The sequence below is a fragment of the Odontesthes bonariensis genome, chromosome 13 (genome assembly GCF_027942865.1).
Source record: "Odontesthes bonariensis isolate fOdoBon6 chromosome 13, fOdoBon6.hap1, whole genome shotgun sequence".
NCBI classification, from domain to species: domain Eukaryota; kingdom Metazoa; phylum Chordata; class Actinopteri; order Atheriniformes; family Atherinopsidae; genus Odontesthes; species Odontesthes bonariensis.
Window position 1 is genome coordinate 20,489,902 of NC_134518.1, and position 111,822 is coordinate 20,601,723.

General features: G+C 40.8%; 8 protein-coding genes and 1 pseudogene across 11 annotated transcripts in view; 7 read left to right on the forward strand and 2 right to left on the reverse strand.

Moving 5' to 3' along the window:
* The window catches only part of rtn4rl2b (reticulon 4 receptor-like 2b), a 6,012-nt gene extending 3,035 nt beyond the window's left edge, over positions 1-2,977 (forward strand). Inside the window, exon 4 of the mRNA XM_075480660.1 lies at positions 648-2,977. Within this exon, the coding sequence (XP_075336775.1) occupies positions 648-1,520 (873 nt within the window). The 3' untranslated portion in view covers positions 1,521-2,977. The remainder of the gene's footprint in view (positions 1-647) is intronic.
* A 9,851-nt stretch (positions 2,978-12,828) lies between these two features.
* Positions 12,829-15,180, forward strand: LOC142397316 (selenoprotein H-like; annotated as a pseudogene).
* Positions 15,181-17,149: 1,969 nt separating this feature from the next.
* Positions 17,150-19,299, forward strand: LOC142397317 (selenoprotein H-like). Its single transcript, XM_075480661.1, has 5 exons — positions 17,150-17,219; positions 17,532-17,655; positions 18,075-18,217; positions 18,566-18,685; positions 18,771-19,299. The coding sequence occupies exons 1-4, from the start codon at positions 17,204-17,206 to the stop codon at positions 18,670-18,672; spliced, it is 390 nt and encodes a 129-aa protein (XP_075336776.1). The 5' UTR covers positions 17,150-17,203; the 3' UTR covers positions 18,673-18,685; positions 18,771-19,299.
* Positions 19,300-20,741: 1,442 nt separating this feature from the next.
* On the forward strand, positions 20,742-25,148 carry clp1 (cleavage factor polyribonucleotide kinase subunit 1). Its single transcript, XM_075481483.1, has 6 exons — positions 20,742-21,046; positions 22,093-22,367; positions 22,524-22,631; positions 22,722-22,841; positions 23,976-24,113; positions 24,200-25,148. Exons 2-6 carry the CDS (start codon positions 22,095-22,097, stop codon positions 24,884-24,886), a joined length of 1,326 nt encoding a protein of 441 aa, XP_075337598.1. The 5' UTR covers positions 20,742-21,046; positions 22,093-22,094; the 3' UTR covers positions 24,887-25,148.
* A 1,736-nt stretch (positions 25,149-26,884) lies between these two features.
* zdhhc5b (zDHHC palmitoyltransferase 5b) lies at positions 26,885-40,253 on the forward strand. 4 transcript variants are annotated; one of them, XM_075481484.1, is made up of 12 exons: positions 26,885-27,020; positions 29,138-30,527; positions 30,946-31,067; positions 31,218-31,375; positions 31,799-31,971; positions 32,072-32,174; positions 32,293-32,384; positions 32,607-32,739; positions 33,606-33,714; positions 33,900-34,006; positions 34,857-35,782; positions 36,313-40,253. In XM_075481484.1, exons 2-12 carry the CDS (start codon positions 30,379-30,381, stop codon positions 36,416-36,418), a joined length of 2,178 nt encoding a protein of 725 aa, XP_075337599.1. In that variant the 5' UTR covers positions 26,885-27,020; positions 29,138-30,378; the 3' UTR covers positions 36,419-40,253. The 4 variants fall into 4 exon arrangements, with proteins under 4 accessions (XP_075337599.1, XP_075337600.1, XP_075337601.1 ...); XM_075481485.1 differs by lacking the exon at positions 26,885-27,020 and adding an exon at positions 27,079-27,233; XM_075481486.1 differs by lacking the exon at positions 26,885-27,020 and adding an exon at positions 27,372-28,005.
* On the reverse strand, positions 38,537-43,153 carry tmx2a (thioredoxin-related transmembrane protein 2a). The gene is made up of 8 exons (XM_075481489.1): positions 42,901-43,153; positions 42,708-42,768; positions 42,279-42,392; positions 41,407-41,483; positions 41,047-41,153; positions 39,302-39,367; positions 39,073-39,202; positions 38,537-38,987 (listed from the first exon to the last, which is right to left on the reverse strand). The coding sequence occupies exons 1-8, from the start codon at positions 43,087-43,089 to the stop codon at positions 38,811-38,813; spliced, it is 921 nt and encodes a 306-aa protein (XP_075337604.1). The 5' UTR covers positions 43,090-43,153; the 3' UTR covers positions 38,537-38,810.
* On the forward strand, positions 42,908-48,208 carry pmf1 (polyamine modulated factor 1). The gene is made up of 5 exons (XM_075481490.1): positions 42,908-43,482; positions 44,417-44,522; positions 47,240-47,340; positions 47,583-47,778; positions 48,077-48,208. The coding sequence occupies exons 1-5, from the start codon at positions 43,259-43,261 to the stop codon at positions 48,140-48,142; spliced, it is 693 nt and encodes a 230-aa protein (XP_075337605.1). The 5' UTR covers positions 42,908-43,258; the 3' UTR covers positions 48,143-48,208.
* Positions 48,209-49,009: 801 nt separating this feature from the next.
* med19a (mediator complex subunit 19a) lies at positions 49,010-54,146 on the forward strand. Its single transcript, XM_075481493.1, has 6 exons — positions 49,010-49,370; positions 49,846-49,968; positions 52,034-52,167; positions 52,324-52,420; positions 52,512-52,606; positions 53,768-54,146. Exons 1-6 carry the CDS (start codon positions 49,151-49,153, stop codon positions 53,831-53,833), a joined length of 735 nt encoding a protein of 244 aa, XP_075337608.1. The 5' UTR covers positions 49,010-49,150; the 3' UTR covers positions 53,834-54,146.
* A 723-nt stretch (positions 54,147-54,869) lies between these two features.
* Positions 54,870-79,481, reverse strand: slc43a1a (solute carrier family 43 member 1a). The gene is made up of 15 exons (XM_075481491.1): positions 79,222-79,481; positions 73,678-73,833; positions 73,086-73,278; positions 72,466-72,521; positions 71,935-72,011; positions 61,138-61,230; positions 60,674-60,807; positions 60,458-60,585; positions 59,727-59,873; positions 59,605-59,640; positions 59,357-59,492; positions 59,057-59,186; positions 58,868-58,941; positions 58,372-58,495; positions 54,870-57,404 (listed from the first exon to the last, which is right to left on the reverse strand). Exons 2-15 carry the CDS (start codon positions 73,829-73,831, stop codon positions 57,207-57,209), a joined length of 1,680 nt encoding a protein of 559 aa, XP_075337606.1. The 5' UTR covers positions 73,832-73,833; positions 79,222-79,481; the 3' UTR covers positions 54,870-57,206.
* Between the last annotated feature and the right edge of the window lie 32,341 nt (positions 79,482-111,822).

Below are 111,822 nucleotides of genomic sequence, written 5' to 3' on the forward strand. Positions count from 1 at the left end.
AAAAAAAAAAGATGTATTGCACTCACACATGTACAGATCTGTAAAGCTTTGTAATTCACTGCTTGACACAGTATTGATTTGCTGTCAGTTGAATTATTTGTCAGTTCTCTTGGTCCTTGATAATATACGTCAATTGGGAAAATACATGATACTAACAAGCAGGAAGGGGGCATTTTGACACCTAATGTAGCAAAATCCACATACTTGTGTCGATAAATCAGTTCCCCGTCTTGTGTTTTTTACTAAAACAGGGAGAGTGGGTGACTTGAATGGCCTATTTGAGCCATAATCGTAGCTTGACTTAAATGTGCATCTATTTAAAACAAAGCTTTTCACATAGAAAGTGACAAGAGGTGCTGCAGTAATGCACAATATGAGGAAAAACAATGTGTTTGAACATTAAAGCATATGAACAGATTCTAGTAGACCCCCAAAATAAATGTACAACATTGTAAAATACTCTAAGAGGGAGCTTTTAAAATCAACCAGACCATCTAGCATCTGAAACCAAAATAATGAGCTTTCATAGTCTGTGTAAATGCAATTGCTTTTTTTTTTTTTTTAGCAACTAGAGCTATTCCCAACAGTCTCAACTTTCCCAGATTATTTTTCACAGCACTAAATCATCTTGTATTTTGACTCTGCAGGAAAACCAACTCCACTTTCTTCATGATGACCTGTTCTCAGATCTGGTCAACCTAACCCATCTGTTCCTGCATGGAAATCGTATCCGCGCCCTCTCTGAAAATGTGTTCAGAGGTCTCGTCAATCTGGACCGCCTCCTTATCCATGACAACCGCATCAGACAGGTCAATCGTCGGGCTTTCCGTGACCTGGGCCGCCTGACCATCCTTTATCTTTTCAACAATTCCCTGGCTGAGCTGCCCGGTCAGGCCATGAAAGATACTCAAGGCATTCAGTTTCTCCGCCTCAATGGGAATCCCTGGTCCTGTGGCTGTGAGGCTCTTCCCCTCTGGGAGTGGTTCCGCAAAGTCCGCATCTCCTCTTCCGAGCTCATGTGCTCATCCCCATCCCAGCGTCGTGGCCAGGACCTCAGATTCCTGCGGGAAATGGACTTTGCTCTCTGTCCTGTGCCTGACCCAGGCTCACTGGCTGGAAGCACAACAACCACCTTCAGCACCAAGACCCGCTGGTGGTTCTCCAAGCACAAGCCTGCATCTTCATCCAAGACCTCGTACCAGAAGAACTCAGAAACAGTGAAAGCTTTCCCATTCTCCCCTGTCAAGGCCCAGTACGTCCCAAAAATCCCTTCCGAAACAATCCCCTCCAAATATGAACTGTCAGCAGATGAGGCAGCACTCCCTAAGCTGGATCCAGAAGAATACTGGGCTAATTACGGCAATGAAGACTCATCCATCCGCTGCTTTGAGCTGGAGTGCCCTCCAAACTACGACAGTGCAGCTTTCCCCTCATCCTCCTCCCAAACCATCACTCTAACCCCACTCCGCCTGCTCTCCATCTGCATTGTCACTTTCTCCCTCCATTTCCTTTTTAGCTGAACTCATTTCTTCTTCCACCCCTGTTCTATCTTCTGATTTCTCCTCCTGCTCTTTTCTAACTAAAACCTGCATCTTGATTCTTTTCAATTCCCTCCTGGTTATCCAGGGGATGCTACACTGATGCAAGAGACAGGTGAGGCAGCAGGGAGCTGTTCCAAATAGTAGAGGTCAGATGAGTTGACATAAAGCCAGAAACGATAGTAATGATGAGATAGATGCTGCTTAGTACATGCATTTTATAAAGTGGTGATCACATTGCGAAAAGGTGACTCTGATAGTGACAGTACAAATGTAGGCAAATCTGGCAAGTAAAATGGTGGGGTCTCCAGCTGTTACGTAAACAACGCAGGCGTTGTGACTCATCGACAGCTTTTTTCCTATATGAACTAGTGCTCACCGTCCGGTCAACACTTACATTAACTTACAAAAAATAAAAGTGGTGAGTCAGGGTGGGTTTGGGATCACCAGATTCAAGAGAAAGATGTGGATTAACACAGATGATGACATTCAAAATCTTGTGGGATCCCTGAGATACCAGCAAACTACCACCACTGCCACTACTTGTAAATACCACACAACATCACTGTACATACACCCATTGCACTCTGTAAGTTAGACTTGCTGGATTTATACTTTACTTTTAGTAAATGACCACCTCTGGTGATAGAAGAGATGTGTAGATTGTGATAGGAAGGCGAACTATTTGAATGTAGAAACCCTTTTATGCCCCATATATTTTCCACCCTTGTCTCTTCCCCTCTCAGGCAATATGAAAAACATGCTTCAGACTGAAACAAGGACTAAAAGGACACATTTTACACATGAGAACAGGGACATAATGCTCAAAACTAAACAACAGAAGGCTTGTGCTCCAGATTCATAGAAGTGTATTTTTCAGTTTTTAAGTGTGAGGAGACCAGTTTGATCATCTCTGCAAAACCAGTATGAAATTTAAATAACTCTGTGTGTTAAACAGGCTGTTAATCTGAAAGCCCAAACTAACACTTGGGAGTTGGTAAAATAACACCAGGGTATGGTCCAACACAGCTTTGTGTTGCTCAAAGCTTCAAGATCCTTCCTGCGGCTTCCTGTTGCTCACTAGGCCTTAGTGTGTAAATGTGTGTGTACAACAATGTGTTCATTTATTTCAAACGAGACCTAAAAGTCAAACAAGTCCTTCTACGCAAATAAGAATACAGGTTTTGAAGAGTTTAATAAATGCATAGCAATCTGTATCAGTTATAATTAACAGATTTGAATCCAATAGATCCCTTAATTTATCTGATTTCATTATGATCATACAGATCCCAACAATCAAGCCAGAGGTTGCATATTCCTCGTCAGTCCCATATGTTAAATCTCAGCCCAAGCTGAATCAAGACTGTGAATTTCTGAACAGAAATGAAAGATACTGTGATGTTGTCTTTATTTTTAAATGGGAAAAAAAGTGTTTTGCTTTGTTAGAAAATAAAGAAAATAATCAAACAAAGTGAGCATAAGTTTCTTTGTTTCTCCATTATTGTCTTAAACTGTCTTTCTGACGATGGAATGATAAGAACTGAAATTATAGGAATGAAAGAAGGATGCAAAACATGGGCAAAGGTTCAGGAGATGGCACATGAGCACAAGCACAAGAAACACACAAAAAAGAAAACCATCTTCAATCAATTATTTCAAAGGCTAACAAGCAAATTAATGAGGCTTGTTCAAAAGACAAAGTGGAGTTGGAGTTGATTGTATTCACAAAAGTACATTGCCAAAATCCATCCATTTTCTATACCCGCTGAATCTGTCGGTCGGGCTGGAGCCTATCCCAGCGAGAGGCGGGGGACAGCCTGGACAGGTTGCCAGTCCATCACAGGGCCACACGAGACAAACAACCACACATGCTCACACTCACTTCTAAGGACAATTTCAGAGACACCAATTACCCTAACATGCATGTTTTTTGACAGTGGGAGGAAGCTGGAGTACCTGGAGAGAACCCACACATACACAGGGAGAACATGCAAACTCCACACAGAAAGGACCCAGCCAAGAGTTGAACCTGCAACCCTCTTGCTGTGAGGTGATGGTGCTAACCACCACACCACCGTGCAGCCCCACTGCCAAAATCATATCAGAAAATTAAACGAGCTAGATGTCAAAACATATTTTATGTCAATCATGGCTACAAATTCTTTTACAGTGTATGCTAATGACTGGAAGGGTACTATCAGAGCACATCTGGCACCAAGGCCAGTGCCCCATGTCACAATTTTAGAGAGAGTTCTCAGGCATTGCTACAAATACAAATGGGTTCTTCCCTTGGTTATACTCTCACTGAATTTCACAAAATGCGGCTTGGTATTTCATGTGAAATGTTGCTGACAGACAAACAAATGCCAACAATCACATGCCTTTGCCTAGGCATCTATATCGGAAATATAGCGAGAAGAAGAAACCTGACTTTACAGATTGCCTTTGTAACAAGAAAAAAAAATCTCCAGTTGTTGAATCTGCAGAATACCGGATACATCCTTATCCACTTTTATACTAAAATTCTTGAACATTTTTGGATTGCACTGCCAAGGAAGAACATAAAAGGACAGGAGGTTGGTGGTATTTGTTATGCGTGTGCGTGCAAGAGCCAGGAGTGTAAAGCAATTCATGTGAGACTTGGGGAGTGTGTGAAAAAGGTCAGCAATTTCAGCAAAGGTCACTCGTCACCACAGCCGCTTTTCTCGCCATGTGCAGAAGGCAGCTATTGTGGGCCGTATTACACCGTCACAGATGAATAAGTGTTTTGTGTGTGTCTGTGTGTGTGTAACTGTGTGTGTGTGTGCGCATGTATAAGTAATCAGGGGGGTTGGTGGGTGGGCTGAGATGTGAATCAGGAAAGAGGCAGAATAGGAAACACACCAGGACGAAAATGTTACGAAAATGTGTCCCGGAATTAGCACACCCCCTCAACAGATTAACTCTCACTATGGTAATTATTATGATCCTGATGATGCACATAGTCATGTATGTGCAAGGATACATGAGCAAATATACACACTAACACACACAGACAAATTATAAAGTTTGTGGAAGTCTGGTTGAGAGGTCTGCACTCCTTCACATCTAATCTACGCTTAGCTTTTGTATTAAGATATATTCACCTTTGCTCTCAACTGTTGCTCTTCTGGCATAGTGATAATTCCCTGCGTGGAGAAGGACTCAATCACAAGAATGACAACTCCTGCGGGTAGCCAAATCTGTCCCTCTGAAGCTCACTAGTTTTGACACTTTATCTGATTGGTTGTTGATGTCTACAGGATAGATTAGCAGAACATAAATATGCAATTCGTACAGGTAATGTTAACTATTCTATGGACATAAATTTCTTGGAGCACCACAAGAGTAATCCATTGACATTGTAAGCATTTGGAATTGTACATATCTCCCTTTCCACAGGAATAGGTGATAGGCAAAGCAAACTCAACCAGAGGGAGGCTTTTTAGATTTTTAGATTACAGGCCACTAGATATCCAGACCTGAATGAGGAGTTGGATTTGACTGTTTTTTTTTGTGGAACGGTAATGATTTTTGTGTCAACGTTGTTTTTCTGAATTCTTTTTTTTGTAATGTGACTGTTTATGATGTGGTGTTGTTGACTATTAGTACAGGGATCTTGTGGGTCAAACAATGCCATTTCCTTTTACATTTATGTGTTCATTTATTGTAGTTCTCTGTAGTCTATTTTCTGTGTTTCCTGTGTGAATAGTACTGCTGGTGGAAAGCTCCATTTCAGGTGGAGAATTCATATTGGTTGAATTCCTCTTTAAAGACTCTGGGACTCAAAGGAACACTGGAGATTTGAATTCCTCTTTAAATACCCCCAGTTTGACTCCCTGGGGGAAATGTGTTTGTGTTTTATGTCACTATGACTATCCCATAAGAATAAAGGAATTTTAAGTTATTTTTAATTGGGAGTGCCATGGAGTTTTTTGTTATTCTAGTTTTCTCAACCCTATCCAAAGAGCACCTCAGATGCATATTGTTGAATCCAGGAAGTGCTCCCATACAAACATCTTTTGAGTCAGACTTCATCTGGTTTGTTTAAGCCCTTATGCCCAAACTGCAAGTTGAGAATGCTTTGGCCAAACAGAGACATGAGATCATTTTACCCCAACCCAACCCCAATTCCAGAATTCCAGAACCATGTTTACCACTGTGTAACATCCTCTCTCCTCCTTTCGAATACAGAGTGTAAACAGCTGGGAACTGAAGAAACCAGTTGTTGGACCTTTGGGAGAGGGATGGATGGAAGCATAATGTTGCTCTAAAACCTGCATGTAACTTCCGGTACAGATGGAGCATTCCATATGTACAAGCTCTCAGTTACATAGACACTAACACCCTCATACCATCAGAGATGCAGGCCTTTGAACTGAGTGCTGATAACAAGCCAGATGGTCCCTCTTCTCACTAGTCCAAAGGTTGTGGGGTCTATGATTTATAAAAAGAAATTCAATGTTTGATTCGTCTGACCACAGAACAGTGCGCCACTTTTCCTCAGTCCATTTTGAATGATCTTTAACCCAGAGAAGATGGCAGCATTTCCGGGTCATGTTTACGTACAGCTTCTTCTTTGCATGATAGAGCTTTAACCTGCGTTCGTGGATCTCTGTGTTCACAGACAATGATTTCTGAAAGTGTTTCTGATCCCATGCAGTGATTTCCATGTCAGAATCTTCCCTGTTTTTGATGCAGTGCTGCCTGAGGGCCCAAAGATCATGGACATTCGATACTGATTTTTAACTGTGTCTCTTTGTACACAGAGATGTCTCCAGATTCTCTGAATCTTTTGATAATATTATGTGCTCTAGATGATGGAATATTCCAAATGGTCATTACATTTAGAAACATTATTCTGAGACTTTTTATTTACATTTTACAGAGTGTTCTAACTCTTTTGGATTTGGATACAACAACCTGAACCTGAATCTGACTTCCTTCTATAGTCCAAGTCATGCACGGTTAATTGATTATTCTAAACTGACTGCAACACTGAAATCTGAGCATGTGTGGTTGTTTGTGTCTGTGATGGACTGGCAACCTGTCCGGGGTGTGCCCTGCCTCTTGCTTGAAAGGATCTGGGATAGGCGCCAGCCCTCCCACCCGCCCTGCAAGCCAGAATAAGAAGCAATGGGTATGGACAATGAATGAGTAATGCACAGTAAGAAGTCTTTAATCATTTAGACACTGGTAATGCTCTAAAAACTTTCTGATGCAGGTCTAAAGGTAATAGGAGTTCTAAGTAGGACTTTTAAAATGATACGGCCACTTGACCGTTTTTTGCAAGCTCAGACCCCTTGTGTCATCTCAGCTGGTTGCCTGGCAACAGCTCAGAGACAGGAAACAGTCTGAAACTCAGTGAACTCAGTAAAACAGCAACATGTATTATCTTTGTCGTGCTTTTTAATGCTGATTTAAAATCTGATCAGATGTCAACCAGTGAGCTTTAGAGATGTCCGTCAGAGCAATTTGCAATTATTTGACAGCATAAAGTTGGCTGTTTTCAGCCATTGTGCTTTTGCTTCATGTTTATTGTGCTGGCAAATGTCTTTTTTCTTTTGCAAGCATACTTTCCTCAATGTCAGACTTTTACTTTGAATTCTTTTTCAAAGAATCTCCTGATTTTGTGTCGTCAAGTCGAAACACATCTTTTCATGGGTTTGTTCTCTATCTCGAGTACATTGATTGTAGCTGCTTTTGTCCTGGAAGTTCAACAGTTCTTTAAAGCAGAGGTCTTCAACAGGGGGTCTGCGGAGGTACTGCAGGGGGGTCGTGAAATCTTTGGTTGATTAGACGATTTTTAACATTTTTTTTTTTTTTTTAAACTGTTTTTTCTCACAAATTGTGTGCAAACCTGTGCCATCCACAGATGGTTTGAGGGTTCATTGTCCCATCTACATGCATGTTTAAAGTTAAAATCTGTGGATTATTTGAATAGCTCAGTGTTGTATGCAAGATGTTTGTTTATAAATGGCAGTGGCACGGCCACCCTGTACCTTGCACATGTTTAAAATAAAAACATGAATATATTAACCTGTGTATTATTTGAATAGCTTAGTACAATAACAGAGTAGCTATGTTTATACACGGCACTAGGCCCCGTTAAATATAAAACACAACTGTATGCCATATAAATAGTAGGGGGGTCCCTGCTCCAACTCTCCATCAGTTTGGGGGTCCCTGGCCTGAAAAACGTTGAAGACCCCTGCTTTAAAGGCATTTATCAATCAAAGCGTGACAAATATTTCAGATTCAAAACAACTTTGAATGTAGTTTTAAGGTTCTTATGTAAACTCACTGCCATTGTGAGTTATGATTTGTCATTAAGAGATTACCCTCTGCAGAAATTAACTTCCAAAACTTTTAAAATGACTGTCGTAATTAGCCTTCCTTTAATTTCTTGTCCCCTTTTTTTTTTCTTTTTTTTTTTTAATCAAAGCTGTAGGCGTTTGCTATCTTTCCCTGAAAACAGCTTTCTAGGTGGTTATGGGACATATTTAGTATTTTTCCGGTGTAGAGAATTGCTCCAATGATGCGTGCCCACTCATTCTCTTCTAACTCTCAGTCACATGTTTCAAGCCTCTGCTTCTCTTCCTCCCTTTTTTTGGGTGCCTTTGATAAGCTGTCACTCATTGTCTTTGTCTAAAGCTCTGTCACTCGTGCATTTTCCTCCCTGACGCAGTCTCTCTCATATGGTTGTGCCTGTCATGCTGGCATGTGAATTTCCGTATAGCTGGCGTCTTTGCTGACGTTAACCCTAACATGTGGTAATTGTAAAAGGTGAAACAAGACTCACACACAGTCGTCAGAAGGCATAGAATAGAATAGAATAGAATAGAATAGAATAGAATAGAATAGAATAGAATAGAATAGAATGGAATACTTGACTGCTCAATCCTGAAGTCAGATCTGCTTCAGCTCCTTAAACTCAGTGGGCTCCACTGTACATTGATCTTTAAGTCATTCTCAGTTGCATTGAGGTATGCACTTTGATGAGGCCATTCTAAGACTTTTAAATACTTCCCCCTAAAACCACTCAAGTGTTGTTCAATTCACAAAGTAATGGTCATCGTCATTATAAAAAGGTGAGCCTTCATCTCCATTTCTGTTCCCCAGATATTTTCCTCAAGAATCTTCTTCTTAAGTTTTTCCCTATTTTTAAAATCTTGAAACATTCCGTGAATTCCGACAGGTTTGCCAGCTCTCGCTAATGACAAACATGACCACAGTATGATGATTGCACCACCGTGCTTTATTGTGGGGATGAAGTTCACTGGATGATGAGCCTTGTTGTGATGCACAGTTTTCTTGATGACCAGAAAGTTAAATTTTCTTCTCACCTTCTTTAACATGCTAAGGGAGTTGCTGAGATGCTTTTTTGTATTTTGGTTTTTAACCCTTTGTTTATTCTGGCCACATTTCCATAAAGTCCAGCTTTTTGGGGTTGAAAGTGGTCTCACGGACAGACAGCCTGTTGTTCAAGCTCAGTAGCCTCTTCAGGATTACCCTTGGCCTCGTTGTCACCTCACTGATTAATACCTTCCTTGACAGGTCTGTGGGTTTTGGTAGGCTGCCCTTTATAGGCAGGTTTGTTGTGGTGCCGTATTCTTTCATTTTTAAAACAAAATCTTTTAAAAGTTTTTCTCTTTTTGGCACTAGGGGCCTTTATTAAGCAGTGGGGGAGAGACATCAAAAGGGGGGATAACAAGCAGCAAAGTGCCACACAGGCTCGGGCTCAAACTTGGGCTGACTGCGACAAGGGCTTTGGCCTCTGCGCATGGGGTGCTCGCTCAGAGAAGATACACAGCATCGTAATTTGTTTAAACCTTGATAATTTTTTATAACTCAACCTTCATCTGTTCTTCTTTGTCTCTAATCTGTTTGGAGAGCTCTGTGGCGTCACTTTGCTGTTTGCATCCCTTGCTTGTGGTGCTGCAGAGTCTTCACAACAGTTTTAAAAATATACTGAGATTATTTCACACATATGTTGCACACACGTGCACTTAACTGAAGTAAGTACTATGTGCCAGTACTATGTTTTCTGATGGTAACTGGTAGCACCAGGTCATAATTTAAGACTTCATAGCAATCAGGATGAATACAGACTGTAATGCAACATAATTGGAAAATTGCCAAGGGCAGTGAACACTGTTGCAGGGCACTGTAAAATAGAATAGAAGAGAAAAGAATAGTGCTGCCATCAATGTGACGAGTGACCCACTACATCCATAATTGATAGACATCATTTGCTGCACTGTTGCACTGGCAGCTTCCATTGTCCAGCATTTGAAAACCTGAGCTGCAGATCCTGAGCAGACAGCCTCTGCTGACGGTATCTCACTGAACGGAAGAACATAGAGAGATAAAGGGATCCAGACACTTTGTGTGGAAACACTGACTTTCCAAGGACTGACTTCTTGGAGGAAAATACAAAGATGGAATCAGTGGGTGAAAAAAATTAACAAATAATCACCAAATATAGAAAGGGAGGGCTTTAGGAGAGGAAAATGAGCTCCAAAACTTTCTACCAGCAAGACAGACCCACACATTTGATTGTGAGCTCATTTCAGAACCACAATTATTTGTATACAAACACAACACTGCACCAGAAACAAACATACTATTAAATCAAAGGCAACCGCGTCAGTACCATATTGAGCTCGACTAACATTAAAAGCATAGATCATCCAATAATACATTAGTTGGGCGCTGTCATGATTTTCATTGCTAGATCCAATTCCTAAATAAATGGGCAAGATAGAGTGTGATGGACTTCTATGTTTTCCTATAATTCAACTTTTATATTAGACAGTTTTCAAGAAAAAAAAAAAGCTGGCAAAGTTTTATTATGTGGTGGTATGTGCTTTTAGGTAAAAAGCCAGTCTAATGTTTTAGTCTTAAAAGCTTAATGCAAAAGATTTCTTCAAATCAATCAGTCAAATGAACCTTGAAGAGAACACAAGCCACTGCAGTGTTGGAAGTTAGGCAGGCAGGCCTCAAATCATGATAGTTATTAAGTTTGACTAACTCACATTTTCCAGACAGCTGAAGAACTTTGACTGAGGCAACAGGCAGTGTAAGTGTTTTTTTTTTGTAGGGGCCAAGTCCTTAAATCCTTAAAACAGGATTGTCAAACAACTGAACTTCATCCTACGTTTATCCATATCAGCTGAGCAGCCCTGTATCATCTTTCTTGCTAAGCTCCTCTGCACATGTTTGCACAGACATATCAATAAGCAGTGAGCATTTGCATTGGTATCTTCCATATGTGGAAGCAGCCAAACCGTGCATCCCCTCTTGAGTCACATAGATTTCAAAATGGAGAGCAGGGTGAGGAGAGGGCACATCTGTCCGGCGGTCTGTCTGCTCCCCTGAAGGTTTATGCACACAGCTAAAAATACGCTGCAACAGACCGCAAAGACAGACTGGGAGTCAAAGAAACACTGGAGATTTGTTGTATTTATTTGCTTGTTGTGATTCAGAAAGGATCTAAGATTTAGCTAATCATATGACAAATAGAGCAAGAGTGGAAGTGACGATGCCCCACGGAAGTGTGAGTATTGAGTTTTTTCTTAACAAAAGAACAAAGATTAGATGAGCAGTTGTGACTCAGCCATTCATTCTGCCTCGCTCTGGGTGGTTACATTTTTCTGGCACAGACGCAACTTGTGACGTCTTCTGGTGAAAATAACAAAGTTTTATGCCCAAATAACAGGCCGCCATATCCACTGTGATAGGCATATGGATTGCTATTTTAGTAACACCATCTTTGCTCTTGACGTTGGAGTACTCAAACACATCCGTCTGTCCCTCTTTGGGGCTTTCTCCCACTTTCCTGTTGCTTTTTTTGGAATCCGTCTTTCAAACACAAAGCCCAGATTTGGGGATTAGGAAAATGATTAAAGAGTATGAGAGTGCATCTCTTTGGATCCGCAATCATCTGTCCAACTGTATTTAGAGGACAATACACAGCTAAGAGGATTCGTCTGTTAGTCTATCTAGGATGGGATGACGCACATGAAAGACAAACACCAAAGGTCCCAACACATCCTCTGTGTCAAATGTGTTTGTGACAGCCTTGTTTAAATATATTCATTGCAGGCAGCATTTTGATCAAATATGATACAATTGTAACGGTTGCTTATAAATCTGTCCTTGTTGTTGGAGAACAAGCAGATTTAACACAATTTTTACAAAAACAAAAATTGTTACTAATGGTCTTTTAGCCTGTGGAGTTTTGTCTGAATTAGATGAATTAGCAGACTCGCTCCCCAAAGATTTTGTCTTTGTAAGAAATGTGTAAATCAGTGCCTTTAACCATTCAGCACAAACAAGAGAAAGCCTTCCCTGTTGTTTTTTTTGTTTTTTAAAAATTGTATTTTTTAACAGTATTGTTAAAAATGTATATTCATAGATATCATTCGATGACAGTCCCAATTCATACTACAGTGTTTTAAAGACATTTATTTGGTGCAGCATCCAAGTTCCAAACTTTAGCGCTGCGATTCTGAAAACAAAAATATAAACAATCTCTTAAAATGAACAAATAAACTAAATCATCATGCAGTCATGGACAGAGATGGGTAATTACACGTGACATGTAACCAAAATGATGTAATCATTTTACAAAAAGTAACTAGTTTAAGCAGCCGAGATTACATTTCGCCAAATGAGTAATTCGATTTGAAAGTGTAACTAATAAAAACTTATTCCATTCTGTTCAACTTTGATAGATAGATAGATAGATAGATAGATAGATAGATAGATAGATAGATAGATAGATAGATAGATAGATAGATAGATAGATAGATAGATAGATAGATAGATAGATAGATAGATACAAAGATATAACCGGTAAAAGATAGAAAGGCATGTGACAAAATATATAAAAATACATTTGAAAAAACGCACTTTTTTTCCTTTTTTTTAATTTTTTGATTATATAGTGCCTTGAACTGGGGTGAGTAAGAGCACAGCCATTATAACGAATGTTGAATGATGTATGATGAATGAACTATTATAGAATCTGTGTTAAGAGTCGGAGCACAGCGGTGGTTTACATATCCTTTTTAAATGTCTCTACTTTCTTCTTGGTACAACACTTTGTGCTTCATTCGGCTTGTAGGACAAGTGTTGTACCGATATAAAACTTAACTGAAGTTTAATTTGTGTTGTTCACAAGAAACCAAACTTCTCTCTTTCTAATAATGGTTTCGCCCGTGAAACTGAAATACCCCCTCCCCATCTCATCAAGAGTGTTGGTACGGTCGGCATAATCGCGAATGTTTTGTAACAACAATGGCGCCCAAAGCAGGTGGGTGTGTGTGATGCTTGCAAAGTTTTGAAAAACTGCATTATTATAAGAAGCTATGACGTGTGTTGGTTCAATAAACTGCACATATAAAGTGTTTTATAGCTGTTCTTATATTGTTCGTTTTACTTTCACGTTAGCTAGCGTTAAAGCAAATAGTTGAGGGGTGTATTGACTGGAAAATGTTTCTGATATGATTCCATGCAGCTGACACCATGCCTTACCTAACCATACCATGAACACTGCAGTAACACCGATGGTGAACATACATTTCACTCCTGTCTGGCCATGTAACAAACACTTGTGTGCTCAGGCCGTCGAGGGACGAAGCGCAAAGCGGAGGCCGAGGAGAAGAAAACATCCGCGGAGGGGAAGAAGGAGAAGGTGGAGGAGGAGGAGAGCGGCCAGGACGGCCTAAAGGTGGCCATTGAACACTGGTTAGTAGTTCATCCTAATCAGTACTCAAGTGTTTTACTTATTGCTTCATTTGAGTCAATAAGTGTTAAAAGAAAATGACGTGAAATGGCACACATACTTTATTATAATGCATCAATTTATGTGCAGATTTATGTTGCTGCAACTCTGTTATAAGAAGACTTTATTGTCCTTTCATTTGAATAATGTAAAACTGTTTGATAACTCTCAGAGAAAGCAACGGCAGTTGTAATAACAAAACGTGTAAATACGTGTAAAATACATAAAGAAAAAGTGTGTTGTGTGATTATAAGTTTTTTTCCTTATGAGAAACAGTCACGCTTCCTGATGACTGGATAGCCAATTTAGCTGATGGTTGATCTCTTACTTCTGGCAGTAAAAGCTGATTCGTGTACCGGCGTCATGCCGAGGAGGTGAAAGCTGCCCTCCTGGCTGCGCGCCCTGGACTGACTGTGGTCCTTAACCCCGAGAAACCCCGGAAGTACAGCTTTGAGGTCAATCTGCTGGATGGAGGCAAAGGTAAGGAGGACAAGTTGGCAAATCAGAGGATAATTTGGCCATTTGGTGTCCCCAAGGAAAGATGGTCATTTCCTACTCCTTTCAGTTTTTGGAATGTTACACTTTTGTTTTGGCTGCTAAAATTCAAAAGAGCAAAAGCTGTACTTTCTTCGAGCCTCTTCTTGCCCCAAACCCAATAGAGTTTAATTTTCACTGCCTGCTATTTATCTCTGATGGTAGTATGTTGAGTAGAAACATTGCTCCCATTACTTAAGATGACCACAGAACTTTCTTTGGACAATCTCCTTTATAACCTTTACTTAAAAAATAGCCACCTTTTTAAAAACTGTCCGTAATGTTGCTGCTTAAACAGCCAAAATGGGTGTCAAGATCAGCCGAATCGCAGGACAATCCCCAGAACCTTTTACGTATCTTGTTGTATGATTATTTTGTTCGAATGTTTTAGTTTTTCAGTATTTTTTAGTATCTCCCTGTGAATTGAAAGTCTTCAATGTTGTTGCACAAAAAAGAAAAAAATATCACTTATTAATTTCATTATTGATCCGATACATAAGGCAGTTTTCTTTCGTCTCATCTTTAAAGGAACATCTCTGTGGACGGGAATAAAAAAGGGTCCGCCTGCTAGGCTGAGGTTTCCTCAGCCTGATGTCGTAGTTGCTGCTCTGCAGGAAGCTCTGAAGGCCGAATAGACGCTCAGTGAAGGTTAGTCAAAGTTGTGCTTGTTTTAGGTGCTTTAGCACCCTGGAACTTGTGCCATTGAGCAGAATCTCTCGTGTCCTTTGTGCAGCCGAGCATCCAGGAGATGTGACTGGTGGAAGCAACATGATGAAGAGTGACCAAGGAGATGTTCTCAGTCACTCCTCTGATGAGTCGGGCTCCAGCTGATGACATCTTCTGGATACATGGTGACACCTACTGGAGCGTCTCTGAACTAAAACGTCTCTCATATCCAGATTCCTGTTGTTGTTTTTAAAAGTGTCTCCTGAATTATTTCTCAAATGTTTGGTGGGTTTTTATATCTGTCTCACAGCTGTGGATTTCTTTTCTCCTCTTTTCCTCTTTTCTTTTTTATAATGTATCTTCAGCCAAGCTGTGCCTCGTGTCATGAGTATTACAGGAATTGTGCCTTTTCACACATCTTTTTTTTTTTTTTCTCATTTTGAGGGGTAAAATGTCTAAATGTAAATTTCAAAGTGTTCTAATTGTCTAGTTCAATGTGTACGAATCCTTTTTTTTTTTTTTTTTCTTTCCTTGTGACGTGCTCAAAACCTTTGTGGTGCGTTTCACAAGTCTGAGATAATACGGTGTTTGAGATGAGTCATTAAAGAGTTGACTTTACAACCTCCAGTTAAACCTTTTTCAGAGCTGATGGCTCAGGCTTTAATGAGCACAAATTCCTTTAAATAAGCAAAACAAACACAATGTTGGGGGGGAGGAGACGAGAACCAGTTCTGGTTGGATGATGATGACGACGACGATGATGGAAGTGTCAGAACAAATTAATGTTCATGGGATTTAATCTTTTTTTCAAGTGCGTTGTTACCTGTGAGACCAGCACAGATACTGAGAGGTGTGCCGTGAACAAGTTACTCTTGAGCATTGAAAGAGGGGAAAATGGAAGTTCAGCAATGTTACAACCACAGGGATTGCATGCAGTTTTTTGTATGTCCAAGAATTCACTAACAAAAGGGAGCAGTCACTAGACTAGTTTCAGAGAATACAGTCGGCGTAAAGAAAAAAGCAGGATGTATAAAGGAGAAGAAAGGGCTGTGGTCACTGGTGTGGAGAGTGGAGGCTATGGAGGAACATTTGCATACTATAAATCTGTCGTTGTAGGAGAACTAGCTAATTTAACACAATTTTTACAAAAACAAAAATTGTTACTAATGGTCTTTTAGCCTGTGGAGTTTTGTGTGAATTAGATGAATAAGCAGTCTTGCTCCCCAAAGATTTTGTCTTTGTGAGAAATGTGTAAATCAGTGCCTGTAACCATTCAGCAAAAACAAGAGAAAGCCTTCCCTGTTTTTGTTTTTTTACGTAGATCATTAACACAGTATTGCTAAAAAATCATAGATATCATTTAATGACAGTCCCAATTCATATTACAGTGTTTTAAAGAGATTTATTTGGTGCAGCATCCAAATTCCAAACTTTAGCGCTGCGATTCTGAAAACAAAAATATAAACAATCTCTTAAAACGAACAAATAAACTACATTGTCATGCAGTCATGGACCGAGATGGGTAATTACACAAGACATGTAACCAAAAGTAACTAGTTTAAGCAGCCGAGATTACATTTCGCCAAATGAGTAATTCGATTTGAAAGTGTAACTCATAAAAACTTATTCCATTCCATTCCCTCCTTTCTAATAATGGTTTCGCCCCTGAAACTGCTACCCTTACTGGGGAAATGCCTCTTGGGCTGAGGAGAAGACAGCTACAGGCCAACTATTGGGTGAATCTGATGGGTCAACGACCCGATCATCCTGTGAGACGTGTTATTGAGCCAAGCTGGGAGACTGGTGGCAGATTTGTCGAGTTTTGGGTGGACTGGAGAATCTGTGGCGTAAGAAATGAATGTTTTACATCGTTCCTTTTGCTCAACAGTAATATGGCCTGTGATTCCTGTGTGGCAGCTAGGTGTTCCAGAATTTGACCTGCCCATGTGGGAATCAGATGGAATGAGAAGGCAGATGCGTTGGCTAAGGAGGCGACTCGAAGGGAAGCCATAGATGTTCCTCTGACTCTGTCAAAATCAGAAGGAAAGAGTATAGTATGGCAGAACTGTCTTATTAAATGGCAGCAGCTTTGGGAACAAGACACAAAGGGCAGGCATCTCTATTCCATAGTTAGTAGTGTTTCTGACTCAGTTACGGCCTGCACTAGTGGTAAGCGTAAGGAGGATGTTATCATTGCGAGACTAAGGATAGGCCATACATGTCTAAATAGCACTCTGTGTGTTTTAGGGAAGCAGGACGGACTGTGTTCTTGCAGAGGGAGACTGTTGAACATGTATTGCTATTTTGTGGGAAGTATGAATCCCATAGGCAAGAATTGATCAGGCGCCTAAAGTGATGTGGGCTGAAGGACGTCTTCTTGAAAAATGTGCTTGAAGTGGGAACAAGTGTGAAGGGAAAGCGCCACTTCTTTAAGTTTTTACATGATACTGGACTGTATAGTAGAATTTAATTTTGTAGTGCATTAGTCCAGTAGGAGGCGGCAATGCAACTTTCTGGATGCCAGCTGCCGTAAAACCCAATAGAAGAAGAAGAAGAAGAAGAAGAACTGCTACCCCCCCCCCCCCCCCCCCCCCCCCCCCCATCTCATCAAGAGTGTTGGTACGGTCGGCATGAGCGCGAATATTTTCTAGCAACAATGGCGCCCAAAGCAGGTGGGTGGGTGTGTGTGATGCTTGCAAAGTTTTTAAAAACTGCATTATTTATATGAAGCTATGACGTGTGTTGGTTCCAGAAACTGCACATATAAAGTGTTTTATACCTGTTATATTAACCGTTTTACTTTCACGTTCGCTAGCCTAAAAGCAAATAGTTGAGGGGTGTATTGACTGGAAAATGTTTCTGATATGATTCCATGCAGCTGACACCATGCCTTACCTAACCATACCATGAACACTGCAGTAACACCGATGGTGAACATACATTTCACTCCTGTCTGGCCATGTAACAAACACTTGTGTGCTCAGGCCGTCGAGGGACGAAGCGCAAAGCGGAGGCCGAGGAGAAGAAAACATCCGCGGAGGGAAAGAAGGAGAAGGTGGAGGAGGAGGAGAGCGGCCAGGACGGCCTAAAGGTGGCCATTGAACACTGGTTAGTGGTTCATCTTAATCACAGTTAAAGCGAGTACTCAATTAAAAAAAAAAAAAAAAAGAGTTATTGCATTATTTGAGTCAATGCAGTTGTATTACTGCAGCTTGTATTAATCATTTAAGTGTTAAAAGACAGTGACGTGAAATGGCACACATACTTTATTATTATGCATTAAATTGTGCAGATTTATGTTGCTGCAAGTCTGTTATAAGAAGACTTTATTGTACTTTCATTTGAATAATAACAAAACGTCTTAAATGACCATGGTTGGTTCGTTGGTTGTCTGGCTGCAGTAATGTAAAATACATAAAGAAAAAGTGTGTTGTGTGATTATAAGTTTTTTCCTTATGAGAAACAGTCACGCTTCCTGGTGACTGGATAGCCAATTTAGCTGATGGTTGATCTCTTACTTTTGGCAGTAAAAGCTGACAGGTGTACCGGCGTAATGCCGAGGAGGTGAAAGCTGCCCTCCTGGCTGCGCGCCCTGAGCTGACTGTGGTCCTTAACCCCGAGAAACCCCGGAGGCAAAGCTTCGAGATCACTCTGCTGGATGGAGGCAAAGGTGAGGAGGACAAGTTGGCAAATCAGAGGATAATTTGGCCATTTGGTGTCCCCAAGGAAAGATGGTCATTTCCTACTCCTTTCAGTTTTTGGAATGTTACACTTTTGTTTTGGCTGCTAAAATTCAAAAGAGCAAAAGCTGTACTTTCTTCGAGCCTCTTCTTGCCCCAAACCCAATAGAGTTTAATTTTCACTGCCTGCTATTTATCTCTGATGGTAGTATGTTGAGTAGAAACATTGCTCCCATTACTCAAGATGATCACGGGACTTGAATATCACTTCTTACTTTCATTATTGTTCCTATACAAAAAAAAAAATAAGGCAGTTTTCTTTTGTCTCATCTTTAAAGAAACATCTCTGTGGACGGGAATAAAAAAGGGTCCGCCAAGAAAGCTGAAGTTTCCTCAGCCTGATGTCGTAGTTGCTGCTCTGCAGGAAGCTCTGAAGGCCGAATAGACGCTCAGTGAAGGTTAGTCAAAGTTGTGCTTGTTTTAGGTGCTTTAGCACCCTGGAACTTGTGCCATTGAGCAGAATCTCTCGTGTCCTTTGTGCAGCCGAGCATCCAGGAGATGTGACTGGTGGAAGCAACATGATGAAGAGTGACCAAGGAGATGTTCTCAGTCACTCCTCTGATGAGTCGGGCTCCAGCTGATGACATCTTCTGGATACATGGTGACACCTACTGGAGCGTCTCTGAACTAAAACGTCTCTCATATCCAGATTCCTGTTGTTGTTTTTAAAAGTGTCTCCTGAATTATTTCTCAAATGTTTATTGGATTTTCTGTTTCACAGCTGTGGATTTCTTTTCTTTTCGCCTCTTTTTTTTCTTTTTTTTTTTTTTAATTTACCTTCAGCTAAGCTGTGCCGCGTGTCATGAGTATTACTGGAATTGTTCCTTTTCATACATACGCACACATCTTTCTTTTTTTTTTTCTCATTTGAGGGGTAAAGTGTTCTAATTGTCTAGTTCAATGTGTACGAATCCTTTTTTTTTCTTGTGACGTGCTCAAAACCTTTGTGGTGCGTTTCACAAGTCTGAGATAATACGGTGTTTGAGATGTCATTAAAGAGTTGACTTTACAACCTCCAGTTAAACCTTTTTGAGAGCTGATGGCTCAGGCTTTAATGAGCACAAATTCCTTTAAATAAGCAAGACAAACATAGTTGGGAAATTGAATTGAGGGTTTTAAATTTACTAAGAAAAGAACAGAAGAGACGGGTGTTGTACAGAAGGAATCCACAAGTAGGAAGTTGTTGTTTTTTGCTGATTACATTCATGTTTTAGACTAACTGAGAGAAAAGCACCAAAGCTTCAGTATTTATGTCGGGATAAACGTGTCCGTCTGCGGTGAATGGCTCAGCAGCCATGGACCGGGATTTGGAGGTTTTTTTTACACCGAGTGAAAACGGCGCAGATACTTACTCTAGAAACTGAGCCACAACAAATACTGTGTGTGTTTTAATAGGAAACAGCTGATGGTCAAGTTCTGGATTAATTAATGGGTAAACACACAAAGCCATTCGACAAAGTGACACTCGGGAGGCTCGCATGGCAATAGAAGAGGGAAAAAAAGGACAAGAACCAGTTCTGGTTGGATGATGATGGAAGTATCAGAACAAATTAATGTTCATGGGATTTAATCTTGTTTTCAAGTGCGTTGTTACATGTGAGACCAGCACAGATACTGAGAGGTGTGCCGTAAACAAGTTACTCTTGAGCACTGAAAGAGGGGGAAAATGTGGAACTTCAGCAATGTTACAACCACAGGGAGAGGTTTGTACAGCGATTACATGCCGTTTTTTGTATGTCCAAGAATTCACTAACAAAAGGGAGCAGTCACCAGACGAGTTTCAAATAATACAGTAGGCGTAAAGAAAAAGCAGGATGTATAAAGGAGAAGAAAGGGCTGTGGTCACTGGTGTGGAGAGTGGAGGCTATGGATGGACATGTGGCAGATTGGTTGACTATTGACTGGAATATTTACACAAGTTGAGACCTAGTGGAACAAGAACAAAGTGGGCGGTTAGAGCCAGAGGAGGGCAGCAATTGAATTTAAAAGGCGACGCTTTAAGACTCTTAAGCTTGACCACATTATCCAAACCGCATGTTGGGGAAAGGAGATTAAGTGGATCGACACATGGGCGTGTACGGCTTTACAGTGTTTACAGCTTGCTGTTCCAGTATGGATGCCTGAGACCTACGTGATTGATTTACATTTACTTGAAACGAGGACGAGAAATAAGGGGATCGATTCATTGAGTTTTATCAGCATGTAAAGGACTGATGACTGAAAAGAGCCTGCAACAAGGGCTCATAAATGCTGACTCAGTATCTGCCTTTCATAGCATTAAACAAGGTCGTTTTATTAGTCGCCAGCATGTGGTGTATGGAATCATTTGTATCCCATACAAAACAAAGTATGTAGAGAACGAATCCGGTTACGAAATTTGGTGATTTTTTTTTTAAAAAAAAAAAAAAAAAAAGATAAGACCATAGCAATTTAAATAGCAATCTTCATATTTTAAAAGGGAAACGTCATTCTGTGAAATGCACTATCTTAAAAGTATTCCAAACTCGTGCTAAAGAGGACAACAACGACATAATTCATTAGACTTTCTTACAATGACTGGACCGATAAGAAGGCTTTTAAATATGTCTGTGGCTATGAGGACATATTTAAATCCAGCAGGTGGCAGTGTTGCAACTCACGGATACGAAGTGTCGTTGAAAAACATCGAAGAAGAAAACCTCATCATCCCGCGACAAGACAGAGCGACGTTTCCTCATGAGAAGTGATCTTTTTCTCCATTAGGACTTGAAAATTAGTGGGTACGTGTTATACATCTGAACACAGCCAACTTCTAAGTATTCTTCTGACAGAGTGGGAGATTTATGTTGAATGTGTGGGCAGAGCAGTCATGTGTGGGCTGTTATTCTGGATTTGATCAATGCGGTTATGCTATATTAGCCACTACCTGCTAGCTGCTTGCTTGGCAAAAAAGTGCGTTTTTCTTGAAAAACGTTTTCTTCAAAAGCACCATGAATCATCAGTCTTAATGATTTCGTTCTACTAAGAATCCCTGAGCCTTTCTTTTAATTATATTATCTGAACTCAAAGTTGCTAACGTTTACAATACTACTGTATTAACTGCTTATATGCATCTCTCCTCTCATGCAAAGATGGGAAAACTGTTTTTAGATTTGTTTATAGAAACTAAATAATCATTTGATTAGTTAGTTTATAATTTTGATATTTGAGTGTTTGGTTACTCCAAAGGCATAATCTCGGGCTGTAAGGTATCCAGACCTGTAATGTTTCACCATTTATGTGCACTTTATAAAACAAGCTTTTAACAGATTCATTCAGAGACATTAATGAGGTACCACACTAGTTTATGTAAGTGTAAGTTTTTCACTAAAATCTATTACAGATGTTTTGAGAGTCGGACCACTGCCTAGTCCATTCCAGTACATTACAAAGACTCTTCAGGGGTTATGGTCTTGACTATATATTGTCTATCTATATGGTGCCCGATCCCTGTGTGTAGATGATGTTGTATGCCCCCTGAACTACTCTTCCACAATTTGAGTGAGATGAATCAGGAGAAATTACCCTTGGAATTACCCGTGCCACCAGGGAAGAAAAAAATAATCTCGTAATTGAAAAACCTGGTCACTCAGTGTATGGAGATGATAGTGTACAGCTATTTTTCATGTTTTGTCATTCGCAGTAATGTTTTATTATGTTGTTGATTTTTGTGCTTCTTCAGGTGTCTTTCACGTTGTGACAATGTTTAATGTACTGTTGTAACACTGTAAAGGCATCTAACATTTTCTACTCACTATAATGGCGTTGCCACGGTTTGTCTTGTCAGTCATGGCGACGGAGGGTGTGGAAAAGGCGAGTGAAGATGCCCCAGCATCCGGGAAGGTGTGCACCAGGTTTGACCTGGAGAAAGAGACTGAGCTTCGGTTTGAGGTGGAAGCTGGAGACACGGCAGAGCAAGTAGAGCTTGAACTCCTCACGGGAATGGCCGAAGTGTTTGGCTGCGAGCTGAACCGCAACAAGAAGTACACATTTGGACCTGGGTCAAAGATAGCTGTTTTCACCTGGCAAGGTTGCTGTGTGAATCTTTTTGGGAAGCCAGAGGTGAGAACTATGGACAAGAGAGTCTACAAATTTGTGAAAGTTTAGATGTGTGTGCTGAAAACCTTTTAAACCAGGAATAGAATACACGTTGTCTGTATGTTTCTCTTCATGAATATAACGCTCAAATAACCAATGTGTCTTCTGTCATCACCACAGGTGGCCTATGTGTCCAAGGATACTCCAATGCTGCTCTACCTGAACACACACGCTGCCCTGGAACAGATGAGGAAACAAGCAGAGCGTGACAATGAGAGAGGGCCACGGGTTAGTTTTAATAAGCAGCTACTGCCTCTATCGGTAATATTTTTATTAAAAACGCTTTGTATTCATACAGAATAACCAATTGTCCTTTAGGTGATGGTGGTGGGACCTACAGATGTGGGGAAGTCGACGGTGTGTCGGATGCTTCTTAACTATGCAGTGAGGGTCGGAAGGAGACCAACACTAGTGGAACTGGATGTTGGACAGAGTGGGGTAAATTATTATAATAATATACTATAATTTCCCACAGAATGAGATTATTTGTGTGGTGGTTTGGAACTTTTCCATTTACCTTTTGAAATTATTGTTATTTTCATTGCAATGGAAGGTACAGACTTAATTTAATTTTAAAAGATTTTTTTCTCTCACTCACTTCCATTCACCGGAAGTCATCGGTCCGTTTCGCCTCGTTTATTCTGACACTCGCTGCATTCGAGGTGTCAGCCGTATGTCCTTAGCCGCTGTTGAATCTGGAGCGTGACCGTTTTACGGTTCTAAAAATAACACAGCGATACAGTCGGCATCCACAATTCCAAAATGGTTTAGATTTTTGGAGTTAATTAAGTAAGTATTGTTCGATTCAGTTTGATTTGAGGTCTTCCCTCTGTATTGAAGAGCAGTGTGAGGGGCAGAAAAGTCCCTCACATGAAGAGTCATTAAGGTTTGTTCAAAGGTTACTTTTTGCGAGGTGCTGTTTTAAAGTAATATGCTAATGGTCTGAGAAAAGTTGCTAAATCTTTCCTGTGACAGTGTTATCCAACAAACTTTCCTGTTGTGCAACATAGTGTCTTTATTTGGTGTCCATGTATTTAGAGGGGAGGGGACGTTTGTGTGTCAGTGGTGAGGGGCCGAGTCAGAGAAAAACCATGAATAGATATTGAACCAGACTACAGACTTTGTTTTACATCATGCCGACTGACTCCTCTTGCATTTATGGAAAGTGAAGGTACACAGCATCTGTTTATAGAAGACAGATGCTTAAGATTTAAGAGCAAAGCCTCTTCAGATGGCTTTATCTGCAAATCGGTTCTGGAAAAGAGATCCTCCTGGCTTTGTTTTAACAACATTACTAATAACGAGAAGTGCCGAGTCATATGTTTACCATTTTCCAAGTCATTGCACTTTATGTAAAAAGACTTTGACATGGTCTGTGTTTTAAATGTAACACGGGCATGGTTAATGTTTTTGCTTCTCTCATCACTGATTGTGACATAAAATGTGATACAATTGCGCTTCACAGCTGTGCTGGTTGGTTTTCTCTTTGTTCTTAGGCTTCCATTAAACATGAATTGACGGTTAATCTTCCCAATGTGCAGGAAAGTGTAAAGCATTTTTGTGCTCCTTCAGGTTTCTGTACCAGGGACAGTGTCAGCACTGTGTATTGAGCGCCCGGCAGACGTGGAGGAGGGTTTCTCGGTCCAGGCACCTTTGGTCTACCACTTTGGGTCGACTACCCCAGGGACAAACATCAAACTGTACAACAAGGTGAGAACAAGATAAAACAATCATTACAAATAACAATTGTAGCCCTTGTTTCCATGAGTTTTATTGTTGTTTTCTGCCACTTATAGCTGACATCGTGCCTGGCCGAGGTGTTTTCCCAGCGCTGTGAGGTGAACAGGAAAGCCAGCGTGGGAGGCTGTATCATCAACACCTGTGGCTGGGTGAAGGGTTCTGGATACCAGGCCCTGGTCCACTGTGCCTCTACCTTCCAGGTCGATGTGGTGCTGGTGCTGGACCATGAGAGGCTCTACAACGAGCTGAAGCGAGACCTTCCTCACTTTGTGCGGGTTGTTCTCCTACCAAAGTCTGGGGGAGTAGTCGAGCGCTCCAAGGAGTGCCGGAGGGATTCCCGGGATGAGAAGATCCGCGAGTATTTCTATGGCTTCCGTGGAGTGTCTTACTACCCGTTCTCTTTTGAAGTGCGCTTCTCAGACGTCCGCATCTACAAAATCGGGGCACCATCTATCCCGGACTCGTGCTTGCCTCTGGGAATGTCTCAGGATGATACGCAGCTAAAATTAGTGCCTGTGACACCAGGGAGAGATCTGACGTATCACGTGCTGAGCGTGAGCAGCGTCGACGACGGAGATGACGGTGCGAGAAAGAGTATCGTGGAGAGCCCTGTGTGTGGCTTTATTGTGGTAACTTTTGTAGATACTCAGACACAGGTGCTGAAAGTGCTGTCCCCAGCACCCAGACCACTGCCCAGACACACTCTGCTTATCATGGACATCCGCTTTATGGACATGAAGTGAGCCAGCATCCGGGGAAAGAGAACCTGGGGAGAAGTGGGAATCTTGTTCGGGAGCAGTCCCACTCGATTTTGTTCCCAGTTTGCCTTGTTGTTTTGCTTTGTGAGGACTACAAAGCTGTAAACTATACCCCATTTTATAAAACTCATTGTAAATACGTTTCTCGCTGTCACTCGAGTCCGGGAGGGTTTTTCTTGATAATCTGTTTTATCAACGTTGACTTATGTCTCCTGTGTAATAAATTTTTTTTATTCTAAAAAGTCAAGCGTGGTAATCTTACTGACTTCCTCTCCAAAAGCAGCTTAGTTTACTTGTATCCAACTCTTACATTTGTATGACGGTCTTCATTTTAATTCAAATATAACCCCCCCCCCCAAAAAAAATTTTTTTACCTTAACATAACTTAACTTCCAGGCTAAACCAAAACCTTTAGGTAGGTTTTCCTAAAAGCCTCACCTTACAGTGTTTTGAGCATGTGAAGTGTCATATCCTCCCTCTGCTTTACACATCCTGCGGTGTCTCCGTGTCTGTTTTGACCAAAGTAAGTCAAAGGACACTAACCCGTGGGTGACAGCCTGGCTGTAACTGTTTGTGGGCACTACAGTAGAACTGTGTGACGCACCGTGTGTGTTGATATCTCAAAAACTCAACAACACACGAGAATTGAATTTCATAAACTTTTCCGTACAGCTTGCTGAATACCATTTGGAGCAGGTGTTTCAAAGTCTGCGACAGTGAGCCTGACCTCTGATTAAAGTTTAGAAGAAGAAAAAAAAAAGACACCATTCTCACTCAATCTTTTCTTTTTTTGTTGTATTCCCGTACGCCTAAATGGTTTTGATTCTGTTGTTCAGTTCCATACCTCAATCATGCGAAATCTCCTTCAGTGGTGGCTGTGTGCCATCATTGTCACCTTTGCCATGACTCTGTTAATTTGTGCCTTTTTTTTCTCCCCACAAAGTGTGTCATGTGTCCCTCTTGAGTATTCAAAACAAAATCTTTGACTGTCCAATGCTCCACATCTCTATAGTTCAACAATTTTAGCAGAATCATTCCTCCCCAAAGGGCCTTTAATTGTTTTGTTTTTTTTCCCCAGATCCCAGATAAATACATGTCACCTCAGATATAGCCGATAAGCTTTCAGGTTTGTACAGTTAATATAGCTTGAGTTGGAGAATGTGCATGGAAATGTGTGGATCACACACAGTGCTTCTAAACAATATGGTGGTCGTAACAGGTTACATGTTATCAGGATTTATCACATTTGACGTGTAGATGTATCACAGGCACATTTTTAAGTATTAGTTTATAACATTTTGATTAGATATCGAAATTATTGTCACAAAAATGTAAAGAGGAGACACAAAGCAGTACGTGTGCAGATGTTTCTGTCACCATGTTTGGGAGGATTTGATTTGACCAAAAATTTTAATACCGAATGTTTCTTTTGTTTATGCAGTTAAACTCCTGTCACATTGTCAGTTAAGCAGTCCACCTGCAGGTTTTGTCGGTACTAACTTTGCGAGAGCTGGTTAAGTGAATAACAAAATACTGAATATGCAACAGACAATTTTAATGTATAGAAAATGTTTTGCAATGTTTCAAGAGTAGACAACCATATTTATTGAGAAATTTTGTTTTAACATAAAGTGCAATATTTCCAATATTTTCTTTTACAGTAATCCAAATGGATTCAGATTGGACTACATTGTTTTTGTAGCCCACAGGATTAGGATGTCAATTGGAAAATGTTATATTTAAATTGAAAAAATGTGCAATTCCTCCTTCTTAAACCCTGCCCTGCACAGTAAAACCTTGTTGACATTTCCTGTAAACCTGAAATATGTTCACAGAACAATACTGTTATTGCTCTACGTGGTGTTCTTTAACTAAATTTGGTTAAAAAAAAAAAAGAGTATTTGGTGCTACAATATTCTGTGCATTGTAGCGTTACCCAAGAGACAACGCTCTGACTGTCTCTGATTGGCTGCCCATCCCACCTGCGGAACAACGGTCTAGTTCCGGGATTCCGACGTCGGCCTAGCAAGGGAGCTAGGTAGTTTGCTAGCGGCTAATTCAAGGAGGACTGAAGCGACCCACGCCCCACGGGCAAGACATCCCGCACGTTGGAATTTGGGTTCGTGTTTCACATTTTCTCTTGTTTGACAGTTTAACTGAAAGTCGCCCCTGCTGTCTCGTGAATCGTCAGTGAAAGTGTATCCGCTAGTGTAACACTCCCATGCTAGGCTGGTAACTAACGCTAGCGCACTCTTGTAGATGTGGTAAAGGACTGAGCAGTGTCGCAAAAAAACTTTCGAGGCTCGGCAAAAGCCCTCTGAGTGATTACCAAGTATGTATCGCCTTCATATCTTTTATTATTCCTCATTTTAACTAAAGCGTCACAACGTCTGTTAGTTTAAAACGGTGGTGTATGTTTTCACGAGGAGCACGGTGGTGTGGGCATGTTATTGCAGCGTTAGTTGTCTTGATTGAATCCTTACGCTGCATTGGCCTGCTGTTTAACGGTTGGTCTGTCTGAAGATATCATCCAAAGATCAAATCATAGTCAGTTGAGTGCTTTATATTGAAAAAGACACCTGAGAAAAGCTTAAAATTTTTAAATATGGATGAAATTTTCTCGACCGGCCACTTAATGGTGTATCTTGTGAGGTGCAGATCGTTGTGGTGACATGACATGCAGAGCTCGACACAGAGATTTTAGGATTAACTTCCATTATAGTCTGGGGAGGGGGATTTGTTGTGGGGCAGATGGGGTGATTAACAACAGACATATTGACACTGCCTCGGCTTCAAATCTTTATTTCTTAGCACGGGTGGTTGTTGAACAGAGGGGTGTGTCCAAACTATCAGATTACACTGTTACTCCAGATCTGTTTCAGTTTGTCCCCACTGTACCGACTAGTTTTTCATCTGGAGATGAAGTAAATTAGCGAGAAGTGTGAGTGTCACAAGCCGTAGTCTCCATGGTGGCTTGAATTTCCAGTAGTAGGAGGTGTTTTTGTCGCTCACCTGGAGGCATTGACGTTGCAGCTGTCTGTTTGGCAACAGCAGGAGGTTGAAGAGCCCTGTGCGTGACTAATAATGAAAAGTATGAGATCGAAGTAGGTTTTTTGTTGTTGTTTTTTTTTGCTCTTCCTACTGGCTTCCTAATAGCTCTGTTGTGAAATCGGAACGAAACCATTGCTTCTCTCGCATAACTTTGTGATCTAGCTTGACAAATATTGTATATTCAATAGTATCTACTAATGAGACTGTTGCACATTGATAGAATATTATTTTAGATTCTTGTGTTCTTTGTTCGGTTTTTATACTGTTTTGGATCAATTTGTATACTTTCTCTTTATAATAAGTAGCTGATCAATACATATCTCTCGTTAGATATTCCCTGATGCCAGAATTGTGTTTCCATGCCTTTTTTTTAATCCAACCAAGAAACCACGAGGATTTTTTTAATACTATTGTTGAGGCCAAAGAAACAATCTGAACAATAGAGACCATGAAGTTGACGTCACACGTTAGTTCAGATTCATTATTATATTCAAGGGTGTTTTTTGTCAGTATAGTGTTTTGATGCTTCAAAATTATAGGATCGAGAATGCATTACATATGAAAAAGTCTTAAATGCATATTTATTATGAATAAAATGACTTTTATTGTGTATCAACCAAAAAAACAAGGAGAGTGGTTTTGCGTGAGATCATATTTTGGCAGCTTATTAAATGGCATATCTTGGATTCAGTGGTGTGATCCAATTACTCCCATTATGGTCCCTCTTCTTCATTCTTTTCCCTTTTCCATCTATTCTCTTCTCCCCTAGATTTTGCTTCTCAGCCAAACAAAACGAAAACTAACCAGTCAACATTGACAGAAGGCGGAGATATTGGGGGGAGCAATTCTCACAAGATTGTGCTCCTGTCCCAGCATGCAGGGCGGCATGACTTACCTTCACATTCTCCATTTAAAAAGTGCGATTGAGAAGAATGTGGCATGTGCGTTTTTAAACGTATTGATGAGCAAAACAAATGGCAGCTACAGTGCCACTCGGAGAGCACACTCCTCGGTTTAAAGGGGAAAACTCATTCTGGTAGTTTTCATGTAATCCTGTTGACTAACAAACAGCACTGACAAAATTAACTAGTTTCAGTTGTGATTATTTGCACAAGAGATTGTTTACTTAGATTTTCCTCATTGACAGTTGTGCGGATGTTATTACTCTTTTTTTTTTTTAAACAGGAGTTTCCAGCTGTTTACCCACAGAACCAGGTGATGAAGGAAAACTGGGAGCCAAAGATAAAAAAAGGACCAAAATGTATCTGACCACGTAACGCCCATTCTGCACACGGCTTTCTGTAAGAGACGCGAGATGGGGAAAGATGTCTGTCTGCAGAGAAGTTGGAGGTGGGAAAGGTCATCACACCCAGCCCGAGCCAAGTGCGCAGGCACCTTTGTGAACTCCACGGGGCTTCTTTATGGAATGAGTTGATTGTGTCATCATATAGACACAGAGACTGAAGACGGGGGTCCCATAAAAGCTGAGGAGACTCATGTTGGATATTTGAGCTTATTCACTTGTGAAGACGAGGCCAGACATTTAAAAATAAAATAAAATTAAAAAAATCTTATTTTAGCAGCTTCTTGGAAATAAACTGGACCTTTGTTTGATGTTAAGCTGCTTCCTGTCACTGGCTCAAAAACAAATTGGTTTTTGGTGCTTTCCCCTGCTGACTTGGATTGAAATGCTGGAACTGTCCCTCCTGCCGCCATCCTCAGTTTCTTCCACCCACCCTGTGCCTAGATAAGCCCTCTTGGGACTATCGCAGAAGTCATCAGCGGCTGCTGCTCTCAGTCTTCTGCTTGTTCTCCTCCATGAACTTCTTCTCTCTGCCTGCTGGAACTACCTCTTTATTTTTCTTATTATAGCCATTTTCCCTAGAGGGGACAATCAGAACTCAAGCACATCAATGAGCATTAATGCAAACACTGAGTTTCAGTAGTGGAGAGAAACCTAAATTGCTGTCCTCTTACTGCATCGATTTAATTTAGTTGCGCCAAGATTTTCTCACATTGTTGCACCAAATACAGATAAATTTAAGCCATACAAATGAATTAATGTACTCTCTACATATATTTTTGTATCACATTGCTCTTCTATGCATACAATCTAGATACATCGAACTGTGCACATGTTAGTAGAGCTGTCTTGTAAGTTGCTTCATAAAAAAACATCTTGTTTTAAGTCAGTATCACGAACCATTTTGAGACTGCACACAGAGAATTCCTCATGTTTCCATTCAGTTCCTGCTTTCCATAGTTGGTTACTTTGTAGGGCTTTCTTTTTCAGTCTGTAGTCATGGCCCCTCCCCCCAAACAAACATCAAATTCCCCATTTTGACCAGCAAAACACCCCTTTACATTAGCTAGACAGTCGATATCTACCTCCCCGTCTTTCTTCCTCCCCTCTCCCCCTGTATCTGATGCCAGGTTTCAGTGGTGGGGGGGTTGGGGGAGGAGTAGGGGCCCACGCTTCTGCTCCTCCCCGTCCATTTCGACCCAGCCGATACGTCCCTGTGTCCGCTGCCACCACTTTCCTTGTCGGGTCCACAACACTCTTCTTCTGCTTCACGTGAGTGTGTCTTTGGTTATCTTTGAAACAAATGTGGTGCCACGCACCTGTGTTTTTGCTTGCATTTGTATCCAGATGCCTTATTTTAGTTGAAGTTATTTCATGTTGTTTTCATAGCCTTTACTTAGTCAGAGAACATTCCCTCAACACAACTGCCATCTTCTCAGCAACACTTCCCACTGTTTCACAGTCACACCTACAGCCCAGCATTTGCAATCACAGTTGTGTATATTTAGCCACTGAGCAGACTCAGAGGAGCTCTTGGGAGTTAATTTGTCTTGCACAAAGGCTCACCAAGTAGACGTCGGTGGAGTGTTGAGAAAATCCTTTCCGCGTCAATGTCATCGTCGAGAGTGTTGGTATTTGGCTATGTTTGTGTGACTGCATGGTCTCCATAGCCTTTCTTTATGCTGTCCAGTTGTCCGTGGTTGTCGGAGTATTTCTCTTCTGTCATTCCCATCTACATTGCTGTGATCTTCCTCTTCACCCTCGCCAACTTCTGCATGGCCACTTTCATGGACCCTGGAATCTTCCCCAGAGGTAAGGAGATGTCAACAGTGCTCATGTGCAACCGTTTGTTCCCGGGAAGTCATCACCTACCAACGATGAATCTGTGATGCTTTCAGTGCCTGATAGGCAAAACAAAACTGATCGCCACGAGCTTCTGTTTTGTGTGCGTTTTGTTTGTAGCGGAGGAGGATGAAGATAAAGAGGATGATTTCCGTGCGCCCCTCTATAAGACTGTGGAGATCAAAGGCATCCAGGTGCGCATGAAGTGGTGCTCCACCTGCCGCTTCTACCGTCCGCCACGCTGCTCGCACTGCTCGGTTTGCGACAACTGTGTGGAGGTACATACTCTCATAGATGCTGTATACAAACATAATTTATGGGCTCACCATATTATAACTCCATTAGCAGTTGGTTTATTTCTCCGTGTTATTGAACAGAATGTGGTGATACTGTGCGATTATCCTGGCCTATTTTTTTTCAGTCCTAATTAACTGATTGTCAATGGAGCACATCCTTGACTTTTAGATTAAGTATGTAGGTTTCTAGGCAAGCTCTAAGTCTGAAAACACTACCCAAAAGGGACATATTACAGGAAAAGTGTTTGAGAGCATATATATATATATATGCTCTCAAACGCAGTCTGAAGCCACTGTCACAAAACTCAGAAAAAACACAGTCCAGGTCTGGTTTTTATGTATTTTTGTTTGTTTTCATCTCATTCATGGTGATCGCATCTTTTTGTCCTCTGATCCTGTGTCCAGGATTTTGACCATCACTGTCCGTGGGTGAACAACTGTATTGGCCGGAGAAATTATCGCTATTTCTTCCTCTTTTTACTTTCTCTAACCACCCACATTGTGGATGTATTTGGCTTTGGCTTGGTTTATGTCCTGCACCACCGCCAGCAGCTGGACACGCCGCATGCTGCTGTTACGTATCCTTTACTTGGTGCTCTGCAGTCAGAAAAGTGCAGATTATGGGGCTTTCTTTTCCCATTTTTACCTTTTGGTTTTCTCCTTGACCCTGTCTCCCAGTATGGCTGTGATGTGTGTGGCAGGTCTGTTTTTTGTCCCAGTGGCTGGCCTGACTGGGTTCCACATAGTGCTTGTGGCCCGCGGTAGGACCACTAATGAACAGGTACATACCAGCGCTAGTTGTGTGCATCTTTGAATAAGCTCAGACACTTTTTTTCTTGTGAGTTGGAAAGGATTTAATAGTAAGCATGGTTGTTCCCCCCCCCCCTTTCTCACTCTAGGTGACAGGCAAGTTCCGGGGAGGCGTTAACCCTTTCACCAACGGCTGCTTGAGGAATATTTCACATGTTCTCTGCAGCTCCCTTGCCCCCAGGTCTGTGCGACCCTCTCTTCTACATTTATCTGTTCACTCTCCTTCTTAACTCTCTTTTACAATTATGTTTCTTGTTCTCATCTGTCCGCTCAGTTAATATATATGTACAGGCATTCCCTCAGAATGGATTATGTTGCCAGATTAGGATTGTCAGTTTAATAACACACTGTTTAGCCTGTTGTTTATCGCTCATAACATTTTAAATGCATTCAACTGTTGTAGATACATGGGTCGGTTGCGAGGCCGTCAGGCATTAGATGTACAGCCACCATTTCTTAGACCATCTCTCACAGAGGCCCAACTAGAAGCCAAGATCCTCGACAACGGGATTCAGAATGACCGACACAGCACAAGGGTGAGTCAACCTACTGTTAAGTCTATTTTCAGGTTTAAATATTGAAAAGTGAGGAGCAAGACGTTTTTTTAAAAATTTTCTACAAACAGGCAGCTTGTTTCCGACATGCTTTGCTTTCCATTTCCCTGTTGGCAACTGAACACGTCTGATTTGTAAATTACCCCACTGGTGCTTTTCTGTAACATGTTGCAACAGCAGTTTGGCTAGGTCTAGTAACATATACCCATCTCTTTCAACACAAGTGTGAACAGCTGCAGGGACAGTAAGGGCTGAACATCCAGCTCTCTACGCTCTGCTTTGTTCCCCTAAAACGCAGGTCTGAAAGAATGGATCAGTCTGAGCCGTGGGCTGCTCTTAGTTATGTTGGTGCAGTTGTCGTTCTCCGCGGATTTTACCTACGATTATTGGCTGCAGCACATGGTTGTTGTTTTTTTCCACATTGTCTGAGCCAAAAGAACGAGAGAAAAAACTGAAATTGTGCTGAAGCCTCTGTTCTCCTTTCTTCTCTTTAAACCGCCTCCATCCGCCACTGTTTTGTTTAGCACAGAGCTGTTTGTTAGCTCGATAGGAATACATGTTGCAAAACATGTTGTTTTTGAATGCTGATTCTGTAAGGGAAAAACATCATGAATGCAATGCGATTTTGAGAATGAAGGGTTAGGGATGTAAAACAGGACAGATCTACATCTACACCCTCTCATGCAGGATGGCACAGGATTCCAATTTTGTTTGGGGACATCAGTAATTTCTTTTTTTCCTTCTAAGTTTATTTTAGTTTATTATTATTATTTTTTTAAAGTCTGCTTCATTTTTTCAAATCTCTACTGTTCGTCTAAACACTCTCTAATACTGCGTTTCTCCTCCAGTCCAAGAGCAGTCTAGATCAGATGGAAAGCCAGTCGGCTGATGCGGAGCCTCCACCTCCTCCAAAGCCGGATCTTCGTTACCCCGGCCTGCCTCGAGCAGACACAGAGGGTGAGACACACATAAACACACATAAGAGAACACGGGTAGTTGCAGATAAATCACCAGACATGTGAGTGTCCACCATAAAGGGCATTACTTCAAGTGTTTTACCTCATATGCAAACGGCTAAATGTTTGTGTTCTAATCATAAGCACACCTCATTCAAATGTCCCTTTTGGTTTCTTGTCGTTCAGAGAGCAGCTTGTTGACTGAGGCTCCACCTACGCCATCTATGTACAAGTACCGACCGGCCTACAACAGCCCAGGAAGGAACCACACTGCCCTCACACATTCAAATAAGGTAGATTTTGATTTACATATACACATCTCAAAATGCTGGGTATAGGCTATTGGGTGTATACATATCTCAGAGTACAGGGTCTATTCATGCTACATTATGCTAGGAGAGAAGCTATTCGTATGTTTTTGCCTGATTTAAAAAAATAATAATAAAATCTCAAAACATTCTTTGAGAGACGCAATACCTCGGTTAATATTATGTGGCAAGCTAATTTTCAGAAAACACGTGTCTGTTTATCGCTTAAAAAGAGGCAAGAAAAGCAGTAAAAGCACCATCCTATAGCTGACTGTAGCAGGTGGGTTGGAGGCTGTTATGTCTGCCTTCTAATCTTCTTTGTGGTAAATAAATGCCCCTCTTTTTGCTTTTTTACTTGAAATTGATCATTCAGTGGGCATCGGTTGAGCAGTAAGTCTCACTGTGTTTGTGTGTATATTCCTTTGGATGTCTCTGTGTTTGAGTGAGTCTATCCTTTCCCCTGAGACTACATTGACTGGAATGTGCAGCTCATTTATTACTATTTGTATTTCCATTTATCTGTGAACACACGCTTGTCTTTGACTTGCAGTGTCGGTGCTTGTTCCAACCAGTCAATGTTTACAGTCCAGTAGTGTCATGATGGAGTAGAGTATCCAATACTTCCCACCACTCTTTCTCTCTCGTTCTTTTTGTTTTCGTCCTGTTAGCATCTGTACAAAAACTGTTTTCTGTGCTCTATTTTCCTGAGGTAAGATGGTAGTTTTCATCATTCTGACCCTCACTCATGACATCATCATCATCATCATCATCACCATCATTTCCTTACCCTCTCTCCCTCTGCCTTTGGTCTGTTTCTCCTCTCTCCTCTCCTCAGATGATTCGCGGGGAGAGTCTTGACTCTCCGTCTTCCTCCATCCTCCAGTCCAGCCGCCAGCCTAGCTACCGTTCGGAGCCAAGCAGCCTGGACGGGGCCACAGTGGTGGGAGGAGGTGTAGGGGTGCGCAGAGGGGGAGGGGAGAGGTGTGAGGGCTCCGGAGGCCCTGCTGGGACTGCTGGGGGGGTGTCAGGGGGCATGTCAGGTTACTCCCTGACTGGGCGCTCCTACACCTCCTACCCATCCTCGCTGGTTCTGTCCACTGGCGGCTCACGATCATCCAGCCTGCGCTCAGCACAGACTGTACATAACCCGCTGGCCACACTCCAATCCGAGGGCACAACAGACACCAGCTACAAAAGCCTGGCCAATCAGACGCCTCGAAATGGTAGCCTGTCCTATGACAGCCTGCTGACGCCATCTGAGAGCCCAGAGTTCGAGTCAGCCGCCCATGAGCTGTCGCCACAGAAACCTTATGTTCAGTTTCCCTCGTCAACTATAACAGGCCAGTCTGAGGTGGTGTCACCCAGTAGCCCGCTGCAGGGCTACACGTCGCCCTTCCTCTCAGCTCAGATCGCCCAGCAGAGGGAGGGGCAGCTGCTCCAGGGCTCCGCCACTTTCTCCTCCCCCCATCGGGCTTACCTGCGTGCTGTCAGCCCGCCTCCTCTCTCCGGGATTCCTGAGGCTCAGCAACTTCTCCAGCATAACCTGGATCCCTCTTCCCGAGCCCCTCGTAACCTTTCCTCCTCATCTTCATCCCCTGGGGCTCGCTCATTTGAGCCCCCAGTTTCCCCACCACCTCGCGGCCTCTCCCTCAGCAAGTCCCCGACTTACATTGGGGAGGCAGGGTCACAGCACAAGCCTCGCCCAGCGGGAGGGAGTAATGTGCTGGGAGGAGGAGTCGGAGGAGGGCAACAGGCGCCACAGTGAGTAGTGATCCGTCGCCAGATTCGTCAACCTGCCACACTTCCTCCTCCTCCTATTCCTCCTCTTCTTCTTCTTCTTCCCTCCCGGTTTGTGTCAGCCCTTCTCTTCTTACCTGATCTGTGTGAGTCTTCCTTTTCCTCCTACATGGTTTAAAGTCAATCTGTCCTTGTTTGCTCTTGATCTGTTGTTGTGTGTGTGTGTGAATGGAAGTTTTATTGGTTCAACTGTTGGAATGTGTAGATAAGTATTTGAAGCATGCCAGTATGTGTTTAGCTTGGTTACAGCATGCCTAACATTGCTCCTGTTTACTTCTGTCCTGTTGTCTGTTTTTGTCCTCGTCCTTCTCTTACTCATCAAATATGGTTACCACATGCCTTACAAGACCATAGGTAGAAAAACATTTACTGTTTATTGTCTGCTTGTTATTTTTGAAGTAGAACTTCTCACCGCCATTTCTTGTCTCTTTAATTCTTAAAATGCTCCCCTCCTCTTCTCTTGCTCCTCCCCTTCTGAATGGCTGTCCAATCAGATCCACCTCTCGCCCAGTCTTGGCCAATCACACCACAACCAAACCAGGGGGCGGGGTGAAGAAGGTAACCGGCGTCGGAGGGACCACATACGAGATATCGGTTTGAGAGACAAACATCCCACAGGATCTATTACGAGGATGGGGAAAAAGTCACCAGACAGCTTCCACTTGCCTCTTACCTGAGCTGGATATTATTCATGACCGCGGGCTCCTGAGAAGTGACTGTTTTCTGCTGCTTTGGATTCAAGAAGCGGGTGTGTCTGGTACTCGCTTTGTTTTCTGGCGATTCTTCTCTGCTTGCCTTTCAGATTTGAACAAAGAGGAACCGGGGACGCTGATTGATGTTTTTTCACAGGATCAGCCATCACCATTTAACCACTTTGTGAGCCATAGACTGATGTGATCACGGCCGGGTACTGACATGTTTATAAAACACGCTTACCTACTCCATGATTTGCTATTTTACTTTGGTACATCAGCACACAGAGTATTGACAAGGGTGTCTGGCACTTGACGAAAGGATGAGCTTTATCCAGCAGATGTTAAATTGTAGGATCTAGGATTTAAGACTGTCGACCAATAGAAACATCTGTTATGACCACAAAGAGGGAAGAGTTTGACCTATAAACACAGTTATCATTTTAGTTTTATAAATCTCTCTCCTTTTTTTCCCCTTTAAATATTGTTTTATATAAATGTATGAAATCGTACAAATTCTTATTATTATTGGGTCAATTGTCAGAAATTGAAAATGACTATTCTTGATGATGGTGGCAGATGTACTGTATGTATTGATTCATGAAAGCGATTTCAGATCAGTTGCCTGTTTATAATTGATGGCTGCATCAGCCTCTCGCAAGCTCTTGCTGGAATTTTTATTGTCCAAAGAGAATGACGATCCTTTACCAGATGTGGCAGATAATCAAGATTATTTTTTAAAGCTGCAAAGAAATCTAGATTATCGCGACTGCGGCACAAGCATCTTTGTGGAATGTATGCTTGTAATGTTAATGCTAGAGACATTATGCAAAATCTGTTTGTAGCTTTAAGATCAATGTATGTGTTTTAGCCCCCCCACCCCCCACTTTTATGTAATTTGTCAATCGGCGAAGATGCTAGTAACCATATACCTTTAACGGGTGACCAGCCAAATAGGAGCAGCGAGGGAAGGGCTTATTTATTTCACCAGACAAAACAAGCTTGTAGTTCTGGACACAAATTCATATCTTATTTTATTTGACTTTTTTTTTTTGAGAGATGACGGAGGAAATCGGAACATTTTTTCCTGAAAACGTGTAAAATATAACAGTAAGTGCGAGATGCCGCCGAATAGATTAAGGAGGGACTTTTTCTTTTCTTTTTATGTGTTGATTGGATTTGGCCTCGAGATCATTCATAGCGAAGCAGGGGCGTTTTTATTGAACTTTTTTTTTTTTTTTCTATTGATGCTTATTTTTAACATTTTTTGAAGGAAAAAAAAAAAAGTCCAGATTAGATTTCTGCTTTCAACGCACGTTTAAATTTCTGTAAAGTACAGTTAATCTTTTTTTTTTTTTTTTATATCAACCCGCTGCCATGTGGAGAAAGGATTCATCACAGAAAGGGAGACGTGTTTGTCTGGATCGGGGCATCGCAGAGCGTTTATTTATTTTTATTCTTTCTGTTAAGACCCACAGCAGTGTTTGCAGTAGAATGTCAAATCTGTGTGAATGTGGCACAACTGACCCAAACCACTGTGTTGCGAGTTGTCAACCTTACCCAGGCTACGTCTTTGTTGTGCATGTTTTTTTTTTTTTTTTTTTTTTCGTTTTCTGTTGTTTGTTTTGTGCTGACTGCTTCTCTGGCGCACATTTTTGTGAGATTGTTGTCGAGTCCCACCTGATTCATGTGTGCGGTGGCAAAGAGAAACGTCACTATTGGCACAAGCAGCTGTTGCACAGAGACAAAGAGAACCTGTGTTACTTCTTCCTGCTCCGGCCAAAGATTGTGGCCACTGATGTGCGCATAGCAAGTATATTTCTATGTGAGATTAAATATTGCTATCTGTGGGCTGTGATGAATGGAACGAGTTTCACAAATATCTGTAACGAGTACATTAAAAAAACATTTCCAAAATGGCCTTATAAAGCATTTTTAAGAAGATGTCTTCTCAGAATAAAAGGTCAAACTGTTAAAAAAGAAAAAAAAAAGCTTGTGTCGTGATTCTTAGCTGTCTCACACAATCTTTTCAGTTTCAGCTCACTTTTCACTTTATTTCCAAAAATTTCACATGAAAGTAAATACTAGATGCAAAAAAAACAGGCAGCAAAGGGTTTACATGCAGGGATTAGATGATGTTAAAAGTGTCAAAATAAATACAAAAGGGTATTTGTTCTCGAATAACTTCTCATAAAATGTACCTAAATAGACGGCTTGATTTGAAGAAATTACTGTATTTTTACAGTAATGTAAAGTCAGGAAATGATGGGACAAAGGAAAGCCATTCTGAGCTCTTTGCTTCACTGGTCTTTCTTGCTTTCCGTCTGCTGCTCCGAGTTGTCGGTCTCTGGCACCTCGTCGCTGCCCTCCTCTGGCTGAGAACCGTTTTGATTCTCCTCCTTCAAACCGAAACTTTTGTTCAGCTTCTTGGATTTTTGGAAAAGCTCATTGAGATTAAACTCTCGGATGATGTTCTCCTAGCAATGACAACAAAGGGTTAGTTGGCGAGTGTAAGCACATCATAATCACTACATGCGTTTGTTAAGAGCAGAGAGGACACACCTCATTAAAGGTCCAAGATACAGCCCGCCCTTTAGTGTCCACCATTGGACGTCTCATGACTTCTCGCCCTCCTTGAAAAAGCAGCAGTGAAGGCAGCTGCTTAGACAAAGGAGATGTACTAACCCTGTACCTGTTGAGAGAATTCATGGGACAATCGGTGTTCAGAGGATATATAAAAACAAGCAATTTCTGAGAGACATGAACAAAGCAGAGTCAATGAAAAACTGACTTCTCTGACACCTCTCCATAGCGTCCAATGTCCACCTTCCCAAACCGGAGTCCAGGACAGTTGTACCTGTAGTACGTACGTAAAGATGCACAAGAGCATTAAGCCTAAAAGTCCAACTGCCTCACGTTGGATGACACTTTCTTACACGTCAGCTGAACGACATAAAAGACCACGATTTTACAGTGATTCAAATCTTTAGAAGCGTTATAACTGCATTAATATGATGCGAAACATAATCAGATTGGCACAAAAGTCTGAAAAGTACATGTAGAGAACCGAAAAGAGAAGGGTCCAATATTACATATCTGCGAGTGGCAAAGGTATGCGTGACCTCTAAGATCTGGAATCAGTTTGAAGGTAAAATAAGAGTCCGCTGTCTTCGCTCAATCAGATGTGATTGTATTTTCTGTTAAAAGTAGAAGGATCTTATCAGAGCAGATCTATCAAACGTCAGAGAAAGACATGTTGATGTTCATCAGAGTAGAAAAATTCTAAAGAACATGGACTCCAGGTATCCACAGTTTGAGAGATTGGGTACAAATGGAGGAAACGTAACATCACTGCTTCACTCCTCAGGAGTGATCTACCAACATAGATTAACCCTCTGCCAGGTCACAGTGGTGCTCAGAGTCAATTCTGCACAATTAAAAGATTTTTGTAAGCTTTTAGTCAATGTCGATCAGTCCACCATAAGGAGAACTCTACTTGGCCTCTGGGCTGCAAGAAAAATGTTCTGATGGATGAGACCAAAATACAGCTTTTTGGATTAAACATTATGGTATTTCTTCTTATGTTTAAGACGAGGAAAATAATCCCCCCCCCCCATCCATCTTGGAAACGTGGTGGTAGTGCAGCATCTTAGTTGGGAGGCTTTGCCATCATTGCTGGATCAATTAATTCAGCAATGATGGCATACAGGCAAATTCTACAAGAACAAGGAGAACTGCAGCAAAATGATCTAAAAAATGCAGGTCTGTATATATCTAAGAATGCAAAAAGACAAATCGAGTTAAATCACTTGGAACGACTGAGGTCAAAGTCTTGATATTTATTTATTATCATATATATATATTTATTGGTTGATTTAATTTAGTGTTTTGTATTGGGGGGGGGGTTATATAAGCCCTTGGGCTTCCTTTCCTCTCCTGCACATTCCTTTGTATTAATAAATGTATTTTATTGTTTTATCATTGTGCATATTTAAATAAAAAATAAATAAAAAAAGATATTGAGAAATGTTAAAGAACTATGTGTGAGGAAACCTTCCAAGTTGAGCCTGTTCTGCACAGATAAATGGGCTGAAATGCCCAAGAGCGGATGTGCGGGGCTCATAATCATTTGTTTATCTGTGCACAACTTGTGTCAGAATGTGTTGATATCATGTTCAATTTATCCAGAAATGGAGAAAATTCTAAAGGGGCTACAAACGCTTAAATCACTGTAGTACAGGTGTACTCGGGATTTAAATGAAACTTTTTGTTTCAATCTCAGTATTTTTCACAAACGGATCCCGTGCATCTCCAGAAGCGTGAGACTTTATGGTTGTTTTAGCAGAAACTGGTGATTTGTGGGTTCATGTTGAAAAAAATGTGTGTCTGTTTCACAACTGTTTTACGTAGCTCAGCCAAATGTACGCAAGTACACGCCTAATAGACTACACAAACGTGAGACGTTGTCTCAAACGTAATCAATGATCCCTCATTAATGAGAGAAGGGGAGTCAGTAAGAGCGGGGCGATTCCTTACTTGAGAGAAAGGTTAGCAAAGACGGGAGCAAAGGACTGGCAGTCAGAGGACCAGTTGGCGTAGAACTCGACAATCCACGTGACACGACTGTCCTTCTGCAGCTCCTCCTGATGGCTCAATAACACAAAGGCTGATCAGAGCAGAATAGGCAAGTACGCACCTCTGTCACCACTTTGGGAGGTCCAAGACTTTGCTGTCACAATTTTGCACTCAGTTAATATATTTGACACACTGCTTAAAATTGCAATCGAAGGAAATGCAAAACTGTGCTCGGTGCAACCGATGGGTCACATCTTTACTTACCCACCACGCTGCATATGAACATTTGAAAATTGCCAAACGTTAAAACAAAGGACTCACATCTATGGTCTTGTCACTGAAGTACTTGATGTACTCTGGGCCCATGTAGAGAGGAGGCTTACAGGTCATTACAAACGCTGGAGACAAAGCACAGATAAACAGGGTGGGAAGGTCAATTGAATTGAGAGGATAATCAAAGGATTTTCTCATCTCAGGAATATTTAAGAATGATCTTATAGGAATAAAAAGGTCAAATATAAAGACCGAAGGCAATATTTTTCGCTTAAATCGGTTAATGTGTGGCATCTCTGGGGTTTCTTGCAGCGTTTTACAGTGGGCTGCCTTGCCTGAAACAATGATTACCTCTGTTTAACATCAGGTAAGTCATTACTGATGTATGAACACTGACACTCTGGGAAACAATGAGCGTAGGTTTGCTCAATTTTGAGTTATCTCACTGTTTAGTCCAGTGCTTCTAAACTCAAAGCTAAAATGAGTTATTAAAATTAGACTTTGTGTGTTTTAAGTTTTGCTATGAGCATTTGCACCACCTACAGGCCACTTCAACAAACACGCTGACTCCTGAACTGCTGAGGGTGGATAGTGAAGTTTGACCTAAACGACTTGGAGCCATTTTGTAATCAGTAAGAGTGCGAAACATGTGAAGGCCCTCTGCACCGTCTCGAAATTTTGAGCCAATTTAATGAGGTGGATGCAGGACTTTCCTTCCCAACCCCTCTGACAAAAGCGAATTGTTGACAAAGATGTGTGAGTTCACTCATCCTAATAGCACATTGCCACATTCTGAGCTGGGATGGGCTGGGAACCTACTACCGCTATACGAGAGTGATATGTTCTTAAATCTCCACAGTAACTCGGATTCATCAGCGAGAGGGGGCAGTATTTCTAGCAAAGCTTATAAGACCACTGACCGACACACAGTGCCAGGTAGAGGATCCCAAGACGAATGTCCAGCCTGAAGAAGAGGATGACGTTGGCCACTTTACTGAACATGAACAAGTTGCCAATGTGCTGGTCCAGCGTGACTGAGACAGAAAAGAGAAGAGGTGGATCAGTGAATGGAGAAGAGAAGAAACCTTCACATTGCTCAGCAAGGTCAAAGGAGGGTGGGACCACACAGCACCTGTAATGTTTACACTACAAAGGCACGTTTATCTGTGAGTCACTTCCTGGATGAGGCTTGGTGGGGGGCCTCTCTGCTGGTCTCAGGTCATGTATTTCAAACACATTACACATTAGACCTGAATACATATAATAAATACACACGCCTTTGTTGTTTTATAACTTGATCATAAAAGCCTAGTATAAATACAGGGGTGTGGCGGTTAAGTGGGACTTACTGGCTCTTCTGTTCTTCATCATCACTATTGCACTGAGAAACATAAGAATCTCCACTTCTCTCTGTAAAACAAAAGCACAAATTCATTCAACTGCTTTGTGATAAGTGAGCTCCCCTTAGAGCGGCTGAGTTAGCTCCACTATATTTAACAGCAGGCAGCACGGCAGCGCAACATTATCCCCCCACATGCTCACCCAGTCAAAGTCGCAGGAGTTGCCGTCCTCCCGGTCGGTCGCCAGGTGCTCGCACAGACCGGGAGCCTTTCGGACCACCAGGAAAGCAAGGGTCATGAAGACTGAGGTGACGTAGTAAGGTTTCAGCAGCCATTTGTAAATCTGAGGTAGGTGATACAAGAACGCGAACAATCCTGTGATTAAAGCCATGTTGGCGGAGAGGACAGCCCACCGCGGCAGGTTTTAGAGGAGAAATGACAGCTGAACGTCTTGGCTGTGATACGCATGCGCGGAATTGATAGCATTCGTCACTTTTGTGCGCAGCGCCTCGCCGTAGATTTGGCGGGTACTGCAAAAACGTAAACAGAGCGAGTTGGACATGGAGGAAAACAGCGTGTCAACACAAAAAGAGGCTGGAGAAAAAAACGACAAAGACGACGCCGAAAAGCAGACCGAAGCAGCTACTGGAGAAGCTTCCTCGCAGATGTCCAACCCAGGAGATGTCGGTAAGCCGACGGAGGAGACGACTGTTCGCTTCAACCGACTGAAGCTGTTCGACAAAGTGATGCAGAAGAGCCTGAACAAGTTCATGGAGCATGCCAGGTACCGTGCCGTTTGTGCTTGTGCTGTGAATATACCGTGGAAAGTGACTGCGGGACGTCTTAATTACTTTATTATCTCTGTGTTGCATATAAGTGACATATTAAAGTTACAAACAGGTTAACACACCGACCTGTCCAAAACAACTATTTACGTGGCAAAGCTTACCCAACAAAAGCTCCCGGCATTACTTTTGTGTTCATCACCCAAATATATTTCATTAAAATAATATCAGACACAAAGGCAACGAATCCTCACATCTGACAAGAAGTAACTCTAGCATTTTCGTCAGATTTCAAATAAAGTACAAGTAGCATATTACTTTGTTAATCCGCTATGGGAAATTTTATTATCGCAGTATAATAATTAATATCTGATCATTTAAATAGAATAAAATTAGATAAGTGAAAAAAATAAATGACAAGAACAAGAAAAGGCAGTCATAATAAATTAAATAGACATTGTGATAGGCTGTTGCTGCTGCCAAGAATGGCCTCCTCGACCTGACTTTATTGCAGTGGAGCTGAAGAAGCCTCTGACTGAAGACACTGTTGTTTGATCAGAGTTATGTAAATAGCGTGCAGCATTGTTCATTATGTTAACCTCTGGAAAAAGGAGGGAAGATCAGGGTGTAGTGGTTATCCAGACATCCTAATGGCCCCCTACATCTAAATTGAAGGGCGAGACCACCACTTGTTTAATTCCTAAAAAAAAAAACTCACCTAATCACTACTAAATGGAGGGATGGGGGCCTTTGGAGGAACTGAGATTGGACCTTGCTGCAAACTTTGAAAGACCTAAGCTTCCTCAAGAAGTGGAGTATGCTCTGTCCCTTCTTGTGAACAGTTGTTATGGTCAATTTTTTTATTATATTGTCAAAAGAAAACAGCCTTCCGTCAAAGCAACGCAATGCGGTTGACACGGCTTTCACTCTCAGTTTTAAAGGATTCGCCAGCATGTTTCGTCCACTGTACAAGAAAAACCCTCAGAGGATGGAGAGCATTCACAAGCAGTTCACAGAGGAGCTGCAGAGAACGATACAGGTGAGCAACGCAAAATGAACAAGTGGGTGGTCTCTTCAGAGACCTTAAGTGTGAGACTTAATTTGGACCCGACAACCATAAATTCCTTAGGCATTTACAATCAATTATCATAACAAGGACATTAAGGAAATTCCCCTCTCTGGAATAAAACACATTGATTGAACGCGACTCATGCCAATGTTTTAAAGCAAACTGTTGGGCAATGACAAATACTCAGTTGGACACTGAATGGGGGGAAAAGAACTTAAAATTGAAATATCAAATAAGGATTGGCAAATATGTGGAAAAATCTTAGCTCACGTCTAGAGAGAATTTCCAGCGGCTCTTTGGGGAATTAAAATAATATTAGGATATCATCTACCACTGAATACTATAATACTGCATCTTGGCAACTTTTCAGATGGCAATATGCAGGGGAAAGCGGCTGGTAAAATATCTATAACAAGCAGATGGCACCAAGCTACGATGGAGTATTGCATTCACTTAATAATAAAAAATTCACCACGCTATCTCATAATTACGAGATAAGATCTCAAAATTACGAGATATTATCTCATAATTATGAGATAATTATCTCATAATTACGAGATAAGATCTCAAAATTACGAGATAGTATTTCATAATTATGAGATAATTAACTCAAAATTACGAGATAAGATCTCATGAGATGATATGTCCGCTAATAGACTCAGCAGCTTTAGTTCGACTAGTGTCTGACTGATTTGCAAGACAATAATGGACGTCTCTCGTGGAATTTGTTTTTATTTCCTTCTTGGCATGAGGCATTGGGAAATATTAGCGTTTCTCAGGATGGATGGGATTAAAATAAGCATGTCAACGCTACGAAGGCGACTGAAATCGTTGGGGTTGTACAGGAGGAAAGCCCAATCTGACCTGCTGGAAGTTGCGCTCTTCGTGCAAGAGCAACTAAACCAATATGGTGTGTTGCATGGCTACAGATTCATGCATTTGAAATGCATCCAGGCTGGCTTAGTAGTTAGTCAGTACACTGTTCTTGTTCTACTGAAGATTAGTTCGGTAAAGTTGGAAAGATATTGGCAGATTCGGACTTCCGGGATCAATAACTCAGAAGTGAGACGTTGTTAAAACACAAAACAAGAATATTTTCAACCGTAGTAAGACAGACAAGGAGCTACAACTAAACCTAACTTTCATCAAAACGAGCCATCCTCGGAGCCACACCAAGAACATTAGTGTTTATGTGCAGCCGGCTGTGAGAGCAGCGAGCAGGGACCGTCTACAAAGTGCAACCGATGAGAGACATTACAAAAAAGAATCAATAAATATTCAATAACTTCATGATGATACAGTGTAGTGTCACCAAACTCACTACACACTTCACTGGTCTCCTACAGATTACACTACAACACCTGGTTTGCAAGAAATTCATTTTCCATAGTTTGGGGGAATATAAGGATTTATATTCAATAACTATTACAGTGTAGTATCATAAACCTCAGGTCAACCACTCCCATTACCTCCTTGGTACTACAACAATTAATTTCTTTCAAAGCAGTTGTAGTGTAATCTGTAGGAGACCAGTGAAGTGTGTAGTGAGTTTGGTGACACTACACTGTATCCTAGTGAAGTTATTGAATATTTATTGATTCTTTTTTGTAATGTCTCTCATCGGTTGCACTTTGTAGACGGTCCCTGCTCGCTGCTCTCACAGCCGGCTGCACATAAACACTAATGTTATTGGTGTGGCTCCGACGAAGGCTCGTTTTGATGAAAGTTAGGTTGTAGCTCCTTGTCTGTCTTACTACGGTTGAAAATATTCTTGTTTTGTGTTTTAACAACGTCTCACTTCTGAGTTATTGATCCCGGAAGTCCGAATCTGCCAATATCTTTCTAACTTTACCGAACTCATCCATCCTGAGAAATGCTAATATTTCCCAATGCCTCATGCCAAGAAGGAAATAAAAACAAATTCCACGAGAGACGTCCATTATTGTCTTGCAAATCAGTCAGACACTAGTCGAACTAAAGCTGCTGAGTCTATTAGCGGACATATCATCTCATGCAGACAGTTATCTCATAATTATGAGATACTATCTCGTAATTTTAAGATCTTATCTCGTAATTATAAGATAAATATTTCGTAATTATGAGATACTATCTCGTAATTTCGAGATAACGTGGTGAATTTTTTTATTATTATTAAGTGAATGCAATACTCCATCATACCAAGCAGATCCCCCAACAGTCGACAAATGGAAACGGATTGTTGAAGGAATTTATCTGATGAAAAAGCTGCCACGTAATGACACTGTAGAAAACCCAGAGGAAGGGCAAATGGGAGAATATTCAAAAAGAGAGACAGATACGCTGAAGACTGCGGAAAAAGAGTAATTAATTAAGCTTTTTTTAAAAAAAAAAGCACTCACCAATGGCTCAGAGTTGATTAAGAATAGAAAGTATGTTGAGGTGGAGCTAGTCTGTGGAAATCAGAAGTGAAGAAGAGACCGTGTGAGAGACTAAGATAATGAAGCTTTGGAGAAAAGAAAAAAAAACATGCTGTCATCACATGTGATTGGTGATTGGTAGGATCACTGTCCAGCAGGGTCCCAAAGGTACCGTCAAAGCCTCCAAGCGACAATCTGAACAATCCAAATACTTATAGCTTGTATATGCATTAGGTGCCTGTCTTTAATTGCACTTGTTTACATGAACACATGGTGTCTCTGCTCATAAAGGAAGACATCAGCAGACTTATCGAAGAAGGCATGTTAGAGTTCAAACTGAATGAGCTGGACAAGCTGGAGATTGCTGCCAAGAACAATCCAAACCCTGCATGGTGAGTGGACGGCATTCAAAACTTCACCCTCTGAAACCTTCAGCTTTCTTTTACATGGCCACACACCAAGCTTTTGATTGAATGTGCTCAGTTTCCCTTTATACATCTTTCTAACTTTTTCCAACCTATCATTTCCAAATGATAGCTTTAGAACCATCACATCTGCAATGTTTCTGGGTTTTTCGCAGCAGTATCAAAATTCAAAGCAATAATTTCTTCTCGTCTAATTTTCTTCCCTATAGGCGACCGAGTGGGGTTCCCGAGGAGGACTTTTGCAGCTTTTTGAAGAAATATTACCTCAAGCAGGAGGGCTACATGCGACGGGAGCTGGTAAAGATTCAGGCGGAGAATGCGGCCCTGGCTCAGAAGGTTCAGGCTGGCAGAGAGAGTATTGCTCAGGCCGAACAACGCATTTCCACAGCCGTGGATGAGTGGAAGGTGGGAGAGGAATAATGGCTGCTCATGAGAAATCAGTCCTTGTTCAAATAAGTGTTGTTGGTAGGCAGATACCAAAGCTATTTACGTCACAGATTTTCCCTTCTTTGACTTTTTACGTTAATTTTTAGCTTTTCCTTATTTCTGCTCTTTTTATTTGAGAGGTTTGTTTGATGGACTTGCGAAAGAAGTGTTATTGGCTAAAATTTGTGTGGACTCGTGTGAAGTGAAATTGGTTTCCTCAGTGGGACATAAACAGTCTTGACTGTTGGCTTATTTATGTTTCTTCTCTCATTTTCAGGTGTCAGTGACAGAGTTTGAACGGCTGGCTTCTTCTTTCTGCCCTGCTGATGTCTTTGACGTGTGAACATAACTCAACTGTACATATTCTGTTTTCTGTGCTAGTTTGTGTGAAATAAACTTGAAATGTTGGAAACTCTGTTGGAGTGATTACAGTATTTTTAAGCCACCTCCCTTTTCTTTATGTTTTTCTTTCAAGTAGCCAGACTTTCTTATAATCTTTTAAAGTGCTCAGGAGCAATAGTTCTCCAGAATTTCTGAAGTTTTTTTTTTTTACTATTGTCTTTTTTTCCTTGTATGTGACAATTTTCATAAGAATGTGCTTGTTTTTTTTTGTTTGTTAACCCACTTAACACTGACTTATTAATCATTCAAGCATTAAAAAGGCTTCTAATTCTAGGAATAAACCAGTGTTCTGTCTACAAATAACAGGCAACTTGGTAAAGACACGATTTTGAATTGTATTTTTAGGCACTTATTAGCAGACTGGCCCAAGTACACATCACTTGATCCCATTTCTTTTGTAGCAGCTATGAAAAATGTCAAAGATATAACAGTTTGACAGGAGTCAATTGTATTTTTGCACCAACAAAGTGGTTCCTAAAGTACTATTACATGAAATTTTGACATATTTCAGCATTATGTGCAGCAGATTAATGGTATCTGAAAGTGATGTCCATAAAAAAAAAAATGATACAAGAACTGGACTGAAATCAGTGGCAGCAGGCTTTATGGAGGGGAAGAATAAATATATCAAATAATGACTTTTATAGAATTGTACTGTAATGCAATTCATGTTTACACATGTAATACATTCCTGCGCTTATTCCATGTGGGAGTAATGAGGGGTGAGTCAAGACTTTTGCGCAATACTGCATATTCTTGTTATTACGGTAAAGTGGGTGTTTCTAGTCGGTATTACGGTATGTGGGCCGTGAAAATAGAGCCACAAAGAAGTGAGTAGAGTAGTTGACGCTCGGATGGATTCATGTTGACCCACCTTTTCTATAGACAGGCTATAAGCTAAACGAAACCGGCGTGTTCTTCCAATTTAAATGTATTACCGGTGATAAGAATGACGGAAATGTTTTCAACCCTGTACGGGCAAAATGAAGCTCAGGGACCGCCCGGGTCTTCGTCGTTAGGTTTCGGACCGGGGAAACCTCCACCGCCTATGCCGCAAAATCAAGTCTCTATGACGGGACAGATGCCACCCCAGCTCGGGGATGAAGGGCCTGCTTTGCGGAAGCCCGGAGCCATGAATGAACCCTTCTACTTACTGCGAGAGCTTCCTGGTACTGTTGGATTATTCTAACTTCTGAATACTATGTGTGTAATTCGTCTCTTAAAGTAGTCCAGCTGTCACGAAAGGTTGCTAAGCAGTTTGTAAACAATGTTGGCTAACGTTTGCTAACTAGTAAGGTGCAAGCTACATTATATAGTTAGCTAATTATCGTCATTAGCCCTCCCCCCTTTTTTTTTTCTTGAGAAGAGTTATTTCATACGTTAAGAGACACAAGTTAGTAAACACCCAAGCTTTCGGAAGTATTATTGTGCTCGTCGGCATATACATATGTTCTTGTGTTTTTAAGATTAAAGGTTATGCAACTGCTGTAATCACAAGAATGAGCATCATTGGAGTAGCGTCAGCCCTGTTTGGAAATGGTCACTCATTTTATCGAGTGGTCTTCTTTTGCTGATGTGTATAACTAATTAACAGTTTACTAGTTCCTTTGCTTATATTACTCTAATATGAACTTGTGTTTGTAGTTGGAAACGAGTTAACGGGCAACACCAACCTCATCACGCACTACAACCTGGAACACGCCTACAACAAATTCTGCGGGAAGAAGGTGAAGGAAAAGCTCAGCAACTTTCTGCCAGAGTTACCAGGTGAGGTGTTTGTTAACCCAAACGTGGAATAGCACACCAAATAAGACGAGTACATTAGTTGTTTCTGACGGCTGTTAAATGTCTTGTTTTCTTTTATGTTGTTGAGCTACTTTTAAAATAATGTGCAGGATCACTTGCAGTATTAGGAGTAATCTCACCCCATTTCCTACAGATGTTGAGGTTTACACAGAGGAAGCCTGTTAACCTAGTCTTAATTGTGGTTCAGGTATGATACCTCCCTTTAAAAACTATTTCCTTAGTTGACTTAAATTGGTTTTGGGGTCATTCCCAACAGTGTGTTTGCATCCAGTTTAGTTCATAAAATATACCACCTCTAATTTAAGTACTTGTAATCTATGGATTTCAAATCATTTTATGTTGACAGTACATCCCTTTTGACTTTCCAATGTATGATGTCAGCAGAAATGAAGGTTTAGTCATTTGATGACATGAAAATAATTAGCTGTGAAATCATGAACACCTGCTTAATAATGTTGAGTAGGTTCTCTTCGTGCTGACATAGCACTTTTCTGGAGTGTCTGGTACTGGGATGTTTTTAAGCCTTTGGACCCCTTCGGTTTGTGGGGTGAGGTCCTTTAGCAGTTTTTTTGCAGGATCCAGTTCTATTCTGCAGGGGGAGGATGCTGCTGTCATATGAGAGGGAATGTGACTGCCCTACAAAATGTTTAGGTGGTGTCAAAAGCCTCTATCACACATAGCTTCTGCCTTATCGGCACAAAAGATATGTCTTATTGCTGCGTCCTTACACACATCAAGCTGGCGTCGAGCAATCAGCCGAGTGACGACAGCACTGTTAGTTTGAGTGGAGAGTTACGCGACGCCAGCTCAATATGTGTAAGCACACGCAAGGCGGTAACGTTTGGCCTCCGTTACTACCTCCCTTGCCGGCTCAACGATGAATCAACTTTGACCAGCCGTTCCGCCTCTGTGCTTTCACACAGAACACGATGTGCAATGAAGGCGCATCAGTCTTAGCTTGACAAGGCACATGTGAAAGAGGCTAAAGTTACGTCCACGTGACTGTCAGCATGCAGGTTTTCCCTGCAGAGCATTGTGTTGCAAAAGAATGGGCAGTGTTACACACATTACCTGTCAGTGGTATCAGTGGTTTCCTCTTCGAAATGAGTTTCTGGTTAGGATAACTACTATTTCCACTGAATTACAACCACTAGCAAAAGGGCCGATAGCTCCAACCTTTGGCGGCACTATGTAGACCTCTTTATTTGCTTCAAACCAGTCAGTAGAAATGTGTCTGATTCACACATCTTTCACGCGGCTTTTCAAAAGATCATTTTGGATTTCCTTCGCTAGTGAGCGGAAACCTGCTTAGAGTGAGTCTATATTCTGTAGGCAGAAGTGTAAAATTATTTTCTTGATTATCTTGTTTTTTGTTAAGTGGGAGGCGAAAATAAGAATGTTGGAAGTGCCAGTGTGTTTCCTCCTCCTCGGAATCCACCATATTTCACTGCCCCGTCTCTGTGGAAACTAAGATTGGGCAAAAAAGAAAAAAGCAGCCTGGCTTGGTGTTCAGTTCACATATTGCTGCAGTGTTTGTATGTACAAAATGTGGTGTAATGTGTTCTTATTGGCTTGCTTTGCTCATAATAGCTGATTTGGGTAAGTTGGCACAATAATGAGCAAATCCTGCTGGTTTTCCAACTTGCAACTGGAATACTGTCAGTTCGGGTGTGATTTCATTCCCATCTCCAGCTTTCGAGTTCTGAAGTAAATGGAGGGCACCATAATAGAGGCCTTTTAGGTTTACAGAAGCCACTAAAGTTTTCCCCAAATGCTTAGATGGGGTGTATTCAGCTCATTCAGTCTGGATAATGAATCCTGCACATAGCTTCTTTAAATATATCACAAGTCTGTTTTACAGATGAGACCCCAGATTTAGTAAATCTCCACTATTGAAAAAACAGCAATCAAAGTGATACCAGCCATTTAAGTGTTTCCTGATGGAATGTTGAGGACAACTGGTCACCTTTGTTTTGATTGCTGTCTCCCTCTTTAATTCCCATTGTTCTCTCTCTTGTGTGTGCAGGTATGATCGACTGCCCAGGCACTCAGGACGGCAGTTCATTGCGCTCCCTGATCGACAAACCTCCAGTTTGTGGGAACTCCTTTAGCCCACTGACCGGCGCTCTACTCACAGGCTTCAGACTACACACAGGACCGGTACTTTTGATACGATACTGTGCACAAATTCTAAAAGCACACGTTTTCAGCATTCTCACACCCGATTACTAAGCCTATTAACAGGGTATTGGTAAATTATCTTAACTTGGCAACATTTTTCATGCTCGTGTTTGTTTTGTTTGTTTTTCCATCCAGCTCCCAGAACAGTACAGACTGATGCACATACAGCCTCCAAAGAAGAAGAGTAAACACAAACACAAGCACCATCGACCACAGGACCCGTTACCACAAGGTATGAAGCAAACTACTCATAGGCACAAATGCAAAGAGCACGACATGTTTTTCAGTTCAGTGACATGCTTTCTATTGCTGTGATCTAACAGAAACTCCATCAGACTCTGATCCCAAGAAGAAGAAGAAAAAGCGTGACGATGATCCAGATCGCAAGAAAAAGAAGAAAGACAAGAAAAAGAAGAAGGTAAGAAGATCTTTCAAAACCGCAAGAAATTCATTGAGTTTGCGGTTTGACGTGATAACGAATCCCAAAATCTGTCCTAAACGCTTCTCCTGACATTTACCGAATCAAAGTCATTTCTATTTATGATATTAAAACTTGTACATGATACAAAACATAACCACATATAAAAAAGTTCACCTCTAGAAAGTGAAATAGTTTCATATGTATAGTCTGTATGCAACAGCTGTGACTTTATTACTGCTGATGAAGTTCTGTGTCTCGTTGTTGTTGTTTTTCCAAACATTTGACAACTGCACCGTCACTCCCAAATTCTCCTGAACCCTTTAGGTTTGTCACAAACTTTGTGACTTTTGAACAAATGCAACTGGCATTTTTCCACATCTCGCTACACTCAGCAGCCCACAATGACAACATGAAACAATGTTTTTCCTCTCTTGAAGAAAGAGAGGTGCGTTCTTCTTGGTTTACTTTGAGTCTGTTTATGGGAAAGGGAAGTTATGTGACCTGGTTTTGAGCAGGTGTCAGAATAAGTTAAGGCAGGATTGATCTGCTTTAGCGATGCCGCATACAAAGCTTCTAGTGTTTATATAATGAGTGTCACAATAGTGTTCATTGCTCAGTTGAATTCAGCAGTTTGAGTCTTATTTTATTAAATAGCGCATTTTATTAGATGCTGAATGATATGACATGATATTGACATCATATCACACCCTGTTTTCTCAGTAATTGGCAGTGACTCACACCTAATACGCACACCTTTGTGTGTAAACTGACGGAGGTCCCACAATTGTTTTCCCTGCAGCTCAGTACAATAACCAATCCAGTGACCTATACGATGAGATCAAAATTTTGTCATTTGCACCAGTCTGTGTCCCCCTGCGGCTGATCACATGCGGTCCAAAAACGGATCTCACTCAACGCTCATTCACCTGGATCAATCCTCATTCTGAAAAACTTCATTACCAGTTAAAAGAAGAACCTGGTCGCTCGTTTTCAGGAGAGGCTTCGTGGAGAATCGTCCACGCCTCTATAGTCTGTCGGCCAATTACATGTCTATGCACGGGAACTGCTGCTGCAGAGATGGATGAAAATGATCTGAGACTGAAGCGACATGTCACTGTTAAAGCATTTATCTCTCCGTTTGTGTGTCTCCTGCTCCAGAACCGCCACAGTCCCGACCACCCCGGCCTCGCTGGATCACAACCCAACAGCAACAGCCTCAGATAGACAGGAGTCCACTGTGTGCATGTCTGTTTGAATGTGTGAGTTTTGTAATAGGATGAGTGTGTTTTACAGGTAATTGTATTAAGAGTATGTTTAATGAGAGAAACATATGCTGAATGATGTGTGTGTGTGTGTGTGTGGTTCAGCAGCGACACAGTGGATGTCGGGGATGATGAAGAGTTGTTACAGAACAGTGTAAAAGGCAGATGAGCTGTGTGGTGTTGTGGATGAGTGAGCGATCACCGTATGTATGTCTCACTTTAATTTTGTTTATCTTTTGACCATAATGCCAAAATCAAATAAACTTTGGTTATTATCTTTGGTCTTATCTCCCTGTTTCAGACATTTTTGACACTTTATTTGTTTTACATTATGCAATGAAGTACACAGAATATTCTGCAAAAGTCTTTAGCCACCCCTTGTTTTTTTTATACTCTGCTTCCAAAATGACAAACTTTGTTCCGTCTTTTGAAGTGGTCTTGAACGACAGTTCTCCAAACTCACAGAAAGTCTTCCCTGCACCTTCAGACCTATGAGTCATTAAGTCATAAAAAAGAAACCCAACTCGAGGGATTAGCCAGTGTTTTGGTTAAACTGCACATCACTGAAGCAGTGTGGATTCATCTTGACGGAGAACCGAACAAAAAGCAGTCAACATCCAAAGAAGAGCTTTGAAATGTCCTTCAAGAAGCCTGGAAAACTTCCTGAAGACTACTTAAAGAAATGACAAGAACGCTTGTATAATGTGTTTAAGAATAAAGGCAGTCATACCAAATGGGCATTTTCAAGAATAGTGCAAACTCATTTTGTCTTCTCAATCATATTTCCATGTATGTTTGCACTTGTTTCAAAACATTTCTTCATCTATTTCCTGTTTTCATGGTAATGTATAAAGAAACTAGGGGAGGCTCAAGACGTGCACAGTGCTGTGCTGACAGTACGTGTATCTATAGTTTGAAATCTGGGGTGTACATTATGGCAGCCAGTGACAAATGGTAGATGACTGAAAGGAAAGAAAAAAAGACTAAACACAGTACAGTCGTATTTAGAAATTTATTAACTTATCAAATGCACATGCTGGATATATTGATTGAAGGTGGGAAAGGTTAACTTAGCCAGACAGTCCCAAATATACAGTCAGATTAACAAACGTTGGTGTTGTTCATCTGATGGTGCAGTCTTAACATTCACATAAATCTGATGTTTTCTCCTGTAGATTCTGTCAGGAGTGTTTCATTCCAGGAAGCCACTGATGTTCGTCCCGTGCATAATGTGCAAAAGGACGTCCCGTTAAGTGGAAGGCCGTGAATCGGCTTTAACGCAAATCTAGTGGCCATTTCGCTATGAGACTTCTAAGGCAACAGAATTTATGGTTATGGTTGAGCATCACGAGGAAAGCGAGAGCCAAACTCAAAAACCTCAGCAGCTTTCACTGAAATGCACTTATTAATACAAAGCATAGAACACAGATTATCAAGCAGAATCAACACTATTTCTACATACTGCTGTTGACCGCACGACTAATGCTTGTGATATTGTTCCTGCGTGCTGTCCTGAGGTCGCGTGCTGCACTGACTACCTTTACAGTCCCTAGAGATGGCTTTGGTTTATAGAGAAAGATGTTTGGCAGAGGCAAATAATCTTAAATTCACTTCTACAGCGATTAAAAACACTAGGCGGAAACAAAACGCATCTTTTCTCTCAAAAGAGAGAGCAAAGCTGAACAGGATGTATATGTGAAGGAAGCTTGAAAAAAAAAAAAAAAAACAGCAAAATGCACCAGAAAAGAGAAATGAAATGAAAAAAAAAAAGAAATGGTTACAATGCAAAAGATTCTGCATGCGGAAACGAACATATACATCAAACAGTTTGTTCTAACTTTGGAGGATCTTTACATTTTTCTGCAGCTGGCTGACACACAGGAGCCACCGACTGCAGCGAGATGTTTCCCCTCTATTGTCAAATGTGAATCAATTTTTTAAAAAAATTTTTAAAGTGTAACTGCAGCCAGTGTTTTCCTTAGTTGACTTCAGTTAATGTACTTCCATATGCTGCACACACCCATTTATAGTAAAGGAGGCGAAAAACATAATACAACACATGCCAGACCTCGGTTCTATTTACAAAAAAAAAAAAAATTTGCTTGAGGTTTGCTTGCTCCTAAAGTCAATACACGACAGTAAGGCAAAAGCAGAATACGAAGAAAAATCACCCGAGCTTCTTTTATAACAAGCCCACTACACAATTACATTCCCTTTTCAATGCTACTGCAACTATAAGTATAAAAAAAGACACTTAAATACACATCTTATACACACACTAGTTCATTTCTGTGCATAAAGCAGTACAAAGTGTTTCAAATATTGACACACACTGTGTGTCAGAATGACCCATATCAGTTACATTTTTCCTTGAAAAAATGTTTTTCCTACATATATACATATGTATATATATATATATACATATGTATATATAAACATTACAGAAATGTAAGGGCTGAATCATTATCACGTCTGGAGGCACAAAGAAAACTCAGTAGGTTTTTTTTCACAATGGGCATGTAAAAACCTAATCGTTTATATTTCCAAATGTGGAGAAAGATGGACAGAGATGGAAGTCTGTTGCAGAGACAGTACAATAAACGGAAAGGAGGTAGATGTGGTATCTCAACAACCAGCCTTTCTTGTGTGTGTGTGTGCGTGTGTGAACAAGTGGGCTCAGAAATAACACCACAAAGCTCCTTCGTATGTACCGCTATTCTGTTGTCTTGATGTTTTACATTTTCTTTGCCTACGTGCTGTTTTTAATAGCTTTGGTAACGGACATGTTTAGTGTTTGCTGGGGGACGACAGTAGAAACAGCACAATTAATACACCTCATGATTGCATCATCACGCTTTTTTTTTTCAATACAATACTGAATGGAAAGTGTCACCTTTCTCATAACTAATATTCTCATAAAGTGTTCTTTGGTGTTAGCAATAATTGTGATGATTGTCAGAAGACTATATAAAATAGTATTTCAAGTACTGCTGTCTTTGCATCCGCTTGCAATTGAACGCTATGGCTTTAATTGACACTAATTCGGCTCTTTGGACGTGAACCAAAATAAATAAACAGCAATGAATGAAGATGGCACATGTCGTCCGTGAACTAAAATAAAAAAAGAGAACTTAACATCTTTCGCAACAAAACGGCTCCGTGGTTCAGTTTGTGATGAGAAATATGGGCACAAGCATTGACAAAAGGAAACCAAAAAAAAGCGTGTACCATCGCAACAAAATCTATCAGGAAGAGTAGATTGCTGGTGTTCATTATTGAGGCACGTAGAAAAAACGAATCTTAACAGTTCCCGCGGTCTTCGGCTCAGTCGTTGTTTAAGCCTCCGCCGCACTGAAGCCGTTGCTGTGAGGTTTGTAGCCGTTCGCTTCAGAGTGCTTGAGGGCCTGCATCTCCTGACTGGCAGGTAGCCTGTCTCTAACCTTCTTTTCCCTCAGCAGGTTTCTGCGGTGGTAGTACAGATAACCCGGCAACAGGAAGCCGAAAAATGAGAGAATCAGCAGGCCGACGTTGATCTGAAAGACACAGAAGGGGCATAAGTAAAAGTGAGAGCTTGTCGTTTCAAGGGCAGCGGTATAAAACTGTCCAGTGAAGGAAATAAAATGACATTTTTAGTGAGAACTGGTCACTTGAAAGCGAGAAGACAATACAAATCTGTAAAATAGACTTTAGAGTGTGAGTTATTTGTTGGTACAATGTTCACCAATTAGTTTAGCATGCTGGGTACATGTGGTCATGCTATTTTACTGCTTTCGGTGCAGTTTCCTTTATAAACGTGCTTATTCAATCATTTATACACATGACTTATATGTTATGAAGTAATTTTGGAGTGCTGTGTTAGTACCTTTACTGAAGTAAATCCTCTGAATATTATGATCATGAAAAATACCCAAAAGGTATTCTTTTCATAAATCATTACGATGTATTGTATCTGTGCTGTTCATTAGGTGTGTGCACATTGTTTGTATGCATGTATGTACACCGGGTGCGTCCTTTATTGATTGTGATTGTTATTCACAATCATCATTTTTTTCTTATTTTATAATGTTTTGTCTCTATGTTAACCAAATGTTAACCTGCTGTTGAAACTAAAGAAAAGGGAAATATACAGTATATATGATTTAATATAGTATATTTCTGTCTCATTTATCTGTGACTACAGGGCCAAACTTTAGTACAAAAAGATGACCTGGCTCTTTAGTCTGGTATTATAGCACAGTTAGGATTAGCAGACATTAGAGAAGAGGGGAATGTGTATAGTAGTTTAATGTTTATGTGGATAACCCTCCAACACACATACAAATGATTAAGTTATTCTTTGTGTAACGTGTGTTTTCTCCACACAGAGTTATATGCCTTATCATAATTAAACTGTGCCTTCAGAAGCAACATCATTTCCAACGCTTTGTGCCACAATGAGCAGTGCTGACAGTTTATGTCTATCCTGGTGTGCAGGAAATCATCCACGAGTGTGTTTCTCACCCAGTAAGCGTCTGCGTGCAGATGCCCGACCATGATGATGAAGAGCGGCTGCTGCAGCAGGGCGACCACGGCGCTGATCATGGACTGGAGCCCTGTCAGTGTTCCAAAGTGGTTGGACGGGTAGCTGTGGAAGAGGTATGAAGTGGTTAGAATGGGATATACCACTGAGCTCCCCAATAATCTTTGTGGTTAAATCATGGACAAGTTATAAGACAGACACATTCACATACTCTGCGAGTGACTACACAAAAGGCAGCACGCCATACTTTTGTTACCACATCTGGAGGCTTTTATCACATTGTTAAGCTCTGCTTTACTTTTAGTGTTTATATGGTGCATAGTTTAAATTCTGTCGTGACACCACTTAAATGTTTGCTGTGTGATCTAAACAGGAATTTTAATAAACTGTCCATGCCTCGGGTAACTTATCCTCTAGCTGTTATTGTGCTGATGTGCAAGTGATGATGTCATGATGTTATGTCAGTGCCACACTCACACAGCAGCATAGAGGCCCCCACAGCAGGAGTGGATGAAGCCTCGGACCATTGTGTGGAGGATGAAGGTCAGAATCTACAGTGGAAAAAACAGGAAAAAGGCATTATGTGGGTTTGAGTCGTGAGACCTTTTGTTCACACAACTGATTTTTGTGTGGCTGCTCTAAGGCGTGCGTTGGTGTGTGTGCTACCTGTAGAGGCAAGTTGTCAATAAGACAGCAGCATCCAAAAATGATCAAAAGAAGGTTAGTGAAGATGAAAGCCCTCATGGCGTTGGTTATCTTCTGGATCTTACGATCTCTTGTGGGTCCACTCGTCGGTCTAATGGAGACACAGGAAAACATTTTCTTACTTAAATGTACTTTTGTGTTCATCTGATATCAGACAAATGATGTCAAATCTTCCTCCAGCTTCACGTGTTTCCTGCCTACGTCTGAAAGCCAAACGCTAAACAATAAAGAAACACATCTGTCGTGTTTCACTGCATGTACCCCTTCTCTGTGCCTGAGGGGGCGGCCTTCTCATCCGCACACTCCTTCATCTTCCAGTCCATGATGTAGCCGATCAGAGGACACGTGGCCAGACACAGCAGCTGCAGTGTGCCAAAAATTGACGAGTAGAAATCAACTGAAAGAAAACATATTTTTTAAATTGACGAAAAAGTAAAAAAAAAAAGATCTTCGCATAATAAGCCACGTTAAGTATGAAAAATCGAAGGTCTTATCATGAAACTGCTCACCTTTCTCTTTTGCCTCAATCACCATCTGATCATTTGCTGAAATACATAAACAAAATGATCTTAATAACATGTAATAATCTGATAAACTGTACGCTTTTGTTAAAACATGCTTGGACACTCACGATGATCTACTCCATGTGTGACCATGAACTCCAGCATCTTGTTCATTGCCCCCATAAAGAAGATGATCCTCAGCTGCGTCATCCCCATCGTAATAAGACTCCACAGGAAGATGGGTGAGAACACTGACCGGCGGAAAGAATTAGCATCTAAGAGAGGAGGAGAGTTTTTTTTTAATTGACATATACAGTGTGAGAAATGGTTATCATACCATCTTGTTGATCATACTGCAGTGTGATGGGTTACAGGAGGATTTAACAGGTCACAAAAGCTGCATCTTTTCAGAAATTTCGAGAACATTTCAAATTAATCTTTTCAAAGTCAAAGTCAAAGCTGATTTCCATAATCAAAGTCACCACATTTTAGGGAGATGTCCTGCTTTTGTGTTTGGGTAAGTCTCCGGTAAATTATCCCGCTCGCTGCTGTAGTTCAGGCAGTCAAGCAGAGCAGTACTAGCAAATTCAGGCATGACCGACCTCAGTCTCCAAAATCATCTGTCAAACACGTCCTCCCAACTTGAGCAGAGAATTTAACTGCAAAGTTTTCCATCTCTCCCTGTAACATGTCAGTGCCACTCTGCAGCCGCCCCTTTCAACCCCCTCTAGCCCCATAACTGTGGCTTCCAGGTGAGAAAATATACATGATCGTATTTCTGCTAAATATACTCCGCTGCTGTAAACAAAAAAAGTTTTCAAACTCAGGCTGTATAAATGAACAGTGCTTGTTGACTCACTGGATGCAGCGTCGGGACCATTAGGAAGCTTCTCTGTAGAGTGTCGGACGTCTCCGTTTTTCTGGCCCAGCCGCTCTCCGACTGTCTTCTGGTCAGACGAGGGCAGCTCTTTCAGAGTGAGGATCTTGCTGTAATGAGGGAGTTAGGGTTTTCTTTAACACATTTAATGTCCTAATTAGCTGGGAGGAGATGCAACAGGCTGGCGGCCACACTGACCTGTAGTCCACCTCGTCAGGTGTGGGGAAGCCATCAGACGGCCAGTTAAGAAAACAGTTGAAAAAGACAAACCCTGCGAGACCCGCCCACATCCACATGATCACCTGGAAGGACACGCCTGCATCGTAGATCAGCTGGGGGAGGACAGAGAGAGTGGTTTTTTCGTAAAATTTCCTCTTGTGTTTAAAGATGCACTCACTGAGGTTATTTTCTACCTCAGCAGAGCAAGCTACAAAGACCACATTAATACATTCCCCATCCATGCTCACAGTCACGCTTGCAGACATTTTTGAGTCATCAGTTAACCAACAACGCACGTTATCTGCCTGCAGGTGGAAGCCGGAGCACAGCTCGCACAGGCACATGGAGAACATTCGAACTCAACATATACAGGCCCAAGTAAGGCAGCAGATTTGACTATGCCGACCCCTCCCCCAGCTGTTAATATAACTGTTGTGAATTACCTTTACGCCTGGGAAGGTGACAGCAGAGGAGGCGTAGGAGCCGATCATCAGAGACATGATGGTGGAGCTCACAGCCCCAAACATGTTGGGGAGCTGAGGGACAAAAGACAACAGATACAATCATTATAAATAAGTTCACTGTTGGTATTTGTGAAAAGCGTGTGTGTGTGTGTGTGTGTGTGTGTGTGTTATGCACCATCCTGAGCTGAAGTGCACCAGCAGAGGGCAGACAGATGCTGTGTGGGAGCGGCATGAACAGACGCTCCTCTGTTTCACAGCGTTTGCACTCAGTAACTCCATGCAGACTCATTAAGAAATATTACTTTCCATGTCATGGGAGACGAAAAATAAGTCATGATCTAGTTTGGGTCCTGACCCCATAGTTCAAACACAGATTAAGCTACACTGAGTCACCATTCACCGTCTTTATTCTAGCAATCTCAACAAATTCCCATAGTTCGGATTAAAAATGCAGAAGCCGATCTATAGCCAGCTCTCTATGAACTTCACAGGACTCTTTAGACCCACCACGAGGGCCTGCATGACACATGGCAAAAAGTATGTGGTGGCAGGCACCAACACATCATATATTAGGTTGACCTATTTACAGTAATAAGTAGATTAGAAAAAAATAACAATGACCTGTTGTGCTGGCAGCACACTAAGTGCTCTTTGATTAGAGCTTTAAATGGGTCAATCATGATTATAAAATCACATGTGGGGGATTGTAGTTGTGCTGCATGACAAACTCACTTTTCTCTCTGAGCACTGACCACAGGCTTTCCGAACTTCTGCGAGCGTCACCTAATCTCCTCGCTGTGTCAGAGTGCACTGAGCAGTGTCAGTGACCCTTTCTTCCTTTGCACTGATCTCACTGTACAACATTCATGAGACATTAATGAGCTCAGTGCTGAGCTCGGGCCTGGCCTTCATGTGGAAGGACGTGGGGAACGACAGACGGAGAAATGGAAGGACTTATGTGAAAGGATGCCGTATCACTTTGATCACAAATTGGGTTGTATCAGGGGATCCCTGCTGCTGCAGACTGGAAAACCAGATCAGTGTAAACGTCTGTGGCGCTGAAGGAAGCTGCAAAACCTAGGGTAATCCTCTGTTGAGTCCTCGGCGATCCATTACTAATATAAACACGGTAAATGTCGCAGCTTAAAGTGTAACTGAAATCTTCTAATAACTCTGAAACTATGAAGATCACTAGGTAATGAAGTGCTGCAGTCTGTGACTTTGTCTTCTTATGAACAAGTGGCACAATTTTAAAAACGCACTCTGAAACAGATCTCACCGGGATTGAAATGCAGATAAAAACAGAATGCTGTGATGCGCAACTTGTGTATATGTGAGTACTGAAACAGCACAGGGACAAAATGACAGAATTTTATAAAGCGTCTCTTAATGTCACTTAACATGGATAATGAAATTCCTATTTTTTTGCCAAGGAATGTCAGTCTTGAATTGCTTCATTATTTACCCTCCCTAAGTACCAATTAACCCAACTAGCTGGGAAAATGCTCCTCCAGCACCTTTTTATTTTCAAGTGCGCTACAGCCATCAAAGTCAGCGGGAAAAAACAGCACCACTCAAAAGTTCCCACTGAAAATGAATGGGTAGGTGTGTCCAGACTAGAAACAACAGCACTTCTCAGTTTGAACCTTCCATATGTTGTCTTTTACCATTTGTCATATGAACATACAGTTTACAATTTTTGCAAATAATTGCATTCTGTTGTTATTTACTTCTCACTCAGCGTCTCATCTCCGTCAGAAAGGGGCAATCGATGGTCCAAGACCTTCGTTTGGCTTCTAAATCCAGTAGGATGCAAAGGTGCGGGTGTGAGTGTGAATTTGATGTTATCGGTTGTGCGTGGAGGTTGACCGCTGCCATGAGATTGCCCTACAGTAACAGTTTGAAGCCAGCAGGATATAGCGTGTGTCTGTTTTGCACTGGGAAGCATGAGGTCACTTCAAGAGATGCTACCAAGTAGTTAGCAGTTAAACAGGAAAAAAAATGGTTTCCTCTGGGTATTCAAGAGGGACTCGGACTTTCTCAGCAAGATGAGAAAAGCATCGTAGAGAAGACCCATCTTCATTCAGAGATTCTGGGAATCCTCAGGAATACTGCACATCACCTACATGGCTATAAGGGCTGGGGTGCCGGACTCTGTCGGCTGCGGAGGTTTGTCGAATGTATGCGACAGAGTCTTCTGATCACACACAGGAGTTTGTGTCTCCTACAAATGTTAAAGAAATTCCAGCGGTGTGAAATATCGTATAACTGACGTTTTCTCTCAGGATACGGGCAGCAAAAAATCTACTCCTGCCCTAAATGATTCGTCTGGGATGCAGAAAGCAAGTAAATGCGTGTGTGCATGAGCCGTGCACGACTAGCAGACGCCATAAAGCACATATTTCACACAGGGTATGCAACACATGTCCTGCATGCTAACACGTGACTGTATGGAGGCACACAAGGGTCAACTGGTGTCAGAGAGACACAAATGGAGCTTTGGCTTTTCGTTTGTCACGACTAATCGGTTCAGGCTCTACTCCTGCTGTGCTCACTCACTTGAGTGTTGTAAGACTTTGGCACTGAGTTTAATTAAGACTTTAATCATTGGGAGAATGAGCCAAATGGTAGATTAATGAGCTTAGAAATTAGTTTCAGCTCTAACCATGTGGAAGAAAGGTTGGTTACAGGAAGAGAAAGTGAAAAAAAAAAATGTGTAGGAGAGGAGGAGTGCAAGAGACTGGAACAGAAATCACGACAGAGAAAGGTAGTGGGAGTACGTTTTTTTTTTTGGTTTGACTGATCTCCCCATGCCGCAGCTGCAGCTCCTCACTCTGTGGAGAACGTAGCAGGAAACACTAAACCACAGCTGATTAGCACCGGCTTCTTATTTCCACCTCCACTCCCTGCCGCCCTCTAACTGTTCATAGATTGGCCAAACCATCTTCCCTCGCAGCGCTCATGTCCAGCTGCAGCAGACTTGCATAACATGAAAACTGGTCAAATGTTAAGACGTGATGGAAGCTTTTGAAGTCGCTTCGTGTTTGACCCGCAGAGTCACGCTCAGTTCCCTGCAGTGGCTTCTATTTGCTGAGCAAATTTTACAGACAACTTTCATAACTCCAGCAATGAACAACTGAACACACATTTATCACCAGCATGTGATCAGACGGGCCCCTGCACGCAGCCACTTCTGTTTGAGGGCAATCCCACGTGTTACAGTAAATGTAAGAGGCTCGTCCGTACTTCTTGAATGCTAATTTGACACCAGTGAAACACAAGCTCTGTCTGTGCGAACATGGATCATTAAAGATGATGAAGCACGACACGAGGAATTTATTCAGCCTTGCCTTCCTGTAAATCTGCACAAAAGGCACAGCACATAAGTGAGTACACACTGGTTCATGAGGGCATCGATCACTCAACTAACTCACTGACTCGCACTAACTAAACTGCTAAGAAGAAAAATGGAATAGTGCAAAAAGAGTGCAAGATTTGGTCTTTTTTTTCATGTAAGATACAGCCACAGAGAGTTCTTTAGATTAAGAGTTGCAGGGCTTTGAGTTCAGTCCACCCTCTTTGCTGGCGTCACACCAGCTGCAAAGTGTGCCCATTGTGTGTGCATTCCTGCTGCCTGTTCAATCTGTTCACATAGCGATGCCTCTGTTAATGACTGTAAATTTGGGTAATCCGTGGTTCATATAATTTGAAAAGTGAAAACATGAAAGTTGCCCAGTCACATGCAACTGCAGAAAATAAAAGAAAATCATTATCGCAACAGGTAATCTAGACTTGAATTGTTTCTGCCTGCTTCAAGCGCTGTTTGTTAGTCTGTTGCATGCATGGTTACATGCCTGCTACCAAGCTGAGCTGCAGCTATCTTGAACAGGACTTTTTAATCCCAATGGGATTTCTTACTGGTTATATAAAAGTTTACTAACATTTTTAAAAATGCGGAATTTCCCAGAACTTGTCAGAGAGGTAAAATATGGCGGTAACACCAGTTAAATTGTGGTAATTTCATGTAAAATTGAGAAACAAGAGCTGTCTCGGTAGCCTCTTACTTTGTATACATTATATTATTCTCTCTATTATTTTTCTTTTCTATTTTGTTACCATTTTCAAACAGTCACTCCATACTTTTGTAAGGAATTCATATTTCTTTGTCAATTTTATGCTTTAGTTGCCAGCATGGATTTGGATAAATACACGTCTTATTGCAATACACATAGAAAACGGGCACACCACTAAAGGAAATTAACCTGGTTATGTGGTTTAGTTATTGTATTAGCAATGTCCAATACTGCCCTTCACATTTGAAGGACTTGTGCCACAATCTGTGATTTTATGTATGTTGGAGGTTAACAAGTGATTAATTGTAATTCCACATTAGGTAATGCTAATACTTCATTAACACTATTGTATTAAATCACGTGAGAGACTTATGAAGAACACAATGTAAACTAACTGATTCCTGTAGACTTTAACTCAACAGATTCTTTCATTTCATCAACAATTTCGAGTTATTACTCTCAAGCATATGGTTTCAGTCACGATGTCGCGCCTGTGTGCTTTTGTCCTTGTGCTCATTTGCTCATCAGAACACCAACAACAGCGTCGAGGTCAGTGAGCGCCAGTAAACCCAATCATAAGTGTCGACAGAGGCAACACAAGCAACAGAGGTCAGATGGGGACAAACAGGAAGGAGGGGGGTGATATTAATCTTGTGCCAGTGTGTGTGTTTAATGGAACGTAGAGAACGCGGTCAAACACTGAAAGGACTTTCCATTTTGTTGTGATGCCGCTACACTGAGTCATGAAGTGACAAGGTGAAGTCACGCTGATCAGCTGAGCTAGTTTTTAATTCTAAGTAATAAAATGATTAGTATACAGCTGTGAGGGCCACATATGTCATGTTTTGTCTGAGAAATGCAACAACAACATGTTGAACCATGCTTTGATCTAAAGTCTTGTTCCAGCTTTTTTTTTAACATGGAGTCATTTTAGTGTTCTAGCTTTGAAAAAGTATTTGGAAGCAAGTTTTGTTCTTTTATTTGCCCTTTAATTGGCCAAGAAAGTCTAACTGAGATATGAAATCCCCTGTCAAGATGGCCACATAAAACCAAATTTTGTAATGTGTATCGCAGCATGACATGCCAAATCCATTTCTTAAAGAAATGATGAAGAAATAAATAACATCACCAAAGTTTAACATTGTACAATGTTCTTTCTGGCTGTTTCTGCCTTCATCGCTGCCCGATATGATCCGGAAAAAAACAACGAAACTATAAATGAAACTTCCACTATTCATCAATTCATGAACTGAACTTTCACCACTTTGACCATTATTTTAGCCTTCTATCTTTTACTTAATTTCTGCTGAGCTTACTTAAAGTGGACATGACACGATCATTTTCAGTCATTTAATTCTTCATCATGGGTACCTCTAGATTGGCTTTGCCAATAACTCAGAATAGTTTGTAATAAGTTCAGAAGAAGGGAGAGCTTTCTCTAAGGGGAAGCCTCCTACTGAGAAGGGAGGATCTGGCTAAAGTGTCTTCTGATTGGCTGAATTCTTGGAGGTCTGTCGCGGAGGCAGAGAAGGGTATGAAGGTGACTTGTGAACTCGCACTACTGGGAAGTTCCGAAGAGAAAACTTTGAGAAACATTTTGACAACACGTGATGCAGCTGTACGCGTTTGTGCCAGAATTAGATCCCGAATTTCAAAGTCAGCTGTATGACGAGCTGTCACAATGAAGATTACAGCAGGATGTCTCTGGTTAATAAATGTGCTCAGTACCTGCAGTTGTGCATTTGCTTATGTGAGTGTTTCTGAGCAGTTCAGATGGGTCGTTGAGGAAGCTGAAAGGGTCAACTTGCCCTCAGAACCAAAAACCCATTCGCTTGAAGTGGATAACGTGCACGCTTTAGCTCTCATGGGAACCTGCTGCCTGGAGAGTTTGACCATAAAAGGAAATCCTGCCGTTTACTCACTGTGACGCGAGTAAAAAAAAAGTGAAGTCACTGGTTCTTCATAAAGGTATGAATTGTGTTCATTTAACTGAGACAGGTGTTGTTTGACACAGCCAACACACAGAAAAAAACCTGTAGGACAACATCATCTGTCCATATCACCCTGAGCCCTCACTATCCAAACATCAGTTTCATGGTTATTTGTACACATAAGACCACACTAGCACACCCAAATGTTCCACAGTCGTGTTAAGCCAAAAATGTGTGTGTTCGATTTTGTGTAAAGCCGTGAAACATGATAAGAGCAGAAAGAGAGGGCATAAGAAGGTTCAAAAGACACATGATTACAATTCGCCCTTGAGTATTTTGAGTAGAGGCAAGTGGGTCGAGCTTTGGTGAGGGTGTGTGTCCGACCGCGGGCTTTCATTGGTGGAAACTTGCATCATAGACGGCCCATCTCTGGGTTGTCATGTGCAGCTCTGACGGAAACACAATGTACCCACACACGGCACAAACTGGAATACTTGTCAGGACACGAGGCAGAGACGACAATAAAACTCTCGATCATGTCGGTAACAACTGATACATCGTACCTAGTTACGCATGCCTGACGTGAGTGTACACAAACACAGTTTCCAGTCACAACACACAGTGTTTCCTCAGCTGGGGCAAACATAAGCCCTGACCACGCTCAGGCTATCAGCTGCCAAAAACTTTTTCCACTCATCCGTTCCAGGTACAAATTTCTACATTACTATTTTCTCCGAATATAAGTTATGTAACCTGTTGTTTCAATGATATAGTGTAGGACACTCTCAGAAGATACACAAGGCAAAGTTGCCATTTAATATTCTTAAAAGGATCCTCTCCTTCTTTATAATAGTGTGAATACTTAACATGAAGCTGAAGTCAGAGGCTGTTTATAACTTGCATTAAACCTGCATTAAATTATGGGGCACCATACCAATAGTCAACAGAGGTGCACTCAGTTAAATGCCAAATAGTTTAAAACTACATTATCCTTCAGTAGCTGTAATTTTCGGTTGAAGAGATGAGTATTTACTCTCATTTAAAGCTAAAAGGTAACGATTGAAAATACAGGCTTGCAATAAAAAACAGGTGTTCTTTGCTGGAGGGGTTGTGTTGCTCTTCTTTTCTAATGCCTACTTCTGAATTCAGGTCATGCATCATACAGGTCATGGTTTCCTTTTTTACTCTTCAGAAACTCTGAGAGTCACCTTGTCAGCCACACTCGTGGTGCCATCAGTAAATAACCTTTTGCACTCATGCAGCCCCATAACATCATACTGCCAACTCTGTCAGTGTGGTTACATGGTACTGAAAGGATCGGATAATTGGCTAAATTATAATAAGATTGAGTTATTAAGTGCATGTAGACACCTTATTCTGACAAGAAATTGGATCGGATCAGATTAAGACCCCGAGATAACTCGGTTGAAAGTCAAATTAAACGTGTTTGCAGACGGGTGAAGCATGTGGTGAATTAGACTTTAATTTCTGCGCATGCTCGAGATTTTTTCCCGTGGTCGTGAACCAGAAGTCGGAAGAGACGATATTACTGTTGTTGTTGCCGTCAGAAAGAAACAAACAACGCGATGGAGAATGCGCCGTTGTGCATAGCGTTTGTGCAATAAGCAGCTCATCACAAACGAAAAGTAGAGGGACGTAGCTTCATCTTGCTCTTCATTCGCCATTTTCTCGAATGCCTGAGTTTGATTCAATTCATTCACCGCAATATATCCAAGGTTAATTACCCTTGCTCAACTCATTCTTATTGTAATTTAGCTGATAGCTTGGTTTCAGTCACGTGGTCGTAAGGGGGCGCGGTTTTCAGATGGTTGTCAGGAAGTAAATATGGCGACTCCGTCTATGGAGGAAACCGTTCCAGAGAGTCCGTATTATAGAGATTTAGAGCCAGTTTCTAGAATACGATACAAACAATTATTGAGTAAATATGTTGGGCGGGACCCGTACCTTATGAAGATGAGTGAATTTTCTGGAGAATATAAGGATTTGTCGACCATCGAGGCTGTGGACACAACCAACTATCTGGTCCTTCAAACATCATACTACACAAAACAACAATGAAGACCTACAAAAGTATGGAGGCGTACAATTTTTTGTAAGCGGATGGGTCCACAACCTTGGTACTAAACGGTTCCACGACGGATATTGTTTGGTCTTCGCCAGGGTGAGTTATATTGTTGTTATATTATTTTATGTGTTAAGATGCAAGCAGTAACCCGGCTATACATGTAATGTAACAATAGCAACGCATCTTAACGACGATGTTAGCCTGACAATCGCAGGGCTCTCAAATTTTCAAGTTTGCTTGGAGTGAGATTCGGGCGGGGCAGGGGCCGGGCCGTGTGCGCGCGGCAGGGGGGGTTCTTTAGTTTTTTTTTTTTGGGGGGGGGGGGGGGGGGGCTGGTCTAGCCTGGGTGCCAGCCGAACTTAGCCCCGCCCATAAAAGTTTTGGTCGGGAAGTTCGGTCTGGCTCTGCTCAGTTGGGAAATCATTATGCCCGACCAAGAATTGGTCGGACCAATCAGATTGCCAGGGCGGGCTTTATACGATGATGGACAGATGATCAACAGGGACATTATCGACTACGTCACTAAAGAGCTGAACACGGCTGCCGCTGGAGAGCTAGGGTGTGTAGATTCTGCCATCGAGTCTGTTCTACAGGATCTCCACATTGCATTCATTTTGAAAGACGAACAGATGAACGTGATAAAGGCTTTTATCGATAGAAAAGATGTTTTTGCCGTCCTTCCTACAACAAGTGTGTGTTGCTTAATCTACGTCACATACTACGTTGCTCTGATTGGTTTTAGGTCTGTCCAATTGAGCGAAGAGGCATTTTTTCTCCTGGTTCGGTTGAAACACGCCCCATACCCAAATCTCTATTGAGCGGTATCAGACTCACATTCTGACTAGAATCGTGAGTATGACGTAGTCAGGCTAGGGCTGGTCCCTTGCAGTATCCCATCGCCATAAACTAGCTACTTAAAGAACAAAGAAATTGTTTTATTTATACCAAAATCACAAATCTATTTTAAAATAAATTGTTTTAGGTATGCAAAGTCTTAACTAACAAAACAATTTTATGAGTGTTGTTGTAAGTGTTTGTGGCAGATTTTGATGCTTGATGACTGATATTGGAGGCTCCCATTTAAAGCACAGCCATTTTCACAGTCATGATGGATGACAGAGTTCCATTCAGAGCCAACGTGTTCCTGGTCTTGGTCTTATTGAGCCCTACCATGGAAAAAAACCCTCTCTGCATCAGCATTTCAGTGCGGCAGAACTAATACCAGTTTGGCAATTGTAGATAGCCTTGGGAATCTGCTCATACCAGTCACCTTTGAAAAAAATTAACTACAATTAATTACACTCCTACATATTTTTCATTTTTCATTAAGTTGCTCATGTCAAAGGGTGTGTGCTGAATATTTAGGCCCACTACTCCAACGAACACTTTAATCGGCAGGTATTGGTCTTTTACAAGGAGTAGGAAAACTATAGTAACTAATAAAAGATTCAAATAAATGAAGATATGACGTGCTGATGACCTGACGGTTCTCTTCCACCTCCAGCTCGTCTACAACTTCTGCACGCATTCAGAGCATAATAGGTTATGTCCGCTGTGCATTCATGGAACGCGTGCTTGCAGCTGAAAGCTATTTCAGACCTCACCCGGCAACAAGAAATTCTGTTTTCTGATTGGCTGAGAAATTCTATTTTGTGATTTGCCGATGGGTTGCTAAATCAAGACAACTGTACCAGAGCTATAGTTCTGAGCTGTACGAGCGCACAGTAACCTGCCATTGACTCATTTATAGTATAGGCCATTAGAATTTCTGTGCGACGAAGTTGATCATTTCTCAGCGTGAGAAATGGCATGTGTGGCGTGTGAGCGTGTGAACTTGTTGAAATGCGTGTGTTTCACGCTCATTGCGTGACACTTGAGAGCCCTGCAGTCGTTTATGTTTCAAGGTAAACCACTCTCAGAGAGCAAACAAAACCCCACTGAAGACTTGGATAATTGCGAAGGAGGATGGGGATGTCATTGCAGCTCATTGTAATTGAATGGCAGGGTTAGTAATTTATGTAGGCTAGGATGTTTACGCTAGGGATGCCTAAAAAGTCACAATGAAGCCCATATTAGACTACCGGAAAATTAATAATTATTACTAAGTAAATGAGTATTTAACAACACCCCAATGCTATATAAACACAGCCACAAAAACAAAGTTAGTAGTTAGCTAACATACCTCTGACGAAGTGGTCGCTGCAGACACGAGAGTAAACTGACTCTGCTCCTCCCGACTGCAGACGTAGGTTTGAAATCCATTTTTTACGGCGTTGTTCTGTTAGCTTTTTACATTTCTCACCTTTGTGTACGACAACCTTTGGTATTCTAAAAAAACTTTTTTCTTTTTCACGGGTAGAACGGTTGGAGCAGCCGTAAACAGCACAAAACACGGGCATCTTGATTTTTTTACACAGCAGTTCTATGGGCAGACTTCACTTCCTGACATCCATCTGAATTTCACGCGTTCGCGATGCAGCACTGTTACGTCACGAGAAACCAAGCTATTATCCGATCCTTTCAGTGCCATGTAACCCCACTGAGTGTTTCACTGTGGAAGTCCTGGTCAGATTCATGTAAAACACATTCAAACCCCTCTAGGCTGAACTTTTGTACTTTACGGGAAATGATAAACACATGTGCGTTACTTTTTGTTTTGTGTTACTATTGTTGTTGTGTGTCTCACCGTGATGGAAGTGAAGGTCAGGCAGATGCCTCCAAAACCGTTCAGGGATAGAGCCAAGAAGATAAGCGCTGACAGATCTGCAGAGAAGAAGATAAACGTCACGGAGAAAAGTTTCATCTCAAACAAAATATTGGTTTTAGCAGCACAACACAGAACTTGAGAACTAATAACACCTTTGTGTACCTGCAAAAATTAAGATGTGAAAGAGCTTTATCCTGCTTTAAACAGCAATTTGTGGCTTAAGATCACATTACCATGAATTACTATACTTTTATTTTAGTCTATTAAGTGGCAAAAGTGAGCAATCCTCAGAGTAATAATTGAGAATGCTCCTCTGCCTTGTAAAATCAAAAAAACAAAAGCTCCTGGCTGTCACTTTAAAACATAAACTGTCCTGAAGAAAACTTTTCCACAAGATGAGTGTGGTGACTATTACAGCTGTACGTATTTCTGTGAGACGTTTTGAACTTGATTATTTGATGTCCATCTGATATCCATTAGATATTCTGGTGTGTTATTGCTTGTACTAACCATTAGGGTTGTAGGCAGACGCAGCCATGATAATGCACGACAAACCAAAGCATGAGCTGCAATGAAAAAAAATCATTTCAATTAGGGGAACAAGAATAGAAACTTTCCAAAGGCCTCGATACAAACGCAAGATAACTCACAGTTGATGACTCAACAGTATCTGAGTCATAGACAAGCTAATGAGGAGCTTGTGGGAACATGTGTGAGTGTTTTTAAAAGCGTGTGTGTGTGTGTTTTAACTAAGTACTGTGACTCTTTGCGTGCTGTAAAGATACTAAGAGCTGTCCAGCTTTACACTAACAGAACATTTTCACATAATTAGACTAAAAAGTTTCCACAGCCATTTATAGTGTGCAAATGTAAATTGTGCTCTCCCTGCACACACACAAACTAGTGGCCGCATCTATGTCTGCTGATTCACACACTTTGAGAAAACAAAGGAATTCCTCTTCCAACTTTAGGAATGTCATCCATCCACTTAGATGTTTCGTTCGGGGCAGTTGAGTGTCCATGTGACAAAACCTTTCAGTGCGCAAGGGCGTTTCAGGAGTTCAGACACACCAGCAGAAACACATCTTTTTATACTTGTGACACACCTGTGCCTATTCTACAACCATTACCTGCCCACCAGCCGAATTGGACGTGGACCAAACTTGTCCATCAGGATACCGAGCGGCAGTGTTGTGGCACTGAGCAGGAAAGAACCGATGGTGAAGCCCAGATTCAGCATCTCCTCCTGGTCCACACAGCTGAGCCATTTCTCTACCTCATCGTCAGAAGAGTTGCCCAAAGACACGACCACGGAGTCATTTACTGTGGGAACATGTTGACAAAGGAGGTGTGTTATAGGAACAAAGCCTGCAGTTACACCTTTTAAGATCACTCTAATGGTGATGACAATATGTCCACCGTCAGTGGTTTCCAGTTCAGTGGAAAAGCCGAAAGCCATTAACGAACGACTGTGGCACCCTGTGGTCCTCGGGCCCTCAGACATGACTTTGTGGTGGAAATGACTGCATGTCACACTAGCCCATCTGTGACGGCGCCATTAATCCTAACAAATACTGTATGTACATACATGCTGCCATGTAAATGGTTTCTTTTCAGGGAAAGCCTTTCTCATTTCAGCAAGACAATGCCTCCAGACCTGTCACAAACTGAATGCATTTACTGCATTATGGAACAGATTAAAGTTCATTCAATCGAATTTACCTGAGCACAGGTGGGAGTAGAAGCCTTCCCTCTTCAGCATGATAAGTAGGGAGCCCCAGCCCAGCAGCACGGCCGAACACAGCAGATTTTCAATCACCGCCGTCACCGCCATCCACCAGCGCCTTCTATAGGCTTGGAGAAGAGAGGGCGCCATGGCTGTTGAAAGAGAGGACGAGGAGGGAGGGACCAAGGCAGAGTGGAGAAGAAGATGGGAAGGGGATGAGGAGGAGAAAATAATTATCAATCACACTGTCTTTTTTTTATATGATCATATAAAACATACTTGTTTATCGTAGATTATTACATAAATGATAGCTAAATATCTTTGGCCTTTTTCTTGTTTGCTTACATTTTTAAGGCCAAACTGCCAGTCAAAAGGAAAATCCGCAGACAGGAAAGATCCAGTTATTACAAAAAATGTATTCTGTATCCAGCCTCTTACATATTAAGTTTTGTTGATTTGAACTCTTCTTTAGAGCTAAAACGACACGATCACAGATTTTTGTTACAGATCTCACTGTGTGCACATGAATGGTCCTCACAACTGAGCAGATGGTGGTTCAGAATCGAGGGTGACTTTCAGACTTCGTGGTTAGCTGTCGACTAGTTAGTTGAATGCAGTCTGGAGAGTTAAACAATAAATAAATCAGCACTACAGCAGAGCATGCTTTATCCTTCTCAAAACCCCCAAATAATGGATACAAGTCTGTTACACTAACAAAGATCTATGTGTATGTACAATACCAAGCTCCAGTTTGCATGCTCCATCTTTTATTAATAACTCAACTCTGCAACTAAAAGTTGACTTTTGTCATTTGTTTATCTAAGATACAGTCATTTTTCCAATTACTTCATGAATCCGAAATATAAAAACATCCATAAACATAGACATGTAAGAACATTTACATTTACATTAACGTTTATTAAATTTCTCTTAACAAGCCGGCTAATTGTTCAGATAGACACTCAAAAGATACTCACAACTTGAGTATAAATATGGATAACACAGAGTTCTGAGTGAAGATGTTCACATTTTGATCCTCTGAACAAAGAAAAGATTTGTTTTTCTTTCACTCTATTGACTTTAAGTAGTTTTTCTTTGTATTAGAAATCTCTAAAAAAAATTTTTTAAAAAGCTCTAAAATGATGCACTCTGGAGACATCTGATGGAGTGCTTTGAGGTGTTAAATATTCTCCTCAGTTTGCCTATTGGAGGAATTGTTTTGTAAATCCTTGCTGAGTACCTGGCACCTCTCATTGCATTGTCCACAGCAATTCAGTGACAGTGGTCTTCATCTTAACCAGCAGAAACAATACTGAACACTCAATCAGTTTCTTTTGTTCCGGAAATCGGGGAAGCACCAGAAAAGGCTGGCATTTCCATCTCTAAGCAGCATAGATTGACTGAGTGAGTCTGGGAATAACAGCAACAACAGTTTAGCTTTGTTTTTTATCTCACTGAAATAATCAGGTCCAGAGCGAGTGGTGATGCGACTGCTATGTAAACACCATTGAGCGCTCAAACAAAAAAGGCTGAAACTGGCCGGCTAAATACAGTCAGATCAGTCGTGACCACCCTGAAAACACAGACACATGCACACAGACAGGACAGGTCGCTGTAACCTGCGGCAATAAAGTCAAGCCAAATCTGACAAGATATCTCAACAGCAGCACAAACATTTGAAAAACATCTAAACAAGAAGACAAATGTCCAAAAATAAAAAAGAAGTTGCTCTATCTACTGCAGAGGACAGGGATAGAGAGGCAGATATGCTGCAGTCAAGGCCTCATGCGGGAAACGCACACGTCTGAATGAAGTGTGTGTGTCGTGCTGAAGAAACAGGGGGGCCCTGAGGGCACAGATTTATCTCTGCGTGTGCCCATGAGGCGTGTGTGTAATATGATTACTCACAGTCCAGTGATCTGCCTCAGTGCTGAAAAGAGAGTTTGAAAAGGAGGATTTCTTCGTAATTGACACCCCATATAGAAAAGAAAACCTTTGAATATTTTCACGCAGACACAGATTTAACTCCCTGGTTCACAACATCGAGCGACACAGCACTCCTTCAGTCACTTGTGTAAATATGAATATATTCCACAAATGAACCTGTTAATTGAGCCACACTGTAAAAGGTGTGCGACTGCTCTCAAACCAGCCGTCCTCTTCCACTTGAGGTAAAAAAAACAAAAGTCAAACAAACTTAAATGGATGCCACAACTGTTGGCCTTTGTGCTCTTGTTGGTCCTTTAGCTTTGCTGTTTACAAAAAATAATTTTTTAAAGACGGTCAAAAATCATCAAGATTCCACAATGCCTGTGGTTCGTTCTGTTTTTTTCCAATCTTTCATCGAGTATGCAAACAAAGTTAAAAACTTACGTTTGGCAGAAATTACTCGTATCATAACACAATCACTACCTTTGAAAAATAAAAACCACTGACATTAATACTGTCCTCCTTCTCATAGTTTCCATAATCGTGCCTGTCACTTTGATGGCACTAACATCAACATACAACCTTTACATTTAAAACATACTCTGATATGGGGAAAAGTAACGTTTCTGCCATACAACTGCAGGAAATAAAACCCTCAGTTATCCTAGCTGATCATTTTCAATCTCAAACGTCTGTATCTGTGCATTAGCAAAAGATAAAATATATTCTTAATTTTTGGAGTAGCCAACATTAATGGAAAGTCCTCCTGTGAAGTCATGGCCATTTTGCATTGTAAAAACCTTCTTACACTGGTCAAAAATTCACTAACATCTGGGTTTTGAGTGCAGAAAAGGAAACTTATTTCAAATCACTCTGTAGTTGTTATGGGTATTTATCAGCTCCAGCTTCAATTAGTATTGATGGGGACACAACAACACCAGCGAACACTCTAACGTTCAATGATGGTGCTGCATCATGGGATATGATGCTAGCCCTTCCTTTTGTTGTAGTTACAGGCTTGTACCCTGGGAGGTAGTGGTAGTTACTGGATGGGTTGGTTCCAGCCCCAAGACCGCAAAGGGTTAACACACTACTACTACAGGCATTGGGAAAGGATTTCATCAGCTTGTTTTAGTGAGGGTAAACCCATTGCAAAACCTAATTAAACAGGCTGCTTTTGGAATAAGCACAACATCAGAAATGGGACCCAAAATTCAGTGTTGAGTGCAAAGAAAGTTCAGCAAGAGAAGTTAATGTGAAGCTTCAGCAGTCTGATTTAGACAAATCCAGCTGTAATCTAATCATATAGTGCATTGCTTTCCTATCTTTCTTTTTGCTTTCTTCATGAAGGAAAATGTTTCTTGCACCTTTGTTGCCTTTAAATTGAATTATCTCGATGAATGAAAAGCTGCATAAACTTTCTTGACTCTGAAACTCTGAAGGTTAATCTTGCCAGTTTCTTCTTTCTTTGTCAAAACTTTTTTACCATGTACTAAACTGGATTCAGACCTGCGCATATTGTCGAAACCAATATGAGAAAATAGGCTATGTATGTGTACAACGAAGAGAGGATAGACACAATCCATAGAATTCCTAAGTATGGATGCTACCGTCACAAGTGTTGGATTCACAACAGAGGCTTCATCGGGACATGCAGAGATCGTACCACACACTGGCAGCCATTACTCAGGAGACAACAACTGATACAGGAGTCATGCCTGCAAGGTGCCAGAAGCCCTCACAGCGTGCGTTGTTGTGCTATCAAGTTCTCACTTTGTGTCTGAGCACAGGTTAAATTAAACATGTGGACGTAAACGCGACAAACAAGTTACGCAAGCTGCTAACAAGCATCTGATCAACTTCCTAAACCTCTACCTCTGCATTCCGCATTCTGGCCGTTTCCCACCTGTTTAGTGCCGCAGTTCATTAGAAAGAGCACCGTGTCTCTGTGGCGAACACGAGTGCTCCTGTGTTGTGATAATGCAGGAAGGTCAACACAACGAGGACTTGCCGACAAGTAAAACATGAAAGCAATGTGTTTTAAGTGTTGGCAGGCAGGTGTGAGCTCCTGTCATAGCACTGAGAAGTGTGTGTGTGTGGCGAGAGAGGGCAGGAGGCCTGGTTAAGTTCCATATAAGGAAGTTGTTTCCTGAAATACCTGAGCACCAGCTGAATGCTGCAACATTGCTACTGTTTTTGTCATGGGACTTTTGGTGTTGGGGTCTCTTTGTTTATGTTTAGGATATTTATAACACAAGGAAAAAAAAGGAGAAATACATTTCTAGGGCCTGTGTTTGAATTTGAGTTAACTAAGAGGTGTCTGGGTCACTAAGTCTTCCGCTTTCTTTCAAGTCCCTCTGCTGCTGCTCACATCCAGCGCTGCTCTCTTTGCCCTAGTGAGATATTGGTGACCTTGACCAGTCATGTTTGACAGCCTCTGCAGGACACAAAGAACCGCACGACAAACTGTTTATCCTCACAAGTTTCCATGAAAATAAACCACGCGCCCTAGGCGCTTCTTTTCCCCGCGGAGTCCAAAAAAGCAACTCTCTGATGCTGCGCGGCCGGCCGGCGGGCAGCTGTTTCTCCGCCGGCATGACCTCAGCCCGGGTCCGGTTACCGGCTCAGCTGGGCGGCCCACCCCGGGGAGAGGATGCAGCGTTCACTTGCTGGGCCAAAATGGCGAAAATATCAGGTTTACGCAAATAATGAAAAGACACAAAAGTGGCTGCGACCAAGTCTTTCAGTTCTGTTTAGCTTTTTATGTTGCTGTTGTGTTGACATGTTTAGTTATTTTAAAGCCATCATTTATCAGTCAACAACTCAACAGCGCACCAAAACTGTTGCTGCACTTTAAAAACTACTGGACCAGCAACTTTGATGAGCAGCTTGATTTGGACTCTATCATACTGAACAAGATAGCCCCCCCCCCCCCCCCCCCCCCCCCGTGATGTATTCTAAATAAAATAGTTTGCACATATCGATATGCGTTTTTATGTATGACACAACTTCACAAGCGGCATAGAACAGCCCTTTGACTATTCAAAACGCTTCTTTTAAGGCCAATGTTGATGATTTCGGACTCTGCGGGGAGCCAGTGAAAGCATCACATGTCTTTATCTTACCACTGTTTCGGACTACAACACATATCCATTTAAACCCGGGCCGAGTACAACTGCAAGGCTTATAATGGCCGAACTGTGTTCATATATGCTCACAGGTCAGAACATTACCCGAGATTACCCAGACATGAGTTTACTACTACAACACAAGAGCGAGACTTAATCAGGGAACTGCTATAAAAGCATGGCAGTCACTAAAGAGGTATTTCCGAGACAGTCGTCATCTTTCAGGCGTGCTCCTCACACTCAATTTGTTGAGCGCTGAGGCTTCATGTCGTTCCCACATCTTTTGGCGCGATTAATAAGGAGCTTCTTTGATAGAAACCAAAGGGAAAGTTGTCCCCGTGTGTTTAGTTTCATGCCACGTGTCTACAGCCGTTTATTCCAACTGCCGCCTCATGCTGCCAGCGTCTTAATACTGTTAACACCACAATTACTAACATACATAAACGATACAAAGGGTAATTGAGAGAAAACTCATTTACTTACTTGAGTTGCGTGACTTATCTGAGAGGAAACTGCTCTTTTATAAAAAAAAAATGGCTCACTAATAAGTATAAAAATTTCTATTGAAAACCAATCAACTTCTTTTTTTGTTTGTTTCTAAAACAGTGAGCAGCGACGAACTGAACCCCTAAATCGCAGCTTCCCCCCTCTGCTTCTTGTTTGTTGAGGATTGTGTTGAGGTCCTATTAAACTCTTCACTTCTTTTCCCCCCTCTAGCTTCATTTGAGACAACCCCTCTTCTACTATTTGACTTCTAATCCCCACCCTCTTTCTACGGTTAGCGCCGAGAGGTGGAGAGAAGTCATCGCCCTGCTTCTGCCTCCCTCACCGCCTGCTCACGGGACAAAAGTCTATACTGCGCTTACCTGAAGGCTTCTGTCACCATGGGCTCGCGAGACGCTTAACAAAATGTGGTGAAAAAGTTCATGAAATAATTCATATTGAATCATTCGATTTGATTCTTACACACAATTGGGCTTTTGTAAACTATTACAGCGTGACCACTGCAGACAAAGAAAAATATTTTTCTCCCATTTAACTTCATGGAAATGATCCATGCGACATTTCACTGCTTTAAGGCTGAGTTGTGTTAGTGCCTAAACCTGCAGTCATGGTAAAAATAAAGTGCACCCTCACCCTTCTTAAGTTTTAAGTATCAGGATATAATGATTTGAGAAAAATAATAATCTGGTCCTTGTCGGGTCTTAGAATCATCTGAAAATAACCTCAGCTGAAGAACAACACATGATATATTACACTGTGTCATCAATTATTTAAGAACAAAAAAACAGTAAGCCAACTCCTGTAGCAGTTTGTGATCCAGTAAGTTCACCCTTACTGCTTACAAAAAAAACAAGAGCTACATCTAAGACTTTACAGGCTTCAGTCAGTATGATTCATTTGAAAGTTTCTGACAGTGCAATTAAAATAAAAAAAGACCCTACCAACCAATTATACTTCTGGAACAATATCCTGTCGACAGATGAGACCAAATGGGAGACCAAATGCACAGCACCACCTTTGGTGAAAACCAAAAACAGCATAACAACACAAACACCTCAGTTGTCAAGCAAAGTGGTGGAGGGCTGATGATTTGGGCTTGTTTTGCAGCCACAGGAACCTGAACACCTTGTAGTCATTGAGTCCACCATGAACTGCTCTGTATAGCAAAGAGAGAATCAAATGTGAGGCCAGCTGTCCGACAGCTAAAGCTTGGCTGATGCTGGATCACGCAAAAGGACATTGGTCTCAAACACTGCAGCAAATCTACAACAGAATGACTGAAAAAGAAAATGGTCGTGGCGTTGCAGTTGTCACGGTCCGTGTTTTTCTGTCTTGGTGTATTAGTTCCTATGTTTTCTGTCAGTTATTCATCCTCATGTACATTAGTTTCCTTACTTCCTGTTTTATTTTGTTGAGCTCCCCCCCCCCGTGTATTCTCTTGAGTGTTAATTCCTTTCTGTGTCACACCTGGTCTCCATTTCTAATTAGCCTCATCATTCCCTCAGTATATTGACCCCTGGGTTTCAGTCAGTCTTTGTCGGATCATTTCAGGTTGCCGTTTCAGTCACTCGTGATAATTCCTCTGTCTTGTTAGTTCTCTGTTGCTCTGTAAAGTTTCTGCTTGGAAAACCTTTCGTCCTTTTCTTTGCTCATGAGTTTTTGCTTCCCTTTTTAATAGTTCTTGCATGTGGGTTCCTCAACCTCCAGCTCAACCACAGCAATGGTTGAGTCAAAGTCCAGACCTCAACCTGATTGGAGTGATGTGGTGGGACCTCAGGAGCGCTGTGAAAAAAAAAATGAATGTCTGCAAAAGTCAAAGAACTTAAAGCAACACTGTAAAAGTTCCTCCACAAAGTGTGAGAAAGACTGATAGCATCGAACAGAAAATGATTACTTTAAGTCAATCCTGCCAAAGGTGGTTCTACAAGCTGTTGGGTCATGGTTCAAATGCTTTTAAACCTCAGTTTTAGTTCCAAGCCTTTACAACATGTCTATCCTCAGATTTTCTGTTTCTATCAACTGCAACTATCCCAAAGGCAACATTACCCTTTTGATTTTTTTTAAATATTATTATATGGGCTCCGGAACGCCCCTGAACAGCATAGTGAAATTTCAAAATTAGAAATGATGGATTCTGGGTCCTCTGGGCAAAAGAGATTAGACACCAACTGGCTCGTTACCAGTGCACAGTTTAAAAGTTAGCATTCATGTTGGTATGGGGGTGCACATGGCATTTGTAACCTGATCATCTTTTAATGAGCCTTTCATTCTTGACGGTAGTTACAGGTTTTGAAGGGACATGTGCTGCCATCCAGATGGCGTCTTTTTCAGGAAAGAGCTTCCAAATTTCGGCACGACGATACCAAACCCCATTATGCAAGTTTTTCAAGTGCATGGCTCCTGAACTGACGTCATTCACTGAAAACTCACTTGTGATCAAGAAATAAAAGGAATAACACCAAGCGAGCATATGACTGTTGTGCTGCTTATATCATGCAACAATAGAAGGTGTTTCACTTTCCTTACTTCAATAATTGGTCTCAGTGACGTTAATTCGAACTGAGGCTTTGTTAAAAGAAGATGTACTGCGCCACAGTTAAATTCTTTACATTCTTCTTTCCAAAGTCTTTTGAAACAGCATCCTGCCCTTTAATTAAACAAGAGCATGTATTTAAAAAAAACCTCACATTTGATTTGATTTGACTATTTTTGGTAATATGGGGAACTTAAAGTGGAAACTTGAAACCTAAACACACTCTGTGAAGTTTTCCTGCGTCGTTTTAGATTCAGTGTTACTCTGTCTATAGTTGAGAGGCCTGACAAATCTGTTACGCTATTACTCTGAACCAGAGAAGGTCCAATTCTGATGGAAATCGTCTGCCATTTTGGAAATTAGTTGGATGAATCTTTATGCAGTCTGTTTGCACTGTGAGCAGGCTCGCAGACCAATTATTGGTTAGCTTTCTAGGGATCCAAAAAGGCTGCTTCAAACTAATGCAGCTAATCACAGACCATGATTGAAGCTGTTGGTAATAAATAGAAAAATACTGACTAAAAATAAAAGTCTTCAAATACGAGCTATTTGCAGAGAAGGGCCTCGGTGTGACCCTGCTGTCCGGAGCAGTCAACTTTATAATTTTCTTTGCGCCCCAGCTCTGGTAATTCTTTGGTAATTCTGGCCTCCATAGAAAAGCATTAGTCCTGCTTACTTTTGACACTGACATGGCCTGAATCTGCAAATCTGCACCCTGCAGGGCTTCACAGGGAAGGGCACAGCACTTCATTTCAAATCTATAGCAATTTGCTGCCCCGTGTGCAGGTTAGACACAGCTTTACTGTGGGTTATGGAACATTTGCTCGGTCTGCAGGTGTAAATCTGGGAACTCGGGGCCCCAGTTTCTTAATAGAATAATCCTGTTGGAATTTGTGAGCTTTCCAGCTGTGACACCTGGAAACCTAACCTTTAACCTCACCTGCTAACTGCAATGTCCACGTGAACATGTCAGTTGACACTCAGGTTGGCATTGTTAGACTGTACTTTCTACACAGCAGTGGAGCCTAATAGACATGAAAGCTGAGTAATCACATACTGAGAAGATTAAATTAAATAACTCTTGATGGCCAGATTCTATGGGGACGGTCAGTAGCTGAAAGCTGAAGACAATAATAACAGATTATTTCAACAGAAACTAGAAAACAATCAAAAATGAGATGTTAGCTCTGAAAATATCTAACCTCATTCTGTTTTTAATTTAATCTGCAGCAATGGTCCTCTGGAGAAGCAGTCAGTCTGCACTCTCCATTGAACAGGCTAAGCAGACGGGCTGCCATTTTCCTTCATTATGACATTGACTTGGAAGCTTTTATTCAAATTTGATTTCTCCACCTGACTACAAACCCCAAACCCGGGACTTAAACACCCCGGGACTTTTTCAAGAAGCTAAAATACCTACTGCTGCTTCTGTTGCTCAGAAGAAGGATCACACGACAAAGTGTTTTTGGGCAAGACACTGAAGTTGTGAAGCGTCCATTGGTGTGTGAATGCGCACGATAGAGAAGAAACTCTGTATAGTTTGTTGCACATTGTAGACTGAGAAGTGCTGTATGAGTGTGTGTGAATGCAGCTTGTAGTGTAAAAACGCTTTGAATGGTCAGTAAAACTGGAAAAGAGCTATATGAATGAGATACTTTTATTTTCTGACGTTCTCAGAAAATCCCTGTTGAGGGTTCATTTTGTCTGATGTTATGATTCTATTAAGCAAAATAAGAGGAGCGCCAACTTTGGATTGCTCTCCCATTTCCTCAGCTATTTTTTTTCTGGTTTGTTTTTGTCCTTGTTATATAGTCAAGAGACAGTATACTAAGTTCACCACTCCCCTCTGAGCAGATGCACTCCCAGCTAAATTACATTCACTGGCTCATTCTCAATTTTTGCACAAAGGGGCTGCACGAGCCCTCTGAATGACCACACCAACTGGCGTGTTGATTGTCATTCATAGAACCATGGTTACATGCGACAACCAATCTGTTTTGTTTGGGCAGAAAATGGTCAATTCTGGTGCAGAAAGGAAGCGACTGAGGACAATGGTAGATAAGATGGACCTGGACGTTGTGCTGGGTTAGGGTTAGTTTGGGGTTAGGGTTGTAATATCTGCTACTTAAAAAAACAGTGTCCAAAATCCCTTTTTGTGAAAAATGTATCAAAGTAAATTGATCATAATACCTTCAAATACATTAATCAGTGTGTTTACTTCATGGAACCAGATGCAGTGGGTTTTTTGAGTCACTACATTTAGAGTAAAGGTGTGCTTGAATCATGTGTCTTGATCATTCATCTATTTTCTATACCAGCTTAATCCAACTGGGGGCTGCAGCCTATCCCAGCTGTCACTGAGCGAGAGGAAGGGTACACCCTGGACAGGTCGCCACTCCATCACAGGGCCACAGGAGAAAAACAAGACACACAACCATGCACGCTCACACTAACTCCTATGGACAATTTAAAGTCAACAGTTTAAGCTGACATGCATGTTTTTTGGACAGTGGGAGGAAGCCAGAGTGCCCGGAGAGAACCCAAACATGCACGGGGAGAACATGTAAACGCCCCCAGCTGGGCTTCGAACCAGGTGCTAACCACCACACCACTGTGCAGCCCATGTCTTGATAATTTAAATCATTTTTCTTTTTACTATGGTTTACTTAGTGTTTGGTAATGACGGGTAGAAATGGACTGAGGTAAGATTTTAGAGGCTGATCCTACTGTTTGGGCATAGAAACACTATAGTAAGTTCAGATTTAGGGTCTGTGCATACAAAACGGCACTCACAGAACAAGCAGAAAGAAAATACGATGTCTGAACAAGAGCATGATGTCAACTTCACATTCTCTTCACCAGGCATGCTATATACTACATGTTTTTTTTCTTCCTGTGGTCAGAGAGGAGATTTATTGTAACATTTGAATTGATGGAATATGCATCACACATTTTGCTCTCCTTCGGGCACAACAAATGAAAAAACAAAAAAGGATGCACATCTTTCCTCATTGCAGTCTGGACTTCTGATGGAGGCCTCCACCTGCTGGATAGGCAGCAGTACTGACAAAAGATTCACGCAGCCACAAAGAGGGAATGGTTGCATACTTTTTGTTCATGTTCGGTTTCGTGCAGGTCATCTCTCTGCTTATCATGCAAATGCCCAAAGACTAAACTGATCCATGCGCTGCTTTTATTCCTGATGTTTTCGTGATGAGTTCAGATGAATTTTGTCTTCTCAGACTTTGATGCCGGTAGATGTTATGTGAGCTCTTTGCCATCCTATTGGCCCAAGCTGTAGTTGTTTAACAGATTAGTTGGTGGATGATAATTTGTAGGGACATGACAAGACATGAGCTCACTGAGGATTTTTTTTATTTCAAGCACAAAGATATGAATTGAGTCACTATCTCTCACTGTACTTCTTATATTTCACCTGTCAGTAAATAAAACCGCCTCCTGCATAAATAAAAGTGGGTTAACAAAGCCAGCAGTTCACCGCTGTGGATGAATGGTATACATGTCCAGACATGGAGAACACCCTTTGATCCTTCTCCACACGTCACAATGACCGAACAAACATCTGTAACATTGTGAGCAACAGGCAGACTTTGGACTAACATGACAGAGTCTGATGAGTTGAGTTAGAGCACCTGACCACTGAATGCCTCTGAAAGGCATTTTGTTATTCAGTGAGTCAAAGAGGTTTTGACTCACTGAATAACAAAAATATTGGATTACTCTTACTTTTATAAATACCTTCTCATGGTCTGTTTTAGTGTGACCTTGTCTCTCAGTTTTTGGGTTTTCGAGTTATTTGTGAGGGAATCTGTTGTTCGTCTTCTCGTCCTCCTTCACTTCCTGTATCCTTCCTGTGCATTTGGTTTAGTATTGACTTCCTGTTTATCATTTACGCCTGAATTTTAGCTGTGTTACTCATATGTCTTGTAACATCCCTCAGTACATATAATACTAGGTTTTATTTGCTCACTGTGTGTTTATTGCTTCATGCCATGCATGACCTGTTTCCCGCCTCTCACTGTGTTAGTTTTGGACTTTCTGGGCCTCCTACCACAGCAGTGCCTTATGTGAGCCTGCATTTGGATCTTTAACACTCAACTAAACACACACATACTTAAGATTTTTCAACTTAATGCGTATCCATCGGCCTTCCATCGGCCTTCCACACCTTTTTGCACACTACAGATCCCAAAGTAATTCACACCTCATATCCAAGTTTATAAGGAAAAAAATTTGAAGATCCTTAACTTAGTGATGCCAAAACTTTCTAAAGCATAACAATACAAAGACCAAGCTCACATTGTTAATAAAAAAAAAAGAAATATCAATTTTAATTAGTCTATTTAAGAGATGCATTTGTTTGCTCAGGAAGGAAGAAATTACAATAATAAGATTAAATTCAAACAATAACGTGTCGGTCTTTGAAACAAAAGAGCAATCTGCTCCTTAAACTACAGTCATGACACGGACAACACACCCAGTCTAACCAAAATATGTGTCTCCCCAGCGACGACTTCATGCTTTTTTCACATTTCCTCCAATACCTCAGGATTTTTTCCAATTAGACAATGAAAAAAAATAAAAAAAATCCAACATTGCATGTTTAAAACCAATCAGGCAACTCAGTGGTTTGGAAAATGCAACATGGAACATGTCTATTCATTGTCAGCGTGATCAATTCTACAGGATCTACAGGAACAACCACTCCTATCTGCTCCGCCTGCTGCTGCCTGCTGCTGCCTGCTGCTGCCTGCTGCTGCCTGCTGCTGCCTGCTGCTGCCTGCTGCTGCCTGCTGCTGCCTGCTGCTGCCTGCTGCTGCCTGCAGCCACCACCTCCTTTCTACGAACACAGCCGAGTTTCAAGTTATTGTTAAACTATCGTTAGGAGTCTGAGTCAAATGTCTGAATAAAAACACGTTCCCGGTGCAAATATTTGCTTTGGCTTTCATTTGCAACTTCCTGTAACATCCAAATGAAGAAATGTGTAAGCATACAGGCTGTTGAGTTCCTTTGTGACATAAAATCGAAAGTTCCTATTTTAATTTTGGATGTCAGTGCAGCCAAGAAGAATTACTTTGGGAAATGACTGAAAACAGCTTAGACTCAAAAAGCAGTTGAAATTGGAAGTTATTCTGCTCTTAAAGCATGGATTAAACATTATTAATCAGTATTATTAATTGACTCTGGTCTTTGGCTGGAAAAGATGGAAGAGATAGCTTTAGAGCGTCATCAAGGTGATGTTGTGATGATAGACTCTGCTGTTTGCGGATTAAAGCACTGAGCATTATCAGTTAATTTTTGGATATAATTACATTAATCAGCGGTCTCCGTCTGATGCGAAGTTCCCTTATTTGTAACACTTACCTATGAGTAAGTCACAACAGAGATTTCAGGATTGGTTTTGAAATGTAATTAGGACTTACTGTGTTTTTGTGCTGAATGCACCAATTGTTTTTCTGCCATAACAAATAGGGAGTTTGTTGTAAAGACTCCAGAGTATACGATGCCAAAGAAAAGTTTCATCTCCCAAGGATCAGCTCGGTGCCTTTTGGCAAATCTCAGACATGCATTAATGTTCCTCCTGGTGAGCAGTGGTTTTTGTCTTGATACCCTGCCATGAATCTCATTTTTCTTTTCAAACGGGAATTCAAGAATACTGACCCAAGCCAAGGACAAAACGAATCTGCAGACGCCTAGATGACGGGGTTCTTTTAAAGTTCCTGTTTGATTTTTATTCTTTGCACTTGTAGTGACTTTGACAGAAATACGTTTTCTTGGAATATTCAGCAGTTTTCTGACTTTCCAGACTTTCTCTGCTGCAACAGCATAAACTTGGCTGGGAGTCGGAGTAGCTTTTGGAAAGACTTTAGAAACATTTCCAGACTGACAGGCGTCAACGTCGTCCCTATGGATGTTTTGAGGCATTGGGTTTTTACCTCGACGTAACATGGTCCTGAAACCTGTGTGTTCCTGGCTTTTTTTCTCATGGTGATGGCCAAAGACCGTGAACAGATCAGATCTGGTTCAGACCAGAAAGAATCAGTGGCGCTTGTATGCAGGAGTTAAAGTGTAAGCCTGTGTCATGGCAATTTTCATTTGAAAAGAGTCATCAGATATTGTAAAATCAGTCACATTATGATGAAAATGAGGTAAACTTTACCTTTAAAGTTATATTTTTACATCTGCCTGTTAAAGGTGAGACTTCCACCAGTCATCCTGCAAAACCTCTCTAATGAACATTTTGTATATTATTAGGTCAATAAAATCAGAAAACTTAAAAAAGAATATGTATTTTATAGTGGAAAATCAGATCATTCCTTGACTGAGTGACTGTTGTCCAGCAACTGTTCCAGGCAATATACAATCCACCATATAAACCTCTACAAAATAGTAGGTTTTACTATTTTGAACAGATAAAAAGATCATTTTGTGTTCATTAGTGAACTTTGAATGTGCTGGTGGGCAGATTCTACTACCAAGTGTAACTAAGAGAGACTGACTATTGGAAAACTAATGGACAGATTTAAGAACATAAACACACAAGCGTTCTTTAAAGATATCTAAGAATTCGTTTAAAGGTAAGACTACAGCCAACAGCTGGCGGCGCTGCCTGCTATAATGACCATAAACAGTCATTTGTGCTAACTAACACAGCATGCCCCTTATCCCATTTTGTACACCCTCAATTCCTCCCCTCGACTCTTTTCCTCACACAGTAGTCTCTCCCTCCAGAGATGCGATTTGTTAGGGCTTGTGGTTTTTCTGGCTTATTTTGGGTTAGATTTCCTTTTCTCGTGTTTTCTGTGTATTATTTGATTCTGTTTTCTTGTTTGTGTTCTTAGTATTTTGGAGTTATTAGTTTGATTAATTCTCTGTTTGCATTGGTCTTTTCTTGATGCGCCTTTTAGTTTCTCGTCTCTCTTTTATGATTTGCCTTAGTTTTTGTTCTTGCCTTTGTTTCTCAATCATCTGTAGTCTTAGATTTGTCTTGCCACAGTTTTTTACTTGTGTTTATCTCTCAGTCCTGTTCTCAGTTTGGTTTCTAGCTTATTCTGTTCCACATCCCCACCTGTAGTTGTCCTCAGTTCCCCACTCACCTGTTGTCATAGTCACTTGTCTCATCAGTCCCTCCATGGTTTTAATCAGTCGTTGTCAGATCCTCATCATTGATACTCAGTTTATTCCAGTTTGTTGTCTGTTTCCTGTGTTCCAGTTATCTTATGGTTAGTTTGGTCTTTTGTTTTTTCTCTAAGTTTAGTTTCTGGTTTTCCAGCTTGGCTGAACCTTTTGTTTTGTTTAAATAAAGTCACCAGATAAGTTTCCCTCAGCCTCTGGCCTGCTGTTCTGCATTTGGGTCCTTTAGCCATCAAACCGTAACATGATTAGGAGAGTAAAAGTAAGAGACATTACTCAGTCTGAGACATTCTTGTCTCTGTGCATCAGTTTAAACCAACATCATTGACGTGTAACTCAACTGCATCATTTAACCGTTGCTTTGCTGCAGCCTGCTCCTCTTTTTTTCTGTGGTGGCATCCTTCAAAAAGTTTTGCCAAGATTTCCGAGTCACAGAGGGAGGAGAAGAGGCCAGGAGGCACACATTTAACAAATAAGAGCCTCTGGTCTCTCAGAAATTTGTACAAAGATTACAATTTAACTGTTAAGAAGTAGAGGCGAGCAGCAAATGGCACGGAGCTTCTCCTTTGTGTCTTGAGCAGGGTGATGAAGTCCAGACCAGGATGTGGTCATGAGAGGATGAGTGCTGTCTTTGAACACCATTTTTTTGTTTGTTTAGTTTAGTTTTTTTTTTGTGGCAAGCTCAGTCCAAACACAGATCCAGTACTAAATCATTTTTGTCCATAAACAAATTAGTATACACTGTACAATAAAGCAGCTCATAGCTAATAATGAGGTGAGGCTGTTGCTTCATTTATCATTATGAACCTATATGTTCACATTTAAGTCACATAGTCATACAGTCTTGTAGAAACATAATTACAAGATCCTGATACACACCACCATTCGCCATTAGTATAATTACAGCTGAGGGAAATAACACATGTGAAGGTAGTGGAGCTGATGACCGGACTGAAGAGCGACTGAGGAAACAAGTGAGGAAGTGAACAAAACCCTAACATGGAACAGAATAGAAATACCCAACATGGAAAAACAAGCCAAAAAAATACCAAAACTACACAGATCATGGCACGTGGAATATATTTAAGTTTTATGGGGACAAGGTAGCTGCACTCGGGACAGTTTGTTAGCTTCAGCCGCTCTTCTTGGGTTGAAGCGGCTAAGAACCACCTCTGTGACAGCACAGCTGTGCCCTGATTGGCTGAAAGCTTCACTTAATGAAGTGTGATGCGTTTAAAATCATGTCTTCATATCTGCTATCTTTCTCTCAAGGGATGCAATGTTACTGATTTCTTTTTCTGGCTGCTCATTTACAGTTTTCATTCAACAAGAGAGCTGTAATAAAAGTTTCGTTAAAGTCTTATCGTACTTTCACTGCATCAGACAGTGATCATTTCTATCCTTTTAAATGACTTTCTTTTCACCCTCCTGCTGATGTAATTTCCAAATATTCTGAAGGAGGAACTAAAGAATAACCTGTTCTTTCTAAAAATGTTGCTCCTGCAGGCATTCTTGTGAGATCATCTGCTGTTGTGAGTTTACTTACGTCATAAGCACATCTGTAATTTGACAATGTAATTTTTCACATTTAAATAATACAATTTCAGAGCCCTTATAACACACACAGACACACAAATCTAATCAAATATAAATTTGACCCAATGCTTCAGCAGTGTCTCCATAGCCAACAGTTTTCCTTCCACACGTTCCACAGGGTTCATTTTTAGGTGGAACGTGACTATTGGCCACATTTTATGTGCTGTCAAAACTTTGATAAAATTAATAGATTAAAGGAATTTAATCCTTTGATGTTTTTTTTTTTTTAAAAGGGACATATATGCATTTTACAGGTAGTTTATATGTAAAATCTCTGAGACTCTTTCTTAATATTCTACGTGTGAGATTTTCATTATGGAGGCATCTTTATTTTTTCATCCGATGCTTTTTGAGCAGTAGATTTTTTTTCTATCATTTGTTTTTCTTTTCGAAGGCACAATTTTGTCGGCCAAGTGCATATCCGTCCCCATAACCACAATGGTATTTCCCTTGTACTGATGTACATGCTCATGATCAAAATGTTATTCGAGTAGCTTATTTAAGTACATCAGATTTAACCGTCACACTGACATAAAACAGCATGTTGAAGACTGAGCATTAACCGTGAAGCTGCAAAACGGGCCTGCATGAGATAGGCAAGTATATTTTTTAAGTGTGAATCCCAGAATACACATAAAATGTCAAGCATTCAAATGAATTATTGGAAGTGTCATATTTCTCATGTGTGTGTGAGTGGTTGTGGTTCCAATTGACCTGAATCCTCTTTAAAAAGCAGCTCTGTGATGCGGCTGCTGTTCAACATACTAAGGGAAATTCCGTCTTATTAGACCTAATTATCATTCTTCAATCTGTTTCTAGTTAAATAAAGTCCAGACAGCAATCAGTGAATGCACATAAACACGCACTTCTTCACACACACACACACACACACACACACAAATTCAATATGGTCTTAATTTTCATTAACAAGAGGACGTTTGGTGGGTTAGCAGGGGGAGAGGCCGAGTCTCACGGTACTTGAAACATAAAACATATCTAATCCTGTGACGCCATTAGCTCAAGAACATAACACATCATTCTTCTCAGTTCAAAACTACACACAGGTGGTCAAACTAACAACGCTTGAGAAGTCATGCACTGCTCACAGTCAATCTTAATGCTCGCCACAGGAGGGCAACAGAAGCCTATAAAAACTGCGTGGCGCTTACTTTTACAAGAGAAGTCTATTTAACCTCATTAACTACTGGCCAAAAATTTAGGAAACAGAACTGTGCGGTGAAAGAAAACAGTTTCCAGTGGGGTTACTTACCCCCTGGCAAGATGTGAAGTAGAACATTTCTCCTTAATGCAATCCAGCACCCTTCTCAAACACTGAAAGCAAAGCAGGAATACATCTTTTTGACACGTCTCTTTGGTTCCAGCCTCTTGTTCCCAGCCTCTTGTTTCCCTCCAGTAATTTGGAGATTTTTTTAAGAGCTTTTTGTCTCTAAAGCTATATAAGTTTTGCCTTTTCAGACTCAGAACGCAAGTCCCCATGATACTATGGTACACCAGTCTTTCCCAGTTTCTCATCAGCTGCTTCACTCCGGAGCATTATACAGCTTTTTGTAACGACTTTAACAAATGGAACTAAAAGCAGCTAATGCAAAGGTTTTTCATCGAGCTTATGCGCACATGAAAACTGTGCTGTGTGGAGACAGTAAAGGGGTCCAAATAACTGTATGAGGAGCAACACCTTTGAATTAAAGCTGAAATTAGGATGAATTTTTGTTCATGCTATCGTTGTTTTGACTTTGCAGGTTTTCCTACCGTTTCCATTATAAGTTACTCCTGTACTGATTCTAGTTTACATGCAAACTTGCAACCTTGCATATTCCAAAGTATATAAACGGTCTTCGTGACGCACATGGAAAAGTGAAAAGCCTGGAGCTGCTTGTGCCAGTTTGATATTAATACATATGGATTTCTTGTTTCTTTCAAAGCTTTCCACCAGTGGTGGATTTGGTCAGCAATTCAAGCACAAAAGCCCTCTATATTTGTTTCTTTATTTTTTTATTCATGTCAGAGTTGCAATGTTTCAGCATGGTTTTATAGTAAATCCCAAATTAGGCACAAAACAAAAAAACATTTGTTTGTGCAGACAGATTTGAGTTGTACGTTTTCTTTTTCAAAACCTTGGCATGATTGTCAAAGTAATTCATTTCAGATGTGCCTGCATCACATTTGGATCTTTTAAAGGACTTGTTACCCGTTTGGCTGGAAAAAGATTTCCGACACGTGGTAGACATCGTGGGAGGATCTCTTTTTATAGAAAAAAACACAACCATGTAGTTTTATTTAATGCCTGAACCTAACAAGATGTTTCAGTTGCCTGAATCTAACCAGTGAGTCAAAGTAAATGAATAGCATAGAAAGTTGTTGGTTGAACAGAAGCTGAACCCATGACAATCACGTACAACTCCACTGTCACACCTGCAAACTGCCATTGACTTTTATGTCTGTTAAAACTGGTAAAACTCCTTTTTAGACCTTTCCTGACAGGTAGGATGGAGTGGTAATGCGCAGCGCTTTCTATCTTCGCACATTCACGACAAAAGCTCAAGACAAACATTTGGCCTCAGGTTTTTCACCACTGTGTTACATTCACTTTACACTTTACTGAAACACTTTTTAATTTGTGTCTGGGTTTAGACAATAAGAGTAGTTGGTCAGGGTTAGACAAAGATCATGGTCAGGGCTTAAATAGATTATTTTTACTACAAAACCTTCACCCTCATGGATGCTATTTTGCTGGTTGTCTTGGTTACCTGTAAACTCAACACATTATGTTGAAGCTTTGTAAATTGATGGTTGGGTTTGGCCAATAACTCGACTTGGTTAGGGTTAAAGAAAGTCATGGTTCGGACTAATCTTACAGCCAACCATGGGAAGCCATTTTCACCATTTATATGCAGTTGATCTCACAACCACTAGAGGTCTCTTATTCTTTAAGGCAATAAATGAGGGCCTGTTCGAGCATGCCCTGGGGACAGGAGGAGCATTTGGGCAGAAAACGGTCTCCAAAAATGAGTTTAATAGATTATGTTCATGCCAACTTCAGCGAGACTGCTTTGAATAATCTTGCAAATCAAAAAAGTTGTTTTTCAAGCAGCTGTTTTTTTCAAAATTTCGAAATCCTTGAAAGCCCTTTAAATCATAAATGTGTTTTTTTTTCTTTTTCAGCTGGCATCTCCTCAAAGTGCTGGTTTGAATAAGTCCTCCAGTATAAAAAACACTATATCTGTCTTTTGTCTGTACTCTTAAGTGTACGGGGACATTTCTAAAATAGCAGGGGTGAAAAAAGCTCCATAAAGCTCCATAAAGCCTATTGCTGCCAAACTTATTACAACAAATAATTCTAGTCGGTTGCAGCCTTTGAGCTCTTGTTTTTAACTTTAATTTTCAATCCATGCAAAGGTCATGTTACATGATGCCATCTGTTTGTAGGTGGCAATATGTCGTGTCCGAGAAGATTTCCCATTCACTCGTTCCCACGACCAAAAGAGGTTGCATATTACATAAATGTAGGTTTTTAATACTGGCTCAAAAAAATGACACACAGTGTCATTTACACTATAACAACAGTCTCTTTGGTTTGTGTGTAACATACTGAGCATAAATAGGCACAAGGTGATGTAGCAAAAGTCTCAAGTGGAATTTATTTTCTAAATGATCTGCATACACATCTAAAGAAGGGTACAAAAACCCAAATAATATAGTGAAGATGACAAATGAAAAGTAGCCTCTGTCCTCGTCATGTCGGGGCTGAGCTCCAGTGCACAGGTGAGCGATGATGACAGAGTTGTGCTGTGGCGTGAAAAAGTTGTATGTGCTTTGGAACATAGCCACTTTAAAGCAATGATAATGATAAAAAAATACATTTTTATTTATTTAATGAAGGTTTTGTTCTTGTTGTTCTTTTTTCTTTTTTTTTTAATAGGGTAACTTACAGTGAAGGAAACTGACCATGAAATGGCTGAGGAACTGGTGTGCTGTGCTCATTTCATGCTGTAACTGTGAGCAGATAAGTGAGAAAAGCAGCAAATATATCTCAAACTTTGAGTGCTGATGCTTTACTTACACATACATGTGTGAAGCAGAACTTATGTCTTGTTGCAATTATGTGTCATAACCGTAAAAAACACTGTAATTACCCACAATATCATGATTGGGACATTTCTTTTACAACGTTGTATGAACATTAATGTAACACTACAGTTATAATGTATAGGTGATATTGGTGCTGTTTTGCTGAAAAGTTACAATTGAACAGGTATTTAACAACGTCGGTTCAACGTCTTCATGGCTCAGGACATGCTCTGACACGCCCTGCACTTGATAAATGGTGCTGCTGCTTCACTAAAACATGATAACAGGACAAAGTTTTTAAAGTCCATGCAAGTTTGTATCAGTGCCACTCTGTATTAGACTAACTATCTATACTGTACAACAAGTTTACAATATCTGCATCTTTACACAGTTGATATATCAAACACAAGGTAAGAAAGATCTAATATGAATTATTATCATATGATTATAATGTATGACTGGGTAATCTGATTTATAACAAAATTAACATTTTGGAAGATCTGAAGAGGATTGACTTGAATTCCAATTGAAGACGTTTTTAGTTTTGTTAACTAATGCTCAATTAGTTACACACATCAGTATTGTACTTAAAAAAAACAGTTGATTGTTTTAGAAAACATCTTATTATGCCACATACGTGTTCTGTCTTAATATGCTTCAACATGTTAAGTTTCTGCATCCTCACTGTAGTGTTTAATTCGTGACGTTCCGCCAACATAACAATGACGGGTTCAAGGTGTGACAATAATCAGCAATGGCAGCTCCTATTATTTGACCGGACCATGTGGTTCCATTTCCTATGGTGTATGTACTGCAAACACAGAATGTGCTGCATGACCTCAATAATTCATGACAATGTAAGAATGTTATAATAACATATGCACTTACAATACTTATGCAGTTGCATTGCAGTGTTATTCCTGCAATATATTCTGCTATATATAGTGAGATTGTCACAGCAGCATCAATTTAATCAACAAACTGTGACTTTTAGTATGAATTTCAGTAGATAAACGTCTTCATTGTCACAAGCATTCCTGCAACAGCTCTGTTAGTAAGGAGGTATATCTTATTCTTATAGAATAATATTTTTCAGCTGCTCAGTGGTCCATGGTTGTCATTGTCTGATTCTCCCCTTCATGATGTTTCATACATTTTCAATAAGAAACAGATCTGGACTCCAGGCAGGCCAGTGGTCTTTGTGTCAATCTCAGCTGATATATGGCGTCCTCCTTGCGTTACACAGTTGGTGGTAACATTTTTTGGATACAGTAGCGGGCTCTGTTCAGTGAAAATGATTTTTTCAAAGTAGTTCCAAGCCCATGTGGCTTTATTGATATGGTGGAATGACTGTTTCTAATGCAGTGCCGACTGTGGGCTTGAAATTCACGTGCTTCCAGCAGAGGTTTTCATACTTGGCCTTTATGTATTGAGATCCCCCCAGACTCCCTGAAAGTTTTTACAGTTTTATGCATTGTATGTTAAAGACCAAAGTTCTTTGCACTTTTGCAGAACTTTCTTCGTTTCAAACTGACAAACTGAGGTTGGTCCAAAGTGATGAGCCACAACTCATCCTTGCTTGGAAGCACTATAGGAAGCTTTTATACTCAATCCTGACACCCTCACCTTTGATCATTTAATCAGCTGATTGTAGAAATCTTTGAGTCATTTTTATTTTCCTCAAAATCTTTTGTATGTCTTTGCCTCTCTCCTAGCTTTATTACAGTGTGTTGCTAGCATCAAATTCTAGATACATTTGTCTTGACTTAAAATCATTTCCTCTGTAATTGCTTCTCTTAAAAAAAAAGTTCAAACCAATAAATTTAAATTGTAAATTTAAAATTTTGTTGGATTTTAGAAAACTCAGGGTCAGGAAGTGGGAATTGCAAAAAATAAGTTTGAACACCTTTGTATTAAACATAAACTAAACTGTGTTGTAACGACTGTCCTTGGACACTTTTAATAACTGCCCCATGTACAGAGGCTGTAGCTCCTTGACACAGGGTTTGAGCCCCAGCTTGGGACCATTTGGATGTCCTCCAATACTCTCTCTCTCAATCTTGTCCACTTTCTGTCAAATGTGTCCAAAACAATGGAGACAGCTGGGACAGGGGCACACGTCTCATGGGTCATGGGACATCCTCAGGAAACTTTACTGTTTGTAGTGGAAAAGAAGCATAAAACAAAAGTAAATGGTCAAAGGTAAAAAACAAGAATCTCCAAACAGTATTTAGAGAAGTATTTGATTATTACTGTATGTTCTGAATTAAGAGGAGGTATGTACCTTAACTTAATGATGCTTTGATGATAGTTTGAAATATGACTTCATAGAGTCGAGATCGTTGGATTTTTCACAAGACCAGTATGCGCTTTTGCAAAATGCACGACTACATTCATTTGTTAAAACAACACACAGAAGAAAAAGCACAGAAAAACTCTTCATTACAAGTAAATACACAGTGCACTTTACAGAGAAATCCCACAAGTTACATTCCAGTCCATTTAAATAAACTCCGATTTAATCCAATTATAAACCAATAAAATTCAGTTAACTTTTTCATCAAATTCAAGCTGGGACAGAGTAGATAGAGGCCGGTCTCCATTTGGCCAGCCTGGGAGGAAAGAAAAGCAAACGATGAAATAACCATTGGTTTTTAAACATTATGTACTTGATCAAGCTTTTGTTAAAGTACTTGTTTGTTTTCTTCCTTTTAAACCCACTTCAGATGGGTTGAGGAGATGCAATAAATATCACATAAATTGTAACTTACACAGTGCTTTTATAGTCGAGTTGACCACTCAAAGCGCTTTTAAACTACAAGCCACATCCACACATATTCAAACAGCTGCCCCAATAAAAGTCATGCTAAGGACAGAAAGGTTTCTATCCAATCAAATTCAGAAGGAATTTCAACTTGATATGATAAAAGAAGTGTTACGTGTGTAGTCATAGCGTGTAAAGCTAATACTTTTTAAGCCTACTTGCTACTTTTAATAAACTTTTTGGCAAACAGTGTAGTGAGAATCTAGTGGAAAAATAAGGTGAAGAAAACAATCCTTTCAAGAGCTGTACACTGAATCACAACTGATTCTATTCAATGCCCCCTTTACCGCTTTCATTCGTCTGTTGTATGAACGAGCTTAATTTGATGTTAGTAAAGATTAGCAAATATGCAATTTAGGAACATCTGAAAACTGTTAGTGTTTAAAACTTCAATAAAGTTTTTCTTATGTGATTTCTATAACTAATATGAAAATCTGTGTAATCATTACAAACATAGATATGAAAAAGAAGCAGACCAGTGTTACTAGTATGCTTGAAGTGCAGTTGGTGAGGTCGAAAGCTGTCCATGAACCCTCAAGCTGTAAACACCGGTGCAGCCAGTGTTTCCCCAGTTATTGTCAGTCTGCATCTTCACGAAATGAAGAACAATCCTTTCTGGATTCTGGAGGGGGACAAATGAGAAACAATGTTTTAAGGTAAAACCAAGACAACAAGACATTAGAGAAAAACACAATAGTGCGAAGCAGCTGGGATCTATATGGAACACAAGGCCTTTGCAGCTATTTGAAGTAGAAGCTCTACTTCTGTAATACACTCTGTTAAATTTTGTGTTCAACCCCAATTATGTAAGTTGTAAAGAAAAGGAGAACGCAATAAGTTGCAAATTTCATACACTAACATTTTATTCACAATAGATGATAGAAAATGAGTGAGACGTTTTACTATTTCCTGAAAAAATATTAGCTCATCTTTAATTTGATGGCAGCGAAACATCTCAAAAGTTGGAATGGCTGCAAAAGTAAGTTGTAGAAAAAGAAAACAGCTGGAGGAACATGTTGCAACCATCTTTCCATTTCTTCATGCCCGTTTAATCCAAGCGAGGGTGCTGGAGTCTATCCCAGCTGCCATTGGGCAAAAGGCAGAGTACACCCTGGACAGGTTGCCAGTCCATTAGAGGCCACACAGAGACAAATAAAGGCAAACAACCATGAACACTAACAGTTAGCCTACTCCTATGGTCAATTTAGAATCACCAATGAACCTTCCATGCATGCTGTTGGGTGGTTGGAGGAAGCTGCAGTACCTGGAGAGAACCCATGCTTGCATGGGAAGAACATACAAACTTGACATAGAAAGGCTGGGATTTGATTTAGGAGCCTTCTTGCTGTGAGGTGACAGTGCTAACCATATTACAACAAGGCAGCCCTTTTGCAACCGAGTAGGTCAAATGGCAACAGGTAAGTAACATGTTTAGATATGAATAGAGCCCCTTACAGAAGCAGCGTCTCTCAGAGAAAAAGATAGGCAGAGGCTCAGCCATCTGACCCCCCCCCCCCCCCCCCAAAAAAAAGAATTAATCTACAAATTACAGAACAATTTCAGAATAATGTTACTCAACTTAAAATTTTTGAAGACTTGTGACATTGCTTTTATTGAAATATAAGTCATGGAGACTTTAGAGGTGGATTCATGGATTTTATTTTGGAATTTCATCGATATAATTTTCTGTTTGTCAATTGTTTAAGCTTTAATGTATATATGACACATGTTGAGGAAAATATATAGTCGCTGAATAAACCAATACACATGCACAGTATAAACTAAACTGCAACAAAAACTTCCATTTGAAACATGTAGTCAAGAAATAGAAACAAATTCAAAATGTGAATGCCAGCAAAACACTCAAAACAGGATAGAAGCATGTTTACAATTGTGTTGCATCACCTTCTTTTAAATAACATTTTGAAATCATTTGAGGTTTGCAATCCTAAAAACAAACTGAGGCACACCGAAACAGTTCCCCAAAGCAAAGGGGCAGAGCTAACATTGTGTTATACTTATCTTTCCAGTGGGAAAGTGAAGGCATGCGTATGTAGCTTGGTAGCTGAAACTTCTCAATTGACACAATCTGGATCCCTCTTGTTTAATCCTTCCTGCTGCAAAGAGAGATGCCAATCTGAAGACCTGGAGCTCAGCAGCTGTTTCCTCAACTGTCCACAAGTCCATAAATGATTAGATTCCCTTCAGAAAAATGTGCACAATAGCTGTATTATCCAGTAGTTTCTATTTCCAGTCAGAAAAAGTTCTAAAGGCATAGAATCTTCCCTTGAGCTGCGGCATCCATCATTAGATTAAGATTAAATCAGATAAGGCAAAGCCTCGGAGCTTTGAGGTTGACTTTTGGAGCAAGGGGATGGCATGTGGGCAAAAGAAGACATTGCCTAAATAAGATGAGATTATTTATAACCAACGATCAGAATTGAAAGAAGATGTGGAAATGGAGTCCAGGTTAAAGATGGCCTGAGTTATATTTTCAAGAGACATTTAGACCTTCAGGGAACTGTGTGATTATCCCATGTGCTGTTTCTCTGCACGCTCCTTCTCTGTAGTTCAATGGGCAGAGCATGGCACTAGCCGAGCTGGGCTAAAGGGTTAGACTCCCAACTGCGGCTCCTCAAATTGAAACTGCATGTTTTGCACAGCACTCAAAGACCAGTAATGAAAAGTATCCTCCAAACTGCTTATGATGCATTTGCACCCTGTGAAGCATGCAGGTGCCTAAAAGTAATTAGGACATCCATTTTTTTCAACTGGGACTCCTGCTGGCTTGAAATGACAGCCATCACTGAGGTTGGTTTAAAATCAAAGAGATCCTGCTGTGCCGTTGAGCCTGTGGGCCAATCCAATGTCTCCCTCTGGCTTGTATTATGACATGGAGCTTTTTTAAACCAGACGCATGAAGTGAAAGGAACCCTGAGTGTGCATAAAACCGACACAGCGGTGGTACAGGACAAGCATATTCGCATAAATATGGGATAATTACATGACAGCGCTACAACCGCTGGCGACAGCACATGATGGATGAGCCAGGGAAAGAAAACATGACCAAGGCGAGAGAACTAAAAGGCAAGGCTACTGGTGTAATACTAACTCTGGATGGAGGGATGGGAATGAAAGGCTAAACAAAAGATGGATTGTAGGATGGGAAAGGAATGGTGAAGGTCTTAGTGTCTCAGGCCTCAAGTATTACCCTCTCCTCTCGCTCGTCTTCTGTTTCTGCCTTTTAAGGAACTCCATAACTTCAAGTAGATAATGAGTGCCTTGAAGCAATTGGAGAACAACGAAGGAAGAGAGAAAAGGTGTGTGTGCGTGTGTGTGCGTGTTGGTGGTGCGAGAGTGAACTGAGAGGCAGTGGGAGACAGTGGAAGGAAGAGGAAGATCAGAAGTGATAACAAATGAGGCGAGAGGCCGAGCTGAACAGTGATTCACGATAAGATCATGCATTAACTTAAAAGCATACTTTAATGAAAGTCCACCAAGAGCTTAAGAAGGGAGAGCCGAGGATGAGTTTTTGAGGGTTAGGAAAATACATGTTTTGGAGCTCCTGATTTTGTGTGTAACCCTGAATCCCCCTCTCACCATTCTTTTCACTCCTCGAGCTTCCATATTTTCTATCTGAGCGACCTCAGATGGATTCTGTTCTTTCTTTGCCTGTTTCGGCACGAGGGAGAAAAAAAGGAAAAAAATCTTTAGTTTCTTGTTGGAAAGGTCGTGACTTCGTGGGAACTCTGAGCAGCAGAGCTGTTGGTTTCACATCAACAGTGATCGAGTCATCTTCAAACTTTTATCCGGAAACGTCAGAGTAGCTTTAAGGTAATTTTTTTTCTCATTTAACGATTTGACCACGCCGGTGGGCTCTTACTGGACACCAAAGAGAAAAAAAACTAAACTTTTTTTTAAATCCATCACACCCTTTAGCCTTATTAGATAAAAATAAAGACAGGCCCATAGGATTTTTTTTTTTTCTTAGAGGAATTGTTATTTTTATTTTCATGTCAGCTAACATGGGACGTGCTTCTTCATTACAAGTGGAGTGAGCCAATCTTTCATGTGATAGTTACGTGGGTCGATAGTTGTTGCTAAAGTACATTTAAAAAAAATGATGTTGGGTTCCATCTCCTCATAACCTCCTCACATCAGCTCTTTTCTGAAAAAGGCAAAAGAAAGTGTAAAACTGACAGTAAGACACTATGGAGCTGGACAGGTTTGCATTAGTGCCGACGCCACATTGTGTCTCAAAACTGCAGAAGGCCTGTGTGAGGCTACGGCTTGTTAACGTATCTACCAAATAAATCTCATAACATGATAATCTGTTGTTAGACTGTCCCCACGTCCCCAAAATGTCATCGCTGTAAACTTTAAAGTTTTATCTCATTTACACATTCGTGCTAAATCAAAAAGAAAAAAAGTTGTTTTTCCAATACAAAATTACAGCAATTGAATGGCAGGTTTGTATGATTTTGAGGTAAAAATCTAAAGCTTTAAATGAGACATTCTTTTGTCTCATTTAAAGCTCTTTCTCTGTATTACAGTGTTTGTCTGTATTTTTGCTTTCCCATTCGTTCATTTTCTGTCTCTAAGCCACAACAGTTGTATGAAATCAGTGCCAGCTGTCAGCACTTTGATTTGATTGTAGAATGTGTCAATCAAGCCCGGCCACATTGCGCAAAATCAAATTGTAGTCACTCGTTATTTTAGCTCCCACTGAGGTCTTTGCTGTGGAATTAACTTTGACTGTCACACAGAACCAAGAAACCCAGGGTGTAACTGACTGGAGCTTGTGATCTTTGTTCCATCTTTCACGTAAATCCAACATGAAAGCACAAACTTATTCAAAACAACTTGTTCTAGTTTGCCTTTGAATATTCTTGCTCCAAGCAGTGAATGTGTGCATGGCAGCTGGGAGCTTATTCTTTTCAAACATTCAAAAAGTTATAGGAAAAAAAATCTGGATTCAAACTGACAGCACTGAAACAAAAAGGGAGTAAGCCTGTTTTTATACACTGTGTGAATCTCTCCTCGGGACATCTGTAGTGATGGTTCAGTCATCAAAAATAAGATACAAATCCAAAACGCCAAAACACTTAACTGGTAAAGTCTCCCTTTACTCCAAACACTTCTTACTTGCTCATCGTGGTCCATCGTTCCAGGCAGATATAAGCATGTCTTGCTTGCTTTGTTTTGGTCCAGTCTTGTCTCAGTGTGTTCATATGGCGAAAGACCACAAAGAAATTAAAGAAAAGTAAACTCAGACAGCGTAACGGAATGAAGAAATAGCATCATATTACCGTGGGGCTTTTAAGATGACCGTAATAAGATATGCCTTGTGTACTTTCCAGAGCTGGAACAGGAAAATATTTGCTTCTGCCTTTTTTCGTGGTGCACAGTGGGAGAAGAAAATGGTCCAGAATTTGTGAGAATTTAGAAAATCAAAAGAGGGAACTCTGAAAAAGTATGCCTAAGGAAATGTGTGTTATTATTGTTAGACTGCAGTGCTGTGGAGACAAAATAGTTTTTGGGGTTTTTTTTGTAATCGTACATTGGAGAATCTCCTTAAATTTGGAAAGGTATAAAACCAAAGTAAGCCATTCACTTCCAAGTTATAGTCTAAAGATGATATACATAATTTTGCTCTGAAACACATTTGATAATCTCTCAAATGTTCTTGACTCCAGCCATCAGTTCCTAAACTGTTGGTTTTTAAAGATTTCTCTGCAATCAATGCATTGATTCTTTGAACGTGGTTACGCTACTCTAACTCTTTTTATTCTACTTAATTGGTTTTACAAAAAAATGGGACTCTGGAGCATGTATGGAGTCCCTAAGCCTATTCAAATTCAGTTGAGTAATTTGACCCACAACCACATTATCAGTGTGTGTTAGTTCAGCTTTAAGCAGCTTGATTTTGTACGATTTTGTTTAAATGCATTTTCAAAAGTCTGGTTTTGGTTGATGGAACTCAGTAATTTTAGACAGTATAATATGCTCAATCAGAGACTTCTTGTTTTTTATTTTTTGTTTCACAGAGGCATTATATTTGAGCAATGCAAAATGCTGTGCATTTTTTGCAGTATGAATCGCCATGCCATGTTTGGGGAGGATGCACAGCTACAACAGGAGGCTCTGACATTAAAGCATGAAATACTGTTAACCCTAATTATTTCAATTGTGATTTTAAAGACTATTAAATGAAAACCAGCCTAACTTAAAATAGCATAGAACTGACACACACTATGTGCCTTACATTGCATGTACAATACTAAGAAATAATTTATAAGTAATGAATAAATTAAAATCTAAAGAGGCAAATACTGTTTTTTTTTTCAGACTAATTACACCTGTTTACATAAAAAACACAAAACATCACGACAGTCATCTTCAAGGTTCAGGCTATGATGGGACATATACTTTTAAGGATTTAAGGATAGGGTAGGTCTCCAAAGCATGAATGTAATGTCTTTTCCAAACTAACAAAAGCAAGACTATGACTGTGTATGTGCAAGGGAGTCTGTAGTTCTTCCATAATCTCCTGTCTTTGTGTGTCACGCAGACAGTTTAAAAGCCCTCTATTTACCTTTCACGCCATTCTCCCTTTTTCAGGTCATGGGATGGAGGAGTGTGTGTGTGAGTTAGCATTTAAGGGAAAGAAAAGGAGCATGAGAGAACACTCTAAGTCCTCCTTATGTGGGTGGACAGCTGGTCCAAAACAGGCGTTTTAGTCTCTAACAAACCGTGACATGTCAAACATGTAACAGACTGCGACACAGCAACATGTAAAATGCCTCATTGACTCCCACCCAAAGCTTCGGGGGAAAGAAAAGAGGAACAAAAAAAATCCTTTCGCTCAAACCCTCCAACTGCAGCCATTAATCATAAGTGAAATTTTACAAGGGTTGTGGAGGAATATGATTGTCATAAAATGAGCAAAACAAATGCACTGAGGGAAGTTCCTGGCTGTAGCTGTTGGAATCACCTCAGGACACTTTGGCTCAGGGAACAAAGGTGCTGAGATATATTTCGTGTTTGGATGCGTGTGTTTACCTCGCTCTCCTTCCTTATCCTTAACCCGCCTCTCCTGCTTCCCCCTCTGCTTTGCATTTGTTCCTCTGTGCTTTTGCCAGGACGCATGTCAGTTATCAAACGTATTAGATTCCATCAAATGTCTATTTGCCATCTGGCTTTGCTTTCTCTCAGTCTTTCACCTTTTAAGTAGCTCTTCTTTTCACCGTTAGACATGCAAACATACATTAAATGTAATCCTGGATGGATACACAAGCAAAGGAAAGTAGACAGAAAAAGTAGAAAGCTATATATATAATTATAAAGCTTCTCTGATGCTAAAATACCAAACTAACATGTCTGTCAGTGAGGAATACTGCCAAAATCAAAAGGCAAATTTAAGGAACAGCGGGAAGACTTGGTTGTTAGTACTGAAATGTCTATGTGACTTTTTGCATCATATCCTACATTCTGCATGCTATCACGATGCCACCAGCCAACTTCATTAAACAGTATTCTATATAGTGAAAATGTATCCGACCATTTCCAATTTTGTGCCACAGGTTCCCACAGGGAACCATCAGAGCCATTAAGGTTGATAGGGTTTTATGCTAAATAGATTATCTCTCATCTGTCTCTCTGTCGTTTGGTTCTCAGATATTTGATCAGTCAAGCTTTGCTAATTTGTGAAGGCAGCCAGCTGGCCTACTATACTGGCAAACCAGCAAGACCAGCCAGGGAAACAAACCTCAACCTGCAGGTCAACCTGCTAAGACCAATTAAAACCACCAACCATCTTATTCTGGTTTCATCTGGTATTTACTTATTTATTCATCCATTTATTTTTCTAGTGAATGGACAATTTCAGACCATGTGGAAAAAAAATGTTTGTTTGAACATCTCAACAACAGTCATTTCTCCTTGACTTTGGTGCAGTATGTGGGTTATTCTAGCACATCAGGATTCCTTCTATTATGCATTTGCAAGGAACTAACATGTTTTGATGGTTTGAGGATTCAAGTCACTCCATTTATCAGACCAATTGGGCACAAATTCTCAGCACACAAGCACACATAAGCTACTTAAACACAACCTGTATGGTGTTAAATGGAAGACAGATTATTTAAAGGAGTGGCTACTCTCACCTCTCTGTTCAACCACTCTTCACTGGCTGTCAGCATCTATTCGCTGAAAGAGTAGAAAGTCATTTTCTGAGAACTTCACAAACCGCAGCAGAAAAAACTCAAGTCAGTTTTAGTTTTTGGTTTTAGATTAAAACTGTCCAAAATCAGTACTGTAAATGAGAGCCAGTATATTGTGGATGTGATGGCACAGAAACACATCAAAGCTTAACTGAGGTGAAAATGTTTGCTTCAGTGTGTAGGTGTTTCAACTTCCTGGCATCACTAACGCTTTCTGCAATCATGCTATTATTACTGATCATGGAGCACATGTTGACATTGACATGTAATCATTACCAGTCGCAGACAGCTTGGTTGATGCTATTTTCCCTTTGTGGAGTAAGATGTGATCAAAGAAACACCGACTGTCGCAGGACCTCCCACCAAAGTGGTTATACGTTAAAAGGCACTAAAATGACTAACTGTCCGGATATCTGTGGACATTTTTGGTCAACATGATAGCATCACAACCACATGAGACACAGTGAAGAAACTTCTCAATAGCTCAAAGATAGGTGTAGCTGACCCATGAGTGTGTCTGAGTCCCTGCTTTATTCCAGTGCAACACTTTTTCTCATCTGGTGTATAAAAACACACTGGGCCAAAGAACAAAAAGTCGCCACCTGGATTCAACAAAGCAGATGATGCAGCAACAATATGTGTCCAGAAAATCAGGATAGCTGACTATCCGAATACACTGTGTGACAAGGTTTTACTATCAACAGATTTTTTTCTTCCCTGATGCCAAAAGTATATTCCAAGATGACAAAACAACAGTCATCTGAAATTTTCACTAAGGATAAGAAGATTGAAATTGTTAGCTAGTTTAAATATCTTGGTGTAATGCATGACTCAAATCTCAACTTTAGGTCACATATTAAAAAACTGATCAAAACTATCACGTAAAATTTGGATGCTTCAAGAATTTCATGCACGCTATTATTCTTTCTCATTGCGTGTAACGTGCTGGGGACAAGCTGGGGAAACAACGGTAATCAAATAACTGGAGTCTCTACATAAGCAAATGTTAAAAACTCTGGAGAAAAAAAATCTATGCAATACCAAAGTTTTGAGAATTTTCAAGTATGTTTAAAAATCCTGAATGGTTCAGACGGTCCTCTGCTGTGTCACTTCATAACATTTGGCTCAGAGGAATCCATATCCTTCAACTAGACACTGTTCCCTACCCTTTTGCCGCACTGCTTTTGGGCAGTCAGCTGTCTCTGTGAAAGCTTCAACTCAACGAGCGTCCTGCCTGATCTTATCTGCACTTTTAAGAAAAGACTGAGAGATCTTCTGAAAGAAACTGAGAACTGTAACAATTTGAATAACATGAGTGTGTTAATGTGTGTGCAAACACGTGCGCGGTTGTGATATTGTTTAATACTGTACATGGTCCCCTTTCAAATAAATTTCTAGAAAAAAAAAACAAGATTCATTGTGCTTTAGTTGTCAAAGAGTGGTTCAGGTTCAGGACATAAGCAACATTTGTCACAGATAAATTGATTGTCACAGAGTCCAGACCTTAACCACATTCACAATTGGTCAGTACCGATGTTCGGTGGATATCTCTGTACATCCCTACCGCACATAGTGTGACGCCATCACATGATGGTCTTTCGTATGTGGTTTGACTTTGCCAGTCATTCATTAGTGGGGAATGAGTCTCTTACAGAGACAATCCTTATGTTTAAGCTTTTGTTCCTTTCATTCTTCCGCTTGTCTCGTCCGACATGTCACTTATAAGCTGCTCCCTTCGTCTTCTGGCCAGTTAGAGCCCTTTAACAGGGACTTCTTATGGTGATATTCTCCTACCACAGACTCCGTATATATACATCCCGAAAGAAAAAAATAATCTTGCAGTGAAGACACATCAGCCCTTAAGGAGTAACCATGCAGTTAGTTACCTCTGAAAATACCCTGTAGAGGCGTAGCAACTATTGAACAAGTAGGCGATCAAAACAGAAAAAATGTTAACCGACTCAAATGAGCTGTGTCCCAAAAAACGTTGTATTGTAGTCACAAGCATTTATGTTGATTTTGTCAAATGAATGAGTGTTTTCTCACATTCAGGTAAGAATTCTGTAAGACCCTAACTGTGCATGAGCATCCACACGTAAAAGCCATTCAACCATAAGATGAATGAATGCCAAGCCCCATATTCTCCCTAATTGCTTTTGAAAACATGTCAAGGAGCTGAACAACATGGGGAGTGACAGCCCACTGTGTTATCCTTAGGGACTAAGTCAACAAGCACAGACAGTGACATGAAAGAGCTTACACACCTCTGCGGTTTTGCTCACTCACACGGACGACCGATTGATTAACTCATAAATCAGCCTCATCCCAAGCCCCAGGCCCTGGAGCGCCCCTCCACCTCCAACCCCCAAAAAACATGATGAGAAGTTGCAGCCCAACCCTGCACCCTCCAGCTAAGTAAGTGGAGGCGGGATGTTCCAGCTCATGGCAGAAACCCAGCAGGAGGGAGAGGCCAGGTGGGGCAGGTAGAGTGGGTGCTGTAGTGTGAAAAAAAAAAAAAGAATAGGGCGCGGTAATTGAAACGACAGGTATAGGATTAGAATGTGTTATTATAAAGTCCGGAAGGGATGGAGAGTAAAAACACAGAGGGATTTTACGATGGATATAAATGTGTTAAAAAGACAAAGAACAAGATAGACATAATCTAATGCTGTGTAGTGCTGCCAAAACCAAGAGAAATCAAGGGAGACAGATATGGAGACAAAGAGGGAGAGAAAGCATAGAGGAATGTAGTAAATCCCTGAGTGACTGAACTATCCTCTGGAGAAAGAAAAGAGGAATTTTTATGTGCTGCAGGTGAGCAGAGCAGAGAGGGAGGGAAAGGGAGGAAGAAGAGAGAAGGCAACCGACAGATGGAAAAAGACGGAGAGAACGCGGGGGTGGCCAAGGGAATTTGAGGGAAGTGTGAAAGGGTCTGATTGTAGCAGAGAAAGGGAACGCATGGGGTGAAAATGAAGCAAAAGTGACTTGAAATGAAACAAAATGGCTACTCATGTGGTCAGAGAGGATGGCACATGGATGGACACGGTGAAGGAAGGCAGAGAGACATATGGAAAAAAGATTGCGAGACAAGAAAGCTCACAGAGCGCAAATAGGAGAAAGAGAGACAGACTAGGAGGAAGAGGAGGTCCGGAAACAGCTCGATTAACGTGTCTGTGTATCTTAAAGGAATACACTGGGTTTTTGGGAGATTTGTGGCTTAAATAGTGAGCTCACACACAGTAAAGCCAAATTGTAACATAAATATCATCTTGAATGTTGTCGCTGACTGTATACACCACTGATTGGTATGTCATTACCACCATTCATTTATATTTTATTGTACTGCAATCAATGTTATCCACTGAATTTGACATGTTGAAACTACATCCTGTAAATATTCATGTTTATTGGAGCTTGAGTTGCAATTTTTTCCAATTAGGTGTGTGCTTGACTTACATGTGATATTGTAGGATGGATGTGTTCCAATTATATAAACTCATTCGGTACATTTACATGAAACTAGAGAAAAAATAAATTAGTGAGTTGGTCCAACTAAAACCAAACTTGTAAAATGCAGACAAACATGTTATTTCGATTGAAATCGTGCAAAATGGAACCTCTGAAAGCTAGACTTCCACACCCGGATAGTGCTGTTGGGGATCAAATCCCTCCTACGTGTATATGCTCCACTAGACCTAGACCTCCACTGGGCCCAGGCGTTCTGCACATGCTCCAAAGTCTTCTGTAAGTATATGTTAAAGCGTAAGTATGTGTTAACTCAGCTGAATTCCTGATAAAGCTCCCCTCTTTCACATATTTTCCTCTTCTTTTGTCAGACAGCTAAATGCATCATAAATTGTGACTAAAAGTCAGCCCATAAAGACTATATGTCAGTTTGGGTCACTTCAAACATTTCCAGACGGTCGCTCTGCTCTAATAAAATCCATATTTTATAACTGTAATACAATGATCTCTCAAAGTTAGTAGTGACAGAATATAATGGGGTTTTTTCACACAGGCCACAGCATTGTGGCATTTAACATACTTTGTTTAATAATTTGATTCCCCTCCCATTCATGTAAAGGACAAAGAGATCAGTTTAATTAACTGGCCCAGTTGAGCTGTAACTGTATATCTAACCCCACTTAACAATTTTATAGTGATTTCTTGTGCCTGATTTGTATTAACATTTGGACACAACACTGTGGTATGTGTCAGCTGAAAGATAGTGTGGATTAGGAATCTAATAATACTCCCAATTTAATTCAAAACAATGTTAAAATGAGATTACCAGGTTATTGCATAAACTCTGATATCCTGAGTTTAAAGGTTCATCGGAGATGCCATTTAGTAATTCTCACGAGAGAGCTTTAAATAGAGAGTGCAAATAGGCTAAATATGGATTTATGAAATTCTATTTCGTGGCAGGAAATCATACATCTCTGTCTAAAAACATCACTATCAGATGTAGTTCTAACTATAACAACACAAATTGGCAGAGGGAACAAAGATGCTGAGATATAGCCACACCCAAATTAAACATTAAACAAACTGCCATTATTATTAGATAATAATGGCAGTTTGTTTAATTTGGGCTAAGTCGGGGATTTGGGGGATTTTATTTTTTTATTGAAGCCCTGTGTTCAGTATACTGTAAAGAGCGTGTTCAAGATGAATAACTACTATTTGATATAAGATATAAGGAGTTTTATTACAGCAGACATTTGTTAGCTTTCTGGGCATTTTGTAAAAGGAAAAGAAGAGCAGATTTGGTCTTGTCCAATGCACATTCTGCAGCTGCAGCTTTAATAAATCAATAAATATTTAAGCTTTCATCATGACATTTGCAGAGTAAATAGCAGTGGCTTTTTCATTGCAAGGTAATCCACGAAATCATGTGCTTGCATATATTTTACTAAGCAAGATAAGCACCTTTTTGGAAACAAAAGTTGGTGCTGTTCCATCGTTTTGTCTGGGTGAAACTGCACTGTTTTCTGGAGCCCCCTTGCTCTGGAAGCACACAAGCTTTCATAAATCAATAGAAGTCAAGACAATCTGAATTCTGTGTGTGGTTAGTTGTTACTGTGGCACACAATAGAATTACATATTCTTTTGTCAAAGAGTCAAATATTCGTATCTGAGTTCATCACATGTTATGCCAATGATTTATCTTGAGGAGTTTCATGCCCCATTTGAACTGAGGACCTTTTCTACCGTGACACAAATTTTACAAAAATTAATAGTTTTTTTGAGAGATTGTTTCAAGAAAATGCCACAAAAATGAGAAACGGCGAGAAGATGAGGTATTGCAACACCTGGTTTTAAAAGGGAAACTAAGGCGAGAGGAAAATTTGAGTGTTTTCTTTACAGATTTTTTAAGTGGAAAAGCATAAGAAGCCAATGAGGCAGAAAAAAAAGAGTGGAGCTCTCCAAGAGCAAATAAAGGGGCTCCAACAAAATCACCTGCAGCTCAACTCTTCCTCTGTACTAGATCATGGCCTGTCAATCAGTTAGTTAGGCCCGCTTGCGCCTGATAGAACACAAACAAGCCCATAATATCAATGCCTTGTCAGTCAGTTTCTCTTCCTATGGAAGGGCTTGCCACCTGAGTCATACTAACAGGGCTCAGCTGTCCTGTTACGTATTAGTTACAGCGATTTGCCTCAGACTCGCTGACAGAGAGAGACGGGCAGAGAGAGAAAGAGCGAGACAACAGTGAGTGATTGCTGTTAGATAGCTATGCATGACAACCCTCATTCCAACGAAGTTCTGACACATAGAGATAATGATTCACACACGTGCTGCACTTGCAAGCCCACACAGGGGCAAACAATACGTACACATACACACACAAACCCTACAAAAGCTGCCTTTGTTGACTACTGGCGTCCCTCAGTCACTTCTTACTGAATGTAAAAAACACACAGCGCCTCGTGTGTGTATACATGTTTCACGACACTATTAACCCTTTGCATCTCTTTGTGAAAGTCATGAGTGTTTGTGTGTGTGTGTGTGTGTGGGTGTGTGTGATACTGGCGTTGTAACAGTTGACCTCATGTAATAAGTCACTTCCTACTCAACTAATCCTGCTTTTCAAGTTCATAAGCGCATTAGTCTGCTGACATAAATGTCCACTTTGTGTGGTAAAGATTATTAGTGCG

Bases quoted from the DNA above. Each gene is read 5' to 3' on its own strand.
- clp1 (XM_075481483.1), top strand. From the start codon at position 22,095: ATGGCGACGGAGGGTGTGGAAAAGGCGAGTGAAGATGCCCCAGCATCC. The intron at 22,632-22,721 runs GTTAGTTTTAAT...ATTGTCCTTTAG, and splicing joins ACAATGAGAGAGGGCCACGG to GTGATGGTGGTGGGACCTAC. The intron at 24,114-24,199 runs GTGAGAACAAGA...TGCCACTTATAG, and splicing joins ACATCAAACTGTACAACAAG to CTGACATCGTGCCTGGCCGA.
- zdhhc5b (XM_075481484.1), top strand. From the start codon at position 30,379: ATGCCAGGTTTCAGTGGTGGGGGGGTTGGGGGAGGAGTAGGGGCCCAC. The intron at 31,376-31,798 runs GTACATACTCTC...TCCTGTGTCCAG, and splicing joins TTTGCGACAACTGTGTGGAG to GATTTTGACCATCACTGTCC. The intron at 32,175-32,292 runs GTACATACCAGC...TTCTCACTCTAG, and splicing joins GTAGGACCACTAATGAACAG to GTGACAGGCAAGTTCCGGGG.
- tmx2a (XM_075481489.1), bottom strand. From the start codon at position 43,089: ATGGCTTTAATCACAGGATTGTTCGCGTTCTTGTATCACCTACCTCAG. The intron at 42,393-42,707 runs GTAAGTCCCACT...TTTCTGTCTCAG, and splicing joins GATGAAGAACAGAAGAGCCA to TCACGCTGGACCAGCACATT. The intron at 39,368-41,046 runs GTAAGGAATCGC...TACGTACTACAG, and splicing joins TTTGCTAACCTTTCTCTCAA to GTACAACTGTCCTGGACTCC.
- pmf1 (XM_075481490.1), top strand. From the start codon at position 43,259: ATGGAGGAAAACAGCGTGTCAACACAAAAAGAGGCTGGAGAAAAAAAC. The intron at 44,523-47,239 runs GTGAGCAACGCA...CTGCTCATAAAG, and splicing joins AGCTGCAGAGAACGATACAG to GAAGACATCAGCAGACTTAT. The intron at 47,779-48,076 runs GTGGGAGAGGAA...TCTCATTTTCAG, and splicing joins CAGCCGTGGATGAGTGGAAG to GTGTCAGTGACAGAGTTTGA.
- med19a (XM_075481493.1), top strand. From the start codon at position 49,151: ATGACGGAAATGTTTTCAACCCTGTACGGGCAAAATGAAGCTCAGGGA. The intron at 52,421-52,511 runs GTATGAAGCAAA...GTGATCTAACAG, and splicing joins ACAGGACCCGTTACCACAAG to AAACTCCATCAGACTCTGAT. The intron at 52,607-53,767 runs GTAAGAAGATCT...CTCCTGCTCCAG, and splicing joins AAGACAAGAAAAAGAAGAAG to AACCGCCACAGTCCCGACCA.
- slc43a1a (XM_075481491.1), bottom strand. From the start codon at position 73,831: ATGGCGCCCTCTCTTCTCCAAGCCTATAGAAGGCGCTGGTGGATGGCG. The intron at 60,586-60,673 runs GTCAGTGTGGCC...CCCTCATTACAG, and splicing joins CCTGACGAGGTGGACTACAG to CAAGATCCTCACTCTGAAAG. The intron at 59,187-59,356 runs GTACATGCAGTG...TGTCTCCATTAG, and splicing joins CCCTCAGGCACAGAGAAGGG to ACCGACGAGTGGACCCACAA.